Below are 144,179 nucleotides of genomic sequence, written 5' to 3'. Positions count from 1 at the left end.
GGGAGAAACCAGCATGAGAAAGCTCATGGGTAAGGGCAGGGAGATCATTTACCACTTGTTGTATCAGGCCAAACATATTTGACTTGCAGAAAATTTGTTTAATTTATTGTCAACTAAAAGTAGAATAGGATCACAAGAAACACAGTCAAAAATGAAATCAGCATCTTTCAACTGCTTTTCCAGGCTCATCTGTCCTCACCCAACTCTTTTTCTTGCCAGCCAGTGCTGAAGAATGGGGATTGTAGTCAGTCTATAACAATTCTTTGCTACTTCTTACACCTTACATCATTTCCCAGCTTCAGCATGGGACTGTTCTGTGGGATACATTCCTTCATGCATTGCTGTAGCATGGGCTCATCTCCATGAGTTCTAGTACAGATATCTGCTCTGGCATGGGGCACCTCCTGCCACCGCTCCTTGTCAGAACTTGGTGTTCATGCTGTTTGTGCTGCTGGTTTACACTTCTTTTCCTTTTAATCTCCTTCACTCTGTCTGGTATTTCTGCCCTTTCTTAAATAGCCTCACTGGCAACACTCAGACATGTGCATCCAGTATAGTTGTTGTGATCGTAAGTAGGCTATTAACATTCAATAGGTGGAACTATTAATAAAAATATTAACAACTTTATTAATTTAAAAATTAATGTGGAAAATATTAATAAAACCTATTTACTGGTTCAAAATATTCGGTTGTGGAACAGCTATCTCACCAGCAGGAACATGTAACAATTTAAACAATATGAGCAAAAATCCAGAAACAACAAACAGCAATTTAAACTGTAAAGAAAAAAGGGAACATCGGCAACAGAGCTGGAGATTACCCACATGAGTGGGAACTCTAGAATTCTTTAGGGCAACAGAACCTTATAAAAATCAGATGTCGTAATTATTCACTGATTGTGGTACCACACAGCACACGTGGGAATTTAAACAAAACCAAAATGTTGTTGACCATGTGAAAACTGCAGGAATACAGTTTCACTTTCTGTTGGCTTCTGCAGCTCGTCACTAAGGCACATTTGCAGCTGAAAGCTTTGTAGAAAAGAGTTTGCTGCTGAAGCTTGCACGGCTTGGTGGCTTTGTAGCTTTGCCTATTTGGAAAGGCTCCTCAGCTGCAATCTTCGCAGCAGTACTTGTTGCTTCTTCCAATAAAACGTAACTGTCCCAGGGACTCTCAGCTCCTCCTGGGTTTCATCTCTCAGCCCGGCTCCTGGGCTTTACAATGCTATACAGTGAGAGTCTTGCAGGCTTCTCTAGGTAAAGTGAAGCACAGCTAGGATTCCAAGGAAAGCTTGTGACTTCTTCCAGAGCCTGGACAATTGCAAGGCAATCTTTTTTTTTTCTCCAAATGTAGCTAAAGGAACACACACCCCTGGCCCACTTGGACTCCAGGGCATGTTCAGACAAGCCTGGGCAATGGGCATTTTCCTGAAAAAGAGACGTGCTGGCTCCTGCCTCATTGCCTGATTCAGAGCATTTTTGAGGCTTTTTGTCCCTTCAGGGCAATAGTCATAAACCTGCTTTTTGCTTTACTTCATTCTTCCTCACCCATTTATTCTTCCATTCCTTTCTAAAATATTTGCATAGCACTTGAAAGAGAGCACTGTGTCACTGTTATTTTATCCTTTGACTGTTCAAAATGAAATTGAAAGGTGTTATTTTATTTTATTGGCAGCCACAGATAATTCCATCTGACATGGAAATTTAATTTCGGAATTAAGATGTTGAAACTTAAATTCTCCTTTAGTTAGATATAATTATTTTTAAAATTATATCTAACAGTAAATTTGCTGTGCAACATAATGTGTCAGACAAGTAGCTGCAGCTGCAGTTTGCCTGTATCAGAGCAAATTATAATGATATTTAGGGCTTTCCCCCCCCAGTTTTAATAACTACCTAAAATGCTACTCATTATAAAGTGACGCTCAAGTGCAGTTCAAATCCAGCACACTGCTTTGCTGCACTCAGGCTGAGCAGCCTACAACAAATTGCTTAAGGTCATGGCAAATGTCTTTGGGCTTCAGCAGTGCAGAAGGGTGTTTGCATGTGGCCAGTCTTGTTCAGTCTCTTGCATCCTTGTATTCTGCCTAGGAGCAGCATTGGTCTCTGCTACCTGCTTATGTTACCTCCAAAGGAGGGCATTGAACAGGAAGAAGATTGAAGCCCAAATATCTCAATCTGCAAAATTAGTATAATGTAGAAAATAGTAACACACATAATATTATTGCCAAGCATACAATGATGCTGAGTCATTCTCTAGGCACACTTGATGTGCCTGCAGCCTGCCTCTAGGTACTTAAGACAGGTGTCCTGTGTAGTAGGCCCTTTTTCAAAATATAACATGTTTCTAGAAAGCCTAAGAAACATTGTTGCTTGAATTTGAGTGATAGGATAGATGTCTTTATAGAAATCCTTAAAACTAAAAAGAGCTGACAGGAGTCCTTATATACCATGCATTTACTCTGTGTTGCTGAAATTCATTCAGAATTTGTAAACTAATATTTATTGCAGTGACAACTTGGGTGTATCTCCTAGTGGGAAGATAAGGACTTTTCCCAGTAAAGTAGAGGTACAGGAAATGAATGGACTTTCTCCTATTGTAGTTCTTGGCAGTTCTTTACAGTCTTGAAAATGTGCTAAATGGTACCAAAAGCACTATGTTGGCTCATTGCTGCATGTAAATAACCATTAAGTGCTACAGCTGATGTAAATCATTATGATGGTGGATTTTAAAAAGTAAACACCTGCCACTTAAATGTACTTTGAATTATTTTATTTTTTTCAGATACACTAATGTAGCATTTCACTTTCTCCAGAGACATTCTTGATGCTTGCTGGCTCAAACATAAGCAGTAGTCTGATCTTTGCTCTAATAAGGAAATTTCATTATTGTAAAAACAGGCACTCTTGAGAGGAATGACAAGCCTACAGGCATGACATTTCAGATCCTTCTGATCTCAATGACAAGACTTTCACTGATGTCAGGAAATCCAAGATATCCCTGTTGGAAGCTACTGATCTTTCTACAAACCTCTTTTCAGAGAAATCATTCCATGTACTTCTCATCCACCAAGTGATCCTCACATTCTGTTTGTTTGTAATTTCCCAGATTAAGTGTCTGTTTGATGAATTTTGAACCACTTCCCATGTACTCCTTTTTTTTCTGCCTTACTCAATAACTTATTCATAGAATCATAGAATCAACAAGGTTGGAAAAGACCTCAAAGATCATCAAGTCCAACCTGTCACCCAAGACCTCATGACTACTAGACCATGGCACCAAGTGCCATGTCCAATCCCTTCTTGAACACCTGCAGGGATGGTGACTCCACCACCTCCCTGGGCAGACCATTCCAATGACAAGCGACTCACTCAGTGAAGAACTTTCTCCTCACTTCGAGTCTAAACCTCCCCTGGTGCAGCTTGAGACTGTGTCCTCTTGTTCTGGTGCTGGTTGCCTGAGAGAAGAGACCAACCCCCTCCTGGCTACAACCACCCTTCAGGTAGTTGTAGACAGCAATGAGGTCTCCCCTGAGCCTCCTCTTCTCCAGGCTAAACAATCCCGGCTCCCTCAGCCTCTCCTCATAGGGATTGTGCTCGAGGCCTCTCACCAGCCTTGTTGCCCTTCTCTGGACACATTCAAGTGTCTCTATGTCCTTCTTAAACTGAGGGTCCCAGAACTGGACACAGTACTCAAGGTGTGACCTAACCATTGCTGAGTACAGGGGCAAAAAGCAGCCTTCCCAATAGTCTGTTTAGCTCTGTTCTTAACTGATTCAGATTCTCCACTCTCCTCATCACTAGAAATCTCTGGGGTCGAGTTAGAGTTCTGTGTCCTCTGCCTCAGTCTAAGCTTAAAAATTAAACAGGTCTTAGACACCTTCTTCTCCTGTATCAGAGCTACTAACAGGAACACATTAATCACTACCAGCAGCCCAATTACATACATCAAATAAATCACCTTTGGATCCCAGCCATCACTTAGAACCTGTATTTTATTACCCTTGGCACAGTGTACAGCAAACTTCCTTTGTGGAACATATACAAACTTGGCAAGGGTGTGGGACCATTCAACCTCTGATGAACTCCAAACCCTCCTGAGCTGGCATATTTTGCCTCTTATGTTAATCACAGAACACATTTGTCCTAACTGCAAGGCTATGGCTTCACACAATGTTTGAGACACTGACTTGTTCAGATCAGACTCTGACAGATTCCACAGCTCAGGTGCTATATGCCCAGTATTTCTCCCAATACTTCAGCTTACTTTATAAAAATATCAGATGATGAAAGGAGGAAGGACTCTTCCTCAGTCCTTAAGATTGCAAAATTTTCTTTGAAGGAAGGCCATTGGAGAACTGAATGATTAGGTAAAAGATAACTCTGAAATAGTTTTTCATAATTTTCTTAATAATGATAAATTGAAATTTAAGTAGGAAATTTTTCCTATTTCTCAGATCTATTTTCTTCAAACACCACATGAAAAAAAATAAAAGTGATTACAATACATATAGCAGTATAAAGTATATGTATCATATATTTATCAATAAAAAGTATATACTCCTTTTTAATGTGGGTATTCAGGAATGGATGGAGAAAGGATTACCTTTGTGGCAGCCCTAAAAAGTGTGAGTATGGCACGGTGTCTTCAAACCAAAATCACTTTATATTCTTCTGGACTTGTACTCCCAGATAATAATAAAAAAATTCCATTGAGTTTTGTTTTGCAGTTTATCTTCCTTGTTTATTTCCAAGTGTCAATGATGACTGCAGTGCAAGTTTGTAAGGCAGTTGCAATTAAATGGATGGTGCCCTTAACAGAAATAGATGCTAAATAAAATTTCTCTTTTTTGCTGAAGTATGAAAAGAGATCTTTTTTCCTCCTCTTCTGCTTTTTCCTTTGTTTTGCATTTTTCAGGTATATTTCAGTAAGAAATTATTTGTCAACATGCCTGGAGTCTAGATATGAAGTCTGACAGGAATTTATATATACGAGTTGGCTTCTTGTCACACTCATATACAGTTAACATTTTTTTTTCCTTTATGAAAGTCTTATTCTTAAAAAAAAAAAAAAAAAAGAAAGAAAAAAGGAAGGGGAAAAAAGGAGAGAAATATGCCCTTGAGGCAATCAAAGTAAAAGAAACTGATCCTTCAGGATGAATCCAAGTCACTTTCATGGCTGAAGTTTGCACAACTAAGGTGACATAGTGGTACAAAGTGATCTTAGGTGTATTTTATTTTGTTCATGAGTTTCTCCTCTGCTCTGTCAAGCCTCTTCCCAGTGATCATAAACCTGCAGCATTTCATTTCCTATTACTTTTAGTGATAGTGCAGCTGCATGGTGATCTCCTTAAGATCACAAGGAATTTCCTATGGAGCACTGGCAGAGATGAATGCCTGACATTACTAAAAGACCAACTTAGGATAAAGACATGGTGGCAAGTAATAAGAGATGTACTAAAAAGACACCAACGGTCAGGAAGTAAAAGACCGGAAAGTTGTACTACCTGAGGTTGACAGTGAGGTTCCTGGCTTCCCCAGCATGCTCTATAACATTGGGCAGGTCAGGGTTGGGCCCCTTGCACTCTAGGAGAACTGTACTGCTATCTGCAGATTAGACCACTGTGGGAACCCAGGGGAGTAGTCAATGGAATATTTAGCTGGGCTTCATATCTGTGAGGAAACCTGGTGGGGTGAGAAGGGACAGGACATGTGTGAGAAAGGATGGGAGTATGGAGATAATGAAATGCTGTATTGCTGAAGTGAGATGGGAAAGCAGTTGATGAAAAAGAAGTCTGCTGGAATGACAATGTAAAGAGTGGGTTTGAGGATTGGTAGGCTGTGGGCAAGTGAAGGAAAACATGTACAACTTTTCAGTCAATAGTCACAGATTCTGCAATATGGGGCCATTTGGCTCACTTGCAGCAGCAGTTACCTCTTTGCAGACTGGTCTGTCAGTTTGTATTTCAGTTCACTATGCTGGGACTGGCTGGATCAGGTCCACTATGTTTTTACAATACTCACAAACAAAACCACAAACCACTACTAACTCTGTATTAAGGGTGAAGGGACACACTTCTCTCATTTGTTTTTCCATTTAACATGGAAATAATATAGACTTTCCTTTTTGTGAAGCATTTTTCAGCTCTTTGAATAAAGCTAGAAATTTTGCATTACCAAATAGCTTTGACCATCATCATCAGAAAAACACATCTCTACCTGCATGAAGAGCAGAATTGGTTTGTTTCTTGTCATTCACTGGAAGTGTTTTTACCTAAAACACTTTAAAAAAATAATAAATATAGGTATGTATGTATGTATAACAATAACAGGAAGGGTTCACAAGGGTAAGGAACAAGGATGGATGGGGAAAATATGTATACAAGACCAGTCCTTTGAAGTCCTTTGTAGAGGCGTGGATGTAGCAGGGAGGAGGACCAGGCCTGACCACGTGGCAGAGAAGCAGGAAGACAGCAGCAATCCTCTTGTCCAGACAAGGAGAAGCCAAAGAACAAATGGCTGCTGTGTCTTCCTTTTTATAGGCTTGCTGGACAGGGAGGGGGAGTGGAACAAACTAACTCAGTTCCCCTGGGAGAAAGTGCCCTCCAGGGAGAACAAGGCTCTCACAAGTCCTCCCCCCTTGCTTTCAGGATGGGTGTAACCATCACAACCATACAGACATGTGTCCTGCCTTACAAGGATGACCCTTTTCTTTGCTCCTCTCAGGGTAGCTGTTGCTGCTTTAACCAATTCTTTCTTTTCTCAGACACCAGACTGCCATGCTGCCTCTGCAAGACACAATACACATTTCTCCTTGAACTCGACATTTGGTTCCTTGTAAAGGGGCAATGTATAATGGATTTGTTGTTAAAAAACCACAAATTTTGTTAACAAAATACAAATTAAAACTGAAGATTTCACTTTACTTTTTCATTTGTGTTGCAGTCCAGCTTTTCCCCCCTAGCTTTTCAAAACATAATTTGCTTCTCTCATTGTTAAGAGTAACCTGTGTTTTTCCATGCCCTTTCTACAATGAAACCCTAGGTATCTCCATTTCCAACAACATTGTCATTAAACAAACACAGCATTCAGTGTCCACCATTTAAATTTAATTTGCAAACAGTTCAAATTTGTGATGTGACAATGTGAAAACAGACAGGTTTCTTCACTTCCAACTGGCCGGGGCAATGGTTTTAAATTGGAGTAGGGTAAATGTAGGTTGGACATAAGGAAAAGTATCTTTACAATGAGAGTGGTAAAATACTGGAACAGGCTGCCCAGGAACGTTGTTGAGCCCTTGTCCCTGGAGACATTCAAAATAAGATTCTATGTAGCCCTGAGCAGCCTAATCTAGTTGGAGGTATCTCTGCTGACTGTGGAGGGTTTGGACAAAACAAAACTAAACAAAACAGGGAAAAAGGGTGCACACAGTCCAGTGGTAGATCAGTGAACTCTATACAGACCCTGAAGATAAGGTATTAATGTCCTTCTAGGGTGGCGATCACCTGCTGAATAACTTCTACACAGGTCTTTTGAATCCAGACCTTTGGCTAGCCTAAATCCACTGTTTCACATTCACTAAAGAAAGGAGTTTATGTGCTGTAGAGTTTGGTCCATTAAGCCATATAAGTCATTAATGTATTAACAAGTAATTTCTATTACCACAGATTTGCCTTGTATCTCCATGTTGAAGGCTTATTTCAGATGTCTGAATTTCATTTTCATTACTTTTTAAATACTTTGCTGAATGATTCAGGAGTAACTGGTGAAATTTCTGTATATATTCTGCTATGAAAATCAGAGAATGATAAACCTGATATCTGAGTTTGTCAGTAGAGGGTACAGTCATTATTTCAGACAGAGTATGGATCATACTTGTCAATTAGGACCAGAACTTGTTCTCAGGAATGTTATGCAATTCCCTATGGAATAAGAAGAAGAAAAAAAGTTTTATTAAAGATAATTGTGTGATGATGGCAGAAAGAATTAAAAGTGTTTTTAAATCAATAGGTTACCTACACCATATTTGAAGTATTTGCATCTTAAGATGTTTTTTCTGCAGCAATAACAGAAGAAAGCATGAACACACAGCTTTGTTTTATGTGGGTGTCAGTCCAACTTTATTACCAGGCTTTGTTACCAGAACTGGCTACAGCTGAAATAGACAAAACCCATCTTTTCTTCTAAATTAGAAACAGAACAAAAAGAATAAAATCTATTAATGCATTTGGCTCAAGGGTTTATTGCCATCAGCAGACAAAAGCAGACACATGGCATTGTGCTGCACCACATATTGTGTTCCAATAGGCATGAGAACACAATGTTGCTCACGTTTGCATCATATGGCATTGGCATAACACCAGCATTCTGAAGCACTGAGTGTAGACTATCTGTCTTTGAGTATATGGAACTTTATGTCACAGAGATGTTGAGGAAAAAAAAACTTAGCTGGACCATGACTGAAAGATTTAAACAATAAATCTTCATTAAAAACCAAACAACTATGGGTTTGGAAAATTCATCTGACCTACAGTGTATCAGGGAGACAAACAGAAGGTATGTCAGGAAACAGAAGTTTTCGATGGTGATGATGGAGAGGTTGATGAGAGAGAGCATCATTGACTGTCATAAGAATGGCATACATTGTGTAGATGAGGTCTGCAGCAGGAAATTAATGATCTAACTTGGTGAGTCATTGCATGCCTTGGGCCAAGAATATGTCATGAGCTGTTCTAAAACTAGCTGAGAACAGGAGCTGTTTGCTCAGGTCTTATAGATAGAAGAAGAAGAGTATGTCTAGCAGAGACTTTTAAAGATTATCTAGTTAGTTCATAACCTCAGGAACGTTGCCAAAACCTTTTGTAATAAAAGGGTTTTTTTCTTTGATATGTTATTATCTTTCCTAAGTAATACATTATTGCTCTTAAATGTCTACACAATCAAAGACATTAGAATCAAAGATACTCAGCATTGTTACTTCTCCTCCTACATACAGAAGACACAGGGAAATATTTATTAATTTTCTCATTGCAGTGTAGTCCCTAAACTCAATAAATACCCCTGTTACTTCCAACTCCCCCATTCTTCCTGCTCCTTATATTTCTAGTTATTGTTATTCTTCATTGGCAGCTTTCCACTAATAGGTTCTAAATTGTGATACTTAGAATATTGACAGCAGCAAGGCTTGTACTCATACGCATTCCTTAGTTTTGACTAGTGATTTCCCTATTAATATATTATGCTATGCTTCACAAAGTGGTACAACCTCTTTGGTGAATCATTCCATCTTCAGGTCTTTTCCTGCAAAGCTGCTGCAAATATATTCTTCATATTGTACTTCTGGAGTTAGTTATTTCCACAGAAACCCAATATCATTATTTCCTTGACTTGTCAAGATAATTTCAAACACTCACAATCTGGCAATGTGAGTGCAATCTTTTCCACTTCACACACACAAATTTACTAAGTGCATTGTCTACTCAAGGATTTGAATTATTAAATTGACCCATTTGACATATCTTTGCAGTTTGATGGTGAAACATTATGAACATTATGATTTTTCTAATCAATTCTGTATTTGTTTCACAGTAGCTTCCACTTAGGCTATAGTACACTCACAGTAAGGTCAGTTGACACCCTCCCTAAAATAAAAGATACTGCATTTACTATCTTTTGTCTATCTACAAATCTTAGTAACATTTTTTTCTGTCTCTCAGGAGACTGACTTGGAGGGCAATGTGTTTTCCCATAATTGTGGCTTGTAAAGTTAGACTGGTGTCAGGAATGCCAGAGGGTAATTGGCTGAGAGAACTGAATGGATGACATCTTGAGGTCTTTTTCACCCCAGTTTTCTGTGATGCAAAGCCTCTGCTAGCTAGATTGTTCTTTGGCACTCTGTTAGCTTCATATAAGCCTGATGAATCCAGCCTACAGAGACTTATCACATAAAATTCAATTATATATGCTTCAGGAAACAGCTGGAACAAAGAGATACAGTGGGTTATTGGTGAAAAAAAAAACACATTTGGGAAATGGAAAGAGGTTATTAAGCCATATTCCAGCTCCAGCAATGCCTAACAGAATCACAGAACAGTAGCAGTTGGAAGGCACCTTTGGAAATCATCTAGTCTAAACACACCTGCTAAAGCTGATTCACCTATAACAGGTTGCATGGGGACACATCCAGGTGGATTTTGAATACTCAGCTTTCAGAAATGGCATACCCAGAACAATGGTTTCTGCCTCTGCTCATCTACGCAATCCAGTCTTGCTGTCTCAGCCTCATGGAAATACTATGATAATGGTCATGTAGTTTTTACATGCATGTATTTAATGTGTTTATGCAATAAGAAATAAAATAAAGTGTTTTCTATTCTGTACTACCTGTACTGTGGACGGGCTGGGTTAATGTAATTCTTAATGAAAAACTGAATTTTGCTGCAGACAGAAGTCCATCTTCTAAACTGAGTGTATTAAATAGTACTAAGCTTTTGTACTGCCAGAATAACAATCACAGTAGAGCTAGATGGGTGCAAGCCACAGCTGCAACTGGAGGCAACCCTGACATCAACCAAAAGTTTTCATATGCAGGTAAAATGCAAAAAGAAGCTCCTGCTTATGCCCTCTATACTCCTCTCCCAGCATTTCTTCACTGTGGCAGCTAAGAGCAGAAACAGGTATTACTCTCTTTTCAATGCATCTCAAAGCACTTGTCTCGCATGGTTCACAATACTCTTTCTCAACCCATTGTTCCTTCTGAAAGACGTGCATGTTTGTTTTTCAAAAAGAGAGAGGCTTCTACATCAGAAGTGCAACTACTGACCATTGATCACAGGTGACTGGAAAAGGATTCTTGATTAAAACAGAAACTTTGGACAGCAGTGAAACTTAGGGCTTTTCATACTAATGGGATCTGAGAGACTTCTACAGCTTCTTTGAGGCTGTATGGAACATGGCTGTATTACATACTTGAGCTGGGCAGATAAGTAATTTGTGCTTGAGGTAATGTACCTTCAACAATTTTGTTGATTTAGTTTGTATTTTATAACTCTCATACAGTAAAACTAAACTGGCAAAGGAAATTAAAGAAAACAAGAAGGGCTTCTTCAAATTTATCAGTAGGAAAAAGGAAGGCTAGGGAAAGGGTGGCCCCACTGCTGAACGAGGAGGCATCAGTGATAACTGAGGATGCAGAGAAGGCAGAGTTGCTGAATGCCTTCTTTGCTTCAGTCTTTAATCCTGAGACTGCACTTCCCTATGAATTCCAGACCCTGGATGAAGGAGAAGACTGGAGGAGGGAAGAGTCTCCACTAGTCTATGAAGACTGGGTTAGAGATCAGTTACATAAATCAAACACTCACAAGTCCACCAGCCCTCATGAGATGCACCCAAAAGTGTTGAGAGAGCTGCCTGATGTTGTCCCTCTACCACTCTCCATAATTTTTGTAAAATCATGTCAGACAGGGAGGTGCTATTCTGGAGTGCCAATGTCACTCCAGTCTTCAATAAGGGTAAGAAAGAGGTTCCAGGAAACTACAGACCAGAGAGCCTCACCTCCATCCCTGGAAAAATGATGGAGTGACTCATTCTAGAGTCCAGTTCTGGGTTCCCCAGTTCAAGAGGGACAGGAATCTACTTGAAAAGAGTCCAGCAGTGGGCCATGGGAACTGGAGCATGTGCCCTATGAGGATAGGCTGAGAGCCCTGGGGCTTTTTAGTCTGGAGAAGAGAAAACTGAGAGGGGATTTAATAATTGTTTATAAACATCTGAGGGCTGGGGGTCAAGAGCAAGGGGACAGACTCTTCTCAATTGCACCCCTTGATAGGACAAGGGGTAATGGATATAAACTACAGTATAGGAGGTTCCACCTCAATATGAGGAGGAAGTTCTTTGCTGTGAGGGTCACAGAGCATTGGAACAGGCTCCCCAGAGAGGTTGTGGAGTCTCCTTAGCTGGTGGCTTTCAACACCCATCTGGATGCACTCCTGTGTGACCTGTGTTAGCTTCTATATGGTCCTGCTGTGGCAGGGGTGTTGGACTTGATGATCTTTGCAGGTCCCTTCAAACCCCTAACATCCTGTGATCCTGTGAAAAGGCAGTTAATGAATATAAATACCCATATTTAAAATTCAACAGTAGAGATATTACACCAGTGAAGACAGTCATTGTTGCTGTCAGCTATCTCTTGAATTCAGTAAACAGTTTTTCAAAACCTAAAGCTTTTGCTAATGAATCACAAATAAGAGACCTCAAATAAACCATGGCTTTTCTTTCCTATTAGAGACAAGTCTCAGGGGAAATGTAGGCAGACTTTGAATCATGGGAACAATGTAGGCTTGCCAAGAAATGAAACAGAGTGTAGGTCAAGACTGCAGCCATGCTTTGCTGTTGTATTGAAATACAGATACACAAGATGATAGAGCTTTTTATACCCTCTCCTTATCTATCTGAAAGCAACCAGAAAAATATTGTAAGTATTTACAAAGATAAATTTTCATCTGGGAGGTCTGTTCAGTGTTAATCCATAGCACCTAACCCACAATCACCTTAGCTTCTGCCTCTAAAGGTTTCCTACAGCAGGAAGTCAAACAATCTCACTTGGATGCAGAAATTAGAAGTTACTACATCAGTCTGTTATAGGCAATAATCTGGTAGGGTTTTGTACAGCACAAAATCTAAAGGACTGCACTTTACATGAAATATAACCACAGAAATTGCTTTCCTGAAAACACAACTGGAAAAGAAGTTAGAGATGATGCTCTGGATTGTTACAGGCATAGTCTTGGACATCAGGAATCCCTGCCTCATTGAATGATGGAGCCCATAGACTGCATAGTCATGCTTCTTTTCTCATCTTTTTCTTCCTCAAAGACTTTATTTAAAGTTTTGGCAGGAGAGAGATGTAGACAGTAAAATATTATGCTGGGAGGGTTTCCAAAAGGTAGGAGATGAGTTCCTAAGCCCAATGCTGATGTAAGAGGGAAGATGCTGTTCCTGGCTTGCTTTTATACTGATGTGTTCAGCAGAGGTTTCAGGCTTTGAATTAGAAGTGAAGAGGTGCTGAATTAGAAGTGGAGAGAAGTGCTTACCTCTGATGTTTATTAACCTCAGGAGCAGGCTGCATACAAAGTAAATTTTTTTACACTTGTGTTTACTTATTAGGTATTCTGGAAACTTTTCTGTCTTATGCACCGGAAGCTGAGATGCTTAAGGCTGGGTCCCCCCAGTTTGAAAGTTAGGTTTTTGCAGTCCTCAGCACTGTGACACCAGAGTGGCTTCACAATGTAGTGTGCTAAATGTGAAACAGAGAAGGTAGAGTAACTGATACTACTCTACATAGAGCTTTGATCCAGCATCTATTCCAATGAGTGTCTACTGAATATTTTATTTTGATGTGAGCAATTTGGCTTAAAAGCTTCATAAAACAGAAGATTAAAAAGCAGGCTCAAACACAGTTCTGACAGGGATTTTACATAGAATACATAGAATACATAGAATAAACCAGGTTGGAAGAGACCTTCAAGATCATCGCGTCCAACCCATCACCAATCCAACACCGCCCAAGCAACTAACCCACAGCACCAAGCACCCTGTCAAGTCTTCTCCTAAAAACCTCCAGTGATGGCGACTCCACCACCTCCCCAGGCAGCCCATTCCAATGTGCAATCACTCTTTCTGTATAGAACTTTTTTCTAACATCCAGCCTGAACCTCCCCTGGCGCAGCCTGAGACTGTGTCCTCTTGTTCTGGTACTGCTTGCCTGGGAGAAGAGACCAACATCCGTCTGTCTACAACCTCCCTTCAGGTAGTTGTAGAGAGTAATAAGGTCACCCCTGAGTCTCCTCTTCTCCAGGCTAAGCAACCCCAGCTCCCTCAGCCTCTCCTCGTAGGGCTTATGTTCCAAACCCCTCACCAACTTTGTTGCTCTTCTCTGGACTCGTTCCAGCAAGTCAACATCCTTCCTAAACTGAGGGGCCCAGAACTGGACACAGTACTCGAGGTGCGGCCTAACCAGTGCAGTGTACAGGGGAACCAGTGCAGTGTACAGGGGAACCAGTGCAGTGTACAGGGTTTGATATTTCTTCTTGTGTCAGCTACAGTTACAAAGGGCAGGTAGTAAGAGCAAGACTTTCACAAGCTTTGAATGACATTGGAACCACTGCTTTTGGTCTCCAAACTCTTGCATTTGCAAGGTCTGATACTTGAGATTGGATTCACAGCACCTGATGAAGCTCAGACCTTTTATAAACATGCCTATCAAGAAATAAGACATCCAAATTTTAAAGGTATTTCAGGAGGAAGTGTGTGTGTGAGAGAGTTTAAAAAAAGGTCCTTTAGCAAAGGACCAATGAATTAAGAAAATGAATATAGATTACAGATATTTATATTACGAGACAACCCCCCGATATTGTGTCATCCAGCTCTCAACTCAATTTACGAAGATATCTAGAAGGATTATCCCCTTCTCTGATCCCTCAGTTATTTTCAATTCCTGTCCCCCAAATTAACTCATCTGCAAAGTACAAATATTATGGGAAGCAGTTTTGAGGTAGAAAGATGCATTTTTCACAATACTGAGAGCTGCAAAAGCTGTAACTAAATCCAAAATTAATTCCTGTTTTGTCTTTGGCTCAGTCATATGAGGGAGCACAATAAAACAATGGGAATATAAAACAATGTGCTATGTATTTATACACTGGTTATAAAGAGCACAGCTGCAAGTGTTCAGTTTCTTAATTTCACTTTTATTTTTCTTGCATTTATATGGCTACAAGATAAGCATGATTATTTTTGTGAAGATTGTTAATGATACTCCTGTTAGATGAACGACGGAGAATTAAAAGAAGAAATTAATATACAAAGAGGATTTGGTTTATCTTTCATTAACTGAGTATCTCCACTATAGCAGTGCTTCTTATTTGGTAAGATCAGCATTTCTCAGCACTGTTCCTCTTTTCGTCTTTCTCTTTCAATAATCCTTCTATATCATCCCTCTCCACATAAATGAAATCAATATCATCAGCTAAAACTGCTTCCCAAATCCACTTTACTGAATGAGACAGATAGTGCAATGGAAAATGAATAAAATCCCCAAATCTGAAATCTCTTTTTTATGACATTACAAATAAATGTTAAATACAAGATTAATTTTGGGAAGGTGAAAAAATGTTTCATGAAAAGTATTCACCAGCTGTCAGTTAAAAAGTGGCTTGTAGACCCTGTTTCCCCCTCCCTGTCTCGGTCCAGAGAGGCAAAGAGACTCAGTTCTTTTGAATATTCCCATGTTATGAAATTAGAAGCACAAAGGTGGCCAAAATATCAACAGCAAGGCTATTTATTAACAGAGTAAAGTGGATGGATCAGAAGGGGAGAGAGAGAGAGAACAGGGAGAGAGAAGAGGAAAGGAATTATATTACCACACCCCTCACCCCCCAAGACAGTTTTGGTCTGTGGAGGAAGGCTGCTGCTGCTTTGGCATGGAGGAGAGGTCATCCTTGTTGGCTGTGCTGTCCTCTGCTGGAGGAGGGAAGGGCGACATCCCAAATTCCAATTCCAAGTCCTTCTCTGAGCAGCCTCTTCAGCTCCATGAGTTGTAGCCTGCGGAACTTAGGACACAGGGAGAGGGTTCCTCCCAGTCTGCTGCCTCTAGGCTACATGGTGATGTCTTTTCTCCTGTGCCTGTCCTTTTCTCTCCTGGTATTCTCTTCATTTTCCTTCAGAGCAGCATTGCCCCAGTCTTTTCTTTCTTCTGAGCCAGTAGTTTTTGAGATCTTTTATACAGTGTTTTAGGTATGTGTCCAGGTGGTCAAATCATTGTCCTTTGCACCATGCTCCCTTTCTGGGGTAGAGATGATGGGTAGAGATGATCTTGTCTATGCACATTCCAGAGAATCATTATCCAGTGGCATCTGCCTAATACACATCAGCTATTGTCTGGGCAAGGATCAAAGGTGATTTTATCTTTGCTGAGTCACATCAAGAGAAACAAGATTTAGTCTCTTACAGTCCCTTAAAAAATAAGTAGATCAATTTGTCTACAACTGTAGGTAGTTACAAAATTGAAACCATGACTACTACAGACACACAGCACGGCAGGGAAATAGAGATAAAAATACACTGCACAAAACAGAAGAATAAATCTTTCTGTATATTGTTCTTGATGAAGCTATCACTTTTGATAAAAGGGTATTTAGATGTCAGTTAAAAAAAAAATCTGTTTTGATTATCCACCTACTCTATCATGTGAATAGCCTTTCTCTATTCAAAGAAAGTAAGTTTTTTCAGGATTCAGTTCCCTGAATGGTTTTCTGGAGGAGTCTGCCTGATGACTAGCCAGCCAGACATCTTAGCAGGGGTATTCATACTCAGCTGCCATTGTTGTTTATTTCTCTTCCTTGTTGGAAGAGCAGTAAGATTATCAGGGCTGCTATGCATCCTTGTAGTATTTACAAACAAAAACTTAAAGTGTATATGCAGACAGAAGAAAACTAAAGTACTGTTAGACTTAATGGATTGATAAATGTTTTGATGAAATAAATTTATATTCTGCTTTGGTATATTAAATGATTTAGAAAATTTTAGTGTTGTCTCCTTACCACAAAACACTCTAGTGTAATATTTAGACAATTATATAGTAGGGAAAATTTTATTGTTTACTTTAAATACAACTGGTTTCAGGTCCCACTAAACTGGCTTTTGAAAATCCAGGTTCTCCCTTGTTAACATGATTGTATTGGCTGGATTTTTAGATAGGGTTCTTCCTGAAAGGGAAATTTTATTACTGTTCTTACTGAATTTTGCTGTCCTGACATCAGGTTTGCTGGCCTGTAGCATCATTTATCTTCCCAGGATCCTTGGCATCATATTGGTCATTTGCCAGCTGTCTGGTATTGATGTAGTCTTAAGAAAGCTAGTATTCCAGCTAGTATTCTAGCTATTTAATCTTGAATCACCAAATACTTATGTAAATACTGGATGAAATTCCCTCTTTTATTTATTTTTCCTGTACTCTCTTTCACCAAGATATCAATATGGGATAGGTATTTTACGTGCCTGTCTGCATCTCTTCTTTATGGGTGACTTGTTGAAAGATGTTAAGATCAGGGCTCAAGGCCTGAGGCCTCCATCACATTTGGTACTTGATTACATAGAAACTTTCCCATCTATTAATTAAATTCTCCAGTCACTTTCATTTGGGGAGGCCCCTGACTAGAATCTTGTAATGATCATAAAAGCCCCCATCTAATTTCTATCTTTGCCCAGAACAAATGATCAGGAGTATTTCTTCTACCTGTCCCACCATCACAGCTAAGTTTAGTAGGCATTTATGCAACTTGCCATACAATTCATCTCCTTCTCTCACTGCCCTTTTCAAAATAGGCGTCCTGCTGTTTCCACAAATTCACTTACTACATGCTAGGACTGTCCCCTAGCATGTGAGAGATTATGCTGTAGATCTCTCTTACATGATGAAAATTTAAAACTTGAGCAGGATTCTCTTAATTGCCTGAATATAGGGTAAGTTTTTCTCAATTACTCTTGCTGTTGAACAGAATAATTAAATAGCCATTGCAAAGTTCTGCAGCCTAATGGATGAGGAAGTCTTCTGGGACTTGGAAGCCTGGATTCCAGTCCCTGAACTAATGAGTGTTTAAAGTGTATTCTATTAAGAGTCCCATTTTAAAAAACCCTCTAGGTTAGTGGCTAAAGCATTGAGCTAATAGATACACATGAAAGCTTATCAAGCAGAGGAAGATGACCTTATTTGTTCTGCATCTTGGGCATGTTCTGAGGAGGTGAAATGTGGCGCAGGCACTGCCACATCCTCTTTCTTCTGCTTCTCCTTTTTTTAGTCAGTGGCAATGAATACAGTTTCCTGGGAAAGAGTCTATATCTCAGAGTCAGTCTTGCTCTATGGTACAAACTGTTAAAGCAATAAGAAATACAGCACTTATTACAATTGCTGATATAGTGTGAAGCTTTTAAGCCTCTAATTCATGTCACAGAGGTTAAGTGATGCTCTGTGCAAATGACTGGAGGGGTATTCAGTAGTGAAGTTTCATTGGTTAAGTGCTTTAGACTTATATAATTTAGGTTCTAGTTGTAATAGAGTTCACAATCTTATAAAAATTATTGTACAGATATACTTAGGTGAGAGATAATTAATGTATAAACCATGATTAAAAGATCCATCGATTTCCTGGAACCAGGGATTTGCAATGTTCAAGGCACTGAGCAGCTATTCAAAGCAGGCTGATTTTGAACTGAGAGAGGGTGCTCTAGGATATATAATATTTGTCTACCTTCAGTAACTACCTCTTCAAATTAATGTCTAAAATTAGGAAAAAACAGTTTCAAAGGTAAGATTGTGCACTATTGTCAAGCTGCTAATCTGAATTATAGCCTAATAGTTTCTTTTGCCAATGGTCTTCTGTAATCCTGTAATTCCTGAAATCTGTAATTCTGTAATCCCTGATCTTTTATAATTTCTCACATATCAGGATTATGACACATTGTGACCATTTAAGGCTGTGCCTTTAAGAAAGGGACAGTGCTAGGACACTCTGGCTGAATATTTTTGTAAATATTGATACTCTAAATTAATTTCATTGGTAAATTGGTAGAATGTAGCTTTAAGTTTTAGTGCAGCTGGAACTTTCCCCAGTTCGGTTCCTCTTCGCTCACCTTTTCCCGCCTGTCTGCTTCTGGGCATTCAGCCAGACCGATAACAGATAAGCACTAATCCTGCTGCACTAATCCTAGGCCTAACAAGAGTTGTCTTCCTTATAACTGCCTTTTTCTCTCTCTAACCCCACTTTGGGAAAAAAAGGAGGTAGAGGGAGAGAAGGGGGTACAGGGGGAACCCCCCCTCTGTCCGGAGGTGGGGGGCAGCCTGTTCCTGTATTCTTCTTTGCTGCATATTTCTGTATATATATTGTAAATCTGTATATTTTGTGTACATACCCCTGCATTTCCATATTGCTTGTAAAATACAGCATTCCTTGTGCTTTTCTGGCTGAGTTAGCTGTGGTTTTTTTGTACTTCTTCTTAGTGAGGGAGGGAAAGCTGGGCCTTCTCTCTCAACCCACCACACACATCTTCATCCTAGTGTGGTAGGTTGAGAGACGGCTTAGCTCTCCCTCCTCCACAGAGTAAGAAACCACAGCTAGCCCAGTCGAAGGAGCAAAGCTATATATATTTACAAGCATATATGGAAAGCAGGTTATATATAACACAATATATACAGGTATTTACAATATATACACAGAAATATACAGCAAAGAGAAATAACACAACAAAAATCCCTCCCCCAGGAGGGGATCCCCTCCCTGTAACCCCCTCTCTCCCCCCCTACCTCCCTTTTTTTTTTCCAAAAAGGGGTTAGAGAGAAAGAAAGGCAAGTTATTAAGGGAAAGAGTTGTTAGTAAGCTTCAAAAGCCCATGCAGGATTAGTTTTTGCTTATCTGAAGGCCAACTCCAGCAGTTCACGAAGAAGCAGGCAGGGAGAACAGGCTGAAACCCAAACTCCCCCAACTCCCAAACCAAACTGAACTGAGAAAAAAAAATTCCAACTGCTTTACAATTTAAAGTTGCATTTTGTCCATCCACCAATGAAATTCGTTTAGAATATCAGAATGTTTTTGTTCTAGTACCGAAAACATTTAGCCAGAGTGTCCCAGCACTGTTTTGTCTTAAAGGCACAGCCTCAAACGATCACACCTAATTTGGTCATGGACTTAATGCTTAACTGAAGCCAAGATGAACAATTTAGTGGTCAAAAATTAGTCCCTAAGAAGTCCGCTCTTGAAATACTCAGGGAATGCAGGTATTGAGAGAAAATTAAGAAAATGAAAAATAGTGGGTTTAGCAGAAATTACAAATATGCTGGCAGTCTCCTTGCCAAAGTAATTTTACTTGTTTATTGTTAAAAGTACGTGTCTACATTCACAATGGACTGGAAATGTCATTGCAATAAATATTCCTGCATGCAATAATTTTTTGGGGGGAAAAGCTAGCAGTAAATTCATGTTTATTCATTATCAATTATTTATATAGAGTTAAATACTTATTGTTGCAAACATCTTAAAATTAATCACCATACTTATTCTTTAATTTTTTTCTTGTTACTCAGAAAGAGAGGGGTTCTCTTTAGTAAAACGTATGTAAAGGGAGGACTGCTTAGCACAGGCTATTTCAAGAATTATACAATATTGTTACTGAGTAATTCTAATTTTGGAGACTCCTAAGAGGCCAGGCAACTATAGAAACCTACATTTATCATTTGCTTTCTGTAAGAAGTAGATAGTCTCCTGTTCTGAATCTTCTTGCCTATTTCACTCAATATCTAAGTCAAAACACATAAGAACATATTAATGTGATATACATGTTTACATACTCTATTTACACTGAAATGCAAGACTGTTACAGCAGCTGGGCAGACCAAATTATATTTAAAGAACAAATTTCAGATACAAATTTCTTGGTTTTCTCCTTGGAAGTTTTCCTTATCTAGCATGTCTTGAGTCCACTTGAGTCATATTTTTACTGAGAAATACTTTGAATTATTTCCCAGTTTTTCCAGTATGTCTAATTTCCAAATTTAATGCTTCATTTTTTATTTCCCTCCCCTTTGAATTAGCATGATGTGTACTTTTAATGTGGTGTGTATATTTATTTAATACTATTATGCTAATGCTTCAAGACAATGAATGCCATCATGACAAATAGCCATCCTTGTAATGGGTTGGGGCAGGTCCCCTCCCCACCACAGGCAGAAATAACGACTCAGACAAACGGATTGCAAAAGTGATGAAAGTTTAAATAGAAAGCAGTGAATGGTACAGAAAACCCAAAGCACAGTGACAAAGAAAGATCCCATCCCCACCTGAGGGTGCATGCAAAACCCCCAGGGCTCCTTCTTCCCCCTCCCTCTGCTGGGCTAGTCTCAGCTGGCCAGGCCTGAGACTGCCCATCCCCCTGTGGCCTTGGGCCCAATCAGGCCCATGGCCGGGAGATCTCTCCCCCAGTTACCAAGTCTCGGAGAGGGAAGGAAAGAGACAGTGCCAGACTCCGCACTGGATCTTATAGTGGTGCAAAAAATTATGGTAGGAAATACACAATTTCCTGTGTCCATCCCTCTGGGCTGGACTTCTGGACACAGGAAGTGAATGCACCAGGGGGGCACCCAGCTCAAACTACAACATGCCACCCCTGTATTTCATACCATAATCCTTGCACCCAAACACATCATCAGATCAGAAAACTTCTGATGACATGTCCGGCAGAGTCCATCTCTTCATCTAGGCGTCCACTCAAACAGTCTCTCATTCAGGCTCAAGCATCAGTCCATTCCAGTTGTTCTTCCTCATGTGATGGAACCTCCCAGCGACGCAGTCCTTCTCCTGCAGCGTGAATTCCTTGTGGGCTCCTTGGGACATCCTGGTCACCTGGAAATACCTCACAACTTCTCAGCCAAGCCTTTACTCTCCTATTCAGCGGCAAATTCTCCACCCCTGGGGCAGGCCAGTCGGAACAATCCGGCTCCACGACTGCCTTTTTCAATCCATCCAGGGTGCCGCAGCCAACCGCTTTCACGCGGACCAAAGCTACACGGATGCATGTCAGAGGCACTCCGCACCCCCCGGCTGGGCGCTCGCGTACCGAGGCAGGACAGCATCCGGCTGCACAACCTCCACCCCCGGAAGAGGGAGGAGCTGCGCCACAGCCCACTGAAGAAGCAGGGAGGCGGAGCCAGGTGCTCGGCGCCATTTTCGGAGCACGTCCGAAAACGCCAGGGAAAGATTTACAGCTGCCGCCGCCGCCTGAACGCAGCCCGGCTCGGGCGGTGCCGCCGCCGCTGCTTGAACGCGGCCCGGCCCGGCCCCCGCCGTCTCTGTCGCCGCGATGCAGAGTCCGAGTCACCTCCAGCAGTCGCTTGCCCGCTCGCCGCGGGTGTCCGCTCCCCGCAGCGGCTGCGGGCCGACCACGCTCTGCTTGCCGCTGCCCCTCCTCCGCTCCCTGCCGCTCCGCAGAGAACGAGGAGAAGGCAGGTCTCGCCTTCTTAGGCTACTCGAGCATTCTTAAGCCACCCTGGGCAGAAAGTCACAGAAAGAGCCACCCCTCGCTGTTCCCAAGCAACAGGAGGGACTTCCATGCCATCAGCCACGCACCAGCTATCCTTCTGCAGCCCACAGGAGTTCACACAGTCGCCCCGGTAGCACAAAACCTGAGCCCCAACTTTCCAAACCCAAACCGACGCCCAGAACTAAATTTAAACTCTCCATCCTTTGCAATCCGAGCTGCAGTTGGCCCCACGTTGGGCGCCAAAATGTAATGGGTTGGGGCAGGTCCCCTCCCCACCACAGGCAGAAATAACGACTCAGACAAACGGATTGCAAAAGTGATGAAAGTTTAAATAGAAAGCAGTGAATGGTACAGAAAACCCAAAGCACAGTGACAAAGAAAGATCCCATCCCCACCTGAGGGTGCATGCAAAACCCCCAGGGCTCCTTCTTCCCCCTCCCTCTGCTGGGCTAGTCTCAGCTGGCCAGGCCTGAGACTGCCCATCCCCCTGTGGCCTTGGGCCCAATCAGGCCCATGGCCGGGAGATCTCTCCCCCAGTTACCAAGTCTCGGAGAGGGAAGGAAAGAGACAGTGCCAGACTCTGCACTGGATCTTATAGTGGTGCAAAAAATTATGGTAGGAAATACACAATTTCCTGTGTCCATCCCTCTGGGCTGGACTTCTGGACACAGGAAGTGAATGCACCAGGGGGGCACCCAGCTCAAACTACAACAATCCTAAATCAAAACTTATGATTAGCCTAATACTTTCTTCAGAGATGGTTCACTAAGCACGTATTCAGTATCCATCTTCTCTTTGTTACTTTAGAAAAAGTCTTTACAATTCAGGGAAATCCTGTGTTTCCTTGCACTGGCACTGTGCCATTATTTTCTTCAGGCCTGGAATACTTGCACCCTTCTTCCTTTATTGAAACATAAAAACTTGCCAATAGAATTAAGAAAGAGTATGTGATCTGTTAGTATCACAGTAATTGGCTTAACTTTCAGAACTGCTAAACACCTGATCTAGTTGTTAGTTTGGCAAAATACATCGGTTAAGAAGTTTCAAAAGATCTAGGACACTGCCTCCCAGAGTTTTACAGAACTTGATGGGTGCCTGAGCCATATTCTTTGCAAGCATAGAAGAAATGAATCTGTCGCCTTGACTGTACTGCTCTATTACATGTATTTTTAGAAAAACCTGAACTTACTCTTAAGTCTCCTGAAAAGTGAACTAGGTTAATCTTTGCACATGATTTAACAGAATAAAGGACATGAGCATTGGCTACTCATCACTAATTATGAGTTCTTTGCTTGGACTTTGTAGATAGGATTGGCATCAATAAATAATATAGAACTGGGAACATTAGGAAACAACTGCTTTAATGTAGAAAAAAATGGTCACTTTTAAACTTTTACAAAGTCATGTGAGGTAGAAGTATTACCAGTGAATATGGAACATGCTCAGTGAGTACCTTCAGTATGCAATCAAGCCAAAGATGTACATGAAAGTACAGAATGAACATTAACAAGAATGGCTTCCAAACTTCAAAGGCAGTGCAGTAGCCATCATCTCTGAAGCTACACTGGACATTCAGTGGGCACTACAGTGCCAAAGTAGGCTGAAAAAGGGCTAATTTCTCCTGGTCATGCATAGAAAACACTTGTGAAAACTACTAGATGCCCCCCTCACTACTTAGGGTTGATTTTTTTTCAGTGTTCTTCTAAATATCAGTATCTCACCATGTTACAGTGTTTTAAATATAATGGCCTAAAAATAAAATACATGTTACAGAAAAATGGAACAGGACATGTGCCTTCTCTCTCTTACCAGAAAAGTTAGCATCAATTAAATAAAATATTAGAACTGGCAACGCTCAACATTTATAATGGTATTACTTTTTCATAAAATGTGAATGTTTGAAAATTACTATCTTGGTATGTCTGAATTTTAAACTCAGAGAAATCAGAAAGTATTTGGGGTATCAATTTAGCTTTATAGCCCACATTTCAAATAAGAAAACTTGGAAGAAAGATCCAGCCTATTACCTCATAGCCATCACTGCTAAAACTGTGAAGATGCAGAGCTGAGACCAGACAGGCATGCCTGCCCTAACTGCCCGCTGTATGGCAGAGATGCACCAGAAAGGGTGCAGCAGTTATGCTTGCCCCTTCCTTCACATAGACCACTCCTTCCACACTGGTCACAAGGTTTGTGTCACTCATATCATTTAAAGTCAGCCTGAGCATACACGGTTCTCCTGGCCTTGTAAGCACTAGCAAGGAGGGTGGATTACCTCTGTATGTACTGCCAAGATCTTTAGTACTCTCCATCTACTGAATCTCTAAATAGCTCCTATCAGGGACAGGATGATTGCCTAAACTTCTCTTGGTGCATTTGGGCTTTATCCACCTCCTAAAGCTGAGCATGAGAGGAGGAATATGTCAGTGACCTCCTCCATCTGCTGAGGACCTAAATCAAGTCTGTAAAGATACAATCTCACTGGTAGAACTGTTCTGAAGAAAACATAGCATTTAACTACCAACAAGAAACTCAGTGCTGGTGACACACCAAATTTAGACAATTTCTTCTAAATGCATATTGAATTTCTGACCAAAACATCACCTCTTAGTCTTGTAATTATGCTTTTCAATCTCCTTGTCTCAGGTGATTTTTTTAATATCTATTTTGCAATTGCAGGTTGTTTTTACCTATCATTACCATTGTTTCCACCTCATGTAGGTCATCTCAGTAGTTCCTGCATCCATTATAGTGACTGTTGTCTTATTTTCACTTCCAGCTCTGTTGCCATGAGTTACTTTTATATTACAGATCAGAGACCAATAAGCAATGCTGATCCACTTGAATGGGTTTTAATGGCTTGCAAAGAAATTATTTGTAATTTTCATGCAAGTTCATGCCTTGCTGTGGTGGTTTTAGGCTATGCCTTTAAAATTTTGTCACAGATTTTGAGCAGAAAAAGTAGAAAAATATAAATAAACCACTATTGGGTATAAAAAGGAAAACAAAAGATTATTCTAAACAAATTCATTAAATATCTAGAATAAGATGAGCTATATTTCTCTCTTCTCTTCTCTTCTCTTCTCTTCTCTTCTCTTCTCTTCTCTTCTCTTCTCTTCTCTTCTCTTCTCTTCTCTTCTCTTCTCTTCTCTTCTCTTCTCTTCTCTTCTCTTCTCTTCTCTTCTCTTTTCTCTTCTCTTCTCTTCTCCTCTCCCCTCCCCTCCCCTCCCCTCCGAACCTCTCCTCTCCTCTCCGAACCTCTCCTCTCCGAACCTCTCCTCTCCGAACCTCTCCTCTCCCTGTTTCCTCACTCAGGAGAGATAATGTGTTTTTGGTTGACCTTGGCTAGGTCTAACTTCTCTGCTCCTTTTTCTTGTCCCTTTTGTACAGGGTGGTAAGGCGGGGTAGGGAGAGAGAAGCTAGTGGTTTCCAGTGGTCCTTGGCCAGGGGGTACTTGTGGTGTTTATTGTTAATATGTGTAAATATCTGTAAATACCTGTAAATATTGTATATTTCTACATATTCATTGCATTCCATCCTACAGTGTAGATTTTGCTTGTAAATACAGCTTCATTTACTTCTACTGAGTTGGTCTCGCAAAGTTAATGTTGGGGGGAAACTTCAACCCACCACATTACAAAAAATAATTGGTCCCTATTCAATGTGGGGCAATTGCTTGCTTAATTCCTGCTCAGATTAAGGAAGCAAAATGAAGCTGGTTTGGGTTTTGTGGCATTTGATATATTCCGTCTAATGGTGATTCTGTATAGGTGGTCTGTGGCTCTGATGTTAGATAAGCTGGGAAGATATTTGGCATATAAACTGTTCCTTTGGTTCAAATAGAAGCTGAAAATGCTGTGTGACTGCTGCTTGGGATTTCTTTGGCTTAAAAGATATGATAATATGACTGTTACTGTTCCTGCAGAGATATACAAATTCAGCATTCCTGTTGTAGACAGCTATGTGAGCAGCTGGGATCCAAAAATTATTTATTTTCTATGTGTGATTCTGTTATTGGTAATAATGTGTTGTTCTTATTAATGGCACTGTACTGAGAGACATGTGCAGCAAATAGATGTTCTATTTTTGGATGCAGCAGATGCAGACATTGAAGGTCTAGTTCTAACTCAAATGCAGAAATTTCTAGTGATGAGGAAGACACAGAAACAAGAAAAACAGGGCAAACAGGGAGAAACAGGAAGACAGGAGTTAATGGGAAAGCAGCTTTGAATGAAAACAGCTGTAGTTCTGGTGTTCAGCCAAGGGGGGCAGACGAAGCCCATGGTGGCAGTGTCAACGGCCATCGCTCCACAGGCAGCCATTAGAGAGGTGAAAAACTGCCTGCACAGCAGGAATGGAAGTGAGACAGGCAGCAGCCACTGGATCCCAAAGACCACCCACTGATGCTGTTTCCTTACAAAACCCTTCTGCTTCTGAAAACTCTGCTGTAAATTTGAATGCAGCTCCACTTAAACAGATCACATCTTTGGATAAAAGAGGAAGACGCAAGGCAGATGCAGAGGCAGAAGAACAGCAAGAACAGCAAGATCCCTCTGCTGCTCAGGGACCTTCTGTTAAATAGGATCCTTCTGAAAATGGAGAGCAAGTTTGCCTTAAAGATATAGCTGAATTATTGAGACCATCACTGAATAGTGGAGATGCAGGGCAGAATACAGGCTCTGGTAAGTCAGGAACTAACAGAGGTGTTTCTGAACTTAAAGAGGTCCTACAGTGAGTAGCAGCAGGATTGTGGGGATAGCATCTTCAAGAGGATGTGATTAAGATGAAGATGCATTCAAGCAGCTAATGCACCCAGGCAGGAAATTAGGCATGTAAGAAAGGATTACATTAGAGGAGAGAATGAGCCAATTCTGACATGGCTAGGTGGGTGTTACAATAGGGGAACCCCTGCTTTAGTAGTGGGGGACAAGTCAGCATCTAATCTTGGAACCCTCTTGAAAGATAGTGGAATAGACAGACATCTGCACAGGTATCTTGGTAAGGTTTCTCGGTGGACACACCTTCTACTAGCAGCTCTTATGAGGTACCCATCCAGAGGTGATCTTCCATGGAACCCTAAGCCTTGGAACACCATGGATGAAAGAATTAAGTGCTTGAGAGAGTTTGCTATGAGAGAAGTGATGTATGGAGACCACAGAACTCTCAATCCTGATGAAATTCCTGTGGGAACAGTTCTTGCAAAAAAGCTCATCAAACTTGCTCCTACTAATTATGCTACTATTCTGGAAAGCAGAATTGTGGCAAGAAATCATGGTGGAACTCCTCCTACGGTTGGCCATTTCACTGACCAAATGAGACAACTGGAGGACAGTCTCACACGTGTTTCTTTGGTTTCAGCCATTGAAACTTTGTCTGGAAAAATTGAGAATTTCATGAAAGACCTGAAGGAGGAACTTAAAACCTCCATATCCAAAATGGCACCAGGAGATAATTCCAATTCTTTTTCCTCCAGATGGATAGAAGTTTCAGCTGTTAGAAACAGACTTCCTCCAAGAATGCCATTCCAAAACAGGTCAAACCAAAACAGAAAATGGAGGCAATCATGTGGGAGTATTTGGACAACTCTGCGTGATCAGTTTGGTGAGAACGTGATTAAATGGGACAGTCAACCAACTTCTGGTCTTTTCAGGAGGCTGAGGGAACTGCAGAGTGGCAGAGGTAGCGATACCAGAAGGGGAGCTGTTACTTCCACAGTTTCCCAGAACAACTCTAATAGCTCCAACAGTGATTCTATGTCTGACATTGGACGCTGTGCTAACTGCACATGTGGATGTATTCCCCACAATTAGGTGTGCCTTGCCTCCTGACACGGGGAGGAGAAGGATAATCGAGACAACAGAATCTATTGGGATGAGTACAGTCAGTGGCCTGGCACTTTACAATTTCAGAAGTACAGGGCCTTGGTTGACACAGGAGCTCAGTGCACCATAACACCATCAAATTATCAGGGATCAGAGCCTATAACTATTCTGAGAGTCACTGGTGGATCTCAAGAGTTAACTAAGGTAGAGGTTGATATAAGTTTAACTGGTAAACAGTGTAAGAAGCATACTGTTGTGACAGGACCTGAGCACTTGTATTTTGGGAATTGATTTTCTGAGAGAAGGGTGTTTCAAAGTCCCTAAGGATTACAAATGGGCTTTTGGAGTAGCATCTGTAGAAGTTGATGGAGAAAAATTGGAGCTGTCTGTTAGACCTGAGCTTTCTGATGAATCTGCAGTTGTTGGACATCATAAGACAGAGGACATAAAATTGCCAATTGCTTCTCAGACTGTGCATCACAGACAGTACAGAACCAACTGTGACTCTTTGTTGCCCATTCAGAATCTGATTCATCAGTTGGAAAGTCAGAATGTGGTCAGCAAAACTCATTCACCTTTCAACAGTCCAGTGTGGCCTATGTGAAAGCAAAATGGAGACTGGCATCTGACAGTCGACTTCCGTGCCATGAATGAAGTAACTCCACCTATGAGTGCAGCAGTACCAGACATGATGGAACTCCAGTATGAGCTGGAATCCAAAGAGGCCAAATGGTATGCTACCATAGACATTGCTAATGCATTGCTCTCTGTTCCCATAGCAGAGGAATGCAGGCCTCAGTTTGTCTTCACCTGGAGAGGAGTCCAGTAGTTGGCTGGGTTCACAGTTCAAGTATCTGTCATGCAGTGATCCATGATGCTCTGGAGAAAGGTGGTGCTCCAGCACACATCCAGTTCACCAGTGATTATCATCGTCTGGGGTAAAATTGCTGAAGAAGTCTTCAAGAAAGGTAACAAAATCATTGACATTCTCCCAAATGCAGGTTTCACCATTAAGCAAGAGGTGAAAGGTCCTGCCTCTCCAACCTGATCTCCTTCTATGATCAGGTGACCTGCCTGGTGGATGTGGGGACGTCTGTTGATGTGGTCTACCTGGATTTCAGCAAGGCCTTTGACACTGTCCCCCATAGCAAACTGCTGGCTAAGCTGTCAGCTCATGGCTTGGATAGCAACACTGCTGGATTAGGAACTGGCTGGAGGGCCGAGCCCAGAGAATGATGGTGAATGGCGCCACATCCAGCTGGCAGCCAGTCACGAGTGGCATCCCCCAGGGATCAGTGCTCTTTAACAAGCCCTATGAGGAGAGGCTGGGGGAGCTGGGGTTGCTTAGCCTGGAGAAGAGGAGACTCAGGGGTCACCTTATTGCTCTCTACAACTGCCTGAAGGGAGGTTGTAGACAGGTGGATGTTGGTCTCTTCTCCCAGGCAGCCAGCACCAGAACAAGAAGATACAGTCTCAGGCTGCGCCAGGGGAGGTTTAGGCTGGATGTTAGGAAGAAGTTCTATACAGAGAGAGTGATTGCCCATTGGAATGGGCTGCCCAGGGAGGTGGTGGAGTCACCATCCCTGGAGGTGTTCAAGAGGGGATTGGATGTGGCACTTGGTGCCACGGTCTAGTCATGAGGTCTGTGGTGACAGGTTGGACTCGATGATCTTTGCGGTCTCTTCCAGCCTTGTTGATACTACTGTGACCTGCCAGAGAGATCCAGTTTCTGGGAGTGTGGTGGCAGGATGATCACTGTCACATTCCAGTAGATGGGGTAAACAGAGTCTCTACCATGACAAATCCTATGAACAGGAAATAAATCTTACATTTCTTAGGTACAGTGGGATTTTGCATACTGGACATTCCTGGATACAGTCAGATTGCGAAACCTCTCTATGATGTGACTCAAAAGAGAAACAGTTTCCAGTGGGGTCCTGAGCAACAAACTGCCTTTGACCAGATAAAGCAAGAAGTAGTCCAAGCAATGGGTCTGGGACCTGTCTGAACTGGTCCAGGCATTAAAAACATTTTGTACACAGCTGCAAGTGACAATGGTCCAACGTGGTGCTTATGGCAAAGAGCTACAGGTGAGACACGTGGACGTCCACTTCCATTTCTGGAGTCAAGGCTACAGAGGTTCAGAGGTAAATTATACTCCAACAGAGATTCTAGCTGCCTCTGAAGGAGTAAAAGCTGCTTCTGAAGTAATTGGAACTGAGCTGCAACTTCTTCTAGCTCCTAGATTGCCAGTTTTGAATTGGATTTTCAAAGGCAAAGTTCTACACTGCATTATGCCACAGATGCCACATAGTCTAAATGGATGGTTCTGATAAAACAAAGAGTTTGAATGGGAAATCTTGAAAGACCTGGTCTGGTGGAGGTGATCACAAGCTGGCTTGAAGGCACTAACTGTACTAAACCTCCAGAGCAGAGAGTAATGCGTGCTGAGGAAGCTCCTCCTTACTATGACCTTTCTGATGATGAAAAGAAATATGCTTTGTTCACAGATGGTTCCTGTTGTCTTGTTGGAAACAAACGAAGGTGGAAGTCTGCAGTGTGGAATCCAATACATTGAGTTGCAGAGGCAAAGGATGGAGAAGGAGAATGCAGTCAATTTGCAGAGGTAAAAGCTGTCCAGCTACCTCTTGATGTAGCTGAACATGAGAGATGGCTGAAGCTTTATTTCTACCACTGACTCATGGATGGTAGCCAATATTCTGTGGGGTTGGCTAAAGGACTAGAAAAAGAATGGTTGGCAGAGAAAAGGAAAGCCTATTTGGGCAGCTGACCTGTGGCAGGACATTGATCGAATCAAGAGAATTCCAGTGAAGGTGAGACACACTGATGCTCACATTCCTAAGAGCAAAGCTACTGAAGAACAGCAACACAACCATCAGGCAGATCTAGCTGCAAGAGTTTCTCAAGGAAACACAAACTCTGATCTTGATCTTGACTGGAAAAACTGAGGTGAGATGTTGTTAGCTCAGTCGGCTCATGATTTGTCAGGACATCAAGGCAGAGATGCAACCTACTAGTGGCCTTGTGACAGATCCATAGACATTTACATTGGGTGTAAAAAGGAAAACAAAAGATTATTCTAAACAGATTAATTGGGAAAATATCTAGAATAAGATGAGCTGTACCATAACAATTCTTCCATTTTCTATTCTCTGGCTGTTTTGCTTTGCTTGGGAGTGATAATGTGCTTTTGGTTGGCCTTGGCTAAGTCTAACTTCTCTGCTCCTTTCTCTTGTCCCTTTTGTACAGGGTGGTAAGGGGGAGGCAGGGAGGGAGAAGCTAGTGTTTTCCTGTGATTCTGGGACAAGATTCAATATCTGGGCATAATGTGCCTTCACCACATTACCACCCCCTTGCCCATGTGGCCTTGCCATATATAGGCCTCGAGTATGGATTACCCTTAATAAGATTTATCCCATACAAGTTAAGCTATCTTGTACCTGGTAGATTGGTAGATTACACTTTCAAACATAGTGACTTACAATACCTTAGCACTATATGGAACAGTATACAAACTTTAAACCATACTCTTAACAGAGCGCTCTGCCTTAGCAGTGTGGAATGAAGGTTTGCTCCGAGACAAATACTGGTGCTCTTGATTATTTCCCACCACCCTCTCGACTGAGTGATGGGGTTTGACTCCCATATGACACTGAAGCTATCAAAGTGTCTGCGGGGCTTGTCAATTTCACACCCCCTTTGATAGAGATGGGCTCTGTCACTATGACAGGACTTCCTCAATATCAAGGCAGGGGATAATCCCTCTCCTCTGATAATAACAACAGGCCAATGACTGCACTTTGCACTATTTCCTTCCTCAGCCCTGGTTCCAGGAACAATGCAGCATCCTTGGGATATCCCATGTCGATGAGTAGCTCACACCATGGGTCTAGTGAGTCAGGTGAATCTCATGAATCAGAGCATTCCCAGTCATTTTGCGTGTTTTTCTTCCCTCTACTAGAGCTGCAGGAATCTTGTGAGTATTCTCTTCCGGTGCAGTGTCTGTGTCTGCCTGGGTTGGCAGAAGGGGATGCTTGAGAGCATTGCTCTTCCCTTCTCTGGCTGTGCAGTATTGCTTTATGGCTGGCAGTATGTACCTTTTGCTGGTGTTCCTCCCTGCTGGGCCTGTGGTTCCCTTTGGAACTATTCCTTTTGGAGGTCTTTTCCTGGAGCTTTCCTCTCAGGATGCTGCTGGGTTTAGCCTTATAGGCTTCTGTGGCAGCTTGGCTTTTCTGCAGCTTGCGGCGATGCTGTGGGCTAGACTCACATCCAGAATCTGAGTCTGATGTGGTGCTCTGTGTGTCTTTGGGATCAGAGTAAGCTGTGCAAGCTGTTGTCAAGTTGGCTTGGCTACCTTATTGCAGGAATTTCTATTTCCCTGGTTACCTCTAGTCTGCCATGCTGTGGGAAGCTTGGTCCTCTGCTGGCTTGGGAGTCATCTAGTGACACCAAGTTGAATCTTGCCTTCTTTGTGGGGATTCATTGCTGGTTGAAGCTGGTGGCTTCGTTATCATTACCTGGTGGTGTGGAGCCTGGTTTGGCTTGCCAAACTGATGTAGTAGCTGCTGACCTGTCTGGTGTGGGTGAGCTAATGTTGCTCATGTGCTGATGCTGGGCAGCTGCTGAATCAAAGTCAGCTGGGTTCTGCTTGTCAGCTGGAACAGGCAGAATAAGAGAGTCTGGCTCTTGTGGATCACGTGCCCTGACTACTTTGCAGGTAGCATGTGATTGCCATTAAGCCTTGAAGGCAGACATGTTCTCTTTTATGTGCATCTCAAACAAATCATGAAGTCTCTGGCTTTGTGCCTCTGACTTTGCCAGTTCCCTTTCCAATTGGGAAACCTTTTGGTCAAAAAATTTAATTTCCTCCTGCATCTGTATGATACAAGATGCCATTAGGACAGCATGTTCACTGCTGGGTTTGCTTAGCTTTGCGAAAATGCCATCTAGATTTTTACAATTTTGTTTTGCCCACTCCAAGTCTGGGGCCGTAATTTTGTATCCCAAGTTATGGAAATATTTCACAGATGTGCACCCTGCTCGCTGTGCCTTTACTGTGATGAAGAGGTTATTCATTTATTAATATGAAATATGAATTATGAAAATATTATTTAATTATAAAAATTAATAACCAATGAATCACTACTTTATATACATGTTCTAGTGCACGTTTGTGAAATACATTCCATAATTGGCTTAGTATTATAATTAGAATTCAATTGGAATGTTTACAGAATCATTTTCTATATTTATATAATGAAGGGTGCAGTTCTGCCGCTTGGCCACTAGATGGCAACTCGACAGGGAACGGGCGGCTACTTAATTATATACTGTGATACTGCTATGCGTCAGAGATTACTCTGCTAGACGCGGATGCTTTGAACTGAGTGTTAGTGGATGGAAAGCATGTCAAAGATACTTTGTAGCTGTTGTTTGTAGCAAGGTTGGGTTCCAGCAGACTACTGTCGCTGGTCTGGTTCCTAGGCTGGTCTGAACGGCAGTGCTGGGTGGCTGTCCTCTCTCCAAGGCAGTGGAGAGGAGACAGAACCTAGGCTTAGCTGGTAAGCAGGTTCCCTTGCAGGACTCGGCAGGTTCCCTCCAGATGATAGGCAGCAGTCCTGCGGGGTTGGCCCGGCAGGGCTGGTAGGGCGGGTCCCGGGATGGCGCTGGCCCTCAGAGTCGATCCTCATGGTCAGCTCGCATGGCAGAGCGGGGTGACAGTTCCCGATAGGCGGGCCCAGAAGCTTTTGATCTGGCATGGCAGCAGGCAGAGCTGGACCCTGCTGCAATGGGCGCTGGGGCTGGTGTGGAGCTGCCCCGGGGATAAAGCATGGCTACGTGAAGTGGCGGCTTCCTGTTTACTTGGCTCAAAGGAGCAGCGGGACTCTAAGAGCGGTCCCAGGTTTGGAGGAGTGCTCCAGGTCTTCCCTGAGGTTTACAGGGCTCGGCGCAGCACTGACGCACAGGGTCAGTCTGTTGCTTAAGGCTAAATCCTTTTCCCCAACAGTTGGGCAGATCTTACCTTCGGGGGTCCAGTCCTCTGGAGGCACAGTGGGCTCTCCCGGTCAGTGTGACTGGCTGTAACGACACTGGGCTTCTTGGGCTCAGCGAAGATCTTCCCTCTGGAGGTAATTCACAGGCCTAAGGCTCAACGGGCCTGTCTGGATACAGGCTTCTTCTCGTCATGCAGAGGCTTCTAGTGTGCTTGCATGTATGAGAGAGAGAAGACTTAATAGCAAGGAACTCAGTAGCAGAAGCTATGGCTCAAGTGTTGTCCCCTCGAGCAAGGAGAGATACAAAGTGAAAGAGGGGGCAACTTGTTTACCAACTGGGGTAATACTTATAGATTCCTTGAGGCTGGATTTGACCAATGGGCACTCTTGTAAACAACTGGCTTCAGCCTATAGAAAGCGTGGAGCTAGAATTATGCCCATACTTGGTAATTGCATGAGCATCCCATGTGATGGGTATGTGCAGGGGTCCATGTCGTCCTGGCTAATGCCTTGGCTTTTGTTTCCCTCATGAAGAGGGGAACTTGTCCACATGCTGGGACAAGATTCAATATCTGGGCATAATGTGCCTTCACCACACTCCCCCCTGGTCCTTGGCCAGGGGGATCCTTGTGCTGTTCATTAATTGGAAATATCTGTAAATATTGTAAATACTGTATATTTCTACATATTCATTGCATTCCATCATAGAGTGTAGATTTTGCTTGTAAATACAGCTTCATTTGCTTCTAACTGAGTTGGTCTGGCAAAGTTAATGTTGGGGGGAAACTTCACCACATCTGCCTAAATTATCCATAAGTACCAGTCTTCCTTTTGGTGCGGGAATTATGCATCCATTTTCAATACTTCAGCATCTAGCTTCCCAGACTGCTTGCAGCTGTGAGGTTGCTACACAGGTATATATGGATGTAAATTCATTGGCAGAATTTGTATCTACCATACAGCAGCTATCATCCTGCAAATGTAAATCATTACATTTCATTTAAAAATTACCCTCATAGTTGTATAGTTATTAATACTTTCTGTCTTACTCTTGGTGCAGGTTTATTATCCTGACCTACATTCTGCAATTACATCTGCCACCATCTTCTAGGACAGTTTTCAAAAGCAAACCTTCAGACTATGTCTACAAAATACACATTTACATCTGCAAAGAGATACTTGTGTAGAATAAAATGAGCAAACATTCACTGGCACACACATTTGGTCTGTGTAAATATTTGTCTATAGAAATGAAAGCATTACACCCATGAATTATATATTTTTCAGCAGGATAATGATGAAGTTTAGGTTTACATCAAACCAGATTTAGTTCATTTTTAAACCTTACAAGATCAGAATTTAGCATCATAAAATGTGGGGGGGAAAAAAAAAGGTGTAATTTTTGCAGTTAAAGGAAAATGGATGAACGCGTAATTTCACAGTAGGTGGCATTATTCTATTATTCAAAAGTCCTGTTGTCAGAATAAGTCACCCAGCATATTGCAAACATTCAGTCCCCTTCTGAGCAGAGATATTCTTGTGCCACGCTTCTGGTATTTTTCTGTATTGGATAGCTAGCTATTCATTGGTGCAATTGCAGAAAGGATATTGTTCACCTTCAGGTCTTAGCTGCCAGACTTCAAAGGCATGACTATATTCTGTGACTTTTTTTTTTTTTTTTTTCCATTACTTTAGATTAAATGCAATAGTCTCAGGAGAAATACCAAAACTTCTGATCTAATGTGGTAAAGTTGTGAACTGGAATCACTGAGTAATAGATGATTATTTGAGAAAATAGTGATGGGTTTTATGGATTTATTTTTATCAATAAAATTTCAGGTTATTTACTTCTGTCAGGTAAAAACTTTTTGTTGTTGCTGTTGGGAAAAATGTTTCATCTGTATGGGGGGGAAAAAGTCCCCCCAAGCTACCCAGCTTTTGGGGAACTGCAGTTTCAACCAGATGTGTGAAAAGGTGATAGCTCATTCTAATTCACATTGCAAATACATGTAGCAGTATGTTATTCTTATTCCTCATTATAACTGCTTCTAACCCTCATGGAATTGCCACAGCACATGGTTCTGCGTTCTTACCTACTTTTGTTGATATTGCTTTTGTTTGCATGGTACCACTAATTTAATAGGTAAATACAATCCAGAGTGTACTTTCTGCAAAGTGATGCTACACGATAGGAAGTTAGATATCTTGTATGTGTTCATAGAACCATAAAATCACTTCACAGTTGGAAAATACCTTCAAATTATCAAGTCCAACTGTTATCAAACTCTATGAAGTCTGGTGCTAAGCCATGTGCCTTAGCAGCACATGTCTGCATCTTTTAAACACCTCCAGGGATGGTGATTTGATCATCAGTTCTAGAATTCTTAAGTTTTCAGAGGGACAGTTATGGTATTTCATTTTATCTCCCCTTGAATACTAATTTGGTGGGTTTTCTTCAGGAGTTTAAAACTTCTGGTAGATTAAAGTAAAAATAGAGTAGTTTCTGTGAATAGAGTATTTTTTGTGAAAGTTTGTGTTATTTATTTATTTATTTATTCATTCATTCATTCATTTCCATTGATGCCACAGAGGAATCTGGACAGGTTGGCTTGGTGGGTCAGCACCTGTTGTATGTGGTTTAACAATGGCAAGTGCTTGGTCCTGCACTTGAGTCATAGCCCCATGCAACACTACAGGCTTGGGGCAGAGTGGAAATCTGGCTGGCAGAAAAAGACCTGGAGGTGTTGGTGAACAGCTACCTGAATATGAGCTTGCAATATGCCCAGCTGGCCAAGAAGGCCAACAGCATTCTGACTTGTAACAGAAACAGTGTAGTTGGCAGGAGTAGGGAAGTGACTGTTCCACTGTACTCAAGTGTGATGAGGCTGTGCCTTGAATATTACGTTGTTTTGAGGCCCTCACTGCAAGGTCATTGGGGTGCTGTAGCATGTTCAAAGAGTAATGAAGCTGGTGAGGGGTCTAGAGCACAAGCCTTATGAGGCATAACTGTGGGAACTGGCGTTATTCAGCCTGGAGAAAAAAGAGGTTCATGGGAGACTTTCTCACTCTCTGTGCTACCTAAAATGAAGTTGTAGTGAGGCAGATGTCAGTCTAAGTTGGATATTGGTAACAAAAGGGTAGTAAAGCTGCCCAGGGAAGTGGTGGAGTCGCCATCCATAAAGATACGTACATAGTACTAGAAGATACAGTTTAGTAGTGATGCGGTAGTTAGTGGTTCTACTTGATGATCAAGTAGTCAAAATAATTCTATGTTTCTATGGTTATACAATTTTTCATGTTATAAATAAGATCATGGCTATTTTATGTCAAGTATAAAATATTTTTTTCTGTTGCGCACAACATGCTCAGAAAATACAAATCATAAAAAAAAAAAAAACGTTGGTGAAGTTGAAATTGTCAAAGGTGAATTGGCTCTCCAGAGTCATAAAAGAGCAAATGTAGGCTCATGAAATCACTTTAAACTAGCAATCATGTAGCAACTTTACCTCTTGAAATGACAGTCTTGTCAGTTATGTAGTGTGTACATGGAAAATAAAGCAGGACACAACCAGCCAAACTGGCAACTGTGTGTTAACTGAATGACAAGTAAATATGATGACATCAGCTTGTAGTAAATCCTTCTTTTCTTATGTATTTAACAGAGGAGATGAAATGCTGAATTTCCTATGAAAGACTAACAGTTACCACTGTTCGCAGTATTGCAAAGTGATCCCTGAGCATCTGAATAAACACTCAGAAATTTCTAGCAAATACCATAGGAGTCTCAAGACTTCTGTAAGCAGCTTTAATATCTGTGGATCAAAGTGCTATGTGCTCATCTTAACATTCAAATGTAAACTGCAGTGAAGCAGCCACAGGACCTGCATAAGTCTGGAGATGGTCAATCTGCTCCAGTAGGGATTCCAAAGGAGACAGTCAGTGATAGATGTTGGGGTTTGAGAGGGTCTTTGAGAGGGTCACCTAAGGAAGCATTCCTATTCCTACTCTGAAGAATGTAACTGATTGGTGGCTAGATCTATTGTGTCTTCTGTATTCTCATTGTGTCTGATGCAATGAATCATTTCATATTTCATGGGCAGACAACTGCAAGGGGATGGACTGGTTGTTCATTCCCTCAGTTATGACACAGCGTGATTTTTAGGGCCTGATTTCTTAAATGGAGCATATGTGTGAGTCCACCAAGGCAGACAGGAAGGAAGATATTTTTTTCCTACTCTGTTTATGTGGAAAATTAACACACAGATCCATCTAGCTCACCTTTAAGAGGATCAGAGAACAGATGATAGCCTTTGAAAGAAAATGATTAGGCTACTACCCCAGGAGTGTCCTCCTGAATAGGAGTGTCATCAGCTAAGTTTTAGCCTTCTGATCACATCCCTATCCTGAGTTCATACTACTGATTAACTCAAACTCTGAAGACTGGTAACCCCTCTAATCCACATGCTTGAGCTCTGCAGTGGGGATCAGGCAGCTAGAAATGAAGTGTGTGGAAATGCAGGTGGATGTCATATCCCTACCCTTCAGTGAACTGAATAGCTAAATATTGGGATTCTGCTCTTAAAAAGAAATGGCATTACTGAGTAGTAGGTGGCAAATTTGATGATTTGTTGCTCTCAACACTGACACCTGCATTGCTGTTTCCCAAGACAGTAAGAGAACCTTGCTTACCTATACCTCTTGTTATTTCTGCACTAATGATTGCAAAGGGAAAAATGGATTCCTACAATACCCCTACACATGTCTTTCTCCTGCAGAGGACACACTTCTGTGAGAAAGAAAATGTACCTTTATACAGACCAGCTTGAACACTGGCCCACTTGGCCACAAGGGCACATTGCTCTCCCATAGAGAACTTGCTGTCCCCTAGGAAAGAAGGAAAGATTGAGATGCTCTTCCCTCCGGACTGCCCCATTCCTCTGTTCCAAACTAGTTTCTTGAGTCAGCCATCACATAAATTTTAAAAAAAACCAACTACACAAATGCAATTAAGTGTATGTTGAATAGAAAGTGGGACTATAGATAACATAAAACTGGACATTAGCTTTCATCTTCTTGCTTCCATTTATTCTGCAAGTGTACAAATTTTCCAGCCCTGGAACTCTAAGGCTATTGACTGAAAAAACTTCAAGGCATTTAAAACTCAAAAGCAATCATTGTGGTAAAGGGTTCCTATGCCTAGAATTATGCCCCAAATATTGCCAAAACTTGTTCCTCTATGGTTTGCTCAAGCCACCTCCTTCCCCTCCTTCTGGACTGGGTGTGAGAGACTAAATCTTGTCTCTCCTGATGTGACTCAACAAAGATAAAATCACCTTTGTTGCTTGCCCAGACAATAGCTGATGTGTATTGGGCAGATGCCACTGGAATGACTCTCTGGAAGGTGCATAGATAAAGGATTGCTCACCGGACTGCAGCTGCCCTGGAAATAATGGGCAGAGGCCACTGCTATAGATACTCTCTGGAATATACATACCTAAAAACTGTATAAAAGATCTGAGCAACTACTGGCTCAGAAGAAGGAAAACATGGAAGAAGAGGAAAAGACCTGGACAATGCTGCTCTGAAGAAAAATGGAGAGAATACCAGGAGAGAAAAATGACAGACATCACCACGTGATGCCTGGAAGAAGCAGAACAAGAGGAACCCTCTCTCCGTGTCCTAAATTCCACCTGCTGCAACTCATGGAGCTGAAGAGGCTGCTCAGACGATAGCATAGCCAACAAGGATGCCAAAGCTGCAGTAGCCTTTCTTCACAGACCCAACATCTCCTCCCTTCCAAAGCTGTAGCAGCCTTCCTCCCGCTCCTCTCTCTTCCTCTCTATTCTCTCCCTCTCTCCTTCTGATCCATCCACTTTATTTGTGTAATAAATAGTCTAGCTGTTGATATTTTGGCCTTGTTTGTGCCTCTAATTTCATGAAATGGGAATATTCAAAGGAACTGAGTCTCTTTCCCTCTCTGGACGGAGACAGTGGGTACTCATCCAGAGCTGAGTAAACAAAGGGCCAGGTGGCAGCAAGCCTGGGTAAACAACCCAGTGTGCCTTTTTTGGGGGCTAAACAGAGTACCTTATGGGATACTTGTGCTGTGCTTCCAAGTTTGGGCATAATTCTGGCTATTTGCTTTGCTATTAGCTAATGTGCTGACCAAGCATTTGACTATTGGCTGAAACCAAGCCTTGCACAAATTATAAATATTACCCAAACTGTAAATAAATCATTCCTTTGCTCTTTTGCTATTTCTCTTGCTATTAAGCTCTTTTGCTTCTGCTGTTGCTCTTTGCACATGTTCTGCTCTTGTGCACCTGTTCTGCCTTTGCAGTCTGAAGAGAAGCTTACTACCTGGGATGAGCCAGCATGCCTCAGTATACCCGAAACCAGCAGAGTCCTTCACATAAACTGTACTGAAACTACATCTTAGCATCATACCCCAGTCCTGTGGGTAGGAAGAAGCTGCCACCACACCCTAAAGGGACTGATACCCCATTGGTAAGCCTCACCAACTGGGAAGAACTTGCCCAATTTCCTTTCAGAGGTTCTAAGTGTCTGCTGTGAGCATAAGGTGCAGACCTGTGAGCCAAAGCCTTCCATGCGCTCCTTGCAAAGCAAGAACTGTGCCTAGCAGCCCCTGTGTGCCAGCTGCCAAGCCACAGAAAGAGCTGCCACCAAGCACTCCTAGTAATTCAGAGCACCATCTGTGCCCTGCCAGGACTGTATAAAAAGTGTCCTGGATACTCACTCATTTCTGAGCTGTGCTGCTCCATGCTGCCCCCACCCACCCAGCTCTCAAGCCACTCTGGGTGGGGATCTGCCCCCCTCCCCCAGCCTCCTGCAAACTCCACAGGACCACCAGTGACCGGAAGTGCCCTAGAGCTTGTTCCAGGTGAACCAGTCCATGCCGCACTCCCTGCAGCAACAGGAGAAAGCTGCCTCCACCACCTCTGGAGGGGACTGCCCTGGGAGCCTGTCCGGTCCCACTGAGTCCCTGCGAGCCTCAGCAGCCAGTCACAGCAACCAGTGTAGCAACCAGCCTGGCAACCAGTGCACCAAGTGAAATTGTATCTCTTTTCAGTGTTCACTTGTTTAAGAGCAGTTTTGGTTCTGTTTAAAATCCATGCTCTCTAGCCTGCATAGTATTGTGATCTATGGTTTATTAATGCAGCATCCAAGAATGCCCGGAGCCATAATTTGGGATCAAAAATTCATTTAAGTGTTTGAAAGGTTCCTTTAAAATTTTATGTGCCTAGAATTGATACCTAGCATTGAGCCACCAGGTATCTTGTAGGGTCGGCCCCTGGTGGACAAGTGGCAGAATTACAACCTTGGTTCTTACTGAATAACTGGTTTGTATTTTTCTAATTTGGTTCAATATTGTTAAACGGTATCAGTTCGTGGAGAATATACACTAGAATCTGCATATATATGTATATATATACACACACACTGTTAAAAGGTTATTAATATTTCATATTAATATTATTAATATTTCATATTAATAAGTAGTTATTATTACTACTTCCTATTTCATAAATCATAACTATCACAATCATACACATCATGCATTTGTCACCTCATAAAAACTAAGTCCATCTTTTGTGTTTCATAGCCACAGAATTGAGACCTCTGGTGTCCAGAGTGTCCAGCCCCTGTGGGTAGACACAGCAAATAGTGCATTTCTACCCATAAATCCTGCATCTTTATAAATCTGGTAGAAAAGTTATTGTCTTTCTCCTTCTTCCCTCTCTGCTCCCATGGGAGAGAGATGCTTTCTTATCTGGTAGCAGTAGGGGAGCCCCCAGGCCTCTTTGGCCTGAGTAATTTTTTTTTCCCTCCAGTGCAATCTTGGCCTGTCTAGGCCTAATGCCAGGGTGAAAAAAAAATGCAGGGGGAAGGGGACAGTTCAGGCCTGGTGTGGTCGTTTGAGGCTGTGCCTTTAAGAACAAACACTGCTGGAACACACTGGCTAATGTTTTTGGTACTAGAACCAAAACATTCTGATATTCTAAATGAATTTCATTGGTTGATAAACAAAAATTCAGCTTTAGATTGTGAAGCGGTTGGAAAATTTTTTCCTCAGTTCAGTTGGGTTTGGGAGTTGGGGGAGTTGGAGGTTTCAGCCTGTTCTCCCTGCCTGCTTCTTCTGCGAACTGCTGGACTTGGCCTTCAGATAAGCAAACACTAATCCTGCATGGGCTTTTGAAGCTTGCTAACAACTCTTTTCCTTAGTAACTTGCCTTTCTCTCTCTCTAACCCCTTTTTGGGGAAAAAGGGAGGTAAGGGGGGGAGAGAGGGGGTTCCAAAGAGGGGATCCCTCCCTGAGGGAGGGATTTTTGTTGTGTTATTTGTCTTTGCTGTGTATTTCTGTGTATATATTGTAAATACCTGTATATATGGTGTTATATATAACCTGCTTTCCATATATGCTTGTAAATATATAGCTTTTGCTCTTCGACTGAGTTAGCTGTGGTTTCTTACTCTGTGGAGGAGGGAGAGCTAAGCCCTCTCTCAACCTACCACATTTATTGGCGCCCAACGTGGGGCTTGCTGACAAATTAGTTTGATTTATTGCTTGCTTAAGTCGAACGAGCAAACATGAAGGTGTTTTGGCTTTTTGAGCGTCTGTTCTTCTCGGTCTTTGGTGTATTGATCTACAAGTATTGCCTGGGTATGATTATCGATAAGATAGGTAAATATATAATGCAAAAATTATATTTGTGGTTTAAGTACAAGATTCGGCTTCTGTATGATCAGTGCCTGGAATTCTTTTATGTTAAAAAGTACAGGAATGTTACATCTAGCACACTCCCTATGGAGATAAAAGAGTTTAAGATTCCGCTCGGTGAAAGGGTAATTTTAAGTGATGGCTGGGATCCAAAGCTGATTTTCTTGATGTGTGTAGTCCTGCTGCTGGTGATAAGTAATGTGTATTTGCTAGTGACACTGTACCGGGAGAGAAAAGTTTATAAGGCATGTTTTGTTATTAGACGGAGGACAAAGAGACGAAAACGCCACCCTAGCTCTGTTTCAGGAACATCCAGTGAGGATGATAATGGAGAATCTGTGTCAGTTAAAGATAAAGCTAAAAAGTCAATCGGCAAGGCAGCTCTGAATAGCACTGCTAATGATTCTGGCAAGCAGCCAGGGGCTGCAGTTGCCCCAAACATGGCGGCTCCCGTGTCCCCAGCAGCCACCATTAACGAGGCAAAGTCATTTCCTCCTTCTTCCATGGCAGGAGCGGAAGCGTCCTCCAAAGCAGCTAATCTGTCTCAAAGCTTATCAGCTTCTGATAATAAGGCAGCTGGAAACCCAAACACAGCTCCAGTAAAGCAAGTAGCAGTTTTAACAACAAGGAAGGGTAAGACTAAAGCTGATTCAGGAGCTGACGGGGATGCACAGCAGGGTTCTTCTGCTGGGGAGGAAGAAAAAATTTGTCTTAAAAATATAGCTGAGTTATTGAGATCATCAGAGGATCGAGATGCATCTCTTGGTAGGACAGCAGCTAGTGGTGGTGCTTCTCAGCTTAAAGGGATCCTTGAGAGGTTGTTGGGACCACAAGTTGAGGAACAGGAGGCAGAGGAGCAAGAACAAGATGACATAACCGACTGCTCTTCACCACGTGAGGAGCTTAGAAATGTGAGAAAAGACTATCTCAGAGCAGATAAGGAGCCAGTTCTCGCTTGGCTTGGTAGATGTTATGATACAGGTGCTCCAGCTCTAATGGTTGGAGACAAGTCAGCAGCCCAGCTAGGAACTCTCTCAAAGGATAATGGAATAGATAGACATCTAGGCAAGGCTCTCGGTAAGGTTAATCTGTGGATACGCCTTCTGATGGCGGTTCTCATGAGATACCCTTCCCGAGATGATCTTCCATGGAATCCTAAGCCCTGGACTACCATAGATGAGGGAATCAAGCGTCTGAGAGAATTTGCTGTTAGAGAGGTACTCTATGGTGAACATGAATCTCTGAATCCTGATGATGTTCCTGTAGGAAATGGTCTTGCTAAAAAGCTCATCAAGCTTGCTCCTTCTAATTATGCAAACATTCTGGCAAGCAGAATTGTAGCAAGAAATTATGGTGGAGCTCCTCTTACGGTTGGCCAATTCACTGATCAATTGAGACAATTGGATGATAGCATGACACGTGTTTCTTTGGTTTCAGCCATTGAAACTCTGTCTGGAAAACTGGAGAATTGCATGAAAGAGCTGAAGGATGAATTTAAAAACACCATCTCCCAATTGGCACAAAGAGATGATTCCAATTCTTCCTCCAGGTGGGTACAGGTTTCATCTGTGAGGAATAGACATCCTCCAAGGAGGTCATTCCAAAACAGATCAAACCAAAACAGACCACCAAGGCAGTCACGTAGGACTATTTGGATTACCCTGCGTGATCAGTTTGGTGAGAACATGAACAGGTGGGATGGTCAACCAACTTCTAATCTTTTCAGGAGACTGAAGGAACTGCAAAGTGGCAGAACCCGAGGTAGCAATACCAGAAGGGTAGCTGTTACTTCTACAGTTCCCCAGGACAACTCTAGTAGCTCCAACAGTGGCTCCAGTTCTAACACTGCACAGTGTGCTCGTTGCACCTGTGGACATGTTCCCCATAACTAGGGGTGCCCTGCCTCCCGCCAGGGGGAGGAGAGGGGTAATACAGATAACAGAATCTATTGGGATGTGTACATCCAGTGGCCTGGCACTTCACACTTTCAGAAGTACAGGGCCTTGGTTGACACAGGAGCTCAGTGCACCATATTGCCATCAAATTATCAGGGATCAGAGTCCATAACTATTCTGGGAGTCACTGGTGGATCTCAAGAGTTAAGTAAAGTGGAGGTTAATATAAGCTTAACTGGTAAACAATGGAAAAAGCATACAGTTGTGACCGGACCTGATGCACCTTGTATTTTGGGAATTGATTTTCTGAGAGAAGGGCGTTTCAAAGACCCTAAAGGTTACAAATGGGCTTTTGGAGTAGCTTCTGTAGAAATTGATGGACAAAAACTGAAGCTGTCTGCTAGACCTGAGCTTTCTGATGAATCTGCAGTTGTGGGACAACACAAGATTCAGGACATTAAGTTGCCGGTTGCTTCTCGGACTGTGCATCACAGACAATACAGAACCAACCGTGACTCTTTGTTGCCCATTCAGAATCTGATTCGTCAGTTGGAGAGTCAGAAAGTCATCAGCAAAACTCATTCACCTTTCAACAGTCCAGTGTGGCCTGTGCGAAAGCCGAATGGAGACTGGCGTCTGACAGTGGACTACCGAGCCCTGAATGAAGTAACTCCGCCTATGAGTGCAGCAGTACCAGACATGATGGAACTCCAGTATGAGCTGGAATCCAAAGAGGCCAAATGGTATGCTACCATAGACATTGCTAATGCCTTCTTCTCTATTCCCATAGCAGAGGAATGCAGGCCTCAGTTTGCTTTCACCTGGAGAGGAATCCAGTACACTTTCAACAGACTGCCAATGGGCTGGATCCACAGCTCCAGCATCTGTCATGCAGTAATCCATGATGCTCTGGAGGAAGGTGGTGCTCCAGAACACATCCAGTTCATCGATGATATCATCGTCTGGGGTAAAACTGCTGAGGAAGTCTTCGAGAAAGGTAACAAAATCATGGACATTCTCCTGAATGCAGGTTTTGCCATCAAGAGAGACAAAGTGAAAGGTCCTACCACAGAGATCCAGTTTCTGGGAGTGCAGTGGCAGGATGGACGCCGACACATTCCAGTGGATGTGGTAAATAGAGTCTCTACCATGGCAAATCCCACGAACAAGCAAGAAACTCTACGTTTCTTGGGGATAGTGGGATTTTGGAGACTACACATTCCTGGATACAGTCAGATTGTGAAACCTCTGTATGATGTGACTCGAAAGAGGAACAGTTTCCACTGGGGACCTGAACAACAAGCAGCCTTTGACCAGATAAAGCAAGAAGTAGTCCAAGCAGTGGGTCTGGGACCTGTGCGAGATGGTCCAGACATTAAGAACATTTTGTACACGGCTGCAGGTGACAATGGTCCAACCTGGTGCTTGTGGCAAAAAGCTCCAGGTGAGACACGTGGACGACCTCTTGGTTTCTGGAGTCGAGGTTACAGAGGTTCAGAGGCTAATTACACTCCAACAGAGAAAGAGATTCTAGCTGCCTATGAAGGAGTGAAAGCAGCTTCTGAAGTAATTGGAACTGAGTCACAACTTCTCTTAGCTCCCAGATTGCCAGTTTTGAATTGGATGTTCAAAGGCAAAGGTTCCACACCACATCATGCCACAGATTCCACCTGGTCTAAGTGGATGGCCCTGATAACACAGAGAGCTCGAATGGGAAATCTTGAAAGACCTGGTCTGGTGGAGGTGATCTCAAGTTGGCCTGAAGATACCAACTGTGCTAAACCTCCAGAGGAGAGAGTAACTCGTGCTGAGGAAGCTCCTCCTTACAATGACCTTTCTGATGATGAAAAGAAATATGCTTTGTTCACAGACGGTTCCTGTCGTCTCGTCGGGAACAAGCGAAGGTGGAAGTCTGCCGTGTGGAGTCCAACACGCCGAGTTGCAGAGGCGAAGGATGGAGAAGGAGAATCCAGTCAGTTTGCAGAGGTAAAAGCTGTCCAGCTAGCTCTCGACGTAGCTGAACGTGAGAGATGGCCAAAGCTTTATCTCTACACCGACTCATGGATGGTAGCCAATGCTCTATGGGGTTGGCTAAAGAACTGGAAAAAGAATGGCTGGCAGAGGAAAGGAAAACCCATCTGGGCAGCTGAACTGTGGCAAGACATTGCTGATCGAATCGAGAGAATTCCAGTGAAAGTGAGACACATTGATGCTCACATTCCCAAGAGCAAAGCTACTGAGGAACAGCAGCACAACCATCAGGCAGATCTAGCTGCAAGAGTTTCTCAAGTAGACAAGGACTCTGAACTTGATCTCGACTGGAAACACCGAGGTGAGATATTCTTAGCTCGGTGGGCTCACGATTCGTCAGGACATCAAGGCAGAGATGCAACATACCAATGGGCTCGTGACAGATCCATAGACATTTCCATGGATGCCATCACACAAGTCATCCATGACTGTGACATTTGTGCTGCTATTAAGCAGGCAAAGAGAATTAAGCCCTTGTGGTATGGTGACAGATGGTCCAAATACAGGTATGGTGAAGCTTGGCAGATTGACTACATCACTCTACCACGTTCTCGTTCTGGTAAGCAGTACGTGCTTACTATGGTAGAGGCAAACACTGGATGGCTGGAAACTTACGCAGTCCCACATGCAACTGCACGCAACACCATTCTCGGTCTGGAGAGACAGATCCTGTGGAGACACGGAACTCCAGAGAGGATTGAGTCAGACAACGGAACTCACTTCAAGAACAACCTTGTAAAGAGCTGGGCAAAAGAGCACGGTATTGAGTGGATTTTCCATATTCCTTACTATGCACCAGCTGCAGGGAAGATTGAACGCTACAACGGTTTGTTGAAGACCACTCTCAAAGCCATGGGAAGTGGATCTTTGAAAAACTGGGAGAAACATTTAGCACAAGCAACCTGGCTGGTGAACAGTAGAGGTTCAGTGAACCGAGCTGGACCTGCACATTCTGATCTGCTACAGAAAGTAGAAGGTGATAGAGTTCCTGTTGTTAGGGAAAAGAATCTGTTAGGTAAAACTGTTTGGGTATTTTCGCCCTCAGGAGAGGCTAAACCTGTCCGAGGGGTGGTTTCAGCAGAAGGTCCGGGTCACACTTATTGGGTAATGCAAGAGAATGGTGAAATTCAGTGTATTCCACAAAGAGATTTAACTTTAGCTGAGAGTTTAATTTCAGAATGTTGTACAGCTACAGCGCGTCCAAAGGAAAGAGTCCCTGAGGAATCTACGGTGCACGAACCCTGAGAACCCTGAGAGCCCTGAGTCAACTGAGAGTCCCTGAGTCCCTGTTTCCCTTTTTCTTCGCTTCGTCTGCGGAGAGACAAACTGTTTTCCATTTTCTTGATTTTGGATTTTCTTGGACTTCTGAATCATCTACATCTGAGTATAGCCGGAATGGACGATGAACTTAACTTACGAACTGTAAATATTGTTCTGGATTGGATGGACAGTACGACCAGCCAATGAAATTGTTTAGAAAGGGGTGGACTGTGGTCATTTGAGGCTGTGCCTTTAAGAACAAACACTGCTGGAACACACTGGCTAATGTTTTTGGTACTAGAACCAAAACATTCTGATATTCTAAACGAATTTCATTGGTTGATAAACAAAAATTCAGCTTTAGATTGTGAAGCGGTTGGAAAATTTTTTCCTCAGTTCAGTTGGGTTTGGGAGTTGGGGGAGTTGGAGGTTTCAGCCTGTTCTCCCTGCCTGCTTCTTCTGCGAACTGCTGGACTTGGCCTTCAGATAAGCAAACACTAATCCTGCATGGGCTTTTGAAGCTTGCTAACAACTCTTTTCCTTAGTAACTTGCCTTTCTCTCTCTCTAACCCCTTTTTGGGGAAAAAGGGAGGTAAGGGGGGGAGAGAGGGGGTTCCAAAGAGGGGATCCCTCCCTGAGGGAGGGATTTTTGTTGTGTTATTTGTCTTTGCTGTGTATTTCTGTGTATATATTGTAAATACCTGTATATATGGTGTTATATATAACCTGCTTTCCATATATGCTTGTAAATATATAGCTTTTGCTCTTCGACTGAGTTAGCTGTGGTTTCTTACTCTGTGGAGGAGGGAGAGCTAAGCCCTCTCTCAACCTACCACACCTGGCCAGCCTGAAACCAGCCTGGCAATGGTGTTGGGGGTGGGTGGGCGTGGGAAGAAAGAGCCCTAGCATTTCAGGTGAACTCCAGGTGGGGAGAAAGAAAGTGCTGGGCTTTTGGTATGGTGTTCAGACTGGGGATTTCTTTGAGTTGCTATGCTCACCACTAATGCTTTGTAGTTTTTGTAGCACCTATGAATTGCTTTTCCTTTTAAACTTTCCATGACTATTCAATCCGTTTGTGTGAGCATTATTCTTTTTCCCCTCTTCGAGCAACAGAGCAATCTGTTTAAACTAGCACAATGACACAGAAGGAATTTTCCAAACACAACAATGGCATTACACATCTATAGTAACTATGTTCAGATCACAAAATGGGAGCACTGATAGTAATGTATTGATAGAAAAAAATACTTATTTTCCAAACATAGGTAAATGAATTTAATTATTTAGAATCAGTTGCTAAATGTGTAAGAAACAAAAAATTTATGAAAAAGAGCTGCTAACATCTTGGGTTTGCATACTACCAATTTTGTAATGTAAACAAGGTCTCAAAGGACTGTAAGGGCCAAAATTCTTCAAATACAGGATTCTAAAGTAAGCTCTCACACTAGTAATTCCACACGCACTCAAAGTTGTTCTGTGCTTTTGCATAGTCTAAGGTAGTAATAATGCATGATGTTATCATTTCAGTAATTGTACCAAGTGAAAAGTCTATTACAAAACTGCATTAATTTGTGAGAATAATAAAAGCTAGTTTGATTACATATAATGTAACAGTAATTGGCTGAACACCTGTCTTGCCTGGAGAAACAGTATTAATGTGGATGCAATTGGGAGTTAAGAGCTCAGATGGGGGCAAGGCTGAGAATCTCTCCCCTGCTCCTCCCTCCTCCCTCCTCCCTCCCAACAGAGAGGGGGAAAAAAAGGAAAGGAGCAAATCCACCAAACAATAATTTGGAGTCGGCTTGCAAGTAGAGAGGTAAAAGAGTTTTCTTTAAACAATACATATACATATATATATATATATATTTATATAAAATAGGTAAGGTTCACAAGGGCAAGGAACAAGGATGGATAGGCAGGGGACAAAGAAGAAGAATACAAAACCAGTCTCTCTCTGAAAAGGCACGGAGGCAGCAGGGAGAAGGATCAGGCCTGACCATGTGGCAGTGGAGCAGGAAGGCAGCTGGAGTAGCTCTCATCCAGGAAAGGCAGGAGCCAAAAGGAGACATAACAGCTGCAATGTCCTGCTTTCTATATCCTAGCTGGGCAGGGAGTGGGGAGTGGAACAGACTCAGTTTCCCAGGGGGAAAATGCCCTGCAGGGAGGGCTAAGCACTCACAAGCCCTCCACCCTGTTTTTTAGAATGAGCATTAACCCACCACAATCCACCCCTCTGTTCCACTTCCACTCTCCTGTCACAGGCCCTTCATCCAATCTTGGCACGTGGTATTTGAATCCTGAATGCAAGTCCCTTGTTATCCTGGCTCCCTCTCTCCCAGGGCAGTCTCTCTCTCTCTCTGGTGATGGTCAGTGTAGGTGGTGCTTGAACTGGGCAGGGATGTGGAGAACAATCGGGAATCAGTCTGTCTTTGAAAGGGAAAGAGAAAAATCAGGAAGAGTCCGTTGCTGTAGGGACATCAGGAACAGTCCGTTGTCCTAGGGAAGCAGGAACAGGTGCAGTTGAGATGACCCAGGAGCTTTCGGGGTTGGTGTGTGGTGTGTATGTTGAGTCCTGGATGGTATTAAGCTAGAAGGGAAAAAACTTACATCAACTTATAACTATTCATACAGTGACTATAACACATTGATGTGTGTTGCCCCCTTTGAGTTCATCCCCTCTCAAGCTAGAGTCACATTCTGCTGTAGGATACACCGACTTCCCCAGCAGGTTTTTCTCAGCAATCACAGGAACTCCATCTCCATCCACTGTTTGCAGCAGGTCGGACTGGGGAGGACCAGCTCAGTTCACAGATCCTCTGCTGTTCACTAACCAAGTGGCTTGAGCTAGGTGTCTTTCCCAGTTTCTAAAGGTTCCAACCCCCAAGGCTTTTAGGGTGGTCTTTAGCAAGCCATTGTAGTGCTTGACCTTCCCCGCAGCTGGTGCATGGTATGGCATGTGTTAAATCCACTCAATGCCATGTTCCTTTGCCCAGTCCCTTATGAGATGGTTCTTGAAGTGGGTTCCATTGTCTGGTTCAATCCTCCCAGGGGTGCCATTTCTCCACAGGACATGTCTCTCTAGGCCCAGGATGGTGTTGCGAACAGTGGCATGAGGTACTGCGTACATTTCCAGCTACCCTGTACTTGCCTCCACCATGGTCAGTACGTACTGCTTGCCGCTGTGAGACCGAGGAAGGGTGATGCAGTCAATCTGCCAGGCCTCTCCACATTTGTAATTTGACCATCTCCCCCCATACCACAGAGGCTTCATAAGCTTGGCCTGCCTTATGGCAGCACAGATGTCACACTCATGGATAACCTGTGAGATGGCTTCCATAGATATGTCTTCTGATCTGTCCTGAGCCCACCGGTATGTGGCATCTCTCCCTTGGTGGCCAGAAGTGTCATGGGCCCAGCGAGCTAAGAACAGCTCGCCCTTGTGTTCCCAGTCCAAGTTTATTTGGGAGATTTTAGGAGCCAGATCTGCTTGGTGGTTGTGCTTGTGCTCCTCTTTGGCTCTGCTCTTGGGGATGGGTGCACTGGTGTGCCGTACCTTTATTAGCAGCCTGTCCAGGCAGGCAGCAATGTCTCGCCACAGGTCAGCAGCCCAAACAGGCTTCCCTTTTCTCTGCCACCCGTTCCTCCTCCATTCCTTCAGCCACCCCCATAAGGCATTAGCTACCATCCAGGAGTCAGTATAGAGGTACAGCACTGGCCAGTTCTCTCGTTCCGCTACATCCAGGGCCAGCTGGACAGCTTTTACCTCTGCGTACTGACTCCTGGATGGTAGCATTTTCCAGAAGCCCACAAGCCCCAAAAAGGACTGTGTCTCTTTCTTGTTTGTGGGTTGCACCATAGTGGGTACCCTGTTCACCACCTCCTGAGGGATGTGGCGATGGCTGTCTTGCCATTGAACACCCAGGAACTGGATCTCCCTGGCAGGCCCTTTTACCGTGCTTCTCTTTATGGCAAAGCCAGCTTCCAACAGGATATTGATTATCTTCTTACCCTTCTGGTAAACTTCCTCTGCTGTCTCACCCCATACAATGATGTCATCAATGAACTGCAGATACTCAGGGGCTCCACCTTTCTCTAAGGCAGTCTGGATCACCTCATAGCAGATGGTTGAGCTATGGACCCAGCCCTGAGGCAACCAATTCCATTGGTACTGTACTCCCTTCCAGGTGAAAGCAAACTGTGGCCTGCATTCTGCTGCAATGGGAATGGAGAAAAAGGCATTAGCAATGTCAATTATGGCATACCACTAGGCCGTGTTCGATTCCAGCTCGTACTGGAGCTCCAGCATGTCCAGCACGACAGCACTGATCAGAAGAGTCACGTCATTCAGGCCACGGTAGTCCACAGTCAGTCTCCATTCCCCATTTGCCTTCCACACTGGCCATATAGGGCTGTTGAAGGGTGAGTAAGTCTTGCTGATCACCTTCTCCAGTCATCGAATCAGTTGGTGTATGGGGTGCAGAGAGCCTCTGTTGGTCCTGTATTTCCTGCGATGTACTATGCAAGAGGCAATAGGTAACTTCAAATCCTGCACCTTATGGCTGCTGTAATGGGTTGGGGCAGATCCCCTCCCCACCACAGGCAGAAATAACGACTCAGACAAACAGATTGCAAAAGTGATGAAAGTTTAAATAGAAAGCGGTGAATGTTACAGAAAACTCAAAGCGCAGTGACAAAGAAAGATCCCATCCCCACCTGAGGGTGCATCCAAAACCCCCAGGGCTCCTTCTTCCCCCTCCCTCTGCTGGGCTAGTCTCAGCTGGCCAGGCCTGAGACTGCCCATCCCCCTGTGGCCTTGGGCCTAATCAGGCCCATGGTCGGGAGATCTCTCCCCCAGTTACCAAGTCTCGGAGAGGGAAGGAAAGAGGAAGTGCCAGACTCCGCACTGGATCTTATAGTGGTGCAAAGAATCATGGTAGGAAATACACAATTTCCTGTGTCCATCCCTCTGGGCTGGACTTCTGGACACAGGAAGTGAATGCACCAGGGGGGCACCCAACTCAAACTACAACAGCTGCCCACTACGGAGGGGTCATCTGACAGCTCAGGCATGGTGGACAGCTGTTCTTTGCCGGCAGTCTCTACAGCTGCCACCCCAAACGCCCACTTGTGCCCCCTAGGGTCCTTGAAACATCCCTCCCGCAGAAAGTCAATGCCAAGAATGCAAGGTGCATCTGGACCAATCACTATGTTGTGCTTTCCCTGTTCATTCCCAGTCAGGCTTATCTCAGCCTGCAGTACAGTCAGGTCTTATGAGCCCTCTGTGACTCCCCAGACGCTTATGGGCTCAGCCCATTTATACCTTGATAGTATCAGGGTGCATTGGCCCCTATGTACACCAGAGCTTGGTATTTCAGGGCTTCTGAAGTGCCAGGCCATTTCATGTAGATGTCCCAGTACACTCTGTTGTCCCTGGCCTCCACCTGGCTGAAGGTAGGGCACTTCTAATGCTGGCGGTGATACCCACACTTGTCACAGGGTCCTGTGCTACTAGGAGAAGGGTCTCTTGAGCGAGAGGGACCACTCTGGGAAATTGGGGCATCCCTTCTCCTGGATGAGTTATCCCTGTTGTGCCCACCTTGCAGTTCCCGTACTCTGTTCCAGAGGGCAGAGGTGGGTTGGCCATGCCAGGTGACGCATTCTGAAGGAGAAGGGGAAAAGGAGGTATTGCTCTCCTTTTTCAGTTCAGACATGGAGGTCTTGATCTCTTTGACAATCTCTTTAGCCATAGTTTCTATGGCTGAGATCAGGGGTTTCTGATTTACGCTGTCCTCATATTCACTTAAATCATTGTCAAACTCACAGACAGTTTTAGGACTTCCATCCTGTCCAGTCAGGAGTATCCCTCCTAATGTGGGAGCATATTTCTGAGGAGCACCATGGGTGAGTTTCTTTATGAAGGGCCGTCTCATGGGCACCTTACCTGAGTCCGAAGGGAGCTGGCCATCCCCATAAATTATTTCCAGCACGGCCATCTGTCTCAGATACCGAATGCCCTGTTCCATAGTTGTCCATCTAACTGAGACCCAGGGCAGGTCATCTCTTGAGTGGTATCGGCTCTTTATGGTAGTGAGGATCCCGGCCCAGAGAGTGTGTGTTCCATTGAGTCTGCTCACTCTTTGTCCAGACCAGCATCATGAGTCAGGGAGCCTAAAAGCTTTGCCTCCCTCTTAACCAGGTCCACTGTGTCCACTCCCTTGTCCCAGCATCTCAGGACCCAGCTTAGTATTGGCTCACCCTCTTTCCTTGCATAATCCAGACGAGTTTGCCTTAGCTCCTTTCTGGGTAGTGATGTAACAGTTATTTCCTGATCTGACTCATATTCATACAACACTGAGTTCTGTGAGGTGCTGGGCCCTGCTGTTATGCCTTCCTCATCATCTGTGCCTGAAGATGATTTTTGCCTTGTTTTCCTGCGTGTGGTGACCAGTGATAGAGAAACTGTGTTGGCAGGAGTATCAGGGCTTAAGTATTGAACTGATGGCAGTGGGGCAAACCCTTGTGCCTGGGGCTCAGGCTGAGATCTGGCACACTCATTACAACCCGACCCCTCCTTCTTTGTGTTTACAGAGTGCTTTCAATGCCCACAGCAGACACACCCCCGGTCATTAAATGGACTGCATTATCACCCTCCAAAGAGCTCTTAATGGGTTAGCTCTTCCCCCACCCAACACGGTCACAGCAAATGCCCCTGCAAGGATTATATTTAAGCATATTGCAATGTAAAGCAATTTTCCATCACAGACATTTTTATCTACACCGTTGGTTTCATAGTTTGCTTCAGGAAAACTTCCTATGTTAGAGAAGTTACCACTGCCAGTAAAATTCAAAGAACTGAAGAGACACATGCCTAACTTCATTGGTAAAGTTTTTATCCAGTTGAGCAGCATCTCTATCATTAACCACATCACATGGTAAGTTATTAATTTGTAGATATGGGTCCAAAAGATCCAGACAAACACCCATGCAAAAGCTTGGACCATCCGATTCTTCAAAATGGACATCTCTACTTCCAGTCCCTTTAGAATAGAATAGAATAGAATAGAATTAACCAGGTTGGAAAAGACCTTCGAGATCATCATGTCCAACCTATCATCCAACACTACCCAATCAACTAAACCATACAACCAAGCATCCTGTCAAGCCTTGCCCTGAACACCCCCAGCGACGGCGACCCCACAACCTCCTCAGGCAGCCCATTCCAGTGGGCAATCACTCTCTCTGTGTAAAACTTCCTCCTATCCTCCAGCCTAAACCTCCCCTGACGCAGCCTGAGACTGTGTCCTCTTGCTCTGGTACTGGCCGCCTGGGAGAAGAGACCAACCTCCGCCTCACTACAACCCCCCTTCAGGTAGTTGTAGAGAGCAATAAGGTCACCCCTGAGTCTCCTCCTCTCCAGACTAAGCAACCCCAGCTCCCTCAATCTCTCCTCATAGGGCTTGTGCTCCAAGCCCCTCACCAACCTTGTTGCCCTTTTCTGGACACATTGCAGCAAGTCAACATCCTTCCTAAACTGAGGGGCCCAGAGCTGGACACAGGACTCAAGGTGCGGCCTAACCAGTGCAGTGTACAGGGGCAGAATGACCTCCCTGCTCCTGCTGGCCACATTGTTCCTGATGCAGGCCAGGATGCCATTGGCCCTCCTGGCTGCCTGGGCACACTGCAGGCTCATGTTCAGCCTACCATCAACCAGCACCCCCAGGTCCCTTTCCACCTGACTGCTCTCCAGCCACTCTGACCCCAGCCTGTAGCTCTGCATGGGGTTGTTGTGGCCAATGTGCAGAACCTGGCACTTGGATGTGTTAAATCTCATGCCATTGGACTCTGCCCATCTGTCCAGCCTGTCGAGGTCCCTCTGCAGAGCCTTTCTACCCTCCAGCAGATCAACTCCTGCCCCCAGCTTGGTGTCGTCAGCAAATACTTTTCTTTCAGAAAAGTATTGCTTTCCAAATACAATATTAATTTCCAAACCCCACCTTGGAGGCACCAAAAATTGTGGTGGTTTAAGCCTTAACTGGGAGTTAAGAGCTCAGATGGGGGCAAGGCTGAGAATCTCTCCTCCGCTCCCCCCTCCTCCCTCCCAACAGAGAGGGGGAAAAAAAAGGGAAAAGAGCAAATCCACCAAACAATAATTTGGAGTTGGCTTGGAAGTAGAGAGGTAAAGAGTTTTCTTTAAACAATACACGGAAGCAGCAGGAAGAAGGATCAGGCCTGACCATGTGGCAGAGGAGCAGGAAGGCAGTCACAGTAGCTCTCATCCAGGAGAGGCAGGAGCCAAAAGGAGACCTAAAGACTCCAATGCCTTCCAATGCCCTAGCTGGGCAGGGAGGGAGGAGTGGAACAGACTCAGTTTTCCAGGGGGAAAACACCCTGCAGGGAGGGCTAAGCACCCACAAGCCCTCCACCCTGTTTTTCAGAATAGGCATTAACCCACCACAGTAGCTATGAAATGCCTTGTGGGCAGCTGTATCTCTTGATAATGAGAAAAAAATATCAGCAAGAAATAAAGTCATTAGGTTTGTGTGGTCTCCAAGTACTATAAAAATATCCAGAGAGGATGGAAAAGTGAGTTAAAGGATGAAATACTTTCCCCAGCTGTTTTATGGGACCCATTCAGTATTTTCAACATGTTCAATAGCAATAAAAAAATGTTAGCAAAAAAATTGGAAAACTTCATCCCTTCAGGAAGACCCTTTGATTGTAGGAAATGTGTACCAATTCCACTTATTTCTAGATATCTACATCCCTATGAATTATGACATCTCCACATTTGAAAACTTTGGTTACTGTTTTAAAGCTGGCAGGGCAGGTCCTTACCTTTTGTATCCTTCAAGTCCCAGGAAAGAGATGAAGGTTTTTAATTGGAGTGAATCTGCATTTTAATCAGTGATATGCAGAAGCATTAAGAGCATTTTCACTGGTGATACGCAGAAATGTTAAGCGCTGATTAGTGGAACAGCGTAAAATCCAGAGCAGAAGCAGTAAAGCATGCCTCCTTCTAACATGTAGCTGTACTATCTGCATAATCACATTTGGTATTTCTCCTTCTCCCACTACTGTGAACATTACCAATGTCTTTGAAGTAAGCACAGGTCCAGCAGAGGTGGTTTTCCAGTCAAGGCACATGTAACAACAGAAGTTGCAAGGGTAAATGTCATAAACATCTGCTGTGTAAAAGCCCTGCCAGATGATATGTAAAATGTCATTTACACATGTGGTTCATATGTTTACTTTCCTTATCATCTTACCAGCTGTACTGTTATGATTTGGTGTTGTCTCATAAATATTTTTTATTACTGCATGGGTACCCCTAATAATCTTGTGATACCCTACTGCTGCCAGTGTTACTTCTGCTTTTATTACAGTCATTCTGCTTTCACTGAATGGCATCCTTCTGTATATAGGCAAAGCTGTGCATCTGCTTGGTTGGTTTGAAAACTGGAAAATGCTGTTTCCTTAAGTGCTTTCTAGAAACTCCACGATCTTGTGCAGAATAGGCCCTGAGTCAAAATACTGCTACAGAATGGAAATTCCTAGGCTTTTTTATTTTTTTTAAATTACTTTTTGTTAGTGTCTTTCTGTACTTTCTGCAGAATTCATAGTGGTTTTAACTGGAGTTTGGCATGAATAGGGGCAATAGCATGACAGCCAAAATAGAGTTCTAATACCTTTTATTGCAGCCTGTGAGTGTTGTATCTCCATTGGAAATTAAGTGAGCTTTTCAAATATCTAGCCATTTGCTGTCACTTCAAATAGTTCATAGTTATGTTTTTTTCCTCTCAGAAATCTAATTTTTCCTGTGTCTGTTGAGCTTCCTGTCCTGTTCTTGGTAGTTTTGCTCAACAGTATTTATCTTGTTCTTTGAGTAGAGTTAGAAATCTGTCTTCCAAACACCTCAAATGATTACCATTATCAAATGAGATCTGCAGTAATTGCCTCTTATTTCACACAAAGGTGTGTGTACACATTTGTGTATGCACACACACATGCATGTGTGTAAACCAACCTCTTTGGCAAAACAGCAGCAGAAGCCATCATAATCAGTAAGCCATCATAATCATAAGCCATCATAATCATCAGTAAGAGCAGTTCCATCCAGTATATAACGAAAAAAAAACCCAATTCCAAACAGATAAGGTGAGTAACATGGGGGTTCACCAGTTGAGTATAATTTAGTAGTTTTGAACTTCTTAGCCTAATTAATTGGTAATACAAGAGAATGTAACAATGCAGTTCATGTGAAGAGTATATGGAAAACAAATACATTATTTTTTCAAGGTGAACTTTAAAATTACTTAACAAGGGAATACGTTAAATATTATCTTTCTATTCTGGCTTACTAGTTAGTATCTGAGAGGAAGGTTTAACCTCTTCAGCTGTGAAAATGCAAACTCCACCATTCTTATTTTTGACCCTGAAATTGTGATATCCCAGGTTGCACAATGGAACAGAAATAAAACCTTAGCTGACTAGTTTTACCACACACTGTGTGATTAGTATGACCTCTTGTGTTATAACAGCAGAATATTCATGTTTATTCACACAATAAAACAATCCAACAAATGGATGAAAAAAATCTATACGCTAATAAATGCCATCCATGACATTTCTACAGATAGGGCAGTAGCAGTATAGGTATTAAAACTGGGCCTTATAACTTTAATATATTAAAAGAAATGCAAGCATTTTCCCATACAGAACATAGCCATCACATATTGTAGTCTACCAAGTAGATGAAATCAAAGGGCCTTGATAAGTTCTAAACAAAACATGAAGATTTACAAATTTGTTGAAAGGTCTTTCATGGTAAACTAGGTTTTGAGACCTTTCTCTTCTGTTAAGAACATGTAAAAGAAAGTATATTTAGGCAAAGATTAAGGACATTGCATGAACACAAAAGACAAAACCTAGGCTTATTTAAATTTTTAATTAGTTCACAAAACATCTATTTTGACAGCACATTTGTACAAGACGTTTATTTACAGAGTTCAAAATACTCAGGTTCCCCAAGACTAGTTTTCTAATGTCCATAAGGGTTTTGTGTGCTTGAAAACACCAGGAAAACAGGACCAGTGAGATGGAATAAGACCGTATTTTTCCAAACAAACAATAGAAAATCTGAAACTGTGTTAAACAAACTGTTCTTTTTTCTTGGTCTTTGGTGCTCCAGGGAACCAACTGCAATGTTGAACATCCAAATACATTTCAACGTAATTTAAGAACACAAAGTAATGCATTTGAAAAGTGCTTTACTATTCTTGCAAGAATGTGCATTTTTTTTTCAAAATAAAATAAAGTAAAGGAGAATTATCACAAGGCATTATGCTGTTTGATGTTTTTTTTCTAAAATAACCTATGTTCTATAAACATACTCAAAGATAATTTGAGTATGTTTATTATGTTTATGTATAAACAATCGATCTGTATCGTATAAACATGACATTTACTACATTAGTGAGGGTTAGACTATATGTGTGCAGTAAGTGCTTGCTTTAAAAGGTACACCGTGGTTAGGAAATTTCACAGATGTTTTTTAGCAGAGCATATGTAAAAACTTTGTTAATGATAGTGCCTAATTCATACTTCTAAAATGCATAAAATTTCAAAGGAAATTGAATATTGTCCGAGAGAAATTTTAAGGTCCTAAGATTTTATCCCAGAAACTCTTAGTGAATTTTATCTTTAACATTATAGACTTGTGAAAAATATAAGGAAATCTTCCCTGATAAAAAATTTTACAGCTGATTTTCCAAACTGCAGAGCGCTAACTGGCATTTAAAAAAAAACCAAAACAAAACCCTCTCATAATCTCACCTAGATGACAAGAAAGAAACTCCTAAAACAATGTAAATCTCCATTTTCACGATTTATCCCCTAGAAAAGCGACTTTACCTGGTGCAGACGTTACTCTGCCAAAAGGAACTGCGGGAACTAATGACTCAGTGAGAGTTTGGGAGAGAAAGGAACAGGCAAAAATGGTTATCAGGCGATCAACTCAAAGTCTGTACTGGCACTCTATGCCAGTAAATTGGAGCCGCATGTGAACGCTGCTACTCCATGTCAAACTCCTGCCGGCCTGCCAGAGCAGGACGCCAGCCCCTAAACTACCCTCTGCGGTGCCCCGTGCGGTGGCCTCATGCCCAAGCGGCTAGCTCTCCCTTTTCCAGCTGAAGAGGGAATCAGCCGGCAGAATTCGGGTCGTACGATCACCCCGCACCCTCCCTTTCATGACAAGTCCTAGATGTGCTGGGGCTTCCCGCAACCCGACCCCACAGCAGCTTGCGAGGGCTGCGGCCTTTCCCAGCTTCCTGCAGGACGGCCCGGGGCGGGCACGGCCCGAACCCGCGGCGCGGGCGGCAGAGGAAAACGAGCGCGAAGCTGTGTTTTGCAGGGCGGCGAGCGGGAAGCGCCGCTGGACAACTCTGAAGCGCTGCGCCGGTGTTCCAGAGGCGGTGCAGATGTGAGCGACAGCGTAGAGCCGGGAGGCTGGGGAGCCCCGCCACGGAGGTCCCTTCCTGGCGTGGGCGATCCCGGGAACGAGCACGCGCCCCGCCCCCGAAACCCCCACGTTTCCACATCGCGGAACTCTCCCGAGCAGGAGGGGCGGGGACGGGGGGCGAGGGCAGATCTTACCTGCGGGCGCGGCGTGAGAGGGAGGCGGGATACCCGAGCGGGGGCGGGGCAGCGGGGGCACCCTGCACCGCTCCGCCGCCTCACGCCGTTGCTGATCCTCCCCACTCAGGTGACGTGATGCCCGTTGTTTTGGTCCGCCCGACCAATCGGACGCAGCGTCTGGATTCTACGGGAGCCGCGATGGGCCCTTCGTGGCGGCAGCAGGACTCTCCCCTGCCGACCATAACGCATTGCGCAGGGTGCACCACCGCCCGGTCCTCCTGCGGCTTTAACGGCGCCGGCATGGACGCGCCGCGGCAGTTCCTGGCGGGGTTTGACCCCGAGCAGCAGCAGCAGCAGCAGCAGCAGCAGCAACAACAACAGCAGCAGCAGCAGCAACAGCAGCAGCAACAACAGCAGCAACAACAGCAGCAGCAGCGCCCGCCGCTGCCGCACTGTCAGCAGCGGCAGCAAAACCAGGAGAAGCAAAGCCTCCTCCAGCAACAGCAGCAGAGCCCATGCCTCCAGTGCAACAACTGCGCCTACTACGGGGCTGCTGCGGCAGCCACGGGGGATAACCTGCCCCTGCTGCTCCGCGCCTCCTCGCCCCTCTCGGGCGCCTTCCGGACTCACTCTTCGCCGCTGTCGTCCGCTGCCTCCTCCCGGCAGGGCAGCCAACTGAACGTCAACGAACTCACCCCTTCCAGTCATGCCGGTTCGTCTAGGCAGCCTCATCACTACCCTCAGTACCACCAGTGCCATAGCCTGCAGCAGCAGCAGGCAGCCAGCCCCAGCAGCAGTGTCAGCAGCGGCAGCACCCACTACAACCACCATCATCATCACCACCACCACCACCACCAGCAACGCCGGGAGAGCAACCCTTTCACCGAAATAGCCATGAGCAGCTGCAGGTACAACGGCGGCGTCATGCGACCGCTTAGCAACCTGAGCTCGTCCCGCAGGAACCTGCACGAACTGGACTCGGAGTCGCAGCCGCTCCAGCAGCCGCTCCAGCCGCCGCTCGCCAGCCCCGCCGCCTCCGGCACCCCCGCAGCCCCGGAGATTGTGGTTTCCAAGCCCGAGCACAACAACTCCAACAACCTGGCGCTCTACGGCTCCTCCGGTCCCGGCCCCGGCCCGGGCAGCACCAACAACGGCGGGGGCAAGTCCAGCAAGAAGAAGAATCAGAACATCGGCTACAAGCTGGGGCACCGTCGAGCACTCTTCGAAAAGCGCAAGCGCCTCAGCGACTACGCTCTCATTTTCGGCATGTTCGGTATCGTCGTCATGGTCATCGAGACCGAGCTTTCCTGGGGCGCCTACACCAAGGTACGCGCCGCCTCACGCCCGGCCGGGCAGCCGGGTTCGACTGCCCCGCGGCATCGCGGAGTGGCGTCCCTGACCCCGTAGACATCCCAGCGCGGCGAGCTGCGCGTCCTCCGTTCTGGCTCCGTCCCGTCCCGCCGGCCTGCCTCTCACTGTGAGGCGAGGCGACCCTCCCCGGAGCAGGGGGGAAGAAGTGGGGAGGGTTCAGCCCCTGCGCGTGGGTCTCTGAGGGACGGCCCTGTCTTTCTCTTGCAGGAATCACTGTATTCTCTCGCTCTGAAATGCCTTATTAGCCTCTCCACAATTATCCTGCTCGGGCTCATCATCGTCTACCATGCAAGGGAAATCCAGGTAACATTTCCTCGCGTGGGTCATTGAGTGTTGATGGCATAACGGGGGTGCGAGGTGGTTTGTCTAAGGACGCAGGGGTGGTGTTTGGCCCTTCCTGCTGGCTCAGAAAGCCTGCCGAAGTTGAGTGAATGGATCTCGGCCCCGGGGAGAAACAGTGGCCATATATGTGTCTGCCTGCTAGGGAATGCTGCCAGCAGTTATGCTATAGGAGTGCTTAGCCCTGGGCTTAGAACAAGCCGCCGCAGTGTCATTCCTGCTGTCTTCTGTAGCAGAAACATAGCAGCAGTCTTTTGTTTTCCAATGACTGAATTTCATGCTGTGTGTTTCCACGGCAAGGTTAATTGTTGTTATTGTGCAAGGTATGCAGTGTCCGCTGTGCTGTCTCAGATATAAGTGTACTCTAGGAGAATGTTTAAGAGGAGAGGGAAGAGTTAAGTTTTATTTGGGTTTTTGGTTTTCTAAGGCCACACAACCCCGCGGACTGTGGCAGAGGAAAACTAAAGAAAGGTAGAGAGCTCAAGGTAGGAGGAATGTAGTGATCAAAGCTGTAGAATATTTCCCACAAATGTTGTCACAGATTCTGTCTGAAAGATTTGGTTGTAATTTGTTGTAATTTTTGTCTAAGAAATTAGAATTTGGCATTTCAGCTCAACTGAAACATACAAAGAGGGATTCCAAAGTTTTGAAGAGCAAAGTACCATACTCATAGATACACCAGTCCTTATTTTTTTTGCAGACTAATTAGAGACACCTTGAGCTACCAGCCAAAATGATGGCTTTCAAGGGTAAAGAAGACTTTTCCACTGTTTACAATCCTTAATTGTTATATTTTTTACTGACTGTTTAGTACCCTGCTTTTTTTTTTGCAAATAAATGCTGCTGTTTCAATGTGAAATGGTACCTAGTCCCCTACTTAGGATAATGTTAGAGAAATACTATGTTACTGAGGACTCTGCTGAATTGGATCCTGTTGTGCAGACTTTGCGCATGTAAAATTTCTATTCCTGGCTCAGAAATGAGTTTCTCTGCATTAATATCAAAGATACTGAAAACTGCTTAATGATACTGTACTCAATAAACAAGGGTACTAGTGGAAGAGCATCTCTATAAACTACTGGAGTACTGGTGAAGAGGTTTCTGTTCTGTGTAAAATAAATAAGTGGCACTGCTGCAATATGGGAGTCTTATTCTCTGGTGTATCTTTCCATAAGTGGTGCTTGAGGCATGAAGAGTAAAGTTGGAACAGAATATCTGTGTAAACATTTATAATTACTCTGTCCCTTTTCTAGAAATGTGAAATGGATTTTTTCTTTTTTTTTTTTTTTAATGCAAGATAATCAAATAGCTGTGGGATCCTGTATACATTAGCTTACACTAAGTAGTTACTCCAAGATTCAGGTTTTCCTTTTTTTTATTCAGGTGAAGAGTTACAAATTTTCATTCCCATAGGATTATGTTATGGATCAGAAAGAAACATCTTTACAAACTAAGGTAGTGGTAGTTCAACTTTGGTTGGGTTTTTATTGGTTATTTTAAAGAACTTCCATATGTATGCAACTACATGAAAGGAGTTACGCGATCATGTGACTTAATCAAGGTTAATGTAGTTTCCAGCGCTGCCTGACAGTGTAGAATACAAGTATACCTGCCTGTAAACAGAAATACCCTATGGTTCAGTCTGAAAGACACTGAAGACTGTAGTAATCGTGGCAGGGCTTGGTGTGAGCTGCAGCTTCAAGGAGCTCTGTCATTCATGTTGGAAAAAGTAAGTTCTCTTTTTCAAGAAGCCTACTTAGGAGGAAAGGGCAGAGCACCATCCTTAGCTGTTGGGTATCTGATAGCTTCTTAATTTAGTCATAGTCTGGTTTTGTATGCGCATTTGACTTTTTTAAAGTAAGCGGAAGAGCATGCAGAGAGAAAAATGCATCTACCTACAGTTATAAATTTATGTTACACTTGACATCTGAAAAAGCTAAGTACCTTTAAAATACTTTGGATTAGGGACGTATAGAATCTTCTCTAGGCTAAATAAAATACTATGTAAGTCTGATAATGTTGTAGTTTTAAAATAATTTTTAAAGCTGACTGTTTTCTGAAGGCACAGATGCCTTTATTTCTGGAAAGTGCCCTGCTACATGTAGTAGAATACATTGTATCTCTAGACCTGTGCCCACAGATGTCAGCTGTGTACAAGAGGACTCTGCACTGGCTATTTGTCGATCCTGTTCATGTTTGAATATAGCTTTCTAATTCTTGTCTGAAGTGCGTACATGAACATTGCCAGTGCATGTAGTGTAAATAAGCCGGAGTTCTTTGAAAGCTAAAAACTGTTTTATGGAACAGAAGAAGGTCAATGTATTCTGGTTGCTGTGTGGTAACTTTCGTACTCTAGTGGAAGCAAACTGACATAAACATAAGATTTTTCTACAGAGCATGAGACAGAACATGTTGGGAAATAAGAAATTGAGAGTTTCATAAATATTACAATTGCAGACGATATTTAGAAACTCCTGGTGACTTAATTCCAGCAAGTGGAAATCATAATTTTTATTCTTTTCAGCAGTCTCTGACCTTGATTAGTGGTAGGAAGTCCAAGCTGCCTTGCTACAAGCAGGTCTTAGCAGGTGACTCTAATCTTTCTATGAAAATGTCCTTGCTCATCTGTTTTGCTTTGAAAATCGTTGGCCACTCAGTTAAATGAAACTCCGGAGTTTGTGTGTTCCAGACCTGGTGAGAGTTTTAGCCTTAAGGGAAGCTTATAAGGACTTGTAGGGATTCTTCCCAGGAGCCGAAGGTAAGCAATGTATTGACGTGAGACAGATGAGTTTTCTTTTGAATCTTATCCGTCGGTTAGACCGTGATTGGCGTGCTGTGGAGGAGTCTGCATTTTCAGTCTTGCACGGTTTCGAGATGCATTTTCCGCCTACTCCTTTTCAGCACCGCAGACAGCTCTGCACGGTGCGCACGGCCCATCCTGGTCCCGCCCGTCCCGGCGCACCCACAGCGGCGGAGCCCATCCCAGGGACCCATCCCAGGGTCCCATCCAAGGCCGGCCCACCAGCAGCGGCCGGACTCGATCGCTCCCGCCCACACCCGCCAGGGTAGCTCCCCTCCGGGCACGTTCAAAGCCTGGCATTCAAAGCCTCTTAGCAGCGTGGCTTTGCACGTGAATTCCCTGGAACTTGCCCGGAGCTAGTCATTTGCAGACTAATATCCAGGAAGGTGTCGCCGCAGTAGTTAGATGGGAATAATTGTATGGATGCTGTGTAGTCTTGTGAAATCCTGGAAGTGTTAAGATATTTTAATCAAATAGGTTTTCAGTGACCACAGTGTATTAGTTGTTCTGTGTAAGTCTTAAGAGTAAAATGTGAGCTGTTGTTAAATTTAACTAGTCATAAGCCTGCCATTAATGAAACCAGCTTCGTTTAGATGGTAGTTCATAGCTTACATTCTCATTTTCAGAAAAATGGATAAAAAACACAAGCATTTTTTCATCGCATCCCTCCTCTTTCTAGAAAAAAAACCAGCAATGCACAATGTTAATGATGTTAGAATTGGATAGTAACAACTGCTAATCTGTGTGTTATTTTTTTGATCCATTGTTGTCATGCCTATAAAACTGTTACAGGCATCACACTTATGAGGTAATGAAATGTGCAATGCTTTCTCTCGCCAAGCTTATGTGTTTGTTGATTTAGTTCTTCAGAACATGTGTCCTGTTTGGAAGTTCAGTGGTAAGATTCTAATTCATTATTTTCCCAGTGTTGAACAAGTATTTTTCTGACTATTACTTCACTTGAGAATTTGAGGAGATGAAGGAGGGAAGAGCTAAGAAGACAGCATGATCCAATTATAATTTTTGGTGTATAAATTATCCACTTCATACATGAACAGCTTGTGACTTAATACCATTTTGCATAAGTAAAGCAGCAGCATAGAACAGAATCTGAAACTCTTTTCCTTCCCCTTGATACAGATGTTTTTACTCATGCAGACACATAAAAGTTGCTGTTATTTTGCAGAAATTAACACTTCTAAGATGTATTGCTAGTTGATACTTAGGTAGAACACCTGTGTAAAGTCTTGCAAACTCCAAGGTCAAGATTAAAGCATTGCTTTCACAGAAGAGCCTCCCAGGGGCTCCAGGGAGAAAGTACCTTCAGTTGCTAATGTTTCTGAAGTGGCAGGAAAACAATGTGCTGTTGATGGATTTGAAGTGAAACACTTTAAGTCTTGATTAACTTTATGGGAAGTTATCACAGCCCAAATATCCTACTGAAGAATCAAGAATGTTTTTTTCTTTCTCTGTTTCTGGAAACTAGAAGCAATGGAACAGGCAGTTTCAGAAAACAGCAAAGAATGGTAATACATATCTTGACCTGTTTATTGTGCAAATAAGTTCCATAATGCAGTATAATAATAGACACTGTTTATGGAAGCTTCATTATCTTATTGTCATCAGTGGAAAGTTCATGCAGTAAAAAATTTGCACTCATGAACAGATAGGAAATTAAACTGCCTTACAGTTTTCTGTCACGGGAAGTAATGGATATTCTGCAGGCAATATTATTTATTTGTATTAACTGTTTTCTTTTACTTGGGTAGTATATGCGTATCTCATCAGCTGCCTTGTTGGCAGTCTCTTGACTGTGCTGAGTAACTGGCCTTTGCTTAGATATAGTGAAACATCAGGGACTGTACACAGACTGTAAAACTTCTGTTGAAAAATCTGAGTTAAATGAAGAGCATAAGTGAAAATCATGAACTAAAATTTGAGTGATAATTTTATTCTGATCTGAAGGCTGTTGACAATTAGTGATTTTTAATTTTTTTCCCCAGTAGGCCTTGTATCAGGCATCAGCAAAATGCAGTATGTAGCAATTTTGATCCAGGATACAATAACTTCATGTCCAGACTGAAAAACTCCCTTCTATTGATCACGTTTAATGTGCATTGTATATATCTATTAAACAGAGTATCCAAAGACACCACGTCTGTCAAATGAACACTTCAGAGTATTTTTGTGAAGATACTTAGTTTTAGTTCCATTCAGTAGTTTTCTGATAGATTTTTGTCTGTTGACCTCTGAAAAATACAGGTGCTCAGTGTCTCTGAAATACAGCACTGTGATAAATACAGTGCAGAAGGTGGGTGAGAAAGTCCTTTTAACTTTGGTCAGCATCCAAAAGTATTTGAGGCCTTTTGTATTAAAATAACATTTATCAGGTGCCTCTGTTTCCAGCCGGCACCATTAGAACACAGATTGATGGTGATTCTCAGAATGCTGGCCATATCTAGATTTATTGTTTTGAGTATTTTTTGTTCTGAGTATTTTTTAATGAGGCAGTCAGAAGTTCATCAAGACATAGTAGTGCATAATGAAGTGTGAGAAAGTATATTACTGCCCGTGTCAAAGGAGAACTTTTGTTACAAAAGGGCAGATTCTGGATTTGTATAAGTTGGCTAACTTAGCTGAAATCCACAGAGATGCTATTGTCTGCCATCCTAGAGGCATTCTGCATGCTTGTCTTGATGTGACAGTATTATGGCCTTTACTGTGGGGGGCTTCAGATCAGAGAATTCTTGACTGGCACTCAGCTTTGCCTAAGTGAAAGTGTGCCAAGACTGACAAGTGCAGATTAATGCTCTTTTAATTCTGGTTGTGGTTTGTATGTGATTACTAAATGTAGTATTCTGGGCTTTGACTTTCATTTGAGATGTATTTGTGGTTCTTTTTAAGCACAGAGCGTAACAGAAATGGCTGCTGCTTATGACTTGGGAGAATAAAAAACTATGTGGAAGCTTCTACACAACTTCAGTCAGTTATTTTCACCCATGATGATGGTGATGAAAGTTGTTGTTTCACTCAATTACCAGAGGATGAATTACTACTCTGAGCCTGTGAAGCTCTTTTTAAGATGTAAATTACCTCTAAGAGAAGAGATTGTAATTGATCTAGAAAGCTGGTTATACCGGTGATTGTATAAAGTTTCTTTTATTAATCGAAAATACACTGTCAGGTATGCAGAAAAGAAAGGTGGGTTTTTTGTGTGTTGTTGTTTTGTTTTTTTTAGTAAGAAATTACATGGAAAACGTGAATGGAAAATCTTCCAGTCACAAACTGTGATATATGGAATACCTGTATATCACAGTATATTTTTATTGAAGTTGTGTAAATTGTCTTTGTCCTATTATTTTAATGAAAGTTATATTAAGTAATTTCTTCTTGTAACTGTCAGAGTATCAGAAGAGATTGTTATGTTTTACAGTTTAGAAAAAGGCAGTGGTAAAACATCAGCATCTTATACTTTAAACTGGTGTATCTAAACACAGGTCCTCACAACCAAAAATACTCAGTGTCACACAAATATTTTATATAACACTGTCTTAATGTAGTTGCCAGGAATCACAATTTTGTAACTTACTGATTCATTCATCTTTTCCCTCGAGCAGTCCCTGCAATTGTACTCCATCTGTGTAAAAACAGATGTAGGCTGTCAAAACAGTGCTTAATAAGCATATTTTTGTATGGACATTTTAAAAACAAAAGGATGTGAATGATAGATACTTCATGAAGGGGTGAAAAGGGTTGAGTTATGAACATGGATGTGTGGTTTTTTGAGCTCCTTCCTTATCTAATTGATTTTAGTTTAGACTGATGGACCTTAAAGAATTAAATTCCTTTTGAGGTGTGCTGGGTTGAGGCAGCCCCCTCTCCCCACCACGGGCAGGAATAAAAACACTCAGACAAATGGATTGCAAAAGTGATGAAAGTTTAAATAGAAAGCAGTGAATGTTACAGAAAACCCAAAGCGCAGTGACAAAGAAAGATCCCAAAGCAAACCCAGAGACATCCCATTCCCACCTGAGGGTACACCCGAGACCCTCAGGGCTCCTTCTTCCCCCTCCCTCTGCTGGGCTAGTCTCAGCTGGCCAGGCCTGAGACTGCCCATCCCCCCGTGGCCTTGGGCCTAGCCAGGCCCAAAGCCAGCAGACATCTCCCCAGTTACTGGCTGGCGGAGGAGGAAGAAAAGAGAAAGTGCTAGACCCTGCACTGGATCTTATAGTGGTGCAAAGAATTATGGTAGGAAATACACACAATTTCCTGTGTCCATCCCTCTGGGCTGGACTTCTGGACACAGGAAGTGAACACATCAGGGGGCACCCAGCTCAAACTGCAACAGAGGAAATACTAAAGACCTTCACAACAGATGGAAATATCTCTGTGAATTCCATGTAAAGTAAAAACAAAGGGTAGTCCTTCAATGCCTTTGTATTTTAAAGCCACTACACTTAGTCCTTTTAAAAGTAATTTTTTGTGGGGTGCATTGTGGATTGTGTGGTGTGCAGTGTGGTGTTCCCTTAGAGAAACATTTAATAAAAGAAAAAAAAAAATCTCTGCCAAAATGGCATCTTAATGAAATGGGTTATTAATACTGTAAAGCTATACTGGTGAAAATGGGAGAGCTGGGTTCTGTGTTATGGGATTGACCAACGGAATTGTTTCTCACATTCTGATTAAGTACATACCCCAAAGTTACTTAAGACTGCAGGAGCCATGAGGGTCATAAATAGAGAGTTAAAAGGTTGCATGGGTGTAATTCCAAGTATAGTTTGTCTTGCAAAACTGGTAAGGGTGCATTGGAAACTGGCCAGTGTGGTCCCCATCCACAAGAAGGGTCGGATGGAGGAACCTGGAAACTACAGGCCAGTCAGCCTGACCTCGGTGGCAGGGAAAGTGATGGAGCAGATTATCCTGGCGGCACTAACTGCGCACCTGAAGGATGGCCAAGGGCTCAGGTCCAGCCAACATGGATTTAGGGGGGGCAGGTCCTTCCGCTCCAACCTGATCTCCTTCTATGATCAGGTGACCCGTCTGGTGGATGTGGGGAGGCCTGTGGATGTGGTCTACCTGGACTTCAGCAAGGCCTTTGACACCGTCCCCCACAGTAAACTGCTGGCTAAGCTGTCAGCTCATGGCTTGGAGTGCAACACTCTGTGCTGGGTTAGGAACTGGCTGGAGGGCCGAGCCCAGAGAGTGGTGGTGAATGGTGTCACATCCAGCTGGCGGCCAGTCACCAGTGGCATCCCCCAGGGATCAGTGCTGGGCCCCATCCTCTTTAACATCTTCATTGATGATCTGGATGATGGGGGTTGAGTCAGTCATCAGCAAGTTTGCAGATGACACCAAGTTAGGAACAGATGTTAGTCAGTTAGAGGGTAGAAAGGCTCTGCAGAGGGACCTCGACCAACTGGATAGATGGGCAGGGTCCAGTGGGATGGCAATCAACAATTCCAAGTGCCGGGTGCTGCACTTTGGCCACGGCAACCCCATGCAGAGCTACAGGCTGGGGTCAGAGTGGCTGGAGAGCTGCCAAACAGAGGGACCTGGGGGTGCTGATTGACAGCCGCCTAAATGTGAGCCAGCAGTGTGCCTAGGTGGCCAAAAGGGCCAATGGCATTCTGGCCTGTATTAGGCATAGTGTGGCCAGCAGGAACAGGGAGGTCATTGTTCCCCTGTACTCAGCATTGGTTAGTCTGCACCTTGAGTACTGTGTCCAGTTCTGGGCCCCTCAGTTTAAGAAGGACATCAAGACACTTGAACATGTCCAGAGAAGGGCAACAAGTCTGGTGAGAGGCCTTGAGCACAAGCCCTATGAGGAGAGGCTGAGGGAGCTGGGATTGTTTAGCCTGGAGAAGAGAAGGATCAGGGGTGACCTCACTGCCCTCTACAACTACCTGAAAGGTGGTTGTAGCCAGGAAGGGGTTGGTCTCTTCTCCCAGGCAACCAGCACCAGAACAGGGAGACACCGTCTCAAGCTGCACCAGGGGAGGTTTAGACTCGAAGTGAGGAGAAAGTTCTTCACTGAGCAAGTCATTCATCATTGGAATGGGCTGCCCAGGGTGGTGGTGGAGTCACCATCCCTGGGGGTGTTCAAGAGGAGATTGGACGTGGCACTTGGTGCCATGGTCTAGTCATGAGGTCTGTGGAGACAGGTTGGACTCGATGATCCTTGGGGTCTCTTCCAACCTTGGTGATACTGTGATCTGTAGGAAAGGACCTATCTGGATACTGAATGTGAGTATTCAGAAGATAGCAGAGCCCAAGGGAGAGTTTTTCCTTGTAAAAGAGTATATTTGAAATAAAAAAATAACTGAGAAATATATATATGTGGGCTCATATCCATAGATTTTGTTGTTACCTGTGGTTAAAGAGCTTCCTGAGCTCTCTTACCTGTATTCTTGTAGCTTGCAGTGTTATAGAGAGTAGCTATTTGTCTGCCATAAATGTTTTTTTCAGCTTTCATAGCACTGCATCTCCTGTAACTTTAGTGCAGGTGTATACTGACATTCCCAGCTGCCCAACCCTGACTTCTGACACTAGTATTTTCACTAGACTAATGCATTATGAACCAGTGCTTCATCTTCAGTCTCTTAACAAAACAAAGATTCATCAGAAGCGGTGAATGATATTTCTTGTTTTGTGATAGTTGTTCTGCTTTTACAAACAGGATATGTTGCATCCATGAAATGAGGAAAGTTTCTAAGAATAAAAATTGCCTAGTACCTTTGATATTGAATTTGTACCATTGAATATATAAACTTCACAGGCATAGAACTCAGATTTCAATCTGGGAAACTGGAGAAAGATAGAATGTTCAGGTGTGATGAGACAGCACAAAATACCTGAAACAATTATTAAATATGACTGCCAATAATCACTGAACATTCACTGGTAACACCTAGTTTTAATGGTTTCTTACTGCATTTTTGCACTAGATACCATTTTTGCAGCAATTATAGTAATTTGACATGTGTTTTGACTTCAGAGGAGAGTATATTTTTGAGTATATAAATCAGTGGGATCTTTAGAGCCTTTCAGTTTCAAGTATGATCATTATGTGCTAAGGATTTTATACTTAACAGCTTTGTCATTAGTAAAACATCGTTTCAAGAAGACTTGAAATTTGTGAACAGGCATTGATTTATGAATATGCTAAGGGTGTTCTTTACCCACTTTTCCTTTGCCCATGGAGTTACTCTGTGATAGTTGTAAAATTCCAGTTTGGCCGTGCAATTGCTGCACCTAGAGTGTAGTGGTTTCTATTGACTGCCTGTAGTTTCCTTTCTAAGAAACTGCCCATGAGTTATTTTTGGTCTCTGCATAAGGAATGGGCTGATACAGGAGAAATTTTCATCTATCCAAATTCCAGTATAGCCAAAAAGGTGTCCCATGACAACTACTGCTGACCACAATAGTCATCTGAATGGTGTCATGGCTAAAGGTGCTTCACACTATACCCACCCCTTTAATTTGTTCTCTTTCAGGTTTGAGCTTCATGGTAAAAAGTCAGTAAGTCGCATTCTGTTGTGAATGCTACAGTATGATAGTTCAGAGTAACTAAATCTTTGTGCAGCAGGATAGAGAAGTGCTGGGCCTCCCATATTGCTGTTTCGTCTTCAGTATAGTTTTAGAGATAGCTTAAAAAAAAAAAAAAATAGATTATGTATGGGCAGTCTGCCTTCAGATTTGGTTGTATGATAGGCATATGTTTGAGTTTCAGTCTGTATGTGCAGCCATCTAGGAATAGACATGTTTCTCTGTCGCCCAGCAGCCGAATGGGGTACAGCACAGACAGATGAGAAATTTAGCAATGTGGCTGTATGCTGGCAGACCATTCTTTTCCTGTACCTTTTGGGACTTGAGGGAAAAATGAGAGATTAACAAGTTTTTTGTATCCAGCCTGTGATCAGAGATGTCAGCTCATCTGAAATTAACCGTTACTGCATTTCACATATGATTTTTTTTTCATGTATGTTGTGGCTGGTATCATCCTGTGTTAACTGCTGAACATCAGACTTTTTTGCTGATGTAGAATGTCACGTTAAATATGGTGGTTATGCAAAAAAAGCTTTCTAAGACATTTTGAATAGCAATTTTATGTTTAAACTTCAACATTGATGACAAACTTGTTTCACATATTTTGTTTGCAGATTTCTTTTTAAAAAAAAAGTAGGAACTTTGAGTGTGTTTTACCTGAGACCTGCTGTAAACTAGGCATATTTGATAAAGCTGTAACATTAAATTAGAGCTGTGTATGCTAAGAGGTGTTTGACAGAATATTCTGGGATTTGGTGGTTGTGGGGTTTTTGGTTTGTTTTATTTTGTTTTGGTGGTGGTGTTTTTTGTTGTTTTTTTTTTTTTCCCCTGAAGGAGCAGCAGCAGTCATAGTAAGTGGTAATAAAGTAAAATAGTATTTTACTTAAATACAGGTAAAGAACTGTAAAAAAAACTTGTGTATATTGGGTTTTTTTATACCTGATATTGAAAGTTGCCTTTAAAGATATTTTAATGTAATCTTTGGAGCAGTTTGAAAACTTTATCTGCTATGTGGTTTAGCCAGAAGCCTACTTTAGGCCTTCAGGAGTAACAGGTGCTAATTAAATAGCTGCTTTACTGTTGCTCCTTTCTAGTTTTACTTGCCAGGGTGATTTGCAGAAGCAGGTCTTGTGGGCATGTCTCTACACTTAGGATCAGTGTGTGCTTATGTACATTTGGATTTTCAAATATAAAAGTGTAAGTAACTCCACTTTGCTTCTTCTGCTGTCCACTTCTTAGTTTCCCTTATTTAAGTGGTCATACTATAGGATAACACTTAAATACTTGGATTTTGTGTAGCTGTATTTGGAGTTATTTTAAACTTACCCTTAAGTGAAGTTCCTAGTTTATCTGTATTTCTGAGACAGTAAAAATGCTACCATGACTAAGCCCTGTAATGTTGATGTGTATTCACCCATTGTCAATTAAATAAAAATGTACCCAATTTAAAAAGAAAAATGCAAAGTTTCCCAAACATCTGAAGTATTTGTCATTGATAAGTACTAAAGAAGGAACTGAGAAGACACGTTCTTATGTATATGGTTTGTTGGTACCAGTCGTTCCTTGAAAACAAATTCTTAAAGTGACTGGTGTGCTACTTTAGCAAAATGAATGAGTTACCTCATTTATTTAGCTTCAGATTTGGTGTTTCTACCTTCAACTTCTGTTTTCCCATTCACTTGCAAAAAATATTGCCAATTCCTTCAGAAAATACATCTTTCTCTTACACTGGTTCCAGTTTTCCTAGAAGTAATGGAGCTGATCATCCCTGAAGAGAGTGCACTGGGAACAGTGGCAGATGGCAGCTGTCTTGGGAGGCTGCATTTCTTTGCAAAGTGATAAATTTTTAGTACTGAATGAAGAAAGACAAATCCTAAATAAATAATTGTGAAATAATAAATTGCCAAAATAAAAATCTTGAAATGTAGGTAAGTTTTGATTTGGCAAGAATATTGTAGAATCAGGATTACTTTGTTTCTGAATTATATGAAATAGGAAAACGTATAACAGACTACTAGGTTTCTTAAAAGTTGCTTCTAAAAATTAGTTCTGTCAAATACAAGAGCTGTTTTGTGGGAAGATAGTTTCTGTTCTTCACATAAAAGTTGTTGGAACTGCTCCTTCAGTGCAAATCGAAATTAATCCCTAACTTTGGTGTTTCCATCCCTGTACTGTCAAGGTCAGTGCAGTAGTTGTAGCAGACATGAAACATGGTTCTAAAGATATTGGGTTTCGTTGGTTTGGAATTTTTTTGAAGTAACTTACCCAGTGTGGTAATTTGTTTATATTTGAAAGTGCCAAGGGAACCAAAGTAATAAATTGTTTCTTTCCATCTTTCCCTTTCATAACAAAACTGTAATACTCATGTCCTGCTGCACTTTCTTAGCAGAGAGAGTGAGCCAGAGCAGGCCAGAAAAACCAGAAAGTAATACAGGGTGGTGGCTGATGGAAGCCGAGTTGTGAGCAAGTTACAATGTGATTACAATGTGATTAGGCTATATCTAAATTACCTTGTGCAGTCCTTAGATTCTTGTAGAAAAAAACCTGTGGTTCAAAATTATGCATCTTTTTCATTCCCCCTCTGTCAATTGCTGTTCTGAATTACTCTGCATCACCTAGTTTATTTTTTTAGTAAATACATCAGTTTACAGCTTTTTGAGTAACAGAATAGTAAACAGTGCAAATCAAAGCTAGTATTGTTTCAGTGAACTGGTCCAATTTTTCCATTTTGCATATTTATGCAGGAGACCTATCTCAGCTGTGCCTTCTCTGTTATTTTTCTTGCACTTGATGTGCTTGGGGAACATTTTTGAATGTCAACTCCAGTCAAGAGAACTTTTGGGAACTGCTGGTGCTGCATGGAAACCTTCTACATGTGCTAACTTAAGCTTATTCTCATGGTGTTTTAAGCACCAGGAGATGATGGGATCTGAAACTTTGAACTGTTAAAAATAATTGTTAAAAGGAAGAAATATCTGTCATGGACATAGACTTTGTGGAAACTTCTGACTCAATTCAGTCACAAATATTGCTGCATCTACTAAGTATCTCAAAGGAATGTCGTAACTGGAGTGGTGGACTTTTATTTCTAGGCCTCTGATTTGGTTCAGAGGTTCATAAAAATTCATGTAACTAAGTATCATCCTATTGATTGTAGATCTGAGCAAGCTCAGCTATCAGTTTTCCAGCAAGAGTCCACATTAAATTAAATTAGAGATTGTCTTCTGAAATATTGTTAATCATGAAATAGAAATCTTCTGTTTTGATAACAATTTTTTTTTTATATCAACCCTTTCAATTTATAACAATAAATGCATGGTCTAATTATTTTGATTTTGCTATATATAGGTTTGTGATATTTTCTTATTTTGATGTATAATTGCTTTCAGGGAATTCTGTAGCACTGGGAAAGCAATATTGATAGCATGGAAGAACTTTTTTTTTTTATTTTTCCTTCATAGTACTTGGATTTCAACTAATTACAGTATAACCTGTGAGAAAGTTACTGAGTAGAAAGAACAGCTTTTTTAGGAGCATCTCACCTTCTTTGTCCCTTGAGTACCTACCTATATATGGAGAGACCTATATGAAAAGAACCTATGCACGTCTCAGTAATTGCTGAGTGCTGTAATGGTCTTTTGGCATTGTAGGCTGTACCGGGAGTTAGCTATTTCACAGTTATCTGAGATGAACAATAAAGCGGGAAGTCTGGCCAGTACCATTTAACTATATTGAGAAATGGAAATGCCTCTTAATATCTATGGACAGAGTGCACTAAAATTAATACAGTCAGTACATGATGTAAAATAGAAGGGAAATACGTGTGGCAGGAATTTAACTTTGTGTTCTTAGACAGAATTTAACCCTGTGTTAGTTATGTGATCATAAATGTCCTTTATAGAAAATATCACAGAGTATTTAGGGTGTTTAGTTTTCTAAAGTGATCTGAGGTTAAAAAAAACCCACATAACCTGGATTAGAGCACTATTTAAATCAAATGGCTTTTTAAATGATTGTGGTAATGGGTGGTCTGTCAGACTAAGATGTATTTTAGTGAGAAATTTTTGATGCTGCCCTTCTGAAAATATGGTTCACAAGGACAATGTCACAAGTGGTCCCAGCCTCTTTTACACATCCCTTTCTGAGATGGTAAGATTCTGAGTACTGTAATGGTCTTTTTTTGACAAATGCCTGGTCAAAAATGTTGGTAAATCAGCAGCCCCAGAGGCTGTATTTTGCTGCTCTGAATCAAAGTTCCATCAGTACCTTTTATAACATTTAAGTGACTCCAGTGTTTAACCATTTTAAATTTGGAATTTTTGGATTTAAGCAATTGCAATAATATGCTTGTGAGTAAAATTGATTCCCCTTATGCAAGGAATGCTTCCAAGAGTAGAGCTGATACTATTTTATTGCTGCTTAGTGCTTCCTTTTAACTCATGTGCTAATGTATCCCCACAGTATTACAGCAAGGTAGTGATATAGTTTCCAGGTTTGTTTTTTTACCTGGATTATTAATAAAGATGAATATAAGTATTTTTAGAAAATGGCTGTTTTCCTTGTTCTTTGCACTTACCAACATCCTCTGGTAGTCTGCCGTAAATCTGTTTTGATGTACTAATGATTACAAAATTACCTCCTTTTGTTTTAAGTAGCTTCAGGGAATCTCTCATCTAAGTTGTCAGTGTGTGTGGTCTCTGTGCTTAGAATGTGTTTCTCTCTCTTCTGATGTCATATGAATTTAACAAAGTGTTATGTGAATATACACATACCTATATCAATATGATACAATTTTCATTTTCATGTCTGTGCTGTGTGACATTACAAATATCAAGTTTATTTGATGTTAAAGATTGGTTTAGGTTTTGTATTCACACACAACATGCTGGAAATACATAATTTCAAGGGGTAATAATTTTTATAGAGTACAAACTCAATAAAGGCATATAAGAGTTTTGTATTTGAAGAACCTTGCAGAACATTGATGAAGTACTTGCATTAGATTTCAACACTGAATGATTATAAGAAGTTTAAAAGCTATGAACAGGCCTAACATCTCGTAACATCTTTGACTGTGTTTGGAGTTTGGCCTTCTCTGTGGAGTGCTGTATCTGATTCTATAGGAAGAGTTTGCTGACTCTTTTTTATTATTTCTTTTTATTGTTATAATTATCTATTCAAATGAGTAGTAGCTTGAAATTAATGCATGGTTATTATAACAGGATTGAGTGAAAGCAGCTAAAAGGGTGAATATGTACCCTTTAAATTGTGCAGTTAGCTCTTCTTTCTTGTCTTCATTTATTTACCTTTCTTGCTTTCCAAATAGGAAATGTACCAAATGTGCCAAGTACACAGCCACATACAAATTAAAATTCTAAATTAAAATTGAAACTTGCATTTAGTTGGTTGCATAGTTATGCAAATATATAAAATGTACATGGTACCTGGACTCATCTGTGTGCCATTTTGCTATGTCCCAATTTAATTGTTATTCACAGCCTCTTTTAGAGGCCTATATTTATTTCGGAGTATTTAATATCCATCACAGTTTGAATTTAGAGACCAAAAATTGTAAGGAAGGCTTCCTCACAAATATGATTTTAAAATGTTAAATTGTTTTGTGAAATAGAAATGCTTGTCCTGGATCTGTGGTCTTTTGTGGAATCTGGTGTTTTCTACGTTTCATGTTTCCAGCATCTAATTCTCATTATATGACAGCTGAAGGTATTACCACTGTAAATTATTCTTTTTCTTAGAACAAATTAGCATAATTGATGTCTATGGAAGTTCTTCTGTGTCTGTTCCATTGAGCATTAGTGAGAAGCTTCTTTGCAGCACATTAGGATTTCTTCTCCTGACAGGTGAATATGTTACTATGTATGTAGTCCATAATGATATCTTTAACATTTTTTAAAAGCTTTGTCATTAAATAACATTTTCTTCTATGAAAATTGTAAGATCAAATTTTAATGCCTACATTTAATTCAACATTCTTGTATTCTCATCTTTTAAATTGAATCAGTGCTTAAGGTATCATTTTTCTTGAATTGCCTTTCTGCATATAAGATTCTTTTCGAAATCTGCGAAGATGCTAGGTAAAGAGGGAGAACACAAGATAATTTTTTTCAGCATATTTTAAAGCTTTAAAAGAAATTTTAAAACCCTACCAGGCTGACATGTATTTGATATGTATATGTGTATCTAAGAATAGAAATATTTAACTCTGTTGTTAATTTATTCTTTTATTTGGAAACTCATGCAGTATTTGAGCTGTTTACAATTCACCTGTGTTCTGGGTGTTCTAAATAACTTCCTATCAAGTAGTGCCTTTGCTAAGTGCAAACCAGCACTCTTTTGGTAGTAGATACATACATGCATACGTTGTCTAGTATCAAATCACTTAACTAGTATGTGAAGTTTGCAGAATGACCGCAAGAAAATGTATGTGCTCACCTTGCATACAATGTATTCACTGTTTCTTTAGATGAATTCAACACTGTCTTTAACAGGATTGTGGTGGAAGTAAGAACAGAATGTGAGAGTGGTGGCTTGACCTTGGGTAGCTGACAGACTTTGACCCAGCCATACTCTCACACTCCCTCCTCATCTGTACAAGGGTAGATAATAAGCTGAAAATGTTTTAGAGTTGAAATAAAGATGAGAACATCCCTTACCAATTACCAGTACTAGCAACTTGGAGAAAATTAATGCAATCTATTGCCAGTTAAAAGTAGAGAAACAAAGGCAAATGTTACTTTTCCCCTTCTTGTACTCAGTGTCTCTCATTCATACCCAACTCTTGTATATTCTGTATATATCTCCATGAATGGGACTGGGGATATGGGAAGGGAGTCTGTCCACAATAATTCCTCCCTGCTACTCCTTCCTCCTCATGCTGAGGAGGACCTTTGCTCCAGTGTGGGTACTCTCCATGATCTGCAACTCGTTAGGCTAAACTTGCTTCAGTGTGGTTTCTCTAAGGGCCTTGGTTTTAAGAAGAACCTGCTTCAGCATAGGATCTTCTGCAGGTGTCAATTCCTTCAGGAAGTCCACCTTGTAGGATCCTCTATGGACTACAGTATAAGTATCTGCTCCAGTGCCATCCTTTTCAGGGGTTTCAGGGAAATGCCTCCTTCACCATGGCCCTTTTCATGGACTGCAGGGAAACCTCAGTTCCAGTGCCTGGAGCTTCTTCTCCCTGTAAATTATTCTTTGACTGCAGCATTTTTGGGGTTGTTTGTCACACTTCTTTTCCCCACTCTTCACTGCCTGGGCAGTGTTTTGCTCTTTCCTAAATATGCTTTCACAGAAGCACCACCAGCAAGCAGCTTCACTGATGAGCTCAGCTGTGTTGTGCAGTGGGTCCAGCACAGAGCAGCCCCTGACCACTTCTTGCAGATATCATGCATGCAACCCTCCAGTGCCTATACATTGTCACTGACATCCAAGACAGTCCGATAGAGGGGGAAGAACATAGGAAAAAAGGTCCCCAAATACAGAAATTTGTTTTGCTTTATTTCTTAATATGGTTAACTTATTTCTTTTAGTGTCAGTTCAGCTGCAATAAGGTTAATTACTATTTATCACTATTGTAAACAACTGACTGAAGCAATTTCCTGAGGAACAAAAGGCATTTGTTGGGGGGAGGATGTAGGGTATGTTTTTGATCTGTAAAAAGAATATACAGAGAGGCCTGTATTTTTAAACTCTTGATACATGGAAAAGGGCAAAGAGCAGTGCAGATAAGGGTTTTTGTTTTGGTTTGGGTTTTTTGTGTGTGTGTCTGTATATGGTGTGTAGCATGCTGAAAACAGTTTTCTTACTTTAAAAAACACATTATATGTGTGCTTTTTCTCACCTATTATTTTTGAATAATTTTAAAAATCCTGCTGAAGTATTGTTGTTTCTTCTTACCTATTTACTGAGCAGCCTTGTTTAGACTTGGATTATAATTGAAGTCATCTTCTGTTAAGATTGTGTCTTCTTTGTCATTATGGGTTATGTCCCTTTTTGAAAAGTTGCATATTTGCAACTTCTTGCATACTGCTACTCTCTACTAGTGTCAAATAGTGTCTCATTAAGTATTTAATAAATGTCAGGAGCATAGTTTACTAAATAATGTGAAATGTTTCAGTACAGTTTGTTCCTAAGTGACAAACTGAAGGCTTTGATTGTGCAAGAACCAACATATGCATTTAAATTTCGGCTACTAGTAGACCTCATGTGGCTGCCTGGACTACTCTTATGTTTGCTAGCCTGTGCTTTTCAGGCCTTCACCATTAGATACCAACGTTTTTGAGTCTTTATGAAGTTTCTCATGTGGTTTCACATCCTGGGTTGATCTGTATTGGTGCATGAATCTTGAAAAAAGCTTGGATAGTTCTACGGAAGCTATATCACCCTGGCTGAAACCATGGATATTCTCTACAGTAGGCTTTTCATTCTGAAAACACTTTCTCAATTTTTTTCTTAATGTTGTGACATTAGAGTGAGCAGTTGATCTTGAAGGGAAAGAAGTTTTTGTATCAGAAATGACAATTAAAGAAAATATAAGAAATTCTTAGTAAATAGTATGTGAAAATTGAGTTTCATGTGCAGTTTTAAAAATAGTGCTTGAAAAATTGTTTTTGTCTTAACCAAAAATATATTTAACTTCACAGTGATGTAGTAATGTCCTTTTCTGAAATAGCATATTAATTTTCTTTTTAGTCATTGTTGGCAGCTCTGAAAACTAGTTATTTGAAATGGAATCATAATAAAATTTGGTAATGCCATACTAAATTTAACCTTATATTTTATTATTTCAGTTGTTCATGGTGGACAATGGAGCAGATGACTGGAGAATAGCCATGACTTATGAGCGTATTTTCTTTATCTGCTTGGAAATACTGGTGTGTGCAATACATCCCATACCTGGGAACTATACATTCACATGGACAGCCCGGCTCGCCTTTTCTTACGCTCCTTCCACAACGACAGCTGATGTGGATATTATTTTATCTATACCAATGTTCTTAAGACTGTATCTTATTGCCAGAGTTATGCTTTTGCATAGCAAACTTTTCACTGATGCCTCATCTAGAAGCATTGGAGCATTAAATAAGATAAACTTCAATACCCGTTTTGTTATGAAGACTCTAATGACAATATGTCCAGGAACTGTACTGTTGGTTTTTAGTATCTCATTATGGATAATTGCTGCATGGACTGTCCGAGCTTGTGAAAGGTAAGGTTCTTTTATTTGTGTAGTTCTTTCTGACTATTTTTTTCTATTGTTTTGTCCCTTTAGTTTTGGACTCAGGGGACTGAAATATTTAGTAGTATGGATTGGTCTTTTGAGCACTATTTGAGTTGCACTCTACATCATAGACTGTGAGGAATAATATGACTTTTAAACTGAAGAATTTTTGCTGAGAGGTTTGTGCACACTGTTTACTGTAGCATTGTGATTTAGTTTCAGTGTTTCAATATAACTTCAAAAACAAGTGGACAGATGCCATGAAATGTCTTTAAGAATAGTTGTTGATATTTTGTATTGATGTCAGCATTCATTTGTTTTGTTTGTAAGTCAGATTTATTGAAGATGAGGTAGACAAAATAGCCATGTAAAATTCCAGTTGTGTTTTGCTTTAATTTGAATATTATTATGTTGTAAAAAAAGGAGTAACAAATATTGTTGGGTAGTTGGAAAGATGAAAGAGGAGGAACAGACAGAACAATTACAGCAATGTTACTTTTTGCTTCACTTTAAAATCAGAAGAAATGCATTTGAGAAGCAGATTATAATTTATTTCTATTAGTTTTCCAACTTCCCTCTCCAACAGACTTCATTGTAGGTGCAAGAAAAATGAATGTCAGTCTGACAGCTTAAAATTTAATTTTTCAAACACAGCTATAACAAACGAGTTTTTGGCTGAATAAGATTCCTTAGAAATGTGAGATACATTACCTCTAAGGAGACAGTCAGGATGGTTATTTATCAAAGATTTAGTACCTGGAACAGCTTTTCCCTGCAGAGATCCAGTTGACGTTGCAGTTTTTGTTGTTAAAATTAATAGATTTGTGGACTGTAGTTTGTTACAGTGGGTGCTTTGTGTCAGTGGTGTTTCAACATGTTGTGGAAAGACTGATCATTTAAGAATGTTCTGAAAATGCCATGTTAAATCATAGAATCAATAAAGTTGGAAAAGACCTCAAAGATCATCAAGTCCAACCTGTCACCCAAGACCTTATGACTACTAAACCATGGCACCAATTGCCACATCCAGTCCCCTCTTGAACACCTCCAGGGATGGTGACTCCACCACCTCCCTGGGCAGCACATTCCAATGGCTAACGACTCTCTCTGTGAAGAACTTTCTCCTCAACTCGAGCCTAAACTTCACCTGGTGCAGCTTGAGACTGTGACCTTTTGTTCTGGTACTGATTGTCTGTGAGAAGAGACCAATCCCTGCCTGGCTACGCCTTCCCTTCAGGTAGCTGTAGACAGCAATTAGGTCTCCCCTGAGCCTCCTCTTCTCCAGGCTAAACAATCCCAGCTCCCTCAGCCTCTCCTCATAGGCCTTGTGCTCAAGGCCTCTCACCAGTCTTGTTGCCCTTCTCTGGACACAAGTGTCTCAATGTATTTCTTAAATTGAGGGTCCCAGAACTGGACACAGTACTCAAGGTGCGGCCTAACCAGTGCTGAGTACAGGGGCACAATGACCTCGCTGCCCCTGCTGGCCACACAATTTCTGGTGATCAGGCCAGGATGCCTTGGGCTTCTTGGCTGCCTGGGCACACTTCTGGCTTATGTTTAGGCAGCTGTCAATGAGTACCCCCAGGTCCCTCTCTCTTTGGCAGCTCTCCAGCCACTCTGACCCCAGCCTGTAGCTCTGCATGGGGTTGTCGTGGCCAAATGCAGCACCCAGCACTTGGACTTGTTGAATGTCATCATGTTGGACTCTGCCCATCTATCCAGCCTGTCAAGGTCCCTCTGCAGAGCCCTTCTACCCTCTAACTGATCAACAACTGCTCCCAAATTGGTGTCATCTGCAAATTTACTGATGACTGACTCAGTCCCCTCATCCAGATCATCAATGAAGATATTTAACAGGATGGGGCCCAGCACTGATCCCTGGGGGACACCACTAGTGACTGGCTGCCAGCTGGATGTGGCACCATTCACCACCACTCTCTGGGCTCAGCCCTGCAGCCACTTCCTAACCCAGCACAGAGTGCTGCTGTCCAAGTCACAGGCTGTCAGCGTGGCCAGGAGTTTGCTGTGGGGGATGGTGTCAAAGGCCTTGCTGAAGTCCAGGTTGACTACATCCACAGCCTTGCCCACATCCACCAGACGGGTCACCTGATCATAGAAGGAGATTAGGTTGGTCAGGCAGGACCTGCCCTTTCTAAATCCATGTTGGCTGGGCCTGATCCCTTGGCCGTCCTTCAGGTGTGCAGTGATTGTCCCCAAGATGATCTGCTCCATAATTTTCTGTGGCACTGAGGTCAGGCTGACAGACCTGTAGTTTCTGGGTTCTTCCATCCAACCTTTCTTGTGGATGGGGACCACATTGGCCAGTTTCCAGTCATCCGGGACCTCTCCAGTGAGCCAGGACTGGTGGAAAATAATGGAGTGAGGCTTGGCCAGCTCATCTGCCAGCTCTCTCAGCACCCTAGGATGGATCCCAACCAGTCCCATGGATTTGTGAGTATCCAAGTGTGTCAGCAGGTCCTGAACTAATTCCTCATGGATTATCGGGGTACTATACTCTCATTGACCCCATCAACCAGTTCAGGAGGCCAGTTATCCTGAACTCCTCCTGCTTTACTGTTGAAAATTGAGGCAAAGAAGGTATTTAGAACCTCAGCCTTTTCCTCATCTTTAGTTACAGTGTTTCCCTCCAGATCCAGTAAGGAGTGGAGGTTCTTCTTGCCCCTCTTTTTAGTGTTAATATGTTTATAAAAATTCTTTTTTTATCTTTCACAGAAGTGGCCAGCTTAAGTTCTAATTGGGCTTTTGCCCTTCTAATTTTCCTCCTACATGATCTGACATCCTTAAACGTATCACAAGTTGCCTCCCCCCTTTCCAAAGGCAATACATCCTCTTTTTTTCTCTTAATTCCTTCATCCAGGCCGGTCACCTTCCCTGCCGACTCATCTTTCGGCACGTGGGAACTGCCAGTTCCTGTGCCTTCAAGAGCTCCTGTTTGAAGTAGGTTCAACTGTCCTGGACCCCTTTGTTCTTAGGACTGCTGCCCAGAGCAGCAGTCCTTTCCAAATAAGTTGCTTAAACAAGCAGAAGTTTCCCTCCAGAAGTCCAAAGTGAGGGTTCTGTTACTGCTCCTCCCTATCTCCCTGCATATTTAAAACTTCACTATCTCATGATCGCTGCACCCTAAACAGCCTCCCACCATCACATCTCCCACCAGCCCTTCTCTATTTGAGAACAGCAGGTCAAGCAGAGCCTGACCCCTGGTAGGCTCACTTAACAGCTGCATCAGGAAGCTGTCCTTCATACACTCTAGGAGCCTTCTGGACTGTCTACTCTCTGCTGAGTTAAGTTCCCAGCAGATGTCTGGCAGGTTAAAGTCACCCAGAAGGACAAGATCTGATGATCTTGAGACAGCCTCCAGTTGTTTGTAGAATATTTCATCTGCCTCCTCATCCTGGTGGGGTGGTCTATAACAGACTCCAACCAGGATGTCAGTTTTGTTAGGCCTTCCTCTGATTCTAACCCACAGACACTCTATCCTTTCATCTGCAACCTCAAGTTCTGAGGCATCAAGAGATTCCCTAATATACAGAGCCACCCCTCCTCCTCTTCTCCTTCACCTGTCTCTCTCTCCTAAAGAGCCTCTAACACCCCAGTGCAGTACTCCAATTATGTGAATCATCCCACCATATTTCTGTAATGGCAATTATATCATAGTCTTCCTGGTGGACCAAGACTTCCAGTTCCTCTTGTTTGTTACCCATACTGCGTGCGTTGGTGTACATGTGCTTCATCTGGGCTGCTGATTTCTCAATTAACCCTAATTTTTGTCCCACTCTCTCCTTTCCGGAGAGACTGTTTTCCTCACCCACCCCCTTCAAACCTAGTTTAAAGCCCTCCCAATGAGCCCTGCCAACTCTAGTGCTAATACCCTCTTGCCCTTTCTGGATAAATTCACCTCATCAAGATCCAGCAGGTCAGGTGCAGTAGAAGTTGCCCCTTGATCAAAGAAACCAAAATTCCATTGCTGCCACCATCCCCTGAGCCAATTGTTGAGAGTATGGGTTCTCCTGTTCCTCTCAGTGTACACCCCTGCACTGAGGGAACTGAGCAGAACACCACTTGAGCTCCTGCCCTGTCAATCAATTGTCCAAGGGCCTTGAATTCCTTTTTAATCGCCCTGGTGCCCTTCTTCCCAATCTCGTTGCTTCCAGCTTGGATTACCAGCAATGGGTAATAGTCAGTGGGCTGGATTAGCTTTGGGAGTCTCCTTGTGATGCCCCTTATCTGGGCCCCAGGTAGGCAGCAGACTTTCATATGGGATGGGTTGGGACAACATGTGGGTCCCTCTATTCCCCTCAGGAGAGAGTCTCTAACAATTATAACCCTTCTTTTTCCCTTTTTGGTGCTGCTCCTTATAATTGGTGGGGACTGCTTTGCTTTAGGCATCTCCTTAGATGGTTCCTCTTCAGCCCTCTCATCCACTTTGCCCTCGGCCTGCAGGGTCTCATGCTTATTGTGCAAGGGCAACAGGGGAGGGGAAGAGGGATGGGATGGATTCCCTTGCTTCCCCTAACAGGGACCTGTATCCACCCCTCCCTGTTTCAGGGACACCACCCTCAACAGGGGAGGTCTGCAAAGAGTGCTGCCACATATGTAACTCCCTTCCACATTCCTGTGTAGTCCTGAGCCTTGCTACTTCATCCTTTAGCTCAGCCACTTTATCCTTAAGCTCAGCCACCAGACTGACAAGAAAATTCAACTGGTCACACCTGACACAGGTGTTTTCTCCTTCTCCCTCTGTTCCAAGTGCCAGGCTCCAGCACTCTCTGCAGCTAGAAGCCTGTTTCTAAATAGCCTCCATAGTATGAGCAGGCAGAGCACCCAGATACTGACTCAGTTTTTAATAGCTATATTTTAATAAGCCTGTTCTCTTCACCTCCATTTTCACTAGTTTTCATTAAACAGAATTATTGCTCAGGAAATGTCTGTTCAGGCATTTCCCAAATTGTTACTTGTGACGTGACTTTGAGTAACTTCCACATCCATTGCTGTCATTATTTTACATATCACTGCTTAATAATCTCTATTATTATTAAAAACTAGCATTAGATAGTCACTGTTTTATTAACATCTTAATAGTTGCACATTGAAAATAGTATTACAAAACTTGAGCCACAGTCACAATTGCTGAAAATTAACTTCATTCTGATACACATTTTTAAAACTTATCTGTATGCTAGTTTAAAGATGGTTGAACTAGGACATGTACTAAAAGCAACACAACTATTTCACCTGTTTTTTCAGTTAGGGAGAGTAAAGACAACTTCTTTGTTCTTCTACACTAAACTCAGGATTGCAGGCAAGGTTGAATTTTCTTCAATTCTCTGCTAAACTGGTAATGAATTTTTCACATTTTATTTTGCACTGCAGTTACACTGAAGTGACTGTAATGTTTAGTCAGTATGCTGGATAGATACTGTCTGCTCTGAACCTGAAAGCAAATTAAATACAGAAGTATTAGATTAATATGTAACCTTCTACAAGTCAAGTCTATTATAAGATTATATTCCTTCATATTTTTTATGTTTCAGAAACACTAAAAAGGATATATTTTTTGGCTTTGAGAATTAGACATGCCATTCATGCTAGTTACACAGCAAACTTCATGTGTTTTGCTTCAGATATTCCCCTGAGGGAACATGTAAGTATTTTGCAAAATAAATGATGCTGGCTCTGGACTCTAGTTACCAAAAACCATAGCCCTTAAGTCCATAGCCCATAGAGAATTATGTTTTTTAAGAAAGCTGTCAGAAGAAAACTCCAAAACCCAACACATTAGAATGCTTTTAACACTGCCATCTGAAATTTAACACCCCATTTTCTGTGGCTGGAGAGAAAAGATAAATATGTCTGAATTCATTCTGTGCTGTGTAGAGGTCATAGTCCTCAGAAGTTTTCTCCTAATAGTTTTGATTTGCTCAGCAGTTAAAATTTCAGTTTACACAAATAAAACAGATTTCTTTCATCTGCTCTTTTGTTTTCCCCTCTAGTTAAAACTAGAGGGGATGTTTATTTGTTGGAATGATTGTTTTATGTACACAAAATGATCCTGAAAAGATATGTTATCGTTAGAAGGAGTATTGGCTATTCCACTTGACCTTATGCATGAAACCCTAATGAATTTTGTTAGGAATTAGGCAGAAGTCTAGTGACTCTGTTTTGCTGAGGAGGGATTTACATGAATGAAATTTGATGATGCTGTGTGGTTCTCGGCATCACTCCAGCACCAAACTCTTTGTTTTAGTTTATATGAAGCTTTGCAGTAGTGGTTATAGTATTTTTCAGAGTATTACATCACTTAGCTGTCCATCCAAATTGGAATGAGATGATGGTGGTAAGATTACTAGATTAACATATTAAACATTTTGAATAGAGATGAAACATTCTCATTCTATTCCGTGACTTTAATGAGGAGGTAGTTGCACTAGGCAGTATTCTTACTCTGAAGTTGTGTGTGCTCAGCAGCTCTGCTGCTGGATGACAGCCTGATTTTAAGACTTGTTATATTCAAAGTCAGATTTTTCTTATTGCAGTCTGTCTGGGGAATAAGACAGGAGATTTATAAGCACTGCATTTCATGACAGGGAAGGTAATGTGAGAGACCACCATTTTATGTCTCTCTAAGGAATACCCTGTAGAAAACAGTTATGAGGTGAGGCAAGCAGATTGACCATGTGAAAAGTCTTCACTGTTTTAGTGGTCATCTGACTGATTGCTCAATAGATATTTATATTTATAACATTTCTGGGGCACACAATCTAGAACACTTAAGAATATGTTACTTTTGGATATGAATTATAAGCAGATTATTTTTTGCAATCACCCATCCTGATGTTATTCCTGAAGTAGCTCTGTGTGTAGTTGTCAGTTGTTTATAGCAGTTAAAGCAGAAGTACTTGGTTTCTAATATATATATATTTAAAAAGTTAATGGCATTATGATATTGAAAATCCTGACAAATTTGCTCTGTTTTTCTGGAGAGGACCTGTCTTAGCTGTGAGAAGTATGGTGCTTTTCTGTCTTGTGTAGAAGGTAATTGCTCTTCATCTTTCATTTCTTTCTATGCAAAGTATAGAAGGAACTTTGTCCTCTGCCCACCTGGCTGTAATGTGCCCATGTGTCAGGACAACATAAATCACATGACTCCATGTTACACTGTGGCTGTTCAGAAAGCTGGAGTTACAGTGAATTTACAGTAGCAGAACAGGACAGAAGTGGATTTTCTGCTTCTTCAGAGAGCATAATTTTGGCATGATTTTTAGTTCTGTTTATACCTCTCTCTAGCTCCTGGCAATGAAGTCAGTTCAGACTGAGTGGTTTGTTTAGTCAGCATTTCTTCTTCCCATCAGCTTCTGTTCTGTATTCTTTCCCTGCTTTAACAAAAAGGAGCAAACAAACAAAAACATACGCACAGAAAAACACGTCTGTATGTGAAGGTGAAGTGCTTTTCTGTTTTCTGCTCATTCTTGTTTTCTACAAATAAATATCTGTCTTAATTCTTGAAAATAAGATGCCGTCACAAAGCTTTCAGTAAGCAGCTCACACAACAACTGCTAGTCAAGGATTCATTTGATGCAAGCAGATTTACCAAGACTTTCAGTTGTAATTCATGCAGGAAAAAAAAAAGTTTCTTAGCTATCTAATTTCCTCACATTGTGTGTTTGACTACTTTTGTTTGCTTGAGGAGCTTGTCTGAGGTTGTACACTGCATGTGTAATTCCAAGGCTGCACTTCACTGGCAACTGCTATTGAAGTCCCTGCAGTGCTAGTGTAAAGATTCTTGCTAGTAGATAAAGAAAAGCAACCAGGTTTGGGTGTTTAGTTTTAAACCTGTCTTAGCCTCAGAAGCTCAGAAGCATGTAATTTTTATATTTCTTCAATAATATGTATCATTACTATCGACAGATCAAATAATATTTCTGTTTTGACAGTACTGGCTGCTTATGACAGTTCCTTACTTCTTTTGGCTCACTAAAACCAAAATGTGCTACTTGCCATCAGGTTTCTGTAGTGGTGGCAAAAGTTGACTGCTAAATGTACCACACAACAATGATCAAAGCTGCCCCATCATTGTAACGTAGAGAGTGGGATCGAGTTCACTCTCAGCAAGTTTTCAGATGACACCAAGCTGAATGGTACTGTTGGTATGGCAGGGAGATGGGATGTTACCCAGAAGGACCTGGACAGGCTGGAGAGGGGGACCCAGGTGAACCTCATGAGGTTCAACAAGAGCAAGTACAGGGTCCTGCACCTCAGCTGGCACAATCTTCATTATCAATACAGGATGGGGGATGAGGTGATAGAATGCATCCCTGTGGAAAAGGACTTAGGAGTTGTGCTGGATGAGAAACATGCTGCTTGCAGCCCAGAAGCCGAGTTGCATCCTGGGCTCAAAAGCAGCATGGCCAGCAGATTGAGTGAGGTGATTCTGCCACTTTACTCAGCTCTGGTAAGACCTTGCCTGGGTTACTGAGTCCAGCTCTGGTGCTCTCAACACAAGGACATGGACCTGATGGAGTGGGTTCAGACGAAGGCCATGAAAATGATCAGGGTGCGGAACACTCTCCTATGATGACAGGCTGAGGGAGCTCGGTATGTTCAGCCTGGAGAGAAGACTCCTGGGAGACCTAAGAGCATCCTTCCGGTACCTGAGGGGGGCTTACAAGAAGGCTGGAAAGCAAATGTTCATAAAAGCCTGTAGTAGTAGGATGAGTGGCTTGGTTTGAAATTGTTTTAAATTAGGAAAGAGGGGATTTATGTTGGATGTTAAGAAGAAGTTCTTTACCATGAGGGTAGTGGAACAGGTTGTCCAGGGAGGTAGCTGAAATCTCATCCTTGGAGATATTCAAGGTCAGGGCTCTGGGCAACCCAATCTAATAGAGGATGTCCCTGCTCACTGCGGGGAAATTGGACTAGATGACCTTTTAAGGCCCCTTCCAACCCAAAACCATTCTATTATGCTATTATCTTGTCTAGAATCTGTGCTGTGAATGAAAGATTCATTCCCAACTATTCTTAATTCCTAGTTTTGGAAACTGAGTAGATAAACTGTAAGTGCTAGATTACTCTTTTGCAATACTTATATATCAAAGCAACTTATAACTAAAACCAGATACAAGTGCTTGCATTTTCTTGGAAATATAAATAAGAACATAGTCTTAATTTTTGTACAGATTTACACAATTAGCTTAAGGAAAGTAACTATAGATGGTACAGTAACTCAAAAACATTTATCAAACCAAGGCAGTTTGCTGTTTCTGTAGGCCAAAATTAGAGGAATGGAGCACAAAAGACAAAAAAGTTTAAAAAAAAAAGGCACAAAAGGTTCTCCTTGCTTACTTAAAAAAAAAAGATGTCTGTTTTTCAGGGACATCTAACTAGAGCAGGAGGTTGGGTTTTTTTGTTTGTTTTTTTTTAGGTTAGATTATCTTTTATTTACAAAGAATTTATACATACAGTAGTAGTGTGAGGATAGAATGAAGTGCAAAATTTCATATATACTTCCAAAGTATCATAAGAAATGCAAAATTCTGAAGGCAGTGAGAGTACCTACAAAGGAATACACCTGCTTTCAAGGACAAAATGCCTTTTATTTTTTTCTTTATTAATCTTGACTCTGTAAAACATAATTCAGGGAATGATTTTTCTTTTGTTCAAGAAGAGTGGTTGCAAACATTCCAAATTGTTTCTAATAAGACAGCAATTGATGGATTTATTTTTTTTTAATCATTATTTCATTACAAGATTGAAAAAATGCATCCTTTAGTACTTGCGTTTTTTAAAGCAGCACTTAATTTTTCTCCTTCCCTTTTTAACCAACACAAAACTCTACAGAATTACTTCAAACAGCAAAAGCTATTTGCTGTAATGCCTTAAAAGCAGTCCTTGGAAAATCTGATCATACTGAAGCAAAAATCAATTTCTTATCACTTCCAAATATAATTTGTTGCTCCGGTAGCTTAATGTAGTTGAAAAATGAACCCTGAAAGGGGGATTTAAACTTTGATACTAGTTTACTTTGCTTTTTGATCTATGCATTACACTACAGTGAGGAGTTTGAATTGTAGCTTCCCTTCAGTGCTAATAAATGGGTGATACATTCACTGAACTGGAATCTTAGATGTTAATGAATCCCTTTTGTTAAGAATTTAAAGTTTAGTCCTAAAAATTCAAGACTATAAGATGAACTGCAAGCGACAGTGTGGTGAGAATTGCACAGTGTAAAGAAAGTAGTGGTTATAAGAAAGGAAACATCAAAAGGTGCTTTCTAAATATTTTATATGTTCATTTTCCTTTTCTGTGCTCTTACCCCTCTTAATTTGTTGTTTCAATATATTAAGATTTTTTTTTATTTGCTTGGGTAGTGTTTTTCTCTGTTGTTTTTGCTGTTCTTGAGGTGCTAAGTGATTTGCAGCAAATTGTTAATAAGTATTGCTGAGACATCATGCTAGTGGTGAGCCTATGCTTAGAACTTCTGCTTAGGGATAAAGCTGGGGAATACAGCTCACCAGACAAATCTTCACTCCCAGTAGGTCTCACAGCTTTACATGTTTACCAGGTTGCTTTAATTTTTACCAGGTAATTTGGTACAGTTTTGTTTATGCAGAGCTGAAAAAGCATTCCATTAAAACTGCTTGTTTGAAGGATACCCAACAGTGTTTCTTTCAGTATAGATCACTTATACACACAAGCCCATCATCCTTACGGTAACACGGTGGGTCAAGTTCAAGAGAGACAAACAAGAGAGACAACTATGGGAGAGAGCCCAACAGAGGGCTACAAAGATGATTAGAAGACTGGAGTGTCTAGATGTCTTATGAGTAAAGGCTTAGAGACCTGAGACTGTTTAACCAGGAGAAAAGAAGACCAAGAGGTCATCTCCTAAATGCTTATCAATATCTGAAGGGTGATGGTCAAGAGGATAGGGCCAGTCTCTTTTCAGTGGTGCCCAGTGATAGGACAATGGGCAACAGGCACAAAGTGGAACACCATATGCAAAAACTTTGTTGCTTTGACACCTAACCCATGTAACCTGATACAGCTTTAGCAGAGGGATTGGAGGGATCGCCAAAGGACCCTAGCATTGTATTGGTTGTATGATTTGGTATTTAAACCTGCAACAAAATTAAACAACAGTTACAGAGTGCCCTAGTTTTGTGTCCTGCTGCAGACTTGTGTCCAGTGAATCCAAGGGTTGCATCTCTAGCTTTTCCAGAATATTACTGAGATACTAGTGTCAAGTTAAGTGAAGGAGAAGAAATGCATTATGATTTAATTTTTAAAATACATAGGATTTTTTTTTTTTGTTCTCCCTTTTCCTACATCATTATCAGTGGAGTGTGTATGTGTATGGGCCATGGTATGTGATTTTCAGTGATTATCTTTTCACTGCAGCTGTTGTGTGTTACCACCTACATTCATGCTTCTAAACCCAGTGGTGATACTACTTCAGAGATTGAGAATGTGTTAAGTAAAATCCATTGTTAAAATTCATGTGGATTTACACAACAGCAGTTCTCTGAATTGAAGAATGTTAGTGGGAATCTGAAGCTATCAGTGCAATGTGTATCTCAAACTATTTAAATTGTCAGCTTCTGATCTTTCTTCTGTGTTTGCACACTGCACAGCAGTATCTAAGAAAAATACACATAAATGTATGTGTAACATTGCAGTACTAATAAACGTAAAGGTAAAAACATCTGCAAACTGATGATGTTCAGATGAAAATTAATGCCTTAATGTGTGATGTGGCAGTTTAAGACAAACTGTTCAGTTTTGATAAATGCTGACATTGCTAACCACATGTGCTGAGAACAGACAAGAGTGATAACTCTGCTAGCTGTCTTGTTTTCAACACAGAGACTCACTGCTCCAAGTTGTGAAGCCTGGGGTGAGTGTGTCTGTAATCTCACTAGCAGAGGAGAAGCTACATTCATGTCAATTTGGTGGTGGTACCTTAAAATCCTCTTATCTAGGAGGGACTATACCCCTCTTAGGTGCATGGACTGCTGTGGATAGCACTGTGCTGCAAACTTACATCAGGTTGAGTTGGGGTGACCTACCACTAAACAGGAGTCTCTGTGCTATACTTTTGTTTGTGGTGTCTGTGATGTAGTGCTGAAGTATATCTTGTGATACCAAACTTGACATCAAAAGATACCAGTCCATGATCACTGGGAAGGTGCAATGAAGGTAAAAAATACTCCAGATGTCCCAAAGTAGTCAAGTAGCATTTTATTGTTTTTAAAAAATATATTTCATTAATTCACTAAGTAGTTACAGATAATGCTGACCCACAAAAGACAATTTGCAAGGTGAAAACAGCTATATGAAAATACTGTCCTTGAAAAAAAAAATTACTGTAATGCATAAACAAAAAATGATAGAATGATTAAAGATACAGCGGCAGGACAGAATATTTTTATTAATGTTAGTGTAGTCTTCTATGCTAATCATGATCACCCAGAAATGTAAACACATGATTCACTTAATATAAACTAATTGGGATTCATGTTGTGGGCATGCCAGGACTGCAAGTTTATGTCCCAGTCTTGGAGGAGTGAATCGATGTGTTGTTCATCAGTGCTTATTTTGTTATCATGACATAATAAAGCAGACTGTTCTGCTTTATTCTTAATAATCATAAACTTGAGTAGATACAGATATAATTATATAGTGTTTGTCTTTTTGGACAGCTGGAGTTGTAGGCAACTTTGGAGTAAAAGGCGGCAATGTTTTAAAAACCTAGGAATTGAGAGTTGTGTGGGCCGAACAAATGACATTCCTTCAGAGATCGGGGGTTGTATAAAATTAGCATACTAAAAACTTGCTTTTCCAGAGCCACCTCTGTAATCTAAGGGTTTTCAGTTACCACAGCTATGCTTGAATTTCCTTGTCTATAATGCCATGAGCCCTCTTTAGGGGCAGATTATCTGAGTGTCTTTAGCAGCTAGAAAAAGACTGCAAGCAAGGTATGCACAGCTTTAAAGTGCAAAACAGTTATTGCTTACTAATATATCTGACAGCTAGTTGGAATTTAGTGAACAAATCAGCACTTACACCAGTAAGACAACAGAAGTACTTTTGCTGGCTAGGCATACATGAGCCAGTTCTTGGAGGTCTGGCCTCCACAGTGCCCAGGAACAGTCCTTTATGCTGCTGCATTACCACTTCTTGCTGTCCTGAAGTCAGTAATTTGTTAGATGGATGATCTTCCCTGTTCCTAGCCAGACCAACCAGGCTGACTGACCTTCTGTTTTTCCCTAAAGTCCTAACTTTATACCATTCCACTGTGCAGTTTTGTCTTTTGAATGCTTGAGTTACTGAACATCTTTTTCAAGCAGAGGGGATATTGTATAGTTCCTTCTAGTAGAGTAAAATTTGCTTATTAAGACCCAAACCACTACTAGCTTGAACATAGCCATTTTGGAACATACTCCTCATTTGTAGAAAATCAAACAGTTGCATCTTGCTGTTTAGGCAGGGTATTTTTTCCTTGTATCTTCAGCTGGGTGTTTGTTTACTAGGATTAGTAGCAAAACCCTATGATGAGAGTCTGAGGGAGCTGGGGTTGCTTAGCCTGGAGAGGAGGAGACTCAGGGGTGACCTTATTGCTCTCTACAACTGCCTTAAGGGAGGTTGTAGATAGGCAGAGGTTGGTCTCTTCTCCCAGGCAACCAGCACCAGAACAAGAGGACACAGTCTCAAGCTGTGCCAGGGAAGGTTTAGGCTGAATGTTAGGAAGAAGTTCTACACAGAGAGAGTGATTTCCCATTGAAATGGGCTGCCCAGGGAGGTGGTGGAGTCACCATCATTGGAGGTGTTCAGGAGGAGATGTGATAGGGTGCTTAGTTGCATGGTTTAGTTGATTAGGTGGTGTTGGATGATAGGTTGGACACGATGATCTTGAAGGTCTCTTCCAACTTGGTTTATTCTATTCTAAGCCATAAAAATATGAAGGACACCATTTCAAAGTGGTACACTTTTGGTCATTGCACAGTACACCAAACAGTTAAGTAGAGATGTGACTGAAAAATCTTTAAAAGTTCAGAGGACAGCTATGAAAAAACGGGTATGTTCAAGCTGTGACCTGGTGATTTCATGCTCTGATAGTCAGTTTGAGCTGTGAAAATCTATGTTCAGGAATGGGTATTGATTGAGTTAAGTGGTGATGAATTATCAAGGAGTTAATAGTTCTGTGATGCAGAAGTGCCCTTTTTTTGTAATGAGACTTAAACCAGTGACCAGTTGTTTTCTTTAAACAAGTTCATGATGTTTTTTCACAAACACAGGAGATAATAATTCAAAAGAATGTACCAGAAGTACCTTATTTTTGCTTGCAAAAAGGACTGGAATTCCTTAGTTTGTTGCGTATTAGCTGTCTCATGCAGTATGGATGGTTTTGAAATGAAGCAACAAGGAGTCAAAAGACATTGTTGGCCAAGCTATCTGAGTAGGTGCTCAGAATTTGATGAAAGAAATAATTTAGTCCCATTGATCTTCATGCAGGTTGAGGGGAGAGGAGGATTTTGGCTGAACATGTTTTGCTTTTTGGGTTGCTTGCTATGATCATGTGTAGCTGGCATGGCTGTACTGCAGCTCCTCATCTACTTCTCTTCAGTCACAGCTCATGAACCTAAATGAGAAATTGGCTGAAGCTAGGTGGCATGGAAAAGCAAGACTGGATATTTAATGAATTTTCTGGGGATTTTATCCTCTTTTTTCTCTTTTTCCCTTTGGGGGACTCATGACTAAATGTCTCTAACGCAAATATTGCAAACTAGAGAAAACCCAGATTTTTTTTTTCTTCTACATGATAAATGAAAGATAATTTTACTTTTAGTCACATTTTTTCTTGAGTTCTATAAAAGATAACTTGAGAAATATATTTGAACTCCTAACAGGAAAATTGTTCAGTTTGTGTTAAGTATGCTTTGTTTATAAAAGTTTATAATGAATGTTTTGTAGCTGCTACTACTTAGCTATAAAGTGGTTCCAACTCTATCTAGAATGAGATACACATCTTCAGTTCAATGTTAGTTCTCTTCTTCCTCTCCCAAACCAAGTATCTTCTGCGGAGTATTTCTGACTTGTTACTCTTTGATGTCATGGACTTTTGCTAATAGAGTAAGATGTCTTTAAACTGTAAGCTAGTGGTCAGTAAGTGTTTAAAATGAGAGGGAAACCTTTACAATGCCTTCAAATTAGAATCTCAGATACTTTTTATGAAGCAGGTCAGCTAAAACTGTTAACATTCCAGGAGAGTTGTAGCTGGACAGTCTCATTTGGAGTTCTATAAATGTCTGTGGTTTTTCACATTATTTTTTTCTTTTTCAGTTTGATAATTTTTTTGTTGTATATACGAAGTCTTACAGGTCATTTCTGCCAAGCAGATGAAACAGAGAGGAGTAGTACCTCCCTAAGGGCCTGCTCAGGCATTTATACTTCCCTGACTTTGTCCCATCAGTGAACTCATCTTGTTTCTAGGGCCATGTGGTGCTTTGAGCCGTAACTCGGACTTAAGAGCTCAGATGGGGGGGCCCAGGCTGAGAATCCCTCCCCCGCTCCCCCCTCCTCTTTCCCAATAGGGAGGAAAAAAGAAAGGGAAGGAGCAAATCCACCAAGAAATAATTTGGATTCAGCTTGGAAGTAGAGAGGTAAAGAATGTTCTTTAAACATTGTGTGTGTGTGTGTGTGTGTGTGTGTGTGTATAAAAATAAATAAAAGTAACAATAACAGGGTTCACAAGGTGTCGTAGTTTGGGCTGGGTGCCCTCTGCTACAGGGGTATTTCCTGTGTCCAGAAGTCCATCCCCATGGGTGGATGCAGGAAATTAGGTATTTCTACCACAATTCCTTGCACCACTATCAATTTTGTGGTGGGGTCTGGCACTTCCTCTTTCCTTCCCTCTCCAAGACTTGGTAACTGGGGGAGAGATCTCCCGGCCATGGGCCTGATTGGGCCCAAGGCCACTGGGGGATGGGCAGTCTCACATCTGGCCAGCTGAGACCAGCCTAATAGTACGGAGGCGGGGGGGGGGGGGGGGAAGGAGGAGCCCTGGGGGTTTTGGATGCACCCTCAGGTGGGGTTTGGAGGTTTGGAGTCTTTCTGCGTTTACTTTGGTTTCTTCCTTGTCACCATGTTTCCTTTTGTGCACACTCACTGTCCTCTATTTAAACTCTCCACTACCTTTGCAATCAGTTTGTCTGAGTCGTTATTTCTGCGCGTGGTGGGGAGGGGGTTTGCCCCAACCCATTACACAAGAGTAAGGAACAAGGATGGATGGGAAAAAAAAAAGAAAATAAATATTAAATACAAACCCAGACCTTTGCAAAGGCGTGAGGTGCAGCAGGGAGGACCATGTGACAGAGAAGCAGGGGAACCAGCGGCAGTCCTTGGCCAGGCAAAGGCAGAGCCCAAAGAGAACTAATCCCTGCAGTGTCCTTTTTATACCCTTGCTCGACTGGGAGGGGGAGTGGAAGAGACTAACTGTTTCCCAGGGGTAAAATGCCCTGCAGGGAGGGAAATGCTTTTACAAGCCCTCTCCCCCTGCTTCCAGGGTGGGCATTAACCTATCACAGGCCAAGAGAGCATTGTAAATTAGATTTCAGGTTTGTTTAATGTTTCATCTTCCTGCTAGTATATTTGTTGCAATTTAATACCAGCCTTTGTGAACCCTTCCATAGCCTGAAAAGGGAACAGTTAGTAACAGCTGAAATTAAATCTAATTTTCATACCAAGCCAGTACAGTTACAGACAGCATGCCCATATTTACATGTTCCCATCCTGTACATCCTTAGTTAAGCATGATCCCTGTTTGTGCGCTTGCCTCCGTAAAATGTGACCAAATAGTTAAATATGAAGTAACAGCTACTTCACGCATGAACTCTATGATTTGCGTAGAAATCGCTAATAGAGCAATCAGTCAGCGTTAGATTTTTCTGTTTTCTTAAAGCACTTTTCCAGGATGTTCAACATATAGACTGCAAAATGTGGTCTAAGTGTAGGTAGTGCAAAAGCTAAGTTGCTACTCCATCCAGACTTCTGCCCTCCAGTATAACACAGAATGATGATGTTCATTTTTGCTTGAGTTCTTCAGAGTACAGAATTTCATTCCTTTCTTCAGTGTTTCAATTAAGTCAATAGAAATGGAAAGTCAAAGTCTTGAATTAAGACCAAGAGATGATCTTGGTAAAAATAATTTATCAGTAGAAAGAACTCCCTTATTTTCATTGTCTTTAGAGAAAATGTCTCTAGGGTATTTTTTTGTTTATTGGTTTGTGTGTTTTGGGTTTGGGTGTTTTTGTTTGGTTGTTTTTTACAAATGTTTGTCATTAAAATGAGAATAATTCCTGCAAAAGTTATTCTGTCCTGAAAGCAAACAAGAAGCAAGCTTGAAAGTGCAAATTAGCATAACCAAAAAGCCTGATTTTAATCTCCTTTTTAATGATGAAATAGGAAGGAAAGTAGAAGAGTTACACTTCATGCCCTCCACACTCCCAGAAAAGAAAATAACTGCATCTGGCGTTCATAGCTTAATATGGTGAAGGACTCTTAAGCATTATTATTTTTGGGTGCATGCAGCTGGACATTACCTGTGTCTCAATTCTGGCAGTGCAGAGGTCTCTAAAAGCAAATAATGATGCTACTGTTTTATTACCATCACCAGAGTTAAGCACTGTGTACAGCTGTATTACCTTTCTAATAGACTGACTGAAACTGGTATTTTCAACTTGAACGTACCTTGACAGACTGATCTATGCATGCACTCACTGTACTATAAGGCATCTGGCACCAGTGAGACACAAAGATTTGTCTTCTATGTAGAAAAGCTGTCTCAGTCCCCATTAAAGAAATTTCTCAAGATGAATCACATTTACCTTGTTTTCTTAGCCTTCTGATCAGTTTGATGAAAAGAACAGAATTAAATAGGAAGTTTTTCTTTAGATATTGACAACTACATGCTAAAGTTTCATACATAAGTGTTGAATGGAATATACTTTAAAGTACTTTCCTTATTTCATTTTTTATAGCATATATGGCTGATTTTTTATACTACTTTATATTTCATGATGTTAACTATATTAGCTGATCTCCATACATTACTTACAAACTGTTAGTGAAATCTGGCATAACTTTCAGGTGATTCTCAAAGCTACACAGACTTTGAGTTTGGAATATTCAGTAAAATCAGTCTAGTTTCAAGAAGTGGGACTTAAAGTAGATGAACACCATACAGCCTTTCCTTTTCATAACAGAAATTAAAATATATTAAAGGAGAAAGTGTACTTTAGCTTGGTTTGACTTAAGTGTATAGCTCCAGCATTTTTTATGGCACAGGTTGTGAGCCTAGTTCCATATCTGAGGCAGTAAATCAGATTTCTTCCACTGACCACAGACTAACTCTGATCCAAAGTTAGTTACAAAAAATACCACCCAGACTTTGTATAATGTTTATTGGTAAGGTGCTGTATTACATAAGAGACTTTTATTTGCCATTTTTTCCAGAACATAGTTTTGTGAATCTGTAAATTATTTTGTTTTTTATTTCTAAGGAAAATGGGCTTTTGGGGAGAGAGGAGAGGCTGGGGGGGGGGGGGGGGGGGGGGGGGGGGGGGGGGAGGGGGGGGGGGGGGGGGAGGGGGAAGGGCGTGTTGGTCATGTTTCCAATGTTTGTTTAATTCGAAAACAGGTATATGTTGTTAAAGTTGTTGATATTCCCATGAAGTTTGGACAAAAATTGCAAGGCTTTAGGACTGTGAACTCGTACTTCATTTCTTTTTATGGAAGGCAATACATTAGCTTCTCCTGTAGAAAACCAAAGATGTTAAAAAGTAGTAATAGTCATTATGATAAATGAAATAGTTTCATGCAAAAAACAACAACTTCAGACTGCTCAGTTTGTCAGAAAGTCTTCTCTGACAATTCAGCATCATCCTTGCTGTATAATTTCCTCTCCTTCTCTTCCCCCTTCTCCCACATACAAGACAAAAGTATGGCTAACTTTAAGCTAGTTTTGTCATTTTATGTCATTTAAAAAAGTGTGGGCTTAATTTTAAGTGCATAGTGATTAATTATTTTCTTGATTTCTAAAACTTGTATTTTTGAAGCTTTTCTTCAGAAAATTGCTTCATATCCTTTAGATATCAGTTGATTCTGATTATCTTAACTTTAAAAAAAAAAAAAAGGCAAGAGAAACAAACCCTCCTGTGAAGGGAGCTTGTGTATACAACAGGGCATCTCCAGAGAAAATGCAAAATGCAAATAAGGGGAAATTTTAGAAGGAAATTAGTTGCTAATGAATATGATGAATGATTCACAGTAGACCTCATTAAAAAACTCTTTGATTCTGAATGATTCATATTTCTATGATAACATAGCTTTAATCAATGCTGTTCCAGACTTCCAAAAATTAAAGCAAAACTTATAAATAGTATTCATTCTTACAGCGTCAACACATTTCAAAGGTTTTAATGTGTAAAAAACAAGTGGCTGCAGAAAGAAAATATATGTGTGTGTGTATATATATCTTTAAAAAGAAAGATCTTTAAATGCAGTGGTGAAAAAGAAGTTTTCCTTCAAGCTTTTTTTATGTCACTTCTGTTTACTTTTTTTTTAATATTCAGGAATTATAATATTCTTCCAATTCTGTGTGTATGATTCTACAGAATCTCATTTGATAAAGGTGATACACAGAACAACAGAAACTGAATTTCTTGAATATTTTGGGGTTTATTTTTATATGTGTTTGCAGTCTAACTACTTTCTGGATTATTTGTTGAATTTTGTTTTGAAAGATGGGGGCTTTAAACTAGATTCAAAGGGGGAAGGAGCTGAAACCAGTCCCCCCGACATGAGTCTGGGGGTGGCAAGCTGGAGTCATGGGTGAAATCAGCAGCCCAGCTGAAGTGTATGTACACTAAAGAATGCAGCATGGGTAACAAACAAGAGGAGCTGGAAGCCTTGTTACAGCAGGAAAGTTATGATGTAGTTGTCATCACAGAAACGTGGTGGGATGACTCACATGACTGGAGCACTCTAATTGATGGCTACAGGCTCTTCAGGAGAGGCAGGCGAGGGAGAAGGGGTGGACAGGCGGCCCTGTACATCAGGAAGGCACTAGATGCCATGGAACTAGAGATCAAGGATGGTCAAGTTGAGTGCCTGTGGGTGAGACTTAGAGGGATGACCAACAAGGCTGATGTCCTGGTTGGAGTCTGTTATAGACCACCCAACCAGGAGGAAGAAGTTGATGAATTATTCTATAGGCAGCAAGAAGCTGTCTCAAGATCCCCAGTCCTTGTTCTTATGGGCGATTTCAATCTGCCTGATATCTGCTGGGAACTCAACACAGCAGAGAGGAGGCAGTCTAGAATGTTCTTAAAGTGTATGGAGGACAGCTTCTTATCCCAGCTGCTGTGTGAGCCTGCCAGTTGTAAGGCTTTGCTTGACCTTCTTTTTACCAATAGAGAAGGGCTGGTGGATGATGTGGTGGTTGGAGGCTGTCTAGGGTCCAGTGACCATGAGATAATGGAGTTTTCAATATGCAGTCAAGCTAAGAGGGGCAGCAACAAAACCTCCTCTCTGGACTTACAGAGGGCAGACTTCAGGTTACTCAAGGAGCTAACTCAGAAGACACCTTGGGAAACAGCCCTTAAAAACAAAGGGGTCCAGGAGGGCTGGTCCTACTGCAAGAAGGAATTCTTGAAGGTGTATGAACAGGCTGTGCCAGTGTACCAGAAGATGAGCCACTGGGATAGAAGGAAAGCCTGGTGGGGCAGTGAAATTCTGGGTGAATTAAGGGAAAAAAAGAGGGTGTGTCATCTTTGTAAGAAAGGAGAGGGTAACCCATGGAATGTTCAAGGATATTGCTAGGTCATGCAGGAAAAAAATTAGGGAGGAAAAAGCCCATTTAGAGCTTAGACTGGTGTCTGCTGTGAAGGACAACAAAAAATTATTCTACAAATAAATTAATGGCAAAAGGAGGGGCAAGGACAAACTCCACTCCTTGGTGGACACAGAAGGGAACACAGTAACAAAAGATGAGGAGAAGGCAGAGATACTTAACACCTTCTTTGCCTCAAATTTTAATAGCAGGATAGGTTGTATTCCGGACAACTGGCCTCCTGAGCTAGCAGATGAAGTCAGAGAGCAGTATACAACTACTTTAAGGGAGGCTGTAGATAGGCAGAGGTTGGTCTCTTCTCCCAGGCAACCAGCACCAGAACAAGAGGACACGGTCTCAAGCTGTGCCAGGGGAGGTTTAGGCTGGATGTTAGGAAGAAGTTCTACACAGAGAGAGTGATTTCCCATTGGAATGGGCTGCCCAGGGAGGTGGTGGAGTCACCATCATTGGAGGTGTTCAGGAGGAGATGTGATAGGGTGCTTAGTTGCATGGTTTAGTTGATTAGGTGGTGTTGGATGATAGGACACGATGATCTTGAAGGTCTCTTCCAACCTACTCTATTCTATTCTACTCTATTCTATTCTACTCTATTCTATTCTACTCTATTCTATTCTATTCTATAGTTCCCCTGTGATCCAGGAGGAAGTAGTTAGAGACCTCCTTAGCCTCTTGGATCCCCACAAGTCCATGGGACCAGATGGGATGCATCCTAGGGTGCTGAGAGAGCTGGCAGATGTGCTGGCCAAGCCACTCTCCATCATTTTTCATCAGTCCTGGCTCACTGGAGAGGTCCCAGAGGACTGGACGCTGGCCAATGTGATGCCCATCCACAAGAAGGGTCGGTTGGATGAGCCAGGGAATTACAGGCCTGTCAGCCTGACCACAGTGCCGGGCAAGATTATGGAACAGGTCATCTTGAGTGCAATCACACAGCACTTACAGGATAGCCAAGGGCTCAGGCCCAGCCAGCATGGTTTCAGGAAGGACAGGTTGTGCCAGACCAACCTGATCTCCTTCTATGATCAGGTGACCCAGCTGGTGGATGTGGGGAAGGCTGTGGATGTGGTCTACCTGGACTTCATCAGGGACTTTGACATTGTCTTGCACAGGAAACTCCTGGCCCTGCTGTCAGCTCGTGGCTTGGACAGGAGCACTCTGTGCTGGGTTAGGAAGTGGCTGAAGGGCCGAGCCCAGTGAGTGGTGGTGAATGGTGGTGAATGGTGCCACATCCAGCTGGCAGCCAGTCACTAGTGGTGTCCCACAGGGATCAGTTCTTGGCCCCATCCTGTTAAATATCTTTATTGATGATCTGGATGAGGGGATTGAGTCCATCATCAGTAAATTTGCAAATGACACCAACCTGGGGGCAGGCTTTGATCTGTTGAAGGGCAGGAGAGCTCTGCAGAGGGACCTTGACAGGCTGGACAGATGGGCAGAGTCCAAGATTTAACACATCTAAGTGCTGGGTTCTACACGTTGGCCACAATAACCCCATGCAGCGCTACAGGCTGGGGTCAGAGTGGCTGGAGAGCAGCCAGGCAGAGAGGGACCTGGGGGTACTGGTTGATAGGAGGCTGAACATGAGCCAGCAGTGTACCCAGGTGGCCAAGAATGCCAATGGCATCCTGGCCTGTATCAGGACCAGTGTGGCCAGCAGGAGCAGGGAGGTTATTCTGCCCCTATACTCAGCACTGGTTAGGCCACACCTTGAGTACCTTGAGTAAGGGGAGACCTTATTGATGTCTACCACTACCTGAAGGGAGGTTGTAGCCAGGTGGGAGTTGGTCTCTTCTACCGGGTGGCCAGCACCAGAACAAGAGGGCACAGTCTCAGGGTGCACCAGGGGAGGTTTAGGCTGGATGTTAGGAAGTTCTTCATAGAAAGTGTGATTGGCCATTGGAATGGGGTGCCCAGGGAGGTGATGGAGCCACCATCACTGGAGGTGTTTAGGAAGAGACTGGATGAGGTGCTTGGTGCCATGGTTTAGTTGAGTAGATAGTATTGGATGATCGGTTGGACTCGATTTCAAAGGTCTTTTCCAACCTGGTCTATGGTATTCTAGGCTAAGAGCTATAGTTTACTCAAAAGAATTATTTGTCTGGGATTGGAATGGATGTTTTTCTTCTCCAGCTGCTGTCCTAAATCTTTTAGGTATTGTCTCTCTCTACTAAAGAGTTATGTTCTCTCCATTATCAGTTCAACTTAGAATTGAAATAATTTCAAAAAGATATTCTGAAATACTTTCACAATCTGTATCCTAACTGATAGAACAGTGAGATGAAGATGTTGATGTGGATCAGCTTTGTGGTTGAGGAGTCATATTTGCTGCATGAGACAAATGCTGTCATCATTAAACTACTAAAGCTGAAAAAGCATATTAACAGCTCTTTTTCTGGCACCTTGTAGGAAGCCTGTTAATTACTTGTTCCCTAAGAATTGTTCATGCATGTTGCTTTATGTTTGGATATTGAGGCATTTAAGGGGCTTCAGGACATGCTGCTATTTTGGCAAAGTGAAGAATCTTATTGTTACACCACTTTGGGATGTCTAATTTAAGACATTTATTTTCAAATATGCATGTTGTTATGGAGGCCTTTTAGTTCATTGGTTTTTAGTTGGAGCTTTTAGTTGGGGGCTAATCTAATTGTAAAGGACAGAGCTGAAATCTCAGAAAGTAATGATAAGCTGTAACAAAGACAGTTAACTTCATGCAGGAAGTATGTGAAAAATGAAAGCATAGTTTTTAATTTCTAAAAAAATGAGGCAGAAAATTGTATTTTGTGCTATTGTTTCCATCCCTGGAGCAGAGTTTTACATGAAAAAGGTACTCATGCATCTTTGTGAAGACTAAAAGGTGGCATGTGATCATGTAATTATGAAATGCATTACAATATGCATGCCAAAATTAATGAATAAATATTGTTTCAGACCTTACTGTTCTGATGCTGATGGCTGCTTTTGATCTAGCATCTAAAAACAACCAGCAGTGCCTGAGTTTGCCTTTTACCACTTGAGCTATGAAGTATGCTTAGCTTTTCTTCGCAGCCTGGACATGGGTGTAGGAGCTGGAAAAAGCTTGACAGTTGATTTTTTTTTTTTTTTTTTTTTTAATATGAAGGCAACCTTATGAAACATGAGAACATTTTTTGAGATGGAATAATATCAAATATAAGTAAATTTCAGCAGGGCTGGGAAAATCTGAATGGCTAAGCCTGCTCCATAATGAAAGGAAGATTGATCTGTGTGAAAGAAGATTGTCTGCTGGCAGGTTACCCAGGAATTGAGATGCAGGTATATGACAGCAGATAGGGGTTCAGATAATCTTATATCTACATGCTTGTATTTAAACTGCAAATTGTATTCAAAAATAGTAATAACAAAATCTTAAAATATGCTATCTCACTCTTCCATTTTTGCATTGATTTCCCTCTCTCCCCTATTATCTTGTTTGCTTTTATTAATGGAAACTCAGCCTGGATCTTTATTGTAATATGGTCCAGGAATTTTTCTCAGTTACAGTAGAAGCAGGCTATTTTCTTCCATGTAAAAAGGGTCATACTTTCAACATTTTTTCAGTCCTTTCCTTTACTTGTTGAAGAAAACAAAACCAAAGATGGCAAAATTATCAGACTCTGTCCATGCAAGGAAGATAAACTGAAATGAAGATGCTAAGTGTGAACTAACATGCCCATGGTTAAGCTTAATAGAATAGAATAAAATTAACCAGGTTGGAAAAGACCTTTGAGATCATCGAGTCCAACCTATCATCCAATACTGTCTAATCAACTAAACCATGACGCCAAGTGCCCCATGCAGTCTCTTCCTAAACACCTCCAGTAGATGTTATACTTGATCTTTTTTCCGCTGACTTTTTAAAATGGATGTCTTTGATGTCAAGATATCAATGTATGATAACTATATGCAACTAAAAAGCAGATGTTTTACTAGTTAAATAGAACATCATTAAATATGAACATAATTCTGAAAGAAAGCAGTACTGAGAGTTGCATCAATAGTGAAAGCAGAAGAAAAGAATTGTTGCCTATGAAGAACCTGAAATACTGCTTTGACAATACCAGCCACTGTTGTATTGCCAACTGAGGAATATATTTGTGTCTTTCTGAGATGAATGGTAAAAATCCCACTCAGTGTGGTTTGGGAAGGAATTGAGCCATGCTGGTTTTGCATAAATCTAATAATTCAGCTATTTTTGGTTTAAATTAGCGTAGTCTCAGGATTTATATGCTGGTTGGCAAGAACTGGGAAGTTGTGTTTTACAAGATGATGATTGCCTGGTGAGTAGTGTGTTCCAGCTGCAGCATCTCCTGCCTGCTAGCACATTCGTTATTGGAGAAGGAGAGAAAAAGTAATACATAATTCTTATGCCAGTGTGACTCCAACCAAGGGTTTTTCTACCTTGGGGGAAAACCCAGTTTTTCTAAATGACACTTTATTCTGCTGATATGTGAGGCTGAACGTGATCCAGAAAATCAATCTCTTTGGATTTGGCTGCAGTTTTACCATAATTAAATGTTAGCTCTTATGTTCAGGTAGCTCACTGTGTTCCTAATGTAAGTTTTTATTGCATAAGAATAGTGGACTTAAAATATAAATAAATAGTATTTTTTAATTGATTCAACTAGATAAAAACCCCAAATCTTTACTCTTCAGTTTGATAAAAGTTCTTACTTTTTATAATGAAAAAAAGGCTTTGTCTCTGAAAGGAGATATTTGAGTCTTTTATTCTTGCTGAGCTCTTCATGACACGGTATTTCTGTGTCAGATTTCACATCTCTCAGATGCAGTGAATGGGTGGTGTAGGAAAACCACAGCTGAATTCTGGAGTGAGTTACATCCAGTGATGTTCTGTCCAGCTGAAATGAGGAGACATTTGTAGTGGCTGATGACAAATGCATGAGAGAGCTCTACTCCATCTGTGAGGATGACTTATTCTCACTATGGTGTACATTTCAATTTACTGTGCTTGGAATAGTCTTAATAGCAAAGTGAAAAATACAGTGATGGAAATTACTTTTCTCAGATTTTCTGGTGTATTGAGTGCAACACATTAGAGAGGCACTGATGAAGAAACAAGGGGTAACTTCTGGTATGTTCATTTCACATTTCCCTGCATAAACCGAGTTCAGTCTTTAGGGCCATGATAACTTGGAAAACAAAGACAAAATTTATCTTTTTCCTGCAAAACAAAGCAGTGTCCTCAATGATCATTTTCCCATAGACCTACAAAAGATGTTTTAATTCCTAATTTTTTGCAAAATCGCTTTTCCTGTTTTGGTATAGTAACAATTTGCTAACTGACTGTGGACAGAGGGTATCTAAAGACTTCCCAGATCTGCTTGTTCAGGCTTGAATTCCAGGTGATGGTAGTGCCTAATGACATAGCAAACCACTTGGAAATACACAACTGTAATCTTAAGAAAATCAAAATGGTGTAGGCATGTACCAGAATTGCTAACCATAGAGATTCAAAAATCATGAATGAGGTTGCAGAAAACCAAGATAAAACCAATCCATCTTCCTATAAATCCTGCACAGAAATGGTGAGATCATCAGTACAGTGACATCAGCCCTCCTCTATCTCTCTTTAGTTTGTCTCTATTTTTCTAACAGATTTCTAACTTGAGAAGTCACTTCTTCAACTTTCTCTGTACTGTTGTGAGAGAAAATGAAGTTTTGGGATTTGTTCATAGATTAAATTAGGTTGCAATTTCCCATGCTTCATTAGACTCATAGAGACAATACAAAGCATCCTTTGTTTCTTGATCACTATGAAGTCGTAAGTATTGATGATGATTTATAAATTAAGTGTGCACCATTTCGTTACTGAATTATAACCCTAAAGTTACAACAAGGTGAAATACTCAGTGTACGAGATCCAAGAGTCATGAGCTAACAAGAAGAAAACACTCAAACAGGTCCTTGAAATCTGCTACTAAACATGGATGCAGATGTCTTCAGTGAGTATTTCATCTAGGGGACCTTGCTAATTAAGATCCATGTGTCCAATGAAACTTGAAAACTTACTGTTGTGCTTTTGAAAAAAATAACCTTATGTCACCTTTTATAAATCATTAGCTTTTGTGTTTTCTGACATGGATAAAGGAGAGTAAATGGATAAACTCCATTAGCTTTTCTCTCTGTTGTTCAAGGCTTAACAAAGTGGTTCTGACATTCTTTATGTAAAATGTCAGGAACTTAGTGATTAGAATTTTATTATTCTGTTTTCAGTCATATCAAGATTTCTATAATTATCACTATTTAGGACTGACATTTTGTAAGAGAAAAAAACATTGCATTGCATTTTCATCTCCACAGGAAAACGGTTTTCTATACAAAGTATGGGAATGAAAATGTTCAAAACTCAAAGTGGGATATTAAAGAAACATAAATATTTATGTAAGCATTTTTTGGTGTTTAACTGAGTTGCTATTCTTAGAATATGTGTTTGTGGCTTTAGCACCCCTCTGTGAAGCTTATGCAAAGCCTATGGGTTATATCACTTGCATGATGCACTGTAGGAATTTGCATGATATAAAGACTTTCCTCTTGCCTCCTGGATGGGATGAGTATGTATTTTGCCCTGCATCTCTATGTGCCATGGCAGTTATTTGCTAAGTTTAAGTACAGACTCAAATCCATAACATTTAATGCAGACTGGGAGAAAAAAAAAAAGCAATGTCATAGTTTTTGTCCATAGTTTTGTGGTCATAAGTTAAATCAAGTTTGCTGTCCTTTTATTAACTATTCCTTTTGCTGTTGTGTTAATCATTATTTGCATCACTGTCATTCTTAAGAGCTCCAAATGTAGTCTGTTACTGTATTTTTGTAGGTGCAGAGAAAAAAAAAAACAACCTTCAAAAGCATATATAAAAAGTATGTGAGGAAGACAACACTGAGACCAGGGGAGAGAAGAGTACAGGCAAAATGTAGAACAGACTTGTTTGGAGTAATTATTGTAGTCTCTGGCAGTCAGAGTTTTTAGGTTGTTTGAACTGTCAGTTCATAGGTGGGACTTCAAAGAAGGCATTTTGAAGGTGTTTATAACTAGTATCTTGCAGACAAGAGAATAGGCAATTTCCTGATGGCTTTCTGCATTTCTGCTCTGTCATGAAGACTGTGGAATCAATTGCCTTGGTTATGGACCACTATGAGATGCAGATTTAGAGCTGGCTACAAGAATACCCTTCAGTATACATACATAGAATACATACATAGAATAAACCAGGTTGGAAGAGACCTTCAAGATCATTGCGTCCAACCCATCAACCAATCCAGCACCACCCAAACAACTAACCCACGGCACCAAACACCCCATCAAGTCTTCTCCTGAAAACCTCCAGTGATGGCGACTCCACCACCTCCCCAGGCAGCCCATTCCAATGGGCAATCACTCTTTCTGTATAGAACTTTTTCCTAACATCTAGCCTGAACCTCCCCTGGCGCATCATCATAGATTGTTAACCTGAGGCCCCACAATTGCTGCAGGGGTTACTGCAACCTTGAGGCTGCAGTGGCTGCCAGAGTCTCTCTTGCAAAGCTACTCTATCTGTGGAGCAAAATTTCACCTACCATTAGGTGGCTATTAGGCATTTTTCCCTGCCAGAGTAAGTGGTGATGGTTGGTGTAAGCTTGAAATGTGTCCTTATGGCTTCCCAGTTGATTAGGTATATATGTCATAAGAAGACTAGATAATTCATCTAAACTTATTTTTATTTTGAAGAGGAAAATGAGTGTATTTCACTAGAGCAGTAAAACCGAGTAACAGTGGAACAGCTCCTCAGGAAATTACACTTAATAGCTGACGACACTGAAGGGGGGTTTTGCTGTATTAAAGGTGAAGGTCTTTTGATAAGGAGAAATATAATGGTATTCTGTTCCATTTATCTTGAACATGTTGAAGAAGAGGGAAGATATTTTAGGTGTCTAAGTCAACATCTATGTGACAGTTCATGATTATATTTCTGATCACAGGCATTCATTTAGACCAAGGAGATGGTGATGTGCTTTGCTGTCTGCTTGTCTATACATCCTTTTAGAGGAGACCTTATTGCTGTCTACAATTATCTGAAAGGAGGTTGTAGCCAGGTGGGAGTTGGTCTCTTCTCCCGTGCAGCCAGCACCAGAACAAGAGGACACAGTCTCAAGTTGCGCCAGTGGAGGTTTAGGCTGGATGTTAGGAAGAAGTTCTTCATAGAAAGTGTGATTGGCCATTGGAATGGGCTGCCCAGGGAGGTGATGGAGCCACCATCACTGGAGGTGTTTAGGAAGAGATTGGATGGGGTGCTTGGTGCCATGGTTTAGTTGATTAGATAATATTGGATGATAGGCTGGGCTTGAAGATTTCAAAGGTCTTTTCCAACCTGGTTAATTCTAATGCTATGCTATGCTATGCTATGCTATGCTATTCTGTTTTTCATATTTCCCTTAGACTGTAGCAACTATAATAGACTGGTATCTTAGGCTACTGCAGAAGATTAGCAGGACTTGTACCCCTAACAAAGTGATTGTATTAAAAAACAAGAACTTCTCACCTTTTAATAATAGTAACAGAATACTGAATTATAAACCATCTGGAGTATCTCTACTACTGGTGCTATTGTTGTACCTTCTGTTTCTTTACTGATGATATAATGGAATTGTATTTAATTTCTTTTAGTTACATTTAAAAAGGAAATGGTTGCAGAATGATTGTATGGCCAGTTACGTGATTTGTTCATGACAGCACAAAAGGTTAACAAAAGCTCTCGTGATGAAGAAGTTGTTTTTCATTTTCAGATACCATGATCAACAGGATGTTACTAGCAACTTCCTTGGAGCAATGTGGTTGATTTCAATAACTTTTCTATCCATTGGATATGGTGACATGGTACCTAATACATACTGTGGAAAAGGAGTCTGTTTACTTACTGGAATCATGGTGAGTGTTTCTGAACTTATTAATTGGATGTGAGATTGTTTGTTGCAGTTAATCCCAACATTTGTGATAGCCATAAAGGTTTGTAGAGTATAGGTATTATTTAAATTATAGGTGAAATAAAATACCTTTTTAAAAAACATCTGACAGGATATGAGGTCAGTAATATTTATTGAGAAAAAATTCCAGTACATTGTGCTGATGGTGGCAAATCTATATCTCCTTAAATACCGAGTTTGCAGTGTAGTTGGAAGGTACAGGCTGAAAGCAAAGGAAATTACTCTAAAGACTTCTTCTGTTAGCTAAGCTCAAATCTGCCATCTTCTGGGGTATTTACCTTTGCTTCTCTTTTTGAGCTGGATTTTGATACCAGAGAGAATAAAATGTGATAGTAAGTTTATTAGGGAAAAAAAGAGGACGAACTGTATATATTGCCATGGGGATTCACAGAATGGGGACAGAACATTGTTACAAAGCTTTCCTTCTTCCCAGGCACAGGTTAGAAATAAGCAAATGTTTGAAGATACAGGAAGCATATTTTTTTCACTCAAATTGTTCATCACTTTTGGACATTCCATTATGAAATAAACTTATAGTAACAGAAATCCAGGACATACAAAGCCCTGCATCGTGTGTTAAGAATAGTATTGATACTAATCATCTATGGAGTGATACTGCCATTGCTTTTATGCTACAGCAAATGGTAGCAGCATCTGGACTGTAATTCTGAGTGTTCGTGGTTAGGCTTATGATGTTACTATGATGAAAACATGGCAAAAATAAAATAATAAAAATGGACTGCACATTATTGTAAATATTACTGCCTGTGAATAAATCACACGGAAGCTGAAATTATAGAATACATTTGTCATCTTGCTTATGACAGCACCATTTGGAATAGGATGTAAAATTATGGCCATTGGTTCTGTTGCTTTGGTGGAAAACTAAAGGGCTGATTAATACTTAACATTTGCACACATAGCATTTCTTTTCACAACTGAAACAAGATTCTGTTGAAAATTAGACTTGTAAACCATATGGGTATACTTTCATGTCTTTGATTAAAAATCCTGCAGCTGGTTTAGAAGTACAAAGACTGATCAGAATCTCCTGGTAATGTGTTTGGGATAAATACCTTCAGGGCCAGAAAGCCTTCTTAACCAAAAATGGAGCCAGGTAGCTAATGTGTGATGATAGGCAAAATAGTAATGAAAGCCTGACCCCTAAGTTACTTTTTCAAGGATATTTGCCGTGTGACTTTGGCAAAAATCAGTTTTGTGAAAGAGAATATGGAGCAATGGGAGAAAGTCAGATGTTGAAATTACTCTTTGTTGTTGTTGTTTTGCTTGTTTGTTTTCTGTTGGTTGGTTGGTTTTAATAATTCTTTTTGGTAAAGGATTTGAAAGACATGAAGTGACACATTGAACATAGTAATGAACTGTCTTCTGCCTAACTTAAAATGTGACCAAGTTTATAGGTCTTGAATATAATTCTTTAAAACCAGCTCCTCTTCTGAAACTTGCACAGTAACTAATTGATGGGGGTTTTTTGGAAAAGATAAGACTCTAAAAGAACAGACTTAATGGATTTTTATTTTAATAGGAGTGGTTGATGGTCTAATTAAAAGATAATTGCTGAATGAATGTAACAAATACATTGAAACTATGTGTGTGATTTTGAAAGTGCAATTCCCTAGCATCTGAAGTAGCAAATACATTCCTGTATTTGTGTCATTGATATAAAATATCACTGATTTTTTGCTATTGGGTAAAGTCACTGTTAAAAAGGGTGGAAGGAAGAATAAACACAATCCTTTATGAATACGAGAGTAGCTACACAGACCACTGAAGAGTTAATAATGGCTTTGCAAATGTGGTTGCCCATGGAGGGCTCACATACTGTCTTGAACCCAGTGAAGGGAGACGGCAGGTGCCCTAGCTGTCTTCCTCTTCTGCCTCAGGAATTGCTTCCTGTGTGACAGAAGTTGGACTGCTCAGGTCAAACTCTGTGTTGCGCTCCAGCCTGGGAAGTAGTTTTCATGCAGTCTGATGATGGCATTAAGTTGTGCTAGCTATTGAAACTGCAGCTACTGCAATCCAAAGGCATTGGTTCAAGTGACATCTTTTAAGTCCTGCAAATGCACACCAATGGAAAATAGGAGCATCTTTACATATCTTTGGATTATTCCAAGAGGAAAAAAGCTTTGAGAATGGTTAAGAGAAGGAAGTCCAATTAACATATTAGATTTTTTTTAAAAAACTTATGAACAGAGTAGAAAAATAGTGGGGGGAAAAACAGGTATTGTCATATCGAACAATTTTACTTTGATCTTGCAAGACACTTAAATATATGAATTTGATTTAGTGAAAATACTGATATAGCTCAATACAGAGTTGGTGACATGGATTAATGCTTTAGAGACAGGCAAGTGGAACTGAACTGGGTGCCTTTGTAAGCTTTTGTATACATGCAAGATAGAATAATGACATTCTGTTCTTCTGACTCCAAATACAGTGATCTCTTACAAGGTTTCAGAAGGGCTCTTTCACATCCAGCATTATGTGGTGAGCTAGTGCATTTATTTTATGATGCAAAGCTAAGGATGTGGAATCTTCCAGCATAGCCAACTGCCAACAGTTAGAAGCAGAAATGCAGAACTAGTAAGTCAAACCAACTTGATTAATATAAAATGGGTTAAGTTGCAATTGTCTTGTCACAGAATGCACAAGGTGGTTAGATTGGGTGAATATTGCTTAAAGTAGAATAGCTGTCATTTCAGAGTGTCTGCCTTATTAATGCCAAAAGTGCAGATTAAACGCTTCTGTTATTGAAATGAACTCCAAAGAGATCATTAAGGCTATAAAAGAACAAAACTGATTAGTAAAATTTCCTACATTTACATCATAGAAGAGGATCATATTAAATGTTTATTTTGGAAAATTTTTAAGCAGGATTTTTTTTAACTATAGGATTTGAACACTATTGGTGGAGGTGAAGAATACTTATTAGAGTAGTCACAATGAAATCAATATGTACAATCTGGCCTTGGAGATGCTAGATTTTATTAGTTCTAAATTGTGAATCAAAAATTAATCACATCTGATTTGAAAACTTCTCATGTTGCAGTTTGCAATGTTTGTGTGGAAGTCTGCATTTAGTTGAGAGGAATCACTGTTCCTTTCCTGTGCATCATGGAAAAAAGTGACAAGGTTGAGATGTTTCTGCTTTGAGAACAGGGGACTCTTCATCTAAGGGCGGATTGTAGTGTTTGCATATGTATAGAACTATGTACAGGAAGAATATGGCGCCTAGATTAATAAGGTTTTTAACCATATCATTTTTGTTGGATATTTAACAGTTACTAGATTGTAAGAAAAAGAGGAAAAAAGTAGATTCCAACTGTATAGTTAACAATGGCTGCAGATCATGTGCCCTCAACACAAAAAGGACGTGGACCTGATGGAGTGGGTCCAGAGAAGGGCCACGAAATGATCAGGGGGCTGAAACACCTCTCCTGTGAGGACAAGCTGAGGGAGCTGGGCTTGTTCAGCCTGGAGAGGAGAAGACTTCTGGGAGACTTGAGAGCATCCTTCTGGTACCCAAAGGGAGTCTACAAGAAGGCTGGAAAGGGACTGTTCACAAAGGCCTTTAGTGATAGGATGAATGGCTTGGTTTGAAATGGTTTTAAATTAGAAAAGAGGGTATTTAAGTTGGACATTAGGAGAAAATTCTTTACCATGAGGGTAGTGGAACACTGGAACATGCTGTCCAGGGAAGCAGCTGAGGCCCTATCCTTGGAGATATTCAAGGTCATACTCAACAGGGCTCTGGGAGCAGGAGGATGCCCCTGCTCACTGCAAGGAAGTTGGACTTTGCTGACCTTTGAGGTCCCTTCCAACCCAAACCATTCTATGGTTCTATGATAATCTGGGATGATTCTTGAAAAAGAGGAGGGTTGGGAGGAAGTAAACATCAGCTTTGAGCAATGAAATATGAAACTTTATATAACTTTCAATGGCTAATGTACAAAGAGATGATAAATTGTTTTGCATATTAACGCCTAAAAGATTTTGAGTTTTTTTTAATGAAATTTTTTGTCCATATTGTTTAATTCTATAATGCTTTGCAAAAACATGCAGTTTGAAACAGGTAAATGTATTTTCAGTTACCCTCAAAGGGCTGAAAAGCTGGCATTAAGACTAATATACTTCTCTATGGATAGACAAGTAAGGTTGAACCAATAGAACCAACTCATTCATCTGTAAAAGAATATTAGATTGTATTGCCATTTAAACGTTTACCCACAACATCTTGTGCATTGATCAAGAATCTGTAATATTTTTACCATTTCTAGTATTTGGTGGTACTAGTAATGTCAGAGCAGTGCGGTGAATAGTTTTGTGGCTAAGAAGCGTACTAGAGAAGATCACAGCTGAGTTTTTACTTCCTTGAAAGTACAGGAATATAAGTGATCTCAGAATTCAGAACAGATTGTGTCTATTACTTCTAATATACTACAACTGAACTGGACAGCATGTTGAGCAGAAATGTAATAACGAAAAGAATAATAATAAGAATAATAAAGAATAACGTTAATGGTGCTTGATCAAAATAGGATTGAGAAGCTCTGGAGAGTGATCACTAAAATCATGATGGTTAGAGCGATAATCTGAAATGGGAGAGAATGACAGGGGCTCTACGTGCTTTTGAGTAAACAAAATCTCCTGGAAGGTGTAACCGTTTTTTAGAATTATGAATGTTAAGGAAGAAGATTCCCTCAGAGGCCTCCAGTTTATACCAGTAGAACAGGGAAATTTCTAAAGAGTCAGAGGAAAGGGGAATTGTTTCTCACTTACATCTAGTTAGGCATTGCAGATTCATTTCAGCAGTTCAAAGGCAGTCAGTTGCTGGCTGGGATGAGCAACAGCTCTCCTGTCGTATACAACTTCAGCAGACTACTGGTACAGCAAAACCATCTGCTTTGTTTTCAAAACATAAAATTTCATCTGCAATAAATTCAGAATTAATACATCAATTTTAATGTACTTTTACACATATTCTTGTTAAAGCATTTTACTTAAAACAGCGATATTGGACAAGAACATCCTTGGTGGCTGTCATCCTGAATTTTTAGTGTTTCCCATCAGTCTATAGGCTGTTGAACCTGATGGTTTTGTGAAATCAGATTTCACCTTGCTCAGCAAAAAGGTTTTCTACACAGTGATAGACTGTCTTGATCTCCAGGGATATTTAGCTTTTATAACCATTGACAGTTTCCGAGGAGCTCACCCACCCCAGTGCATTCAATTCTTGGGCCTTTTTGACTTACTACTAATGTTTATAGGTTTCCCTATAGAAAAGAAATTGTCTTTGTTTTACAAATCACACTTTTTCTGCTGTCTCAGAAGTCTTTCTTAATACCCCACTATAACTACCCATTTCTGTGTCTGAGAATATTTAATTAATTTCATAGTTTTATATTACATTTAATGCTCTTCAGAATTTTTACTTCTGCAATATTGATAAAACCCTTACAGACTAATTAGAAGTAAAGGAATCTGCTCATCTGCTGTTGTAAGTTCAAATGTTCCTATGAAATTCTATTGTACAAACTCCACTGAAAACAATAGTAGCCAGAAAATACTGACTATATAAGAAGGTATAAATAAGGCAGAACTATTTTTAGGTCACCTTTTTGGCTGAGATGGCACAGTTGTTGTCCTATTACTCATCCTATTTTGTTTTAGTGTTGCAAGGCTACACGTCTCCCAGTAAACAATGACAGATGCAAAACCATGTTTATATAATATCATTTCTTTAGTTTCTGTCTTGTGGACAGATTCTTCCTCAGCTTTTGCATTGCTTATTTTGGAGAGTTATGGGTTTTTTTACTTCAAGCAAGACTTTTTTCCAGTCATTTTTTTCCTGTCCCTTGGTGGTCCTGTAAGTCCATCTTCTGGAGACCCAAATGAACAAAATACTGCTTTAAATTCTTACAGGATTTTCATTTTGTGCAGAGCAGCAGGAGGAATGTTGTGCCTTTTCTGCTGCAGAGCCAAATTTCCCATCAGAACCGTATGTCTGCAAAGCGGACCTTCTATCTCCCTCAGTGGATCACAAGGGAAGTGAGCAAGGAATGTGGCAACTGCCTTCTTTCAGCTACAGGCAAGTATAGCAGGACACTTTTATGACTACAACACTAAAAACTGCACTTCACTTTCAGTCCTGTAAACTGAAGCTGCTAGGAGTCTTTCAGCTGAGATACTAACACAGAATATACACATCACTGCTTCCTTTGTCAACAACCGCACCCTCCAGGTGTGTATATGACCTCCAGGTGGTTGTAGAAATGGCTCAATTAATTGTGAACTTTCTATGGTATTCTGGAGCCTTACCACATTAAAAACCCACTGGAAATGCCAGAAGCATTAACATTGAGTACAGTGGTTCTGTATTGACCAAAAGGAGTTTTCAGTGCAGTTTATCAGCCAGTGCTAACCAATTTTTGTCTCAGATAACCCTTTAGTTGAAGACTTGCAAGCACCTCTCTTTGCTTATCACTAACACTGGGCCTTTACTAGAATGTTAGACATAAATGGTAGACTTCATTGAGCCTGAACCCTGCCATTTTGCCATTACTGTATGTTACATTGTGAACACTCAGTCTTCTCACTTGTGAGCAGTAGGAAAGGCATAGTTTTGATTCGAACTTCATAGCCTCACCCTCATCAGGTACTTTGGGGAACACCGTTTTATTTCCATCTAACTGCCATGGCTGTGTCTGCTGTGGTTGACCATAATTCTCTGAAGTGACTTCAAGTTAGTCAACTTTGCTCTGGTGGTTCTGATAATAACAGCAGAAAGCTGAGGGTGGACTGCATCGGTGAAAAGTACGGAAGACTGTGGGTGTACTGCTAAAAACACCTCATCTGTCTAAGTATGTAGTAAGTATATCAATAATCTCAGCAAACCACAGCAGGATCTTAAGGAGAAAAAAGGCAAAGTAATGTCTAGTATTATGATGTGTGCAGGTCTGTAATTTGTTACTACAGACCTGCCATCTTTATTTATTTATATTCCTATAGCAATTGAGGACTCATTAACATATGATTCTGTTGATACCAATACTTTGTAAAGACAGTAGAAATATTAGTCCAAATTCCTAAACAGTTTGCCATCTCCATATAGCAAAGAGGCATTATGTAGAATCTAGGCACCCAGAGTCTGGTTTTGCTAGGCTTTGTAGTAAATAATACCCTAAAAAGGAAGGAAGGAATTTGAAAGAGAACTATTTTAAATTGGTATGTTTTCTAACTCAAAGTTGATGCAAATGATTTAACCTGTGAGTGCTTGTTGGAGCTAAAATTCATGAGGTGTAAGAGCCTGGAGTCACAAAATATTGCAACTGATGGCAAGTACTCTATTTGTGATGCCATAGAGAGGGGAATTGATGGACACGGAGTGGAGTAACAAAGTAAAAATGACAGGCAAAGAAAATAACCATTGTACTAGTCTGTGATGTGCCTAAGAAGGAGGCAATTTGCTTTGTTAAAGGAGGGGAAAGGAAACTTGCAATAATTCATAAGTGCTAAGAGGAGACAGATATGTGTGGACAGATAGGGACAGTTGCAGTTTATGATGCCTAAGGGTAAAGAGAAGGACAGATACAAGTAATAATTATTTTTTTCTGAAGGGCATGTTTAAGCATTTTGCTCAGGTGCTAGATTTAAAGTATAACTCAAAATAGAAATTTCATCCTTCTCTTGCTGTTTCAAATAGTGTAGGTTTGATGTCAAAAAAGCCAGTCCTTCTGACATTTTATTTTTTCCCTTAACTTAGTCCATTCTTCTACTCATTTTTCTAAGGACTTCAGTCATCATTAAGGTTTGTGTAACTGAGAAAGTAATTAACCTACTAGTGTTTAACAACTACCTAAGTATATGTATGAGTCAAATGCCCACATACACTCATTTCTATTATGTCTATTTGCTTTGGATTCTGGACATAAAATAGGGTAGCAAGGAAGCATTTTTCATGGACTATTGCTTACCTTCATGAGCATTTGAACTTACAGAACCATAGAATAGTTTGGGTTGGAAGGGACCTCCAAAGGTCATCTAGTCCAGCCCCCTCTGCAGTAAGCAGAAACATCCTCAGCTGGATCAGGTTGCCCAGAGCTCTGTCAAGATTCACCTTGAGGTATTGTTCTCTGTCCTGAACAGGAGCACTATATTTAGAATTAAATATTTTATGAAGAATGTCCTAAAGTTTTTTGCAGATACGTCAAATCGGTTTTGTACAGGGCAGTAGCTAAACAGACTGTCAAGGTGATGTCTGTCCTGTGTAAATGGCTGTAAATCTTACACTTTATGACTGCTGCTCACAAATCCAAGTTTTACATTACCATCAGAGGTCTGATGCCAGTGTTGTCCAGTGTTTGCTGCTTTGTTGAACTGAAAGACTGGTTGTATGTCATATGTTTGTTTTTAGACTTGCTTTTGCTGAAGACTATTTAATAAGCACCATTTCATATCAGGCAAGAAATACTGTGCATTCAGGATGAGATTCACAACCTCCATCTTCATCTCCTTGTAAATAGGAAATAGGCATTGCTCTGGTCATCAGCAGAGTCCTGGTCTTGTTTTGCAGAAGCTCATTTTTAAATCTGTGATCTTTAAGGTTCTCTCCTGGTTTAGTAGTTGAGTTTGTTCACCCTGTACATGCTTTCTGGAAAACAGAAAAATTCAGTTGATCTGCTCAGTCTGGTGGCTTCTGGTAAACCCATCAGAGACTCGTATTATAGCACAGAGCACTGTAACACAAAATTAATCAGCATTATGTACTTTAGGTGGCATTCCAATCTTACTTCTCTTAGCTGTCTAAAGAATGAGGGTAATTTATTTTCTTTCAAGGTACTGTGAAACATAAATATGCAAATAATGTGATACTTCCTTCTTTTGAAGAAATGCTGTAAGGGCATTTCTAGTGATGCCATCATATCCCACCAAAAAAAAAAAAAGAAGAGACAGAGGTGGGGGGGTAACCTGAATGTTGAAATAAGCTGTTCTGGAAAGAACATACCCATTGTGCAGGTGTTTATCATAGCTTGCAGGTGATAGTATTGTGCTGCTGCAGACAGTGTCTTTCGTGTGAGATGTAACACTGCTGTTTTTAACAGTTTTGCTCTTACAGCGCTGTGCCACTCTGAAAAAGCACGAGTTAATCATAAAGGTTGGCATAATTTCCACTCAAACCAAATTCTTTTTCTCTGTCACAATTCCTGCAGCCTTTTTGGAGGGGCTGGGAAGAGGACTTAGTATTTCCATTCTCTGGTAACTTGGCACAAGCAGCTGGTTTGTGCCACTTTGCCAGTGGTGTCAGTATTAATAAACTCTCTTCTGTTTTAATATTCTTGCTGTAAGCTCATATTATGTTATTAAATCAACAGCTATACTGATGTGCTGGGCCAAAAGACATCTACTTCTCTCTATGTGCTCTTGCTGTTGTATGGGGTAATATATGTTTATTTGTCTGCAGAGAAGCCTGTAGAATAGCACTTCCCTCCTCTCCTTCACGGGAAGGGGAGACTAAAGGAGACCTCTCTCTCTGTGGGCAGGTAGGGTGTATGGTATAGAATGTCCTTCCTAGACCTCGAAAGACTTGATGCACTTCTGAAGTGAAATGCACAGCCTTAAGATGCATAAATTTCAGTGAACTTCTACCAAACTAGTGTTGGAAAACAGAGGGAGAGGGAGGAGCAAAGCTGGAAAGTTTACTATTGAGGACCTGAAAGAGGAAAAGTAGCAGAATTATAAGAGACTCATTAAAGGGAACATTAATAGCTGTCGGGGATAGAAGCTTCAATAGGTAAGAACTAATTATAAAGAACTAGGTGTTTGAGAGGGAGCAGATAGATTTCTTAACAATTTGCCAGAGAAATGGAGAGTTAATTAATTGGAAGCTTTAACAAAAGTCACTGGGTACCTCAGTAAAGAAGCAGAGAGCAGATTTGTTTTTTGAGGGTTTCCAGTAAGTTAATTTATTTTACAATCTCTATGTGCTTATTAATGGAATTTGTATTTGGGAAGCTAGATTCAGAGATTTCCTCTTGATTTTCTCAGAGTGTAGGGCAGTAACAGTGATGTGGAATGGAGAGGAAGTAAATTAATGGGTGAAATACCAAAAGAATCAGAGAAACCTCTGTGAATAAAAATGTGGTAACCTTCAATGTACAGCAAAAGATAGCTCTGTACTGGAGAGTAACTGACACAAATAAAATAACTGCTAGATTGGGATTAAACAGCCTCATATGTTAATGTGAATTTTGTAATTTTTTTTTTTCCAAACAAATTTGTAAAGATTTAATAAAAACTAAGGCAGCAGAATGTATTAATGAAGTAAATGATACTTCTAGATGTGTAATAGATGCTGCTTCTCTTTACCTTGCTCATTTTAGTGTCCTTTCCACCCCCCCACCCCCCCCCCCAAAAAAAATAAATTACATTTGTGATGCTGATAAAGGCACTGTCATTTCAAAGGAACAGCCTTCTACTGGCTTTAGTCTATTGTGAACAGGCATGTCCACAGGCATGTGCATATGCACACACAACACAAATTAGAAAATTTATGGGTTTTGCATCCAAGTTTTAAAGAAATCATCTTGTGTGTATGCGTTATTTTGAATGGTAATAAGCAAAAATACTATAGGAAAAGATCATTGAAAGACTCAAGAGAACAGTTAGAAAAGTATACTGAATTTGTGATTATTTTTAGGTCCTACAGAAAATATTAAGAAATTTTGGGGTTTTATGTTAAATACTAAACTAACCTTGATTTCCTTTTTAGCAGTTTCTGCAGCCTTGAGACAATTGTTAAGAACAGTGTAATCTGCATTTATGTGCTAACGTTTTGGGCTTTAAAAGTTGTTTTGATAATCCCCTTTGTTTACACACTACGAGTGGAAAGTGTTAACATTTTCAACTGTTGCAGGAAAAAAGGGAGAATTTTTAAATTATGCTGCTCATTTATTATTTTGACACATTGACAGTTTATCAGCATGCAATTATTGACTTTTCTTATTACCTGGGACTCAAATAGCTGTAGCATGTTCATTATATTTACCAGGGATGAATCACCTGATGCCTGCCATATTTCTACAGCAAAAGAGAAGCTTCCAGAAAAACTCTGCAAGATGCAGTGGTAACATCTTGGGGGTTTGTTTTATTGTTTTCAGGGTGCTGGGTGCACTGCACTGGTGGTAGCTGTGGTGGCAAGGAAGTTAGAACTTACCAAAGCTGAAAAACATGTGCATAATTTCATGATGGACACCCAGCTAACTAAAAGAGTAAGTCACACTTTATATTCACAACTGAAAAGGAAATGTGTGCTAATTTGTTTCTGCAACTGTTTTAAATAGTCTCCTACTCCATTTTCCTACTGAGCTTATTCACAGGTGTGATTTTACAAAGAGAAGGAACCAAATGTCTTGATCTTTTTTCTGAATTGAGGGCAACTGTGAGTTCTCAGCACATTTGCCAGATTTGAATATTCTTCTACAGAGAGTCCTTGCAGCTGGAAGATAATTACTATAATCAACAGTTAAAGCATGTGAAAGTAAAGAATATTATTAAACTAAAAAACTTGCTTGAAGTATATGACAAGAATATTTTTTTTGTAGCTAGAATAGGTGAAATGGCTGATATATACACTATGAAAGATGTTTTTACGAAAAAAAGACATATTCATAGTTTGTGACTGAGGCAGTCTTTTTGGTTACTTTGTGTACTCAACACAAGGTTCACTTAGCAGCACACAGTACTGAAGTGTCTTGAAAGATGTTTGTAGCTAATATTTTTAGATAAGATTGTTTTGGGAAAAAACCTCCAGAAATTATTAGAATTCCTAAAAATATTTTAATTTTTTTCCATGTGAAATATAATTTAAATGATATCTTGGGAAGTAAATGAATGCAGCAAACAAGGCAATAGAAATTCTATATTGAAATAATACAGGTTAGTGTTGAGAGAACAAGAAAATGAGTAAGCGCTACACAAACCTCTCAACTTGTTTAACTTTTGCTATTGAGAAGAGTCAGTATGGAGGGGAGGGTCCTTAAATTCACACCTGGAGCTCAGCAGAGCTTGTCTGTGCTGATGTGTTCTGAGGAATGTTGATGCCTGGTCTGGAAACCATGGCACAGCTCCAGACAGGAAGGAGATTGATTTGCCTATCGCAGCTCCTAGCACAGTGCAGTGTGCTGCACTGCCACAGGTTCTCTGCTGTGAAGAGCTGTGTTGTCTCTACAACCCTGTGTTCCCGGGATGTGTCAGCACACTGTTCTCTTTGTGCTGTCTCATTTCTGTGCTGGTCATATTAACAGTCTGAATCATCCCTAAATGGTCACAACGGAGAAAGGCTGAATGGGAAGGCAATTCTTACACTGCGTCTGTCTTGAAGCATCTATCTGAGCACATTTGTTCACACTGTTGTTGTAGGCAGTTAAGGTCTCATTGATATTAGACCACAACAGCAATTTATCCCATCCTAACACAGGCACTTTTCTAGTGTAAGCTGACAACTCAAAATGTCTTTCAGGAAGGAAAAAGGTTTTGCAAAGATTAGCCAGATTTTGATTCTGGTGCGCATGTGTACCTTTAAAAGTTTATTTTGTTCAGCTGTTTTTCATATAAATATAATAATGTAAACAAGTGGTGCTGTGGTAGCTTCAAACTCATGAAACTGAAAGCACATAAAAAGCAAACTAAGCAAACAATTCTATTGGTACACCCATACTAGATGAGTTTTTCTCACAGCCTGAAGTTAGCTATAACTTGTGGAAATGCAAGGCCTAAGTAGAAATTGTGATTGTGCTTCCACTGAAGTCATGACCACTGAGATCACTTGTGCAGGTACAAGGTGGGAAACTATTGCTGGGAAGAGCTACTGCTACGGCGTGGCATTCCTGCAGTGCCTTTATCTAAATGTTGACTTAGCTCTCATGCTGCAATGACTGGCAGGATAAAAAGTCAGCATGAGAAAAAATAAAGATGAACTGTGAGAAAAATTTTCCTTTGCAAGTAACCTAGTCTTTGTGTCATTAATCACATTGCATTGAAATTCTTTGTCTGTTGTTTTCAAGCATTCTTGAATATTTCGGAGGCCCTAAGAAGGAACTGTAGGTACTTCAACAGTTTGTCAAAAGCCTAATTTGAAAGAAAAATTAAAACCAATTATGAAATAGAACACTGGCCACATTAATTGACAAGGTGTTTTTTCACCTCCAAGAATAAAAATGTAATAAAAAAAAGAAAAATATATATTTTAAGTAGCTCTGGAGATTTAAAAAGCTGTTAAATTGCTAAGAGAATTAAGAGGTACTAACTATAGAACAAGAAAGAGAGAAATGTTATTAAAAGAGGGAAATTTCATTAAATACATATAGTTAAGTGCCACAAGGATTATGCATTAGTATTTCCTCACTGTTATTTATATTGCCATAAACACCAAAAAGTGCTGTCTCTTTAAAGAAGGATAAATTATTCCCCAATTCAAAGAGAGCTGTTCTGGATGTCCAGTTCATATGCAACATAGAAATTGCTCTTGGTCTGGTTATGGCTTTCCTCCCTCAGTGTTCCATCTGCTTGATTTACCCACTTCTTACAGGCAGAGTCCTAAATGCTTTAGAAAGAGTTTTTAACAGAGCAGAAAAAATGTGCCACAATGATACTTTTGTCAGCCTGGTGTTTTTCTTTTATTAAACAGGTTAAAAATGCAGCAGCCAATGTACTCAGGGAAACATGGTTAATTTATAAAAACACAAAGCTGGTTAAAAAGATAGACCATGCAAAAGTGAGGAAACACCAACGCAAATTCTTGCAAGCTATTCATCAGTAAGTACCAATTTGCTTTGGTTTTCCTCTCCGGGTGTTTTCTTTCTTAGTTTCCCTCTCTTTCATAGTTGCTCTTAGTCACCATGTCTCTGACCCTGCCCCCTCCTTTCTCTGCCCTGCCCTGCCAAACTCTCTCTCTCCCCCCTTCATAGAGCATTGTTCCTGGGGTTGATTTTTCTTGCACTAAGATAAAGATACATTTTTAATGTGTTCCCTGTTTAAACAATACTGAAAATTTGCTGGCTATGCATGTCCAGTATAGGATAGATCAAACTTGCTTGTTCTTTCACTTCATACTTACTCATTTTGAGTTATCTAAGACTTTTTGTGTGTGTTTTACCACCAAGAATATCCTTTGTTGTTACATACTTGCTTATTAGAAGTAAGATGTGAGCTACAACAGAGAGAAGAAAATTCTAAGTTTCATTTGTTGTAGATATTTTAATAATTTAAAATCGGAATAGTCTCTGAGCATCTACATAGTGTTTAATGAAAACAATATATATCAAGTGTCACTGTACAGCTCAACAGCAATTACTTTCCTCTCTCCACTGTGTGTTCTCGGTGCATAAAACCAAATGTTGGTATGTCAGCTATGAGTCCTGATATCTATCCTAAAAAATGGAAGTGTATGCCAAAAGCCGACATTGAACACCACTGGCATAATTCAGATGAGTTCTTCCCCTGTACTGAAATCTTGACAGGTTGAAAAAAAGCCTGACAACTGAAATCAGTAGTAGGATTTATCTGAAGTATGGTATTGCCAGACTATATGTGTTTATCTAAAATTCATAATACAAACTTGTCATAAAGTGTGGCATATTAAGGGCACAGACCCCAGAGATATCAACAACTTGGTAACACCCAAAGATAGCTCAGAAAGGATCCCTGTTGTGAGAACATACAAAGCTTATATACTCTTAGCAGCAGTTGAAAGAAAGCCTAGTACTTTTCCACTTTAGCCACACAAAACTTATCTAAAAAGTCATTGGTCAAGCATTTCAAACATTTGTACCACACAGGTCAACAACAGATGTCCTTTTTCTTCTCTGCTCTACCCTACCGCCTCCCAAGGTTTTGTTTTAGTGAGTGTGTCTGTTTCTTTATGAGAAAGCTGTGTTTCAGGCTCAAAAGTGATTAATTCATCTTCCTCAATCCCCACAGCTCTCCTGTTTTTATATATTAAAAAAGCCTACTTCAAAGCATGATTAAATATTGCTTGCATACATTGCAACAGACAGGGAACACAGATTAAAATACAAATAAAAATTAACAAACATTCCAAACCAAATTTTACCAATTGTGAAACTATCCTTGTAAAACCCATCCTTGCAATCCTGAAAAAATATTACCAAGCAGAGTAAATCCATCATCTTGTCTGAGTTTAACACCATTCTACAAGTCCTGAATACTCTAGTGTGTAGACTCAGGATGAAAAGAAATATTCATACAATACAAACCATCAAAATCTTGACAACCATAACCTTATGCTAGTAATAAAAAAGTCTGAGGAACTAAAAGACTATATTAAGATTAAACCATTGAATTAATTTCTGAAAAAAAGGACAAAAAAGATTCTTTATTACATAGCATGCTTTGAAATACCATGGTACAGAGCAAAAAAGAACTATTAATATATGAACTTACAAAGAATTTATTTTAAGTAAAATTAATCCAAACTTACTTCATTTCTCCAACCATAAAAGTTATTACCACCATTACCGCTATTTTACTAATATCAGTTGCTATCACCTTTATTGTTATGAATATCACTCCTATTACAGTTGCTATTATTCATTCTTACTATTTAAAATAACTTATGCTATGTTATTCCACTTCATTCCTTATAATTCTATTACTTATTTATTATTACTTATATTTTATTATTTTTAATTACCATGTTTTATTATAATTTATTGCTAATCATATTCTATGATAATTACCATGCTCATTGCATGTTATTAGTTACTTATAATTACTATTATAATAATACTATAACCCTACTTATAATTACTTATAATATTCTATAATTAAATATTACTTGACATACTTATAATTACTGAATACTTATCATAAGTACTCATTATTTATTATTCCTACTGCTAAAGCTAGATTAATACAGTCATTGATAAAGCAAATCTCCAAGATCCATTATATTAAAAAAACAATGCCAAAATCATTACTTGTATCAGTACTGCAGTTACATAGTGTTAAAATATCTTTTGTAACAACATTTAGCACTTTAACTGTAAAACCTGAAACAGCTTCTGTGAACTGCAAAAAACTGTGAGCAAGGGGGGGGAGAGAGAAAGGGATATAAGAGCAAGAGAAAGGAGAAGTGTGAACAGGCAATGGTTGACACAGCAACCTTCTGCCATTGCTTACAAACCATTGTCTTCAGAAATGTGCAGGTATTCAAGCATTAGAACTAAGGTCCCAACTGCATGAATATGGCTTTTGGTTCTAAACCCCCCCTTTCTCTAGCTCCTTGGTGCTCAAAAAAAAACATACTAGTGCTCTTTTAAACCAGATCTGTGCACCAGAAAAACAAAGGCTGGGGGTGTGGAAGATAGCTGAGTTCTAAAGATCTTGGCAGCCTGCTTTTTTGGCTTCCCTCCATACCACTAACCAATTACCATAAGGATCAGGAGGCTATGTATCAGGCTCTTTTTCAGAGTCTATTGTTCTTGGATGTAGAGTATCATCAGGCTCATCAGGCTGTAGGACCTCTGACACCTGTAGTGTCGATCCCATGGGAGAGGTGCCCTCAGCTTCACCTGAAGCCAAAATTTCTCCTTGGGCTTCTGCCCCTTAAAAAGTTTGTATGTGTAAGCCAACATGTCTTTTCAATACTTCTAAGAGAAATCACCATGTACTTAAAAGTCCAGCTGTGATCTAATCATCCTTTGTAGCAGAGTCCCATAGTTTAAACTCAATTTTGTCCCAGATCCCTGGGTCATAGGTTGTACGGCTAGTTATGGAGGGGTCCTTTTTAGTGGCCCACACAAGCATTTGCTGAAAAGACATATTGCTGAATTGATTTCCCATGTGTTTCAAAGATTTTTTGAAAGGCTTCTAGAACAGTTTTCTGTTAAATTATTTCCCATTGTTCTCAGCTGCTTACATTCATCCAGTGATAGGTAATTGTTTTCACAAATACACTTCCTTTCAGCATCTATTATCTGGGATTGACAGCTAGTCATTCAGTCTCTCATGAAGGGCACCATTATGTGGCATATTAAGGGCATGGCCCCCTGAGATGTTGACAACTCAATGACACCTGTAGATAGCTCAGAAGTGATCCCTTTATTGTGAGAACACACAAAACTTACATACTTTTAGCAGCAGTTGAAAGCAAGCCTGTTTCTAGTGGTACTTCTCCATTTTAGCCACACTAAACTTATCTAAAGGGTCATTGGTCAAGCATTTCAAATGTTTGTATTGCACAGGTCAACAACAGATGTCCTGTATCTTGTTTGCTGTCTAACCTACCACCTCCCAAGGTTTTGTTTTAATGAGTGTGTCTGTTTCTTTATGAGAAAGCTGTGTTTCAGGCTCAAAAGTGATTAATTAATCTCCTTCAATCCCCACAATAAAGCACATCAAAACCAGCAAAATTGCACAATGATTCAGTTACTCTTCCCTGGACTACATGGGAGAAAAAAGAGATTTTTGTCCCCAGGAACCATAGATTCTCCTTAAGAAACAGTCAGGAGCTATGCCACTATTTATCTGCTCTAGTCTATGTTCCCAGTCAGACTGAGGCAGCCATTTGTACAGCCTATGTTTCCATGAGATACTAGGAAATGTAGATAAATTGAATTAAATTTCAGGCAGATGTTTTGATAACTTTCTGTTGTGGGTCTATGTCTGTGCTAACCTATGAGAAGATGTGAGGAATCTGTCAATGAAAAAAAAAAGCAGGAAAGACAGGAAAGAACGCCCATTTCGTCGTATTTCCTGCTAGAAAATTTAGGCTAACTCTTTTTCTCTGTTTCATAGCAATGTTTTAAAGCAATGGGTAGTTAAGCTTAAGGTCTAAAGTATTCTATAAATCTTGATTGCTGTATTACATTTAGCAAATTTGCAGGTTAAGTGTTACTGTGCTATTTCAGAAATGAAGGAATAAACAAGATTACAAAAATTAATGCACTTTTATCTATATATAAAAAGTATATTTTCCCAGTTTGTCATCTTGCTTAGCTTAAAGGATTGGGAGCTGGAGAGGAGTGGCAGGGGTCCTGTAATAGAGTACAGCATGTCATGTAAATCTTTTGTTGAACTTCAATCCATGATTGCAAAAATTAATCCGTAACATTTTAACTTTGCTGTTTGTTTTGTGTGTATGTGTGCACGTGTTCAGAGAAGAGCAGGCTCAATCTGCAGCTTTACTTACCATTCAAGCCCAGAAGAGCTTCACAGGAGTAAAGAGTTGTTCTGCACCTGTGTCATAATTTCATTAATCTTACGAAGAAAGTGGCAGCAGTAGCTTTTTTTTCCCTTTGTCCTTTAGTGCTTGGCATTCTAATCCCAAAACTTTTGTATTTAAGCAAGGGAAAAAAAAAAAAAAAAAAAGAGAGAAAATCTACCATTGATGAAAACATTGCTCCAGCAGTATGCTTTCTTCCAGCTATAGTAGTGTAGATGGGTGCAATTTTTTCTCCCTCTGCATCTTTGACCTTTTCTCAAGTGACTCTCAGTATATGGCACTTTCCTATATTTATGGGCTGTTTTGTGTTTTATTTTTTTTACTGGTTCTCTCCTTTACCTTTCCAGTCATTAGTCATTTTACTGAAAAAATAGGAGTGAAGTTTCATACAAGAGAAAAGAAAAAAAAACACATCTCAGAGCACATCATGGTAACAGTCTCAAACTCACAATCACAGCTCTAAAAATGCCTTCATTTGTTTTAGGTCTTTTTTACTTCTTACTTACACGAAGTAAGATGAAGGTGAAGTCATCACTCTGATACTATTAAAAGGCATTTAATGTATTGTTTGAATAAGAAACAAATTATAGTTAATGGAAAGGTTTAAAAGTATTGCATGTTCTTTCATCATGACTGCAAGTTACACTCCACCTTAGGCAAGGAGTGGCAACTCTCTAGGAAGTCCCACCTGTTGAATTGAGCCCACTGTGCTCATTTGGTTGTTTTAGTATATTTTACAGTTTGTTTTCTTTGTTTTGTCTTTTTATTTCAACAAAATGAAAATAGAGCTCGGAAGTAAGTTGTACAAACAGTTCCTTTCTAAATCTGCAGAGTTTACCACTGTCTGCATGCAAAAAGTAGTCTATTTGTGAACTTTAGTGGTCTGATTGCTGCCATGGAAATGCGATCCAGAATCATGATCTTTTGCTGTGATAAGTGAAGTTCATAAAATCAAGATGTTTTGTAGTTTTCTCTTAATGAATTTAGGAACAAAAGTGTGACAGTTTCTTTAAATCTGGCTACTGCAGCTAAAGACTTGCCATTATCCAGAGACACATTTTTACAGTCTATAGGAGATACTGGGTTGCTTACCAGGGAGGATTACCATATTGGTGTCACCCAGTACTTGGATTGCTACAACAACAATGGATTTTTTGGAATTTTAAGATACTAATGGACAAGCAGATGAGCCAATAAATCTTTAGAAAACTAGGGAATGCATATTCTGCAAATTATTTGAGGGATGCTCATCAAAATACTAGGTTATCATTCTCCAGGCAAACCATTACATGCTTACCTTTGAGTAATTATTCTGTTCTGATACTGTAGTGATGTAAATCCATACCTTGGAGACTCCTCCATAGTTTTTGCTTTAGACTAGCTCCAGCCCATAAGCTCTGAAAGCATCATTTATACAGTATGCATTTATGCTGTGTTTCATAGGGAGCCTCCAGGGGAAGAATAGTGTATGACGTTCAAGTAATAAGCCTCTGCCATGTCAGTTTTATGTAAACAATTGGTTTCTACCTTAACAGAGTTATTTCTGTGTGTTTTAGAAGTTTTTGACCCTTCATGACTAACATGGCAGTTAGCTGTGATATGAAAGGAAATGCTTGGTAACTAAAAATGTAAACAGAAAGTTCCTGATTTTTGAAATATCTCCTAGAAGACTTTCATTGAGAAATAGGTAAATTAAGCATTAGGAACCCACCTACCACAAAATGATGGCAAACCAGCTGGTTAGCTTGATTGGCCCTTGACACACTAGTCAACTGCATTGTATCTTATTGCACATTGTCTACAAACTGATACATTGGTTTTCAAAAATGCTGTTTCCTGCTTACAATAGCCACCAAAAAAGTCACTGAAAGTTCAATTATTTCTCTGTTGGGAAATGCTGAACACATGAATTATAGTCAAGGAAGAAATTGCTTATTTGTCAAAAGCACATTTACAAACTACTCCTCTACTAGTTAATCTGAAAAACAGGGACTTTGTTTCAGGGAACATATAGCAAAAAGTTGTGTATATATGTGTGTGTGTGTGTGTGTGTGTATATGCACACTTATATGGGCACACACCTTTCAAAGAAAGTGCATAACTAATAATAATGATGATAGGTAGACATCAAAAAGAAAAATACACCATTGCTGCTGTTACAGTTTTTCAGTGCTGTAGCTTAAATAGCACATTCAAAAGGAATGTCTAATGCAGGTTTAAAATGTAAACGCATTTATATTCACAAATTATGTAAGAAAATAAAATGTATTTGAAAGTATGTTGGTCATTTAGCTGCTGGTCAGATGGAAGTTCTGTTTAAAGTCACAAAAAACTCACTTATCACTGTATTTCCATCAGGTTCAGACACCTGCTAACCCAGTCCATTTCCGACAGAACAGGCCTGATACCTGTATCTAGTCATGTAGGTATGGGAAGATTCTTGATTGCTGCAACATTAATGAGAAAAAGACATTCTCTGTTTCTTCCTATATCTACTTGTCATGATACTGAGGCTTTGAGGAATGTTTTGGCTTTCTTTCATGTAGTCTGGATAAATTGTTACCTCCTTTCTGAAATCAACTTTGACCATGTCAAATGGTATTCTCAAGGACATCACATTTCCTTGCTCTTTCCTTTTTTGTAGTGTTGAAGAAGCATGCTTCTCATTGTAGCAAGCACATGACAAATTTTAACTTTACACAAAGTACTTGAGGCATTGTCCATGCAGTTATTGCTCTTGTAATTTTGTGCATGCTTTTAGAAATCCTAATATCAACACATACACAAAAAAAGAAAATCTGATTTAAAATTCCTCTTTTTAGATTAAGAAGTGTAAAAATGGAACAAAGGAAATTGAATGATCAAGCCAACACTTTGGTGGATCTGGCAAAGGTTAGTGAGTAATTACTGTTCTTTTGACATTCAGCCTTTCAAAATGAAAAGTTTGTGAGTGAAAATGTTATGTATTACACGTGCAGATATGGTAAACAGTATTATTTATAGAAAATGAAAATACATGTTTTGTTGTAACCAAATGAAACATCTTGTTACATCTTGTTTATGGCTCTGACCAAAGTTTGAATGCAGAAGGTTTGTTTTTTTCTGGGTGTTTTGGGGTTGGTTTTCGTTGGTTGTTTTGGGGGAGGTGGTGGTTTGGTTTGTAGTGGTTGATTGGTTTGGGGTTTTTTTGTTTGGTGGGGGTTTTGTGGGGGTTTTTTTGGGTTTTGGGGGGGGGTGGTGTTGTTGGGTTTTTGTTGTTTTGTGGTGTGGGTGGTTTGTTTTGTTTGTGGGGTTTTTTTGTTTGGGTTTGGGTTTTTTTTGGTACACTGTTATCTTTTTCAAGATTTCATAATTGAGAGGCTGACACTGAGAGCTTTTAAAGTGACTTCAGTGGTAATGGTAAGTACTGAACTGTGAGTGAGCCATAGCAGTGTACTGCTGTGTAGTCAGGTTTTCTGTCTGGTGATAGTGACTGTCCCATGAGGGATCGTAGTACACAGGCTGTCACGCAGACTGGATTAAAGATTCTCTGTTTCTGTTCCTGTTGTCTTATGCAGCAGTGACTTTGGACAAGTAAATTTAAGTCTTTGTTTTTTATAAAGAGTAATAGTTGCCTACTTTGTCCATGTATCATAGGGCTTAATTAACAGGTTTTGAGTCATTTGAGGTGAGGTTGGTTTCTAACTGCTTGTCTATTGTTGAGATTTTCCATTAGTATAAAATAGTCACCAGAGTGAAGGAGGACTGAGCTGATAGTATTTCGGGCTTTACATTAGACCTCAGTATTTAGCAGTTACTTTGATCTTGGTTTGAGTCGAGTCTACCTTAGAGGCACTGATGGGTTTTTCCAATGGATTTCTTATACACCTTTTCAGTATTCATTTCCATTTTGCTTTAGAGAACCATATGACACCTTCAATTGCTGAAAATACATTTCACTTGAATGCTTCTGGCACACAATAAGGACTTTTCAGATACTGTTTAATGCAGACTACTTTGCTTTCAGGGGCTTTAGTAGCGTCTTGAAACAGAGGAGAGAAATGGGATTATCAACATTCATCTGATACTGAAGTGCTTTACACTTTTGGCAGTCATTCAGTTATTTTCATTCCATTTGGGTGATTTATAAATTTCAACAAGTTAGTCTACTGAATTACATCCACTTTTGACTCTAGGTTAAGTCTAATCTGAAGCCTCAGCCTATCAAATGAAGTAATTCAGTTGTTGGTTTTAATCAGTTCCAAGCCTTTAGGACATAACACATTTCAGATTACATTTTTACTGGCCACTATGTCATTTTAAAATTGTTTTGATGTACTTGCTGTAACCAAGTACTGTTTTGTAGTGGGCAGATAATTGAATTGTTTATCACACGCAGAGAATCACACAGAATCAACCAAGTTGGAAAAGACCTCAAAGATCATCAAATCCAATCCATTACCTAATACCTAAAACCTCCTGACAAGTAAACCATGGCTCCAGGTGCCACATCCAATCTGGCTTTTAACACCTCCAGGGACTATGACCTCCCTGGGCAGCCCATGCCACTGGCCAATGACTCTCTATGAAGAACTTTCTCCTCACCTTGAGCCTAAACTTCCCCTGGTGCAGCCTGAGACTATGTCCTCTTGTTCCATCACCGGTTGACTGGGTGAAGAGACCAATACCCACCTGTCTACAACCTCCTTTCAGGTGGTTGTAGAGAACAATAAGGTCTCCCCTGAGCCTCCTCTTCTCCAGGCTAAACAACCCCTGCTCCCTCAACCTCTTCCCACAGGGCTTGTGCTCGAGACCTCTCACCAACCTTGTTGCCCTTTTCTGGACATGTTTAAGTATCTCAATGTCTTTCTTAAATTGTGGGGCCTAGAACTGGACACAGTACTCAAGGTATGCCTTAAACATGCTCCTGCTGGCCACACTACTTTTGATGCAGGCCAGGATGCTATTTGCCTTCTTGGCCACTTGGGCACACTGCTGGCTCATGTTCAGCCTACTATCAACCAGTAGGCCCAGGTCCTTTTCTGCCTGGCTGCTCTCCAGCCACTCTGACCCCAGCCTGTGGCGATGCATGGGGTTGTTGTGGCCAAAGTGCAGCACTTGTTAAATGCCATCCTGTTGGACTCTGCCTATCTGTCCAGCCTGTCAAGGTCCCTCTGCAGAGCCCTCCTACCCACTAACAGATCAACACCTGCCTCCAACTTGGTGTTATCTGCAAACTTACTGATGATTGACTCTCTCTCCTCATCCAGAAAACCAGTCCACCCAATTATGCTAACTACATCCAGTTCAAGCAAACCTGGTCAGTTCAAGGAGGAAATAAATTAACAAAGTTTGTGTGGGAGTGTTTGAAACCAGAAGAAATATATGAGTCAAAAGTGGAGTACAACTTTGGAGCCTTTGGTCTTCAGGTGGCTTACATAACTTAGACCTTGACATCCAAAGTGCTACACAAAATGTATTACATTTCTTCTCAATCAGTTAGCAGAACATTTATTCTGAATCTACTGGGAAAATTATTTTAGAATACTACACATTATTGTATTTTTTAATCTTTTTTTCTTCCTTTTTTTTTTTTTTGTGACGTGCAAAAGCATTTACAAAAGTTTGTAGAGTTTTGCTGCTTGTTACCGTATTTGTAAGGTCTCTAAACCTCTGTTTACATCCTTCTACTTTCAGACTCAAAACATCATGTATGACATGATTTCTGACTTAAATGAAAGAAGTGAAGATTTTGAGAAGAGAATTGTTACTCTGGAAACTAAACTGGAAACTTTAATTGGTAGCATTCAAGCTCTCCCTGGACTGATTAGCCAGACAATCAGCCAGCAACAGAGGGATTTCCTCGAGGTTCAGATACAAAATTACGATAAGCATGTTGCCTACAGTGCTGAACGATCACGATCTTTGTCAAGAAGAAGGAGGTCATCCTCCACAGCACCACCAACTTCATCAGAGAGTAGCTAGAAGAGAATAATTTAACCACAAATAAAAGACTTTTTTGCCATCATATGGTCAATATTTTAGCTTTTATTGTAAAGCCCTATGGTTCTAACTGGTGTTATCTGGGTTCTGATGTCAGAATCCTGGAAACCTGAACACATTTTAGGCCAAAATGAGTGAAAATTTTTTTTCCTTCCCCCCTCCTACTCTCAGATGCACAGTGAATGCAGCTATTATTCCTGCAATTTCACTAACTTTCTATTCATGCACTTCAAACAAACTTTACTACTACATATATAATGTAATAAAGTTACTTTCTGCATATAGTTGCTTGGTTACATGGACTTAATAACTTTAAAAACGCTCACAATCAAAAGGGTTAATTAGACATTTTAAGAAACAAAATTGAAGCTTAATAATTACAGCTCAGTATGAAAACTAATTCTCCAAACTTCACTTGCAGTGGAGGGGGAAAAATACCCTCAATATTAATCTAACAGTGTGCTATATATGTATAGTCATTTTAAGAGGTCACTGACAGCTTCTATTTCTGAAGTGATTAATTAAAAATACAGTTTATCCTAGAAAATATTAAGTATGCTGTGGGTTTTTAAAATCTTCTTAGGGCTTTTGTTTAACATGCATTTGTACACAAACACACACATACACACATAGATAATATATATACATATATACTTATGTATATAAAATTATTTATGCAATGCCCATGGCAAAGATCTTTTAAACTGACTATTTGTAAAGGTACTGGCATGCAAAAGGCACAGGTGAAGTCTGGCTCTTTATTCAGAGGCTCAAAATTCTACCAGTCAATTATGTCTAGACAGAAGTGTTGCTTTCAAGCTAGAAGTCTCCCATCAATTCTATTAAGGTTTTGAAAGAGTTAGGTTGCTACTTTCTTCACTCCCATGTTTGTGTTTAATGATTGACACACAGACTTATAGTATACACAACTGTGTGATGGCAGCACAGTGTTCTGTATACATCTCATGGTTTCTGCAAGACAGTTAGCAATATTTCCAAAAACTTGTAAAATAACCCACTCTAGACTGGAGTTGTGGCAGTGAGGTACCTGTGGAAATTTACTTTCATGCAGAAGTAGTAGAGTCTTCTGCTGTCTTAAAAAAAATGAAAAAGCATAGTGTACAAATTTGTGAAAAAGTTGTGCCTGACTATTCTCTTGGTTTATGTTCAAGAGCAGCAAGAGCAGGTAAGCTTAAATGCTCAACACATTCAACTTGCATTTGCAATCCTTGATTATAAATGTGAAATTATTCATTAAATATTTTGTAGTACTTGCTATTTATGAAATATACCAGTCCCCTCCCCACCCCAACTTACAGACAAGAGTGACACTGTAGCTAAGTATAACAAGTAGGCATAGCTGACTGTTTCCAAGGAACACTACATCTGCCTAGAAGTAACTAATGTGCAAGTTGAAGAAAATACTAATTGCTTCCTAAGACATTGTGAGTTCTGGTTAGTAGCAACAGGCAGGGAAAATAATAATGCAGAAAATCAGGGCAGAGCTGTGCCAGACCAGACAGAAGAGCTGTTCTCGTCAGCACCCAAAATTCCCAAGCCAAATATATAATCTGAAAAATAGACATTTTAGGCCTATTTAAAATTAAAGGTCTGCCTTTTTTTTTTTTCCCCAGGGGTACGAATTATATAACTGATGAATGTAAGTTACATCCAGAGGCATTGCCTGTTTGCGAAGAGGTTTAGAGTTTTATCAAGACTTTTTGTGTCCTTGAGAAAGATTATGACTTTGCAGTACTTTTTCTAGATGAGCAGGACAGCTGCATGCCTTTGGAGTGCCTTGTTTATAGACTGTTGTATTTTGTGACTGGAAATAATAAGCAATATGCACAGTATTTACAGTTCTGCTTTTGTTTTTATGAAGTTCATTTCCAAATGAAAATGGGGATAATACATATTGTTAATACTGTGCTAGCTTACTACTAAACTAGATGAGATTTTGAGTCGTCATAAGGCCACCTGCTTTACAATGTTGGTGGGATTAGAAGTATTGATTAATATTATTGTAATTTAATAGTCAAGTTTCAGAAATTTTTGTAGACTATTGTTTATCTATTGTTTATCTGTTCTCGCATTTTTTTGTGTTTAATTTCAAATATTTTTCCTGTAATTGAATGTGAAATACACTTGAATACATTCCTTTTTGTCCTGTCAGCTTGATTAAGTTCTTTTATTGTTTACATCTCTTATTATTTGTAAAACTTGGGTTTTTTCCTCTGGATAGTACAACTTGGTTTTCTGAGACCTGTGGCTTTTTTTGATAATAATAATAATACATTCACACATACTATACTTGCAAATGCTCTGCATTTCTTAATTCTGCAAACAGTTGTCTGTTGTAAGCCTGTCTTTGAAAACAGACTTAAGTGACTCAGCCTTTCTTTGCGTCTTGCTGACCCATAAAGATGAATTGCATATGGAAATAGCTAAATAGCTAAAAATTCAGCATCCACCTTAGGAGCTCTGAATGCCTTCTGAAGTCCCTTGTTCTTTCCTTGTTAGCTGTTTAAAATCTGTGGCTTCCCAGACTGGGTCTGAACAACTGCCATCATTAAAGGTCAAAGATAGGTGACAGACATACTGTTTTTAAGGCAAATCAATTTGTAAAACTCACAGTATCACAGTATCACTAAGGTTGGAAGAGACCTCAAAGATCATCGAGTCCAACCTGTCTTCACAGACTTCATGATTAGACCATGGCACCAAGTGCCACATCCAGTCCCCTCTTGAACAACTCCAGGGACGGTGAGTCCACCACCTCCCTGGGCAGCCCATTCCAATGATGAACGACTCTCAGTGAAGAACTTTCTCCTCACCTCGAGCCTAAACCTCCCCTGGCACAGCTTGAGACTGTGTCCCCTTGTTCTGGTGCTGGTTGCCTGGGAAAAGAGACCAACCCCTTCCTGGCTACAACCACCTCTCAGGTAGTTGTAGAGAGCAATGAGGTCATCCCCTGAGCCTCCTCTTCTCCAGGCCAAACAATCCTGTCTCCCTCAGCCTCTCCTCATAGGGCCTGTGCTGCAGACCTCTCACCAGCCTTGTTGCCCTTCTCTGGACCCACTCAAGTGTCTCGATGTCCTTCTTAAACTGAGGGTCCCAGAATCAGACACAGTACTAAAGGTGTGGCCTAACCAATGCAGAGTACAGGGGCACAATGACTTCCCTGCTCCTGCTGGCCACACTACTCCTAATGCAGGCCAGGATGCCATTGGCCTTCTTGGCCACCTGGGCACACTGCTGGCTCACATTTAGGCGGCTGTCAATCAGCACCCCCAGGTCCCTCTCTGTTTGGCAGCTCTCCAGCCACTCTGACCCCAGCCCGTAGCTCTGCATGGGGTTGCTGAGGCCAAAGTGCAGCACCCGGCACTTGGACTTGTTGAATCACATCCCACGGGACTCTGCCCATCTGTCCAGTTGGTCGAGGTCCCCTGTAGGGTCTTTCTGCTCACCAACTTCTGCTCCCAGCTTGGTGTCATCTGCAAACTTGCTGATAACTGACTCAACCCCCTCATCCAGATCATCAATGAAGATGTTAAAGAGGATGGGGCCCAGCACTGATCCCTGGGGGATGCCACTGGTGACTGGCCACCAGCTGGATGTGGCACTATTCACCACCGCTCTCTCGGCTCAGCCCTCCAGCCAGTTCCTAACCCAGCACAGAGTGTTGCACTCCAAGCCACAAGCTGACAGCTTAGACAGCAGTTTGCTGTGGGGGACGGTGTCAAAGGCCTTGCTGAAGTCCAGGTAGACCACATCCACAGGCTTCCCCACGTCCACCAGACGGGTCACCTGATCATAGAAGGAAATCAGGTTGGAGAGGCAGGACCTGCCCTTCCTAAATCCATCTTGGCTGGACCTGAGCCCTTGGCCCTCCTTCAGGTGCGCAGTTATTGCCGCCAGGATAATCTGCTCCATCACTTTCCCTGGCACTGAGGTCAGGCTGACTGGCCTGTAGTTTCCAGGTTCCTCCCTCTGACCCTTCATGTGGATGGGGACCACACTGGCCAGTTTCAAGTCATCTGGGACCTCTCCAGTGAGCCAGGACTGGAGGAAAATGATGGAGAGCGGCTTGGCCAGCTCATCTGCCAGCTCTCTCAGCACCCTAGGATGGATCCCATCCGGTCCCATGGACTTGTGAGTGTCCAAGTGGCTCAGCAGGTCCCCAACTAATTCCTCATGGATTTCCAGGGCATCACACTGCTCCCTCACCCCATCACCCAGCTCAGGAGGCCACTTGTCCTGAACTCCTGCCTTGCTGTTAAACATTGAGGCAAAGAAGGTGTTCAGGACCTCAGCCTTTTCCTCGTCTTCTGTCACCTTGTTCCCTTCCAGGTCCAGTAAGGAGTGGAGGTTCTTCTTGCCCTTCTTTTTAGTGTTGATATATTTGTAAAAATGCTTTTTATTGTCTTTGACAGAGGTGGCCAGCTTCAGTTCCAGCTGGGCCTTTGCCTCTCTAATTTTATCCCTACATAATCTAACCACTTCCTTGAACATACCTCGAGAAGCCTTCCCCTCCTTCCAAAGGTGATACAGCCTCTTTTTTCCCCTTAAATCCTCCAGGAGCTGCTTGCTGTAATGGGTTGGGGCAGATCCCCTCCCCAGCACAGGCAGAAATAACGACTCAGGCAAACGGATTGCAAAAGTGATGAAAGTTTAAATAGGAAAACAATAACAAACAACAATGAAAGTTTTACAGAGACCCACAAGCACCATGACAAAGAGAGAGATCCCAGAACATACCCAAGTGTAATGGTTTGAACCTTAGCTGGGAGTTGAAAAGCCCAGATAGGGGAAAGGTTGAGAATCTCTCCCCCACTTCCCCTCCTCTCCCCAAACAGAGGGGGAAAGAAAAAGGGTAAGGAGCAGATCCACAAAACAATAATCTGGAGTCGGCTTGGAAGTAGTGAGGTGAAGAATTTTCTTTAAACTATATAACAATAACAGGAAAGGTTCACAAGGGACAAGGAACAAGGATGGATGGGAGGGGGACAAGAGAAAAATAATACAAAACCAGTCTTTTCTCTGAGGAGGTGTGGAGGCAGCAGGGAGAAGGATCAGGTCCGGCCACATGGCTGAGGAGCAGGAGGGCAGATGCAGCAGCTCTCAGCCAGCAGAGGCAGGAGCCAAAAGGAAGGCCAACAGCTATGATGTCCTGCTTTTATACCCTAGCTGGGCAGGGAGGGGGGAGTGGAACAGACTCAACTTCCTAGGGGAAAACGCCCCGCAGGGGAGGGTAAAGTACAGCAAGCCCTCCACTCAGCTTTATTTTTTTTTTTTCAGAAAGGGGCGTTAACCCACCACACTTGCTCATCCAGGCCGGTCGCCTTCCCCACCGGCTCATCTTTCGGCACATGGGAACTGCCAGTTCCTGTGCCTTCAAGAGCTCCTGTTTGAAGTAGGTCCAACCCTCCTGGACCCCTCGGTTCATGAGGGTTGGTACCCAGGGAACTTTACAAATAAGTTTCTTAAACAGACTGAAGTTTGCCCTCCGGAAGTCCAAGGTGAAGGTTCTGTTGGTGCTCCTCCCTATCTCCCTGCATATTGAAAACTTCACTATCTCGTGGTCACTGCACCCTAGGCAGCCTCCCACAATCACATCTCCCACCAGCCCTTCCCTATTGGAGAACAGCAGGTCAAGCAGAGCCTGTCCCCTGGTAGGCTCACTTAACAGCTGCATCAGGAAGCTGTCCTCCATGTACTCCAGGAATCTTCTGGACTGCCTCCTCTCTGCTGAATTAAGTTCCCAGCAGATATCTGGCAGGTTGAAGTCACCCACAAGGACAAGATCTGATGATCTTTGGACAGTCTCCAGTTGTTTTTAGAATAATTCGTCAGCCTCCTCATCCTGGTTGGGTGGTCTATAACAGACTCCAACCAGGATGTCAGATTTGTTAGGCTGCCCTCCGATTTTAACCCACAGGCTCTCAATCCCTTCATTTTCCACCTCAAGTTCTGTGGCAGAAAGTGTCTCCCTAAGACATAAAACCAGCCCTCCTCCTCTTCTCCCTCACCTGTCTCTCGTAAAGAACCTCTAATCCCCCAGTGTAGCACTCCAATTGTGTGTGTTGTCCCACCATGTTTCTGAGATGGTGACTGTATCGTAGTCACCCTGGTGGACCAGGACCTCCAGCTCCTCTTGCTTATTGCCCAGGCTGTGTGCATTGGTGTACATGCACTTCAGCTGGGCTCCCCACTTCTCAACTGACCTTTCTAGATAATTGCACCCCATCAGGACCCAGCAGGTCTGGTGCAGTAAAAGTTGCCCCATGATCGAAGAAACCAAAGTTCCGCTGCTGGCACCATCCCCTGAGCCAATTGTTGTTCTCCTGTTCCTCTCAGGGTACTCCTCTGCCACTGAGGGAACTGAGCTGAACACCACTTGAGTTCCTGCCCCATCAATCAGCTGTCCAAGGGCCTTGAACTCCTTTTTAATCGCCCTGGTGCCCTTCTCAATTTCATCACTCCCAGCCTGTATTACCAGCAGAGGGTAATAGTCAGAGTGCTGGATTAACTTTGGGAGTTTCCTTGCTATGTCCCTAACCCATACCCTGGGTAGGGAGCAGACCTCCCTGTGGGATGGGTTGGGACAACATATGGGTCCCTCAGTACCCCCCAGGAGAGAGTCCCCAACAACTATAACCCTTCTCCTTTTCTTTGTGGAGCTGATCGTTATAATTGGTGGGGACCGCTTTGCCTTAGGCTCCTCTCTGGATGGCTGCTCCTTGTCCCTCTCAACCCCACTGTCCTCGGCCTGCAGGGCCTCATACTTATTATGCAAGGGCAGGGGAGGAGGAGGAGAGGGCCTGGGTGGATTTCTCTTGCCACCCTTGGCAGGGACCTGTATCCATCCCTCTCTGTTTCCAGGGACCCTTCCCTCAGCAGGGGAGATCTGCAGAGCCTTCTCCCACAAATCTAACTCCCTTTCACTTTCCCTTATTGTCCTTAGCCTAGATACCTCCTCCTTCAGTTCGGCCACTTCATCCTTCAGCTCTGCCACCAGGCTGAGGAGAAAGGTCACCTGCTCACACCCGACACAGGTGTTCTCTCCTTCCCCCTCTATTCCAAGTGCCAGGCTGAAGCACTCTCTGCAGCCTGGACTCCAGCATGCTGATGCAGCAGCTCTGTCTGGGTAGATGCTGTTTTTCTAGCCTTCATCCAAGTGACAACCATGGTTCAACATTTGATTGACAATTTTTTTTTAATTTTTTTTTTTTTCGTAATGCCAGCAGCCGAAAGGCTCTCAAGCCAAAATGGCAGGATTTAAACCTCCCACGGCTGACATCACACTCCCGTTCCCAAGCAGGCTCACGAGAGCACGATCCTGCTGGCCCCTCCTGCCAACCAGGAGTCCTCCCGACCCGCAAAACCCGAAAGGAAAGCGAAAAGCCAAGCAGAAAGCTCACGATTCAAGAGGAGTGGTCCCAAAGTGCCGGTCCCGATCGGCTCTCAAACCAAAATGGCCATGACTCCTTCCAGGTCAGCGCATGTGTGGACATTCAGATACATTGCACACTAAAACATCTCTAAGCATAAAAGAATAAGTGATTTTAAATACTATTATGTGATTTTCAGAATAAAACCTATTGCCCATGCAAGTAACAAAAATGGAAATTGTTTAAAAGCTCCTTTCCTAATTAAAAGTTTTGGAAAATTCTTGATAAGTTTTATCCATGGAAGAAAGATTTTCTGATCAGCAAGGGGTTTTTTGTTTGTTTGTTTGTTTTAAAGAAAGTCCTTAAAGTCCTTTTGCTCTATTAGTCCACTCTCTCAAAGTAATTAGCTGGCAAGATGCAGCTAAATAGAGTAAGAGAGGAAAGCATTAACAGTGCCATGTCTCGCTTTCAGAAACTGAACCCCACATCAGTATATCTATGTGCTCAGGTAAAAATCATGCACAAATTTCCTCAACCAGCTCTTCTCGCTACCTAGATAAAAGCCAGCTGTAGCCCAGGAATAGTACTGGTCTTACCCTGACAGATTCAGAGCCAGATCCAACCATTTATATGCACATGCAACTGTAATGAATGCAAAATAATATTAACACACATCTGTCAGTTGAGGTTTATGAATCAGATCCCGTACCTATTAGCACAAGTGCAAAGAAGACTGGCCTCTGATAGCCTTTTTTCTTCAAACCCTGTATAATGTGTGTAAGGATTTTTGCTCTCTCCATTACTGAGAGTAAAGAAAAAGATGCTTACGAGACCCTTTTTAGTCAGGTGTGCACTAG

The 144,179-nt window shown here is 41.2% G+C and overlaps 1 protein-coding gene across 1 annotated transcript; it reads left to right on the top strand.

Moving 5' to 3' along the window:
* Positions 1-60,521: 60,521 nt before the first annotated feature.
* KCNN2 (potassium calcium-activated channel subfamily N member 2) lies at positions 60,522-136,892 on the top strand. The gene is given in 10 exon segments (XM_009909221.2): positions 60,522-61,563; positions 61,565-61,645; positions 61,648-61,803; positions 62,056-62,151; positions 81,340-81,758; positions 111,493-111,634; positions 122,865-122,975; positions 125,393-125,520; positions 132,772-132,841; positions 135,626-136,892. Coding segments are annotated over 10 exon segments (2,442 nt in total). The 5' UTR covers positions 60,522-60,612; the 3' UTR covers positions 135,914-136,892.
* Positions 136,893-144,179: the final 7,287 nt, after the last annotated feature.

Source organism: Dryobates pubescens, chromosome Z, assembly GCF_014839835.1.
Source record: "Dryobates pubescens isolate bDryPub1 chromosome Z, bDryPub1.pri, whole genome shotgun sequence".
Lineage (NCBI taxonomy): Eukaryota > Metazoa > Chordata > Aves > Piciformes > Picidae > Dryobates > Dryobates pubescens.
The sequence above is the reverse complement of the archived record's forward strand: the minus strand, read 5'-3'. Positions and strand labels throughout refer to the sequence as shown.